Below are 144179 nucleotides of genomic sequence, written 5' to 3' on the forward strand. Positions count from 1 at the left end.
CGCGGCGTTGAGGCAATCAGCGGCGTCGCGACGTCCAGGAGATGGGGGCGGCGTCCAGCGATTGACCCAAGAAGTCCTGGCGGCCAGGGATGCGGCAAGCACGGTATTCACGGCGGGCAGCACGCACTCGTCCGCTTCAAGTGCTGATCTGATGCCAAAGTACGTGAAGATAGCTATAGGGGTACTTCGGTCCTTTCAGGTGCCAGAAAATGGAAAAGAAAAATAAAAGCAATGAAAAAAGAAAAAATGGCATGGTAATCAAAGGGCACACGAACTCGGTGGCATTTTTGCGAAGGCAATGTTCAGAGTGGCAGTTTTGCGAAGCCCGATATTGAAAATGGCAAATAGCCGATTTTCTCTCTCCAGCAGCAGATAAAAAATCACACCGACCAAAAAAACTTCTTTTCTGTTTTGAAAGGAAAACGAAACATTTTTAGGAAAAAAAACCCAACTGTTGTCACGACCAAAAAATTTCACAAGCCCCCTAAAAATATCACAAGTGATACATATTTGGGTCACCACTAGCAGCCGACCAAAAAACCACAAAATGATGGCATCAAGACCAATCACCGCTTGGTGAATTTTCATCGTCAATGTGCCGCCGTGCATTGCCAGCCGGCCAGAAGCACGCGTGCCTGGCATGTCACATGCCCGGTCCGACACGCGTGTTTGGGACCGTGTCTGGACCGCGAGGCGAGGCCCACGTGCCGACACTGCACGACCCTTTTTTATTACTTTTTAACAACAAAATTTGGGGTAAATTAGGTTACACCGCTATGTCTCCTACCTCTTGTGTATGTTCTATTTAGCCTAATAGTCCCCTAAAAAAATTAGCCTAGTAGCCTAGCACGATTGTAGAAAATTGCCCTAGTTTTCGGACTGTTTTTTTGACTTTGATTGATCTAGGCTATGGTAGGGTGTTTTTTCAAGAAGAAACAGAACCAAATAATGATGCATATGAAGGTGCCCATTAGGCGGAGGCAAAGTCTGTCAAATGTCACTGCAGCTAGTCTTTTGAAGTCTTCTATTCACAAAGAAATTAATTTGGATGAGTTGCCTTATGACCCCGCTGATCGGAAGAGAATTTTTCAAAGTACACAAGAAATCCCAATAAGCAATATGGGATAAGACGCAAATTTTTAACAAGGGAATCTTATAGGCCACCACTTAATTTTGATTATCCGCAGAGGGAGATTGGAGATACTCAACGGTGATTTAATCCATTGGTTTGATGAATATGGTCGTTGGCTTGAGTATAGTGACAAAGTGCATAAGGCCTTCCGTTGTGTTGCTACCTTTTCAAAGATTACAACAAGGGACAAGCTGGTAGTGGTGCATTTGCAGTTAACAGCTGGAACAAAAATTAGTACTATCAAGTTATCACAACGAGTCAATGAGCGAATCCAATGGCCAAATTTTCTTGCTCCGCCCCTCGCTAGATGGTTTTTTCTCTGTCTTTAATCTTCAATACAATGTTCTCCTCGATGTTAGGAGTTCTATCCGATGTAATCTTCTTTTGCGGTGTGTTTGTTGGGATCCGATGAATTGTGAGTTTATGATTTGAATATCCTTGAGAAGTAATTGAGTCTTTTTTGAACTTTATCATGCATGCTTTTTATAGCTTTATATTTTTCTCCGATCTATCCGTTTGGTTTGGCCAACTAGATTGATTTATCTTCAGTGGAAGGGTGATTTGTGATGAATTCAATCTTGCGGTGCTCCATCCCATTGACAGAAAGGGACAAGACATGCATTTGTATTGTTGTCATTAAGGGTAAAACGACGGGGTTTATTCATATTAGTTTAGTTTACTTTGTCTATATCATGTCATCTTGCTTAAGGCGTTACTCAGTTTTTATGAACTTAATACCATAGATGCATGCTGGATAGCGGTCGATTGGTGGAGTAATAGTAGTAGATGCACACAGGAGTCGGTCTACTTGTCTCGGATGTTATGCCTATATACATTATCATTGCCTTGAATATCGTCATAACTATGCGATTTTCTATCAACTGCCCAACAGTAATTTGTTCACCCACCGTATGTTATGTGTTCGGGAGAGAAGGCTCTAGTGAAAACTATGGCCCCCGGGTCTACTTTAATCATATATAAAAAATCCAACATACCTTTGCTGCAATTTTATTTCTTTTGTTTTTTTCTATCTACCACTACGAGATTTGATCCTTATAATTAACGAGTTCAAGGGGATTGACAACCCTCTTGCCCGTGTTGGGTGTAAGTATTTGCTTTTGTGTGTGCCGGTGTTGTTCACGAAGCTTTGCGTGATTCTCCTATTGGTTCGGTAAAGCTTGGTTCTCACCGAGGGAAATACTTATCTCTATAGTACTGCATCTCATCTCCTCTTCGGGGAAAGTCCCAACGCAGCTCAGAAGTAGCAATCACGTTTTCTGGGTCTTAGGATATCGTTTAGTGTAACAATACTCCTAAAACAACATTGGGATTATGACATTGGGAGAACGATTATATTGAATCGACCTAAACTTATTTGCCAAGAAGAGAATGCACATGGCTTAGAGGAGGCGGCGTCGGTGGCTCGGCCGATGTCTCCCCTTGGTTCCCTGAATGGCGTGAAGATGTTGGCGATGAGGTAAATTTTGACATTCCCCTCAGTATTTCAATTTGAGTCATTTTAGTATATTTCTCCTCCCATACAACAATTTGATACATGTCTGCAGAAGGTACTAAATCACCTAATTACCTCTGCAAAGAAAGAACTTGGCCTCGCGTTTGTGGATGCTCCCGTTCTTCATTTGAAGCAAACTGTCGAGAAGAAAATGCAAAGTCTTGAGCTGAAAGCCTTCTCCAACTCTGCATAATCAAGTGATGGTGGTTTCATCGGTGATGGGATTACCAGGCAATACTTTGAAAGCCTTACTCCAACTCTGCATAATCAAGTGAATCTGGTGTCCCCGGCAATTTCTTTGGCTTTCTTACATGATCCTTATGTGATGGATGCAGCACTCCTTGCGTCCTCACAAATTAATATTCTACCGGTCAACAACAGCACAAGTGATGAAGCAGACATGGGATCCCACTGGCTAGTCATGGTTTTGTACAGACCAATCAACAGTGCGCCTCGACTGGTGCACCACGACAGCAGCGAAGGTCGCATTAATAACGCAGTCGTGGAACGTCTCGCCTCCTCAATTCGCTGTGTGTTGCCTCCCTTCCAAGCATCGGTCATCGAGCATGCAAGCACTCCACTACAGGATAACGGCGCCGATTGCGCAGTTTTCGTGATGGCAATTGCCAATTACGTTGGCAGCTAAGCAGTGACCATCAAGGACAGCAGCCGCAACAAGATTGGGTGAATACACTCGTGGGCGATCTAGACCATAATGTCGTCACCCAGATGAGAAATGATGTTATAGGGTTTCGACAAATAAAAAATATAGTTAAAGGTTATAAAATACAATAATTCAGGAACAATCTACTGCACTATGCCGAATTTATTCAGGAACTCACTACATCCGTCCTAATCGATTCATTATGCCAAAAAAGGAATGCATGAAGGCCTTTGTGTGAGTCAAGTACCAAAATTTTGGCTCCGGTACGGGTCAAATATATATAATTATTCATACTAAATTTTAATATTTGTTTATACAATATTATTTTAATCACAACCATACCTAGTTTAATATGGCAACATTGGGCTATTGTTTGCATCGAGATTTACAATAAAAGTAAATCAAAACACTCCTTCAATAACATGTTTAAACTAAATCCTCTTAATTGTGAAAATCTGACAAAATCGCATGTTTTCTTTGATTATTTTGTGACACTTGCATGAATATAGTTTATATGTTTGTGATGTATCCTTAAAAAATTTAGTAGAGATCTGTAACATGTATGATATAAGAAATATCTCGACAGAAGTCTCTATAATGAGATATGAGAAAATAGAAAAATCTAGATTATATAAGATGTTTACAAGAAGCTTGTTACTGAACCATCACATTTTTTTTCTATTCCAAGGTGTCTTACATATTATGTTGGGTTCGATAATTTGTCCCAATTCCCCAAACGATCCCAACTCGCACACAAAAACAACCCCTAGTTGCATCTATCTTGCACACCCTTTGTCGTAGGCCCTCGCCCTTGTCGACCTTACATCCGACGCCAATCCACTTTGCATGTATAATTGTATCGCCCATTTCCTATTTTCTGCAGGTATGCATTAATATCTGATCCAGATTCTTGCTACATCCCTTTACTACAACAATGTCGAGCTATATTACAAAGTGTGCAACTTATAGAGTAGGGTGCAGATGAGCTCGGATGCAGAAATGGATTTTTTTTCGTCAACATGGGTGCAGATGAGCTCGGGTGCAGAAATGGATTTTCGCAACTGAGTAGGGCGTTTTGGTGCCTAGGCTCATCTGCACCCGGTTAGAAACAATTTCGTAAAAAATTCAAAACAAATTCAAAAAATTCCAAATCTTATTTATGCGGTAGACAATTTGATGTGTGAGGCCCGCTCCGAATTTCAAGTCATTTGGACATTTGAGCACCTCTTAGCAAAAAAGACAAATCAGACCAAAACAGTACATAACAATAAACATTTTTACAGACTCCCAATTTGTCTTTTTTGCCGAGAGCTCCTCTGATGTCCAAATGATTTGAAAATTGGAGCGGACCTCACGCATCAAATTGTCTACAACACAAAAAAATTAGAATTTTTTGAATTTTTCTAGTATTTGTTTTGATTTTTTCGTCAGCGTGGGTGCAGATGAGCTCGGGTGCAGAAATGGATTTTCGCAACTTATATGGGTACTATCTTTCATTTGTATGGTCCCGGCTGGATGCTTGTTGCCTAACTTCATTGTGGCCTCCATGTTAGCTTTTGCGTCACATATAGGTTCCCTCGTGTTAGCTTCATTTCCTTTTGGATTACCTCCTACCCTTAACTAATGGATCGACTCACTGAATTAGGTTCTACAATGTATGTACTACTACTACTACTACTACTTATAATGCATCTGGGTTCCTATAATATACTCTCTGTGTAGCTAGATGACCTGATCTATGTTCCCCGGCTCTTGTGACATTCATGATTCCACGTATCTCATCTACCATTAATTGTTGACATTGATCTCGCTTTCTAACACACGATGTGGAGGCATCACCCTCTTCCAAGTCCAAGGATCCCATCGTCATCAATATCTCCGACAATGAGGAGTAGCTTGTTTTTTTAGCTTACTATAAGGACCTATGTTCGGCTAGCTACGCAACTTAAACATGTTCGGTTTACCTGTTGCATGTGATGCTCCTGCTTTTCCTTTAGAAATTCCAGTGAATTTTCCTATGTAATATTACTATGCAATCTGATCCTCTAATATATATGTTTTATATTATGCAATGTGGTGCTCAGTTAACTATTGGTTCATTTGTTGTGATGTCTAATTCTGCAATGTGATGTTCAATTCTTGTGGGTGCAATTTTGTATTGTTATGCATGTGAGAAAAAAATCGAATTTGGTTGTATTAAGTACATGAGAAATATATACGATTGTTATATTTCTAAGTTGTTAAGCATGCTTGGTTTGGTTAACTGTCTGATCTTCTAGTATGTTCTATTGTACAATGTGGTGCTCAGTAAACTATTTGGTTCATTTGTTGTGGTATTCAGTTAAATGTTCTGAATCTTCAGTTGTGAAGTTCCATGTTTTTCAACACGGAAAACATCACATTGATACATGTCCTGCCCACCCTTCTGACTGAGCTCCAATGTGACAACCAACTTAGCATCTTGCGCCACAGCAACCACGACCCTGCTTAGCTCAGATGTCTCGGCAGCGATAACTCCATCAAACAGCTGGATTTTGCCACGTGCTACATAAGATGGGCTAGTGTAAGACCCTACCAAACACAGGTTTAAGCAACTGTCCTACTTGATTTCTGATATCCCAACATGTACATTGGCCTCCGAGGCTTGTTCTAGAAGTGCAAACGTTATGTCCACTGAGCCACAATCACCATCCAATCGGCGTGTGATTACGCTAGCATGGCTATTGCATCTGTCGCTGAATTGGGCAACACCATCAATGAGCTCTAGATCACCACCTTCTTCTCCTCCCGTCTTAATCTTCAGGTAAAACTCGATTACCACAGTAGCTTGCATTCTGATGCCTCTCTTAGGGCCAGACATTTGTATGAGGCCATCATGCCCCACAATGAAAGGATCATCTCTTGTACGGTTGAAGACATAGTTGCGCATAGGGTTCAACAGATCTCTGACAGCCACGTAGCCATACAACTCAATTGGTTCACCAACATATGACGTGTTAGCTAGCTTCAGTGAGAATACCTGCATCATGGCGCAATATGCATGCCTTCCACAGACCCTCCAGTTAGGCATGCAACTGTCATAAGGCACATTCATCATCATTGGCTCCAGACAAGCTGATCGACAACAATAAAAATCACTTAGTACATGATTAAACAATTAACCTCCAGCTTCCAACTGAAAGGAGACAAAATAGATTGATACAAACAAATATTATGAATCATGATTTTCTTACTCATACATATGAGACCTAATGATGTCTAAAATTATAATGTAGGACTGAAACATAAATATGATAATTACGAATATTAACATAATAATACAGCAGTCATAAAATTTGGATAAACACCATAATGTTAAGCATAGCTTATTTAAGTATGGCAAAATTCCTATTGTTACTGCCTCTAATAAATTGTTGGCTACAGAAAATGAGTGGAAAATAGTGAACTTGTGTAGTATGCTTTGTGGGATGAGAATGGGAGAGTATCTCTACTCCTAATGAAGCAGTTGGTAGTCTTCATTCTGGGTTTATTGTCCCACCTCCCATCTTTGTCTGGCTTTTTTCGTCCTCATCCGTCTGGGTTTTTTCGTCTTCATGCCACCTCCCTCTACCCCTCGATTTTATCTCGCACGTCACAAAAAACTAGGCAACAAGGATCCCCTTGCACGTAACAAAAGAAAACCAGACGACAAGGCTCCCCTCGCACGTAGCGAAAAAAACCCAGATGAACGAGGCGCCCTCGCTCAACCATATCCACCTCACGCCGACGTGGTGTCTCCCGACGATGACCTCGTCCTCATGCCCTCACCGTCCTCCTCCTCAAGATGTCACCATCGCGTCCCCTCCAGAATTCGGCCATGGCCGCCACCGAAGCCATCCTCTCAATCGCCACCGGCCAGCCCTCACCTCCACATCGCTATCTCTCAACCTCCATGGATCTTCTCCCGGATGGATCTGTCCATGTCGCTAGATCGGGGGAGGGGGGCCTCCACCATCGTCGTTCTTCTCCCTTCCCGACCTCCCGTCGCCGTGCTCCACGGATCTGGCCGTGGCCACAACCGACGCAGCTTCCCCGGCCACCTCCGACGACGCTAGGGAGGTGGCCACGGTGGTCGCTGCCGGGTCCATGGAGGAGCTCACCCCAGTCTTCTCCTCGCCCCCCTCCCACGGCTGGGTCTCCTGATCCCTAGCAGTGCTTTGCTACGGGCAGCGACGGACAATTAACTGCTCCCTCCGTAAACTAATATATGAGCGTTTAAATCACTATTTTAGTAATATAAATGCTTTTATATTAGTTTACAGAGGGGTAGCTAATTATCGTCTCTCAGCTCTACAAGAACAGTACATCATGCATGTGTAGCAAAAAATACTTCCGGTACTGATTCTAACCGATTTCCCATAAAGTGCATCGTTACTGATAGCTTTGTACCAGGGACTGAGGATATGCAGATATGATAATTACACTACAGATTTTCTCTTTTAGCTAGATGCGTACCCATAGGCCGTTATTCAGTGCATTTGAAATAAACCTTGGCATTAATGGTTTATCAGTTTACGTGTGCAAGATACAATAAGAAGACTAATGATCTTACTAAGGAGCATGTTGAGAGTGCAGATGATACTGCTAAGGTATGCCCCCCACTCCCCCCTTTGAGAATATTGCAGAGTAATATTGTTGACACCGTGATCACTTGATGCCAATGTCTTCAGTTTGTCCGCATCGTCGTGAGGTGGAGAGCCAAAATGCCTGAAGCTTATGACATGGGTGAAGGAGATGAAAGCTCTAGGGAAGTAGGGAGTACCACAAGATCTGACTCACCACTGTCTGATCTAGGCACTGGCTGGCCAAGGTAATGAAGGGTGACATAGGGAGGGCTAAGAGACACTGGTGATGTTCTCTTTTTATTTTGCATTTACTTATTTATTTCACATTTACTTAGTCAGGTTATTTTATTATACCTGAGGTAATTCACCGGCATTGTTTCTAAATTAGATTGTGTTTTGTTTTATTCTGGAGTGTATATACTGTTGCACAAAACTATCTGCATATGAAATGGCATGATATTAGTCTTTTCATTTTTTAAAGAATGTCACTAGCCTTTGAGCAATCAAAATTATGTCCTGAAGTTATCGACACTTGAATATACATTATGATTTAGTGCACTTTCAGTCAATGGTCAATGCATCACTATTTTCTGGAAACATTCCGTTCCAGGTGAAATTTTCTTTTCAGCTTGATATGTTAATAATATTATTACCATGTTTCTCGGAAATGTCTATTTGAGAACTTTTCGGCTAAAGTGGTGCTTGTATATTGGACAAGTAAGACACTCAAAAATAGATTCAGCATGGTTCCTGCACTCCCAACTTTTCATGGTTCACTTCACGTAAAAAAAACTTCTTCGTCATGGGGCAACTGTGGTGGTTCGCGACTCTGCGAGAAGATGATCGAGGGTCAGCGGCGCGTCTGCTTCATCGTCATCTTCGATGAGTCCAAGTGATTTATATCTGGTACCGACCGACAATGATTGTCAATTGGCATGCTCGATCGAATGTCACTGCTTTTATCATGAAATCCAACGCTTGTAGATGCCACTCAAAAGAGAATTCTGAAGCTGATGAACTTGGATAGCTTGACAATCTACCTTAGCAACAGACATCTCCACGTAAATGGTGGCGGCTAGGGTGATCAGGGAGGATGACGCGCTACGGCAACAATAAAAGCGCAATGCCGCAATCTCTCTCGTGATTGAATTATCCCAGTCTGAAATCTGGATGGAGTTCCCCACGGAAAGTGAATACCTTTCAATTGGATGCTCGAGGGAGTAGGGTACCCTATGAGGCAAGTGGATGGTTGTATATATGTTCTAAATCAAATCAAGTGTTCCCTTTTTCTGTACTGCAATTGTGGTTATATTATTGGTTTATAAATCTGTAGAGAAACTGCATTTGCTATACCCTATATCTGAGATAACATAATTTGCTTTCCAATTGCAGCTTTAGATTAGGCGTTTATGCCAAGTTTCATTTTTTTCTTAATCCCAGTTTTGTGCTAATTATATTTTGTTCTTTGATGGGCAGTTGTATTGCCGGCTGATGCAACCATGTGCTAATCTGCCGGCAGTGAGCAGGTAGAGTTGAGGGATGGTGGCCAGTTGCCTGGCGGGTGCACCGGTGAGTACAACATGGAAGAGCCTGACAGTCCGTCTGCTGCCCCGTGCAAGGGCCAGTTGGTCGAGGTATTGTGCGTAAGTTGTACTAGCAAAAGAGTCCGTGCGTTACAACGAAGGAAAAAATAACACACGCTTTTAACCCAACAACCATCACTTAAGACCACAAATAGGTCAATCTCCTTTATTTTAGCGAGGCATCACATTTGTGTAGCCTCTTATCCTCCTCACCCTCGTCGGCGGTGGTCACAGTGTTCACACAAACCAAAACGTGTTTGAATGCGGTTAATCTTAAGACATCTCTCTCTCCCTCTTGCTCTTTCTCACTCCCGCGATGAGAAATCTGTTGTTTTCCCCTGCGAGGTTTTTCAAAGGTATGCATGTGTAGTTATCGATGTTTTCTCCCTATATGGTTTTAGTGGGTGTTTATTTGCAATCCGGATCGCCGCCGGTACAAAAGAAAAATGGATCGTGCGCTATAGACTATAAGTTTGCTTCCAAAAATATATTTAAAAAATATTTAACAAGTAAAAATAACATCATATTCAGATTGTACACATTTTTCTAATCAAATTTCATATATAACATGTTAAAATTGGAGTTACAGTTTAAAAGATACAGATAATTTAGAAAAGCATTTGTTTTATTTAAATATCTTCCAAAATAATATTTAAAAATATTTAACAGGTAAAAATAACAAAAAATACATGAAGAGTTGTTAAAAAGGTTGTTAAAAAGATACATGATTTTCTAATCATAAAAATATTTTTTTTGTCTGGAAAAGATCATTTTTGTATGGTCTTCTGTGGACGCAGGTACTTGCGCCCCTATTTCATCACTATTTCTTGCTATACATGTCATAGGTATCGGTCCTTGTTTCATCATGATTTATATCTTATCAAACTTGTCTTTTATTTAATGTTTTGTCATGCATGCCTCCTTTTTATTTTTTTCTGGCACATCCTCTTTTTTCTTCTTCTTATATATAGGGGAATAACGCAACATCTCATCTTTATCTGATCTCCTCTGCATTTTCTCTTTTATTTCTTTTATAGCGGACATCCCATCTTTATTTGGTCTTGCTTTTATTTCTTGTCATGCATGTCCTTATTTATTGGGTGTCTTTAGAAAATTTATTTTCAACTTCATGTCCAATCTTGATTTTGCTGAGGTGTTCATCCCCAATAAGAATCAGTACCGATATGAAAAAAAAGACAAATAATGCATTGTTGATTAACATTGCAGCCTAGATAGTATTTTGTAAATGTTAACAGGTAAAACAACATCATATTTAGATTCTACACATTTTTCTAATCAAATTCCGTATATAACATGTTAAATTTGAAGTTATGGTTTAAAAGATATGAGTATTTAAAAAACAATTAATATATAACGCGGGTTTAATGTCAGAAACATTAGGGTTTTTTCTATAAATTAGCAAAATGGACTAAGAATATCTATTTCTTTTATTAGTAGGTATAGATTTCTCATATTTATTGTATCAATAGATTGACTGTCGGGTCCTTCCCTACAGAATTTGTAGAAAAAAAAACTACAAGGGAAGTACATATGAAGATACTGCAGTCTGCAGTTAACTTCTCTTTTGCCATTTTGGTATAACTTTGGTGGTCGTTTTATTATCCATTGAGACCCATGTTTGATCACCATAGCTACAGGGAAGAGCAGACTATTGATATGTACAGTATCACTACTATTTTAGCAGACATGAGTTACACTGTCATCTTTTCAGGAAGAAATGACTAGAGCAAAAAATACCCAGTTTTAAAAATAGTGACAGTCCAACATCATGAGGATGCCATATTGACATAAGTGTATGATTATTTGTCAGAAAGAAATTTATACATGTGTTTTTTTATATCTGTAGAGTGTAGACTGTATCTCTCCTGATCTATTTGTAGTAACACTGACATTGGTGTCATGGTTTTTCTCATATTTTAGTGCTAAGTACTACCGTGTGGACCTTGGAGGGAGTTTTATTATTGATTAATAAGTGTAGGTGACCATGAATAAGATGACCACTCAGCGTTTGATACTGTCAAATCCTTCTACCATAGAAAGGAATGAGGCACGCTTAGCAAGGATGACCACTCGGCGTTTGATATTGTCAAATCCTTCTATCACAGCAAGGTCTGCCAACGTTATATATTTTCTTAACAAGGAGTTAAGAAGATATTGAGCATGGTAAAAGACATTGTTTTGGACCAATATTATGAGAATAAATTATTTGTTTTTTCCCTTGGGTTTACATAATAGTGTGCTTCAAATTTTTAGGTCTATAATTAAAGAAAATTTAATTTATGCACTTGTGTTGTTCACTTTCCATCTACTTGGTTGAATAGAATCATGTTTCATCTTCTCATTGAATGGCTTGCTTGTTCACGTGAATGCTTCCCATCTATTGGGAAAACTGCCAGGAGCCATCACTGAAGCTCTATCCGAAGATTACTGAAGAGTTGGACACTTGTACGTTCATCCACAGCTCCATATCTCTTAGCTGCGGCCGCTGACTGTGTAACCGTCCATCTCTGATCCTAGGGTCCTCAGTCACCTACTGTTTATCTTTTTTTGCTTTGTTGTTCTATTTCTGGGATATATAAGCTGTATAAGCCAAAGGGCAGGAATATCTTATCACTTGTATTTGGGTTGAACCCTAGACGTTGTCATGTTGGCCGGCATAAAGAGGATGTTTGGTTTGTGGCCAACAATTTTGGCAACAAGAGGATGTTTGTGGCCAACAGTTACCATACCAATTTTTGGTGTTGACTGCAGTCATGGGCTATCATTTTTTTTAATCCCAAGTTTTTAAGCCTCGCCAAATATTTTGGTCGTAGCTACCGATTCCTTCGGGCTGCTGTACGTAGGCACTGGCAAAACATGGGCGGGCAAATCCTATGCCAAAATTTTGGTGTGCCCTTGATTTAGTGGGGCTGGCATGGGCGTAAACCAAACATCCCCGAACTTCCTTGTAATCTTGTAAGTTTTATCAAGCATTCATCTGAGAATAGTAAATCCCCGTGACAAGTTGAGCTTCCTCTGTTTCTAAGTGTTTCTTCTCTGAATCTCTCTATGTTCCCCGATTTCTCTAGCCAAGGCCTGTCAATTGGTATCTAGAGCCTTAAATCCTTGCTAGTAGACAAGAATTTGGAGTCGAGCTACTCTGGAACGGGCTCGGGAGTGATGAAATTGAAGTGGAGGCGGGCTGGCTTGAACCTCCAGTAAAATCCCATTCCCTCCCTCCCGTCACGGAGGCGGTGACACTCTTGCACATATTGGCAGAGCAACAGTGACACTGGTGGCGAAGAAGCTTGGGTGCCAGTTGAAGTACAAAAGAGGTTGGTCTTGCTCGTTGCAGGTTTGGTAAAATCCGTGCTCCTGTTTCAGTTAGTGCACTATCTCCGGCGGCGTCTTTCGTGGTGGCCGTACACGGTGCCATGATGAAGGTGAGGTGGGCGTCATCTGGTTTTAAAAGATAGGGCTCCAGTGAGAAAAATGTCCCGCTATGATGTGAAACCGAGCGGGAAGGGGAGTGTCCAACAGGGAAAAAGAAGGGAGCTTCGTGAGGCAGGATTTTTGTGGGACCGCGTGTTGGAGATAACATGGCGAATAGTCCGGAAAATTATAGTTGTTTCCAACATATGGAGTGAATTTGGAGGAGCCCGGACTATCCAGATGGATGGATTTTGGGGAGCCCGATGGGCGCCCATTTTATGTCTACACACGCCCGAACATATGTGGAAGAAATTAGCTTCGTCCTTCGAGATGGCCATAATCATCGTTTATTTCATTTATTATATATGCATTGTAGCCCGTAGCAACGCACGGGCATTCTACTAATGTACACTAAATGTTTAGTTGCAAAAGTTGTTTCACATATAGCTAAATATGATTTGTTTTTACGTACCATTGGTGACTTTTGCAAGTACGTGGAATGTTATAGAATATGCAGCAGATTGTATGAAAACAGTGGATCATGATTAATTTAAACGGGCTTGGAAATGGGGCATCGTCTTGCGCATATAATCTAAAGAATGAACCGAATTTTACTTGCCAAAAATTACCAAGTAGAACAAACAACAACACGAGGATCCATCGATCTTGTGCATTAATCAACAGAAACAAGTGATTGTAAATGATCAGTAGACATTTTTTTAGATCATACAACACACCTATTTTAACTTTAGATATACCATTAACAGGAGAAATTTGCATCTGTACCATTAAAATAACACCATTTTGGAAAAATATTACTGAAAGACCTGACTTCAGATATATAGCATTGAGAAGAACACTGCATCACAAAATAGAAGATCCGGCATTCCATATGTTTCAGCCCCCCTCTCCAGCCCGAAAGGCATGCACCGAGAAACCACACGCAAAGGGAAAGGAGGGGAGAGAACCAAGTTGTTAAGTTCTGTCTCATCATCTAGTAGAAATGTTTTAGATATACCATTAACATGAGAAATTTGCATCTGTACCATTAAAATAACACCATTTTGGAAAATATTACTGAAAGACCTGACTTCGGATATATAGCATTGAGAAGAACACTGCGTCACAAAATAGAAGATCCGGCCTTCCATATGTTTTAGTCCCCCTCTCCAGCCCGAAAGGCATGCACCGAGAAACAACACGCAAAGGGAAAGGAGGGGAGAGAACCAAGTTGTTAAGTTCTGTCTCATCATCTAGTAGAAATGTTCCTTGCCTAGCCTAAGTGTGGTCTTAATAAAGTTATAAAAGAAAATCCAGAGGCGCTAAAGTCTCCACAGATGTTGCTGAACCCTCGCAATGGGAAGAACAACAAGACTTTATCTGCAATAGCTCACTCAAGCCCAGGTGTGACACTAGAAGAATGGCACCTATTTCTATAATAAATTCATATTCTAGAGCTAGAAAGAATGCTATCCATCTCATCTGGAGGAATAAATCAAAGGCTTATTATCGAGAACTGTAGTTGGTACTAGGTACATGGGCAAATCTCTCTGGTGTAAAACTATGTCAGATCTCTATTTGGCAACCATGCTACTATTATGTGAACAACCCCTGTTGTGATGCTATTGTTGTGAACCATGTCAGAATTAAGGAACTGTGTTGCTATTATGTTAAATGGCTGCATTCAAATGTTCCTTGTGTGTTGAATCCAGTTGAAAATGTCGTAGTTAACGACAGGGTCACAGATATGGAAGATTGCGAAATGATGTGCTCTTTTGATGAAAAAAAATCTAAAGTTGCCATTTTACCAAAGTTGTGCTCTTGTAAGTGTTCAGATCGACATGTTAAACCAGCGCATTGTATCCTGCAACGTGGTGTAACGTGGATGATATTTACATGAGATAGTCCAGGAGGTAGTTTAGGCTAGATCTCTTTTCTGTTGTAACTAAACCTATCTCCTCCTTTTCTTTCTCCTCAAGATGTATCTCTAGCTCGTCTCAATCGATTCATGTATGCGCTGTCAGGGTTATTGCGCCCCTGCTATATAACATGCAACACGTCACCCAAGATAGGGTAAGACGTTTCTGCCAGTCGCACATGGTAATCATAGCCATCCCTCTTCCCATCTAAGCTTTCCATGATTCCAATCTGTGCCTAGCCATGTCTTCATCATCCGGCGCTATCTCCCAACCTAGCCTCAATGGCCAGGTCACCGAGAAGCTCTCCCGCACAAACTATGTGCTATGGCGCATGCAGATCACGTGGCAACTGCGTGACGCTGGGGTCTTCGGCTACGTCGATGGCACCCTGCCAGAGCCGGCCAAGCTCCTCGCCGCCAAGGACAAGGACGACAATGAGACCTTTGAGCCCAACCCTTTCCACCCAATATGGGTCAGGGAGGACCAACAGGTGCTCGGCTATCTGCTGAGCAACCTCTCCAAGGAAGTCCTCATCACGGTGACCACGGTCACCACGGCGACCGCGCTCTGGACGACTCTGGCGCGCATGTACTCGTCGCAGTCGTTCCGTCGCATCAACAACATCCGCACCTCCCTCATCAACACCCAGAAGGGAAACTAGTCCGTCGCCTCCTACTTTTCCTCGATGCGCGGCCTTGCGGACGAACTCGTCGCGGCCGGCAAGCCGACCCAGGATGATGAACTCATCTCCTATATTCTTCATGGGTTGGATCAGGACTATCAGCCCCTCGTCTCAGCCCTCGATGCTCGTGTCACTCCTGCCTCCCTCGACGAGATCTTCTCCATGCTCAGCAACTTCGACCAACGCATGGCTCAGTTCCATGGCTCCGGCAGCGGCGGTGGCTTCAAGTCATCTGCAAACGCTGCATCTCGTGGTCGTGGTGGTGGTTCTCGCTACCGCTGCTCTTCCCGCGGCAAAGGGCGGTCCTCTGGTGGAGGGCACGGTGAAAGCGGCAGCGGGCGCTCAGGCACCAGGGGTCGCCGTGGCGGTGGCTCTGGCCGGGCCCATGCGGATAGCCCTCGTTGTCAGATCTACGGCAAGCCGGGGCACACAAGAAAAGATTGCTCGTACCGCTACGACGAAGATGACAACGACTCCCAAGACGAGGACAAGGTCGCCGCCGGTGCTGATGGCTCCTATGGGGTCGACACCAATTGGTATGTCGATAGCAGCGCCACCAATCACATCACCAGCGAACTTGAGAAGGTGACAATGAAGGAAAAATACCGCGGAGAAGATCAGATACATACTGTCAGGGGAGAAGGTATGCGGATATGTCATGTTGGTCATTCAATTTTTAGTACCCCTAAACGAAAAATCCATCTTAAGAAAATTTTGCATGTTCCTAGTGTCGATAAGAATCTTCTCTCCGTTCATAGAATTGCTATTGATAATCATGTCTTCCTCGAGTTTCATCCTTATTTCTTTTTTATCAAGGATCGGGCCACGAAAAAAAATCCTCTATCGAGGTAGATGTGTTCGAGGGCTTTACCCGTTGATTCCGGAGCGTAGAAGATTCAATAAACAAGCCTATGGTGTTGTCAAGCTTTCATCAACACGATGGCACAATCAATTAGGACATGCTCTTTTTTCTCTAGTTGAAAGATTGCTTAGGAAAAATAAGCTCCCGTTTGTTGGTGAGCGCCATATTGAAACAATTGTCAACGAGCTAAGAGTCATCAGTTACCTTACCCTATATCTACTAGTGTCTCCACACAACCTTTGCAATTAATTTTCTCTGATGTTTGGGGCCCTGCCCCTAGCTCTGTGGGTAGACACGCCTATTATGTGAGTTTTATCAATGACTACAGCAAATTCTTTTGGATCTATCTTCTTCAGAAAAGATCAGATGTTTTCCAAGTCTTTAAAAAATTTCAAGCTCTTCTCGAATGCAAGTTTGACAGCAAAATCATTGATGTCCAATCCGGCTGGGGAGGGGAGTATGATAAATTAAACTCCTTCCAAGCTCTTGGCATCTCACATCATGTGCCATGCCCTCATGCTCACCAACAGAACCGCTATGCCGAGCGTAAGCATCGCCACATTGTCGAGGTTGGACTTGCCCTCTTAGCAGGAGCCTCCATGCCGATCAAGTTTTGGGACGGAGCGTTCCTCACTGCCGTGCATATTATTAATATGCTTCCTAGTCGTGTCATCCACAATGAAACTCCGGTAGAACGACTATTTCACACCAAACCAGACTACAAGTCCCTTCATGTGTTTGGATGTGCATGTTGGCCCAATCTCCGTCCATACAATAATCGAAAACTTATGTCAAATGCCTTGATGTCTCTACGAGCCGTGTCTATATTTCTCATGACGTTGTCTTTGATGAAACTAAATTCCCTTTTGCTGATCTCCATCCTAATGCCGGTGCTCTCCTTTGCAAAGAAATTCTTCTTTTGCCTCCACATCTCACCGCTATTGATCAAGGGGGAAACAATATTGATGATCAACTATTGACTAATCCTACTGATAGCATGCATGAGCATTGTGATGAAACAGGAGCAAACAACGAAGAAAATGGCGAAAATGCAGCTCAAAATGATGAAAATTGTGCAAAGTTTGGGCTTCATTTTATGTGTCCCGAAACAAGAGACAGATCCCCCTCGGGATCAGTTCTAGGGCAGAGGATCAGATCCTCCTCGGGATCTGTTGCCGCAGACATACCAGGCGGACCAGGCACAGGCGCATGCGCCAGTGCCTCCGATCCCGTGGGTGACACACGGCTGCCTCTCACTAGCCGCGGTGCGGCCCAAGCTCCACGTCAATCATCGCCTGCCACTTGGCAGCATGCAGCTGGCGCAGGCGATGCCAGTTAGGCAGCCAACCCATGTGCTACAAGCGGCGGGTTCCAGGCCGCTCCACCGGTGTGGGCCTCGGCACGGGCGTGGAATCCTGTGTCGATCTGCCTGAGCAACCGACAGGCGCGGACTCCCGAGCAGATGCGCCATCATTAGAGAATGATGGGCTGGCCCACATGCCAGGATCTTCTGCGGATCAGGCCAGTATCGAGGCGCGGTCATTGGCCACAGAAAATCCGCATGTGGCTGTGGCAGAGGATCTCTCCTCGGGATCTGCTGCGGCTAACGCCTCTGTGCAGCCCATGGGATCCTCTATGGCCACATAATTGATCACTTCATCACCTCGTCTTACACGTCTACATATAGGGGTAACGAAACCTGTAAATTACAAAAATATAACCAAATATGGTATGATTTGCTCTACAGGTGAACCAGGTGAACCTACTACAGTTGAAGAGGCTCTTGGTGATGAAAATGGATGAAAGCTATGAAGGAAGAGTACATAGCACTCAAGAAAAATAACACATGGCATTTGGTTCCTCCACAGCAAGGTAAAAATTTGATTGACTACAAGTGGGTGTTTAGGATTAAAAGAAAATCCGATGGAACCATTGATCGTTATAAGGCTAGGCTTGTTGCAAAATGCTTCAAACAGCGATATGGTATAGACTATGAAGACACATTTAGTCCAGTTGTAAAAGCTGCCACTATCCGTCTTGTGTTGTCCATTGTTGTATCCTGGGGTCAGAGTCTCAGACAGCTAGATGTGCAAAATGCGTTTCTCCATGGTGTTCTGGAAGAGGTGTATATGAAACAACCTCCTGGGTTTGAAAGTAAAAGTGCTCCCACTCATGTCTGTGAACTTGATAAAGCATTATATGGGTTGAAGCAAGCCCCAAGAGCATGGGATTCCCGTCTCTGTCATAAAATGCAGGAACTTGGTTTTGTTCCCTCCAAGTCTGACACCTCATTGTTCATTTACAACAAGTCCAACACATGCATATTTGTTCTTGTTGGGGAATGTAGCATGCAATTTCAAAAAAATCCTACGATCACGCAAGATCTATCTAGGAGATGCATAGCAACGAGAGGGGGAGAGTGTGTCCACATACCCTCGTAGACCGAAAGCGGAAGCGTTAGGTTAACGCGGTTGATGTAGTCGAACGTCTTCATGATCCAACCGATCTAGTACCGAACGTACGGCACCTCCGAGTTCATCACACGTTCAGCTCGATGACGTCCCTTGAACTCTTGATCCAGCAGAGGGTCGAGGGAGAGTTTTGTCAGCACAACGGCGTGGTGACGGTGATGGTGATGTGGTCCGCGCAGGGCTTCACCTAAGCACTACGACGCTATGACCGGAGGAGTAAACTGTGGAGGGGGCACCACAGACGGCTAAGAGAACAATTGATGTGCTACGGGGTGCCCCCTGCCCCCGTATATAAAGGAGGGAAGGAGGAGGCGGCCGGCCAGGAGGCGCACGCCATGGGGGGAGTCCTACTATGACTCCACTCCTAGTAGGATCCCCCCTTTTCCTTTCTCACTGGAGGGGAAAAGGAAGGAGAGGGAGAGGGAAAGGGAAAGGGGGCGCCGCCCCCTCCCCTAGTCTAATTCGGCCTCCCAGGGGAGGGGGGGGGGCGGCCACCCCTTGTGGGCTCCCCTCTCTCTCGACTAAGGCCCATGTAGGCCCAATATTTCCCCCGGGGGGTTCCGGTAACCCCTCGGTACTCCGGTAAAATACCCGAACCACTCGAAACCATTCCGATGTCTGAATACTACCTTCCAGTATATGAATATTCACCTCTTGACCATTTCGAGACTCCTCGTCATGTCCGTGATCTTATCCGGGACACCGAACAAACTTCGGTCACCAAAAACATATAACTCATAATACAAATCGTCATCGAACGTTAAGCGTGCGGACCCTACGGGTTCGAGAACTATGTAGACATGACCGAGACACCTCTCTGGTCAATAACCAATAGCGGAACCTGGATGCTCATATTGGTTCCTATATATTCTACGAAGATCTTTATCGATCAAACCGCAATAACAACGTACGTTATTCCCTTTGTCATCGATATGTTACTTGTTCGAGATTCGATCGCCGGTATCATCATACCTAGTTCAATCTTGTTACTGGCAAGTCTCTTTACTCGTTCCGTAATGCATCATCCTGCAACTAACTCATTAGGCACATTGCCTGCAAGGCTTATAGTGATGTGCATTACCGAGAGGGCCTAGAGATACCTCTCCGATACTTAGAGTGACAAATCCTAATCTTGATCTACGCCAACCCAACAAACACCTTCGGAGACACCTGTAGAGCATCTTTATAATCACCCAGTTACGTTGTGATGTTTGATAGCACACAAGGTGTTCCTCCGATATTCGGGAGTTGCATAATCTCATAGTCAGAGGAATATGTATAAGTCATGAAGAAAGCAATAGCAATAAAGCTTAACGATCATTATGCTAAGCTAACAGATGGGTCTTGTCCATCACATCATTCTCTAATGATGTGATCCCGTTCATCAAATGACAACACATGTCTATGGTTAGGAAACTTAACCATCTTTGATTAACGAGTTAGTCAAGTAGAGGCATACTAGGGACACTTTGTTTTGTCTATGTATTCACACATGTACTAAGTTTCCGGTTAATACAATTCTAGCATGAATAATAAACATTTATCATGATATAAGGAAATATAAATAAAAACTTTATTATTGCCTCTAGGGCATATTTCCTTCAGTCTCCCACTTGCACTAGAGTCAATAATCTAGATTACATAGTAATGATTCTAACACCCATGGAGTCTTGGTGCTGATCATGTTTTGCTCGTGGAAGAGGCTTAGTCAACGGGTCTGCAACATTTAGATCCGTATGTATCTTGCAAATCTCTATGTCTCCCTCCTTGACTTGATCATGGATGGAGTTGAAGCGTCTCTTGATGTGTTTGGTTCTTTTGTCTGGATTCCTTTGCTAAGGCAATTGCTCCAGTATTGTCACAAAAGATTTTCATTGGACCCGACGCACTAGGTATGACACCTAGATCGGATATGAACTCCTTCATCCAGAATCCTTCATTTGCTGCTTCCGTAGCAGCTATGTACTCCGCTTCACACGTAGATCCCGCCACGACGCTCTGTTTGGAACTGCACCAACTAACAGCTCCACCATTCAATATAAATACGTATCCGGTTTGCGAATTAGAGTCATCCGGATAAGTGTCAAAGCTTGCATCGACGTAACCATTTACGACAAGCTCTTTTTCACCTCCATAAACGAGAAACATATCCTTAGTCCTTTTCAGGTATTTCAGGATGTTCTTGACCGCTTTCCAGTGATCCACTCCTGGATTACTTTGGTACCTCCCTGCTAAACTTATAGCAAGGCAGACATCAGGTCTGGTACACAACATTGCATACATGATAGATCCTATGGCTGAGGCATAGGGAATGACTTTCATTTTCTCTCTATCTTCTGTAGTGGTCGGGCATTGAGTGTAACTCAACTTCACACCTTGTAACACAGGTAAGAACCCTTTCTTTGACTGGTCCATTTTGAACTTCTTCAAAACTTTATCAAGGTATGTGCTTTGTGAAAGTCCAATTAAGCGTCTTGATCTATCTCTATAGATCTTGATGCCCAATATATAAGCAGCTTCACCGAGGTCTTTCATTGAAAATTTCTTATTCAAGTATCCTTTTATGCTTTCCAGAAATTCTGTATTATTTCCAATCAACAATATGTCATCTACATATAATATTAGAAATGCTACAGAGCTCCCACTCACTTTCTTGTAAATACAGGCTTCTCCAAAAGTCTGTATATAACCATATGCTTTGATCACACTATCAAAGCGTATATTCCAACTCCGAGATGCTTGCACCAGTCCATAAACGGATCGCTGGAGCTTGCACACTTTGTTAGCACCTTTGGGATCGACAAAACCTTCTGGTTGCATCATATACAACTCTTCTTTAAGAAATCCATTAAGGAATGCAATTTTGACATTTTCCAAATTTGATAATCATAAAATGCGGCAACTGCTAACATGATTCGGACAGACTTGAGCATCGCTACGGGTGAGAAGGTCTCAGCATAGTCAACTCCTTGAACTTGTCAAAAACTTTTCGCAAAAATTCGAGCTTTGTAGACAGTAACATTACAGCCAGCGTCAGTCTTCTTCTTGAAAATCCATTTATTCACTGGTATGCGTCGGTGCTATACAAACGGTTTTTAACCCCTTTCCGCGACGTCATTTGGAATCGTCTACTAGTGAGTGACGGTGATGGGGGGGGGGATCCTTCCCACACGACCCAGAAACCGTCGAGGATATGCCCTCCTGGCACACACGCTCGGCAAAATGAGGTCGTGTGCGACCGGTGAGCGCTCAAATACGGAAATACGTACAGTAGAGCTAAAAAATACAATTATACAGGCGAAATTGTTTCCAGTCGCAAGTACATCCCACACAATCAGTCCCCACTAAACGTTTCCGTTCGTATGTACATCCCTCACAGTCGTTTCAAGGAAAACGTTTCCGTTCACAGGTACATCACACACAATTTTCCCCATTAAATCGTTTGTGATAGCATTGCCATTGCACACGATATTAACAATTTTATCGTTTGCGTTATTGAATGCATCACACACGGTGCGTAGAAGAAACTATGTGGCAAAGGCTGTCCATCACACATAGTTTTTACGTGATAAACGTTTGCGCAAGGTGGCCTAACGCAAACAGTTTTCAAGAGAAGGTCGTGTGTGATTGTTCATTGATCCAACACGGTTTATTCCTAGAAACTGTGTGCATTGCCGGAGGTCATCGCCCACGGTATTTTCTAAGTAACTGTTTGCAATAGCAAAACCCAATTAGCAGGCTAATTCGCCATTAGCAGGCTAATTGCCCTATTATTAATAATCCATTTATTAATCTAATTGACATTCATATCAAGCACATAATATATTTTATTTCCATACTAAGGAAGTAGGATTTCATAATTGAAATACATCAGAGTACAACATGATATAGTTTCAGCACTCAGCTACCCCATTACACAACTGCACCAGCACCAAGTTTCACATGCAACATGTAGAACCTTTCAAAATTAGCATCATATATATAGACAGATGCATCTCATCTGGAAAACTGCTGAAGCGGAAGGCGAATATTGAGCCTTCATTCATGTTGAAGGTCTTTGCAACTTTAGTCCAGTGCCTGTGGATGATTGACCGTCCGTCCTTCGTCCTTTTCAGGAACACTTCAATATTGAACCGTGGGTGTTGTATGAAAACCTTCCTCGCCTCCTGACCATAGAGGTGGTTTGAGAGGTAATCATCAGTGAACTGCTTTGGAAAGGCCTGAAAACAAGGATGTGCATAAATATCTTCTCTATATTGGAAATGGGGCAAAGGAATAAAAAAGCAAGGTATAATAGTTAGTACCATCTTGTAGTGAACTGATGTCTTCTTCATTGTGCAGACAAAGATCTTGTTGTTTTTTGTCGCTAATTTCTTTATCCTAACAATCTTTCTGAGTTTCTTGACTTGATTGATATTCATGGAAAACTCATTTCCCCATATGCAAAAGGGTCGAACAATGGGTCAAAACCTCTGACAGTAGGACCTACATGTGCAAGACCAAATTGTTAAAAACCTAAATATTAGAATGATTCCTGCAATTGCACAATAATGTGCTATTAGACAACGGACCATGCACGTGCTAATCTCGATTGTAAAGCCCAGTGCTTTCCATTGTTTCCCTGCAACACATATAAGGTAGTTAGTCATCAGGTTAAGTAAGGGTTCACATGCTATCAGTAAAATATGTTGATGTAAAATAAGCACATTGCAGATTCATCAGATTAATTCAAGCCACATGGAAAACCCATTTATCCAAACCAAGCATGATTAAGAACTAGGAAATATAGCACTTGTATATGTTTCTCAAGGTATTAAGTGCAGCGAAATTCGATTTATTCCTCACATGCACAACAATACAAAATTCTACCCACGACAATTGGACATCGCATTGCAGAATTGAACCAAGAAGTTAACTAAACACCACAACAAATGAACCAAACATTAACTGAGCACCACATTGCACAATATAACATACTCGTAATAGAAGATCAGACAGTTAATCAAACCAAGCATGCTTAACAACTTGAAAATATAGCAATTGTATTTGTTTCTCATGTATTTACTACAGCCAAATTCAATTTATTCCTCACATGGTATACATAACAGAATGCACCCACAACTATTGAACATCGCATTGCATAATTGAACCAAACAGTTAACTAAACACTGATGACCCACATGTATAGGGGATCTATCGTAGTCCTTTCGATAAGTAAGAGTGTCGAACCCAACGAGGAGCAGAAGGAAATGACAAGCGGTTTTCAGTAAGGTATTCTCTGCAAGCACTGAAATTATCGGTAACAGATAGTTTTGTGATAAGGTAATTTGTAACGGGTAACAAGCAATAAAAGTAAATAAGGTGCAGCAAGATGGCCCAATCCTTTTTGTAGCAAAGGACAAGCCTGGACAAACTCTTATATAAAGGAAAACGCTCCCGAGGACACATGGGAATTATCGTCAAGCTAGTTTTAATCACACTCATATGATTCGTGTTCGTTACTTTGATAATTTGATATGTGGGTGGACCGGTGCTTGGGTACTGCCGTTTTTTGGACAAGCATCCCACTTATGATTAACCCCTATTGCAAGCATCCGCAACTACAAAAGAAGTATTAAGGTAAACCTAACCATAGCATGAAACATATGGATCCAAATCAGCCCCTTACGAAGCAACGCATAAACTATGGTTTAAGCTTCTGTCACTCTAGCAACCCATCATCTAATTATTACTTCCCAATGCCTTCCTCTAGGCCCAAAAAATGGTGAAGTGTCATGTAGTCGACGTTCACATAACACCACTAGAGGAAAGACAACACACATCTCATCAAAATATCGAACGAATACCAAATTCACATGACTACTTATAGCAAGACTTCTCCCATGTCCTCTGGAACAAACGTAACTACTCACAAATCATATTCATTTTCATAATCAGAGGGGTATTAATATGCATAAAGGATCTAAACATATGATCTTCCACCAAATAAACCAACTAGCATCAACTACAAGGAGTAATCAACACTACTAGCAACCCACAGGTACCAATCTGAGGTTTTGAGACAAAGATTGGATACAAGAAATAAACTAGGGTTTGAGAGGAGATGGTGCTGGTGAAGATGTTGATGGAGATTGACCCCCTCCCGGTGAGAGGATCGATGGTGATGATTTCCCCCTCCCGGAGGGATGTTTCCTCGGCAGAACAGCTCCGCTGGAGCCCTAGATTGGTTTCGCCAGGTCCCACCTCGTGGCGGCGGTGCTTCGTCCCGAAAGCTTGCTTCTGATTTTTTCCAGGGGGAAAGACTTCATATAGCCAAAGATGGGCATCCGAGGCCTGCCAGGGGGCCCACGAGGTAGGGGGCGCGCCCCCACCCTCGTGGATGGTGGGTGGCCCCCCTCTGGTACTTTCTTCGCCCAATATTTTTTATATATTCTAAAACTGACTTCCGTGGAGTTTCAGGACTTTTGGAGTTGCGCAGAATAGGTCTCTAATATTTGCTCCTTTTCCAGCTCAGAATTCCAGCTGCCGGCATTCTCCCTCTTCATGTAAACCTTGTAAAATAAGAGAGAATATGCCTAAGTATTATGACATAATGTGTAATAACAACCCATAATGCAATAAATATCGATATAAAAGCATGATGCAAAATGGACGTATCAACTCCCCCAAGCTTAGACCTCGCTTGTCCTCAAGCGGAAGTCGATAACGAAAAATATGTCCACATGTTTAGACATAGAGGTGTCGATAAAATAAAAGACGGACATGAGGGCATCATGATCATTCTTATAACAACAACATATATATATATATATTGTCATATGATTTCTTATGCTAAAGTAACAATCTATTCACAATGTCAAGTATGAATCAGAAACTTCATTGAGAACTAACAAACTATGATCTCGGTCATTGAAGCAATTGCAATTTATCATAACATCGGAAAGAGTCAATATATAAGAGCTTTTCAGCAAGTTCACATACTCAACTATCATTTAGTCTTTCACAATTGCTAACACTCACGCAATACTTATGGGTATGGAGTTTTAATCAGACACAGAGAAAGACAGGGGCTTATAATGTTGCCCCCCAACCTTTTACCTCAAGGGTAATGTCAACAATAATAGTTTATGATAACTTACATCCAGTTGGATATATATATATATCAGGATCTTTCCAACACAATGTGCTTGCCAAAGGATAAAATGTAAAAAGCAAAGGTGAAAATCACCATGACTCTTGTATAAGGTATAAGACAAGAATAAAAGATAGGCCCTTCGCAGAGGGAAGCAGAGGTTGTCATGTGCTTTTATGGTTGGATGCACGAAATCTTAATGCAAAAGAACGTCACTTTATATTGCCACTTGTGATATGGACCTTTATTATACAGTCCGTCGCTTTTATTGCTTCCACATCACAAGATCGTATAAAGCTTATTCTCCCCACACTAATAAATCATACATATTTAGAGAGCAATTTTTATTGCATGCAACAATGACAACTTACTTGAAGGATCTTACTCAATCCATAGGTAGATATGGTGGACTCTCATGGCAAAACCGGGTTTAAGGATATTTGGAAGCACAAGTAGTATCTCTACTTAGTGCAAAATTTTTGGCTAGCATGAGGGGGAAAGGCAAGCTGAACATGTTGGATGATCCATGAGAATATACTTTATTTCGGATATAAGAAAACATAACCCATTATGTTGTCTTCCTTGTCCAACATCAACTTTTTAGCATGTCATATTTTAATGAGTGCTCACAATCATAAAAGATGTCCGAGATAGTATATTTATATGTGAAAACCTCTCTTTCTTTATTACGTCCTATTAATTGCAATGAGGACCAAAACTATGTTTGTCAACCCTCAACAACTTTTATTCATCATACTCTTTTATATGTGAAGTCATTACTCTCCATAAGATCAATATGATCTCTTTAATTCTTTTTATTCTTTCTCTTCTCTTTTATTTTTATTCCCTCAAGATCATAGCAAGATAATCAAGCCCTTGCCTCAAAACTAATCTTTATTATATATAGCTCACGGACTCGATTACATAGAAGGATCATAAAGCAAAACTCACAACTGGATCATACTAAAACTTTATTCTACTAAATCAAGATATTACTAAAAGGATCGAACTAAGAAAAATGGTAAAGATAGAGGTGTGATGGTGATACGATACCGGGGCACCTCCCCCAAGCTTGGCAGTTGCCAAGGGGAGTGCCCATACTCATGTGCTTATGTCTCTTTCCTCGGAGGTGGTGATGATGGAGTTGGTGGTGACAATTGTGCCTTCAGCTTTTTCATATTGTAGTTGAGGAGAGCAATTTCCTCCTTTAAATCATCGACCTCCGACGCCAGCTTCAGGATCTTGTCACATAAATCTCCTTTGCTTTTTTGCCGAAAACGAGAAGGAATAGATCTGTTATTAGACCAGTTAGCCCTCTTAGGGAGGCTAGACTTCTTGAACTTCATGTGCATATCCCCAGGTTGAGGTAGAGGGACATCCTCCTCCTCTGAACTTGAATCATCGATCCTCATCAAATGAGCATCCTGCTCATCATCCGTAGTTCGACCATAAGGAGATAGGTCCCCATAGGACTTTGGGTCAGCAATGAGATGTGAGACATAGCTCTCTCCGTCGGAGTCTTGAGATGACATCTTGCTTTAAATCTGCAACAGAGACAGCTCAAACAAAAACAGGGGATTGTGTCATGGTGCGGTGGTCAAAACCTTCGGGAGATTATATAATGAATTTTTGCCGACCAAAAGAAGTATCGTGCAAGAAAACGGAGTCCGGATGGCACACGAGGTGCCCACGAGGCAGGGGGCGCGCCTAGGGGGGTAGGGCGCGCCCTCCACCCTCGTGGATGCCTCGTGTCCCTTTCGGACTACTTCTTATTTTCCTATTTTCTTCAATATTCCAAAACGGAGAAAAAATTGCCATTAGAACTGTTTTGGAGTCGGTTTACTTACCGTATCACATACCTATTCCTTTTCGGAGTCTGAAACGTTCTGGAAAGTGTCCCTTATGTACTCCTCCGGGGTTACGGTATCAATAACATTGGTTTCAACATTTATGGGATTACCTGAGATATAATGTTTGATTCTTTGACCGTTCACCACTTTCGGATTTGTGCCTTCGAAGTTGTTGATTTTTATGGCACCGGAACGATAAACTTCCTCGATAACGTAAGGACCTTCCCATTTAGAGAGGAGTTTTCCTGCAAAAAATCTTAAATGAGAGTTGTATAGCAAAACATAATCACCTACGCTAAACTCATGCTTTTGTATTCTTTTGTCATGCCATCTTTTAACTTTTTCTTTAAACAGTTTGGCATTCTCATAGGCCTGGGTTCTCCACTCATCAAGTGAGCTAATGTCAAATAGCCTCTTTTCACCGGCAAGTTTGAAATCATATCTGAGCTCTTTAATGGCCCAATATGCCTTATGTTCTAGTTCGAGAGGTAAGTGACATGCTTTTCCATATACCATTTTATACGGAGACTTACCCATAGGATTTTTATATGCAGTTCTATAGGCCCATAATGCATCATCAAGTTTTTTGGACCAATTCTTTCTAGATCTATTAACAGTCTTTTGCAAAATTAATTTAATCTCTCTATTACTCAATTCTACTCGACCACTAGATTGTGGGTGATATGGAGATGCAATTCTATGATTAACATCATACTTAGCAAGCATTTTACGAAACGCACCATGAATAAAATGTGAACCACCATCAGTCATTAAATATCTAGGGACTCCAAACCTTGGAAAAATAACTTCTTTAAGCATCTTAATAGAGGTGTTATGATTGGCACTACTAGATGGAATAGCTTCTATCCACTTAGTAACGTAATCAACAGTAACTAAAATATGTGTATACCCATTAGAGGAAGGAAACGGTCCCATATAATCAAAGCCCCAAACATCAAATGGTTCAATAACAAGTGAATAGTTCATAGGCATTTCTTGGCGTCTACTAATATTACCAATTCTTTGACATTAATCACAAGATAAAACAAACTTACGAGCATCTTTAAAAAGAGTAGGCCAATAAGAACCGGATTGCAATACTTTATGCGCAATTCTATCTCCAGCATGGTGTCCTCCATAAGCCTCAGAGTGGCACTTGCGTAGGATCTGTTCCTGTTCATGCTCAGGTACACAATGTCTAATAACACCATCTACTCCTTATTTATAAAGGTGTGGGTCATCCCAGAAGTAATGTCTTAAATCATAGAAAAACTTTTTCTTTTGCTGGTATGTGAAACTAGGTGGTAAAAATTTAGCAACAATGTAATTGGCATAATCAGCATACCATGGAGCAGTACGAGAAGCATTTATGATAGCTAATTGTTCATCAGAAAAGATATCATCAATAGGTACTGGGTCATCAAGAACATTCTCTAACCTAGATAAGTTGTCTGCAACGGGGTTCTCAGCTCCCTTTCTATCTATAATATGCAAATCAAATTCTTGTAGTAGGAGAACCCATCTAATAAGTCTGGGTTTAGCATCTTTCTTTTCCATAAGATATTTAATAGCAGCATGATCAGTGTGAACAGTTACTTTAGAATCAACAATATAAGGTCTGAACTTATCACAAGCAAATACAACTGCTAAAAATTCTTTTTCAGTAGTACATAATTTCTCTGGGCACTGTCTAGAGTTTTACTAGCATATTGGATAACATTTAATTTCTTATCAACTCTTTGTCCTAGAACAACACCTACAGCATAATCACTAGCATCACACATAATTTCAAAGGGTAAATTCCAATCAGGTGGATGAACAATAGGTGCAGAAATCAAGGCTTTCTTAAGTATTTCAAATGCTCCTACACAATCATCATCAAAGACAAAAGGAACATCTTTTTGTAAGAGATTAGTTAGAGGCCTAGAAATTTTTGAGAAGTCTTTAATGAACCTCCTATAGAAACCGACATGACCAAGGAAACTTCTTATACCTTTAATGTCCTTAGGACACGACATCTTTTCAATATCATCAACTTTAGCTTTATCAACTTCAATACCTATTTCAGAAATTTTATGCCCCAAGACAATACCTTCATTAACCATAAAGTGACACTTCTCCCAATTCAAGAAAAGATTAGTTTCTTCACATCTTTGCAAAACTCGATCAAGGTTACTTAAGCAATCATCAAAAGAAGTTCCATACACGGAGAAATCATCCATGAAAACTTCAACAATCTTTTCACAAAAGTCAGAGAATATAGCAGTCATACATCTTATTCAGAACTGTGTACGATATCTGAACATCACAAATGATTCAGATAGCTTAACCCGTGTGTGATGAGTTTGAACATAAAAAAATTTGGTTCGAATTTCCCTGGTTACAGTGGTCATCCACGTCATTGCATAATTTGGGTACACAAAGGAGACTACAGCACACCCACACTTCTTAATCGAGCAAGTTCAGCAATTGAACAGAGCTAGCTGGCCTAAACATTACTCTAACAAATTAAAAACCGGCGCTCTTAATTAAGCAAAACAAAGAGTACTACTATGGCTGGTGCTCATCGATCTCCGCCGCCGCCTCCATGTCGAGCTCACGCTCGACGGTCTCCTGGGAAGGGGCTCCATGGCATCCATCGCACCATACTCGGCAAGCATCTCACCATCCGCGTCCGCCATCTCTTTGGAAAAGGCTGCCACAAGCTGGGCGTGGGCGGCCGCGATCTGGGCTTGGATGGGCTCCATCATCGCAAGGTATGCGGCGGAGGAACGGACGGCTGCTCGAACGCTCTCGGCGATTGCCAACTCTTCGGCCGTGGGTTGCCGACTGTTGTCGGAGAAGCTTCGTTTGATTTGTGCGGTGACCGCCACGAGCTGGGTGTGGGCGGCCTCGACATGGTCATGGGCGGCCTCCATCAGGGCTAAGGCCGCCGCTGCGGAACGGACAACTGTTTTGCCGCTCTCGCCAGTTGCTATCCTCGAGGCAGATGTTGCTGCCGCCACCTGAGAAGCAACAACGGCCGTTTGGGCTGCCTTGGCCGCCCGGTCGCAGATTGCGGCCGCGCTCATGCACCTTGTTAGCACGCGCATGGCGGCTGCGGCCGCGCTCTCGCCGGAGTGGACCACCGAAATTGCCCTGACGACGCGGGTCCACGTGCCCATCTTCCATCGTCGACGATTGAACAGTGAAATGATATTTGGGGAGCGAGCTAGTGTGCTTGAGACGCCGGCTGTGGACTGTCGCTGACGCACCTTCTCGCGTAAGCCATAGGCATACTATACACCGACGGTGCTCTAGGATATTTTGTGCTCCATCTCACACGATTGGTGATAATAAACTGTGTGGGATCTACTTGATTTTTCACCTTGATTTGAATAACATAATGGGGTCACAGCGGCAATGGACGGTGTTTGAATTGCTAGACCTTTTATCTGCAGTGAACATGCAACTATATGTGTGTCATAAAAGAATTGATATTATTCAGGGTTTGTTTGGACATTTTACACATTAAATTGGTTTTCTAGCCATTCCAGGTGCACAATTCAAAATTAAACTACATGCACATGCTCTGGTGCACCAACATAGGTTGTAAAATCATATATGTGTCCATGGGATTATGGTTATGTCCCATGCAAGAAATGGGGATGAAATTCGAACACCACGGCACCGTGGCTTTCCGGCAAATGTCGACGTACTTGCTCTTGTAATTCTAGTAAATCCAAAATTCATCTGAAATTCATGAAACTTGGCATGCTATCATGGAGTGGCATCAACATGCCGTGGTAAATTTTTGTCCCATTTGGGGCAGGTTTGGGTATAAGCTTCTCATAAACCAGAGCTTCTCACAACTAGGCTGATGGTTTCGGTAGGGAACGTTTCACCTTTCTGGACGAAACGATATCCATTGCCTCTTCTCGATTTTAATTTTTTTCCTAGTGTCAACATAGAATAACAGGAGTGTTGTGTCAATTTTTGGGATTTTTCGGGGTTCGCTTGGACATTTTTATACATTAACTAAGTTTCCTATCCATTCATGTGCATAATTCAAATTTGAACTATAGGCACATGCTCTAATGCATATACATTAGTTGAAAAATCAAATATGTGTTGCATGCTTAGGTCCCATGCAAGAAATGGGAATGAATGTCAAACACCCTGCCACCGTCACTCGGCCACAAACATTGAGATACCTTGTTTTTAAATTCTAGTAAATCCAAAACTCGTCTGAAATTCATGAAACTTGGCAGCTATCATGGAGTGGCATCAACATGCCCTGGTAAATTTTTGTCCCATTTGGGGCAGGTTTGGGTATATGCTTCTCACAAACTGGAGCTGTTCACAACAAGCAGGATGGTTTCGGTAGGGAACGTCCCACCTTTGGGGACGAAACAATATCCATTGCCTCTTATTGCTTTGAAAAAAAAATCTCGTGTCAACGTAGAACAACAGGAGTGTTGTGTCAATTTTTTGTTATTTTGGGGGTTGATTTGGACATTTTTATGCATTAATTGAGTTTTCAATGCGTTTATGTGCATAATTCAAATTTGAACTACATGCACATGCTCTAATGCATATAAATTGGTTGAAAATTAAAATCTGTGTCCTTGGTTGCATGCTTAGGTCCCATGCAAGAAATGTGAATGAATGTCAAACACCCTGCCACCGTCACTTGACCACTAGACTATGGGTGATATGGAGATGCAATTCTATGATTAACATCATACTTAGCAAGCATTTTACGAAACGCACCATGAATAAAATGCGAACCACCATCAGTCATTAAATATCTAGGGACTCCAAACCTCGGAAAAATAACTTTTTTAAGCATCTTGATAGAGGTGTTATGATCGGAACTACTAGTTGGAATAGCTTCTACCCACTTAGTAACGTAATCAACAACAACTAAAATATGTGTATACCCATTAGAGGAAGGAAACGGTCCCATATAATCAAACCCCAAACATCAAATGGTTCAATAACAAGTGAATAGTTCATAGGCATTTCTTGGCGTCTACTAATATTACCAATTCTTTGACATTCATCACAAGATACAACAAACTTATGAGCATCTTTAAAAAGAGTAGGCCAATAAAAACCGGATTGCAATACTTTATGCACAGTTCTATCTCCAGCATGGTGTCCCCCATAAGCCTCGGAGTGACACTTGCGTAGGATCTGTAACTGTTCATGCTCAGGTACACAACGTCTAATAACACCATCTACTCCTTCTTTATAAAGGTGTGGGTCATCCCAGAAGTAATGTCTTAAATCATAGAAAAACTTTTTCTTTTGCTGGTATGTGAAACTAGGTGGTAAATTTTTTAGCAACAATGTAATTGGCATAATCAGCATACCATGGAGCTGTACGAGAAGCATTTACGATAGCTAATTGTTCATCAGGAAAGCTATCATTAATAGGTAGTCGGTCATCAAGAACATTCTCTAACCTAGATAAGTTGTTTGCAATGGGGTTCTCAGCTCCCTTTCTATCTATAATATGCAAATCAAATTCTTGTAGTAGGAGAACCCATCTAATAAGTCTGGGTTTAGCATCTTTCTTTTCCATAAGATATTTAATAGTAGCATGATCAGTGTGAACAGTTAGTTTAGAATCAACAATATAAGGTCTGAACTTCTCACAAGCAAATACAACTGCTAAAACTTCTTTTTCAGTAGTAGCATAATTTCTCTGGGCACTGTCTAGAGTTTTACTAGCATATTAGATAACATTTAATTTCTTATCAACTCTTTGTCCTAGAACAGCACCTACAACATAATCACTAGCATCACACATAATTTCAAAGGGTAAATTCCAATCAGGTGGCTGAACAATAGGTGCAGAAATCAAGGCTTTCTTAAGTATTTCAAATGCTCCTACACAATCATCATTAAAGACAAAAGGAACATCTTTTTGTAAGAGATTAGTCAGAGGCCTAGAAATTTTTGAGAAGTCTTTATTGAACCTCCTATAGAAACCGGCATGACCAAGGGAACTTCTTATACCTTTAATGTCCTTAGGACATGACATCTTTTCAATAGCATCAACTTTAGCTTTATCAACTTCAATACCTCTTTCAGAATTTTATGCCCCAAGACAATACCTTCATTAACCATAAAGTGGCACTTCTCCCAATTCAAGACAAGATTAGTTTCTTCACATCTCTGCAAAACTCGATCAATGTTACTTAAGCAATGATCAAAAGAAGTTCCATACACGAAGAAATCATCCATGAAACCTCAACAATCTTTTCACAAAAGTCAAAGAATATAGCAGTCATACATCTTTTCACAAAATTTGGAATCACTTCTGCGAAAAAACTGGCGCGCAAAGTGTCATCAGACATGGTCCCTTATTCAGAACTATGTACGATATCTAAACATCACAAATGATTCAGATAGCTTAACCCATGTGTGATGAGTTTGAACGTCAAAAATTTTGGTTCGAATTTCCATGGTTACAGTGGTCATCCACGTCATTGCATAATTTGGGTACACAAAGGAGACTACAGCACACCCACACTTCTTAATCGAGCAAGTTCAACAATTAAACAGAGCTAGCTGACCTAAACATTACTCTACCAAATTAAAGACCGGCGCTCTTAATTAAACAAAACAAAGAGTACTAGTATGGCTGGTGCTCATCGGTCTCCGCCGCCGCCTCCATGTCGAGCTCGCGCCGAACGGTCTCCTGGGAAGGGGCTCCATGGCATCCATCGCACCATAGTCGGCAAGCATCTCACCATCCGCGTCCGCCATCTCTTTGGAAAAGGCTGCCACAAGCTGGGCATGGGCGGCCGCGATCTGGGCTTGGATGGGCTCCATCATCGCAAGGTATGCGGCGGAGGAACGGACGGCTGCTCGAACGCTCTCGGCAATTGCCAACTCTTCGGTCGTGAGTTGCCGACCGTTGTCGGAGAAGCTTCGTTCGATTTGTGCGGTGACTGCCACAAGCTGGGCGTGGGCGGCCTCGACATGGTCATGGGCAGCCTCCATCAGGGCTAAGGCCGCCGCTGCGGAACGGACAGCTGTTGTGCCGGTCTCGCCAGTTGCTATCCTCGAGGCAGATGTTGCTGCCGCCACCTGAGAAGCAACAACGGCCGTTTGGGCTGCCTTGGCCGCCCGGTCACAGATTGCGGCCGCGCTATGCACCTTGTTAGCACGCGCATGGCGGCTGCGGCCGCGCTCTCGCCGGAGTGGGCCACCGAAGTTGCCCTCATGACGCGGGTCCACATGCCCATCTTTCATCGGCGACGATTGAATAGTGAAATGATATTTGGGGAGCGAGCTAGTGTGCTTGAGACGCCGGTTGTGGACTGTAGCCGACGCACCTTCTCGTGTAAGCCATAGGCGTACTATACACCGACGGTGCTCTAGGATATTTTTTGCTGCATCTCACACGATTGGTGATAATAAACTGTGTGGGATCTACTTGATTTTTCACCTTGATTTTAATTACATAATGGGGTCACAGCGGCAATGGACGGTGTTTGAATTGCCAGACCTTTTATCTGCAGTGAATATGCAACTATATGTGTGTCATAAAAGAATTGGAATTATTCAGGGTTCGTTTGAACATTTTACACATTAAATTTGTTTTCTAGCCATTTCAGGTGCACAATTCAAAATTAAACTACATGCACATGCTCCGGTGCGCCAACATGGGTTGTAAAATCATATATGTGTCCATGGGATTATGGTTATGTCCCATGCAAGAAATGGGGATGAAATTCGAACACCACGGCACTGTGGCTTTCCAGCAAACGTCGACATACTTGCTTTTGTAATTCCAGTAAATCCAAAATTCGTCCGAAATTCATGAAACTTGGCATGCTATCATGGAGTGGCATCAACACGACGTGGTAAATTTTTTGTCCCATTTGGGGTAGGTTTGGGTATAAGCTTCTCATAAACCAGAGCTTCTCACAACTAGCCTGATGGTTTCGGTAGGGAACGTTTCACCTTTCTGGTCGAAACAATATCCATTGCCTCTTCTCGATTTCAATTTTTTTCCTAGTGTCAACATAGAACAACAGGAGTGTTGTGTCAATTTTTGGGATTTTTTGGGGTTTGCTTGGACATTTTTATACATTAACTAAGTTTTCTATGCAATCATGTGCATAATTAAAATTTGAACTACAGGCACATGCTCTAATGCATATAAATTAGTTGAAAATTCAAATATGTGTCCTTGGTTGCATGCTCAGGTCCCATGCAAGAAATGGGAATGAATGTCAAACACCCTGCCACCGTCACTCGGCCGCAAACATTGAGATACCTTGTTTTTAAATTCTAGTAAATCCAAAACTCATCTGAAATTCATGAAACTTGGCATGCTATCATGGAGCGGCATCAACATGCCCTGGTAAATTTTTGTCCCATTTGGGGCAGGTATGGGTATATGCTTCTCACAAACAGGAGCTTTTCACAACAAGCATGATGGTTTCGGTAGGGAACGTCCCACCTTTGGGGACGAAACGATATCCATTGCCTCTTATTGCTTTCAAAAAATTTCTTATGTCAACGTAGAACAACAGGAGTGTTGTGTCAATTTTTGGGATTTTTTGGGGTTCGTTTGGACATTTTCATGCATTAATTGAGTTTTCAATGCATTTATGTGCATAATTCAAATTTGAACTACATGCACATGCTCTAATGCATATAAATTGGTTGAAAATTCAAATTTGTGTCCTTGGTTGCATGCTCAGGTCCCATGCAAGAGATGTGAATGAATGTCAAACACCCTGCCACCGTCACTCGGCCGCAAACATTGAGATACCTGGTTTTTAAATTCTAGTAAATCCAAAACTCGTTTGAAACTCATGAAACTTGGCATGCTATCATGGAGCGGCGATGCCGTGGTAAAAATTTTCTCCAATTTGGGGCAGGTTTAGGTATATGCTTCTCACAAACCAGAGCTTCTCACAACAAGCATGATGGTTTCGGTAGGGAACGTCTCACCTTTGGGGACGAAACAATATCCATTGCCTCTTATTGCTTCAAAAAATTTCTCGTGTCAACATAGAACAACAGGAGTGTTGTGTCAATTGTTGTGATTTTTTGGGGTTCGTTTGGACATTTTTATGCATTAACTGAGTTTTCAATGCATTTATATGCATAATTCAAATTTGAACTACATGCACATGCTCCAGTGCATATAAATTGGTTGAAAAATCAAATCTGTGTCCTTGGGTGCATGCTTAGGTCCCATGCAAGAAATGGGAATGAATTTCAAACAATAGTGCACCGTTGATTGCCGGCAAAATGTTGGGATAGTTTGTTTTTAAATTCTAGTAAATCCAAAACTCGTCTGAAATTCATCAAACTTGGCATGCTATCATGGAATGGCACGCGGCATGCAGTGTATTTTTCGTGTCCATTTTGACAGAAGGCGCACTCGAATAACAGCCAACAAAGGCATTTTGAGAAAATAGCTGCCACTTTAATATCTCAAATGTTGGTATAATTCAAACCATGTGCGTTCTGTTAACCATTCACGTGACGCCACGTGTCTTGGTTTTAATGGCTATAGGAGGTGCCGTGCGGACAACTGCTTGACCTTGACTGAACGGGAAGCGTGCGAGCGCAGTCCGGTGCGCAGGCTGACCGAGAAGCGTGTAAGCTATCCTCCAATGCACAGGCTCACCAGGAAGCGTGTGAGCTGTACGCTGCGCGGGCTTACTAGGAAGCGAGCCCTTTGACCTCCATGGCCGCCCGCCTTCCTCTCCATTAATGGCGCCCGAACATGTCAAGTACGCGGCCAAGGACGCATACACAAGCTACGAGATGTACATGCAGATCGTTTACATGAGGAAGTGTCTTCTTCCTGCCCCAGACGAGGGATCGAGCCACAGAGGAGTGGCGGGAGCGTCACAAGAAGTAGATCACTAGACGATCGTTTCTCCTACTTTAGAATGCATGCAATTGTTTATTGAGGTGTGTGTGAATGATATGTATAGTCACTTATATAATTGGATGTTCATTTCAGTTATATATATACATGTTATTCTTCTGTAGATAGAGCAAATCACACGACTTATTAGTAGCAGTGGTCTGTGTTATTATTGGTCTTCGCACACATTTCTGATTACGGACCTGTTTGCAGCGTATCACACACATCTTGTTCAGTTGAACCGTTTCCATTGTGTTGCCTAATCACACACAGTTCATCCTAGTGAACCGTATGTTGTATATCACACACATTTTCATCTGGCTGCCCATTTCTTTTGTTCCTCCTCATCTCAGATAGTTAATTGAACTGAACCGTATGCTCTGCATCACACACGCAACTAAAATCTGAACCGTGTTTGATGCATCCGTCATCGCAAATGTTTTGCACCTTTTTTGACGTTTTTTTACACCACCGTTTGCGATTATGGCATCGCACACAGTTTCGTCGAAGGGTCTCTGATCGTAGTGTCGCGTTTGGACCATCCTGTAGTAGTGATTCTCTATGGCTTGCCGATCATTGGGCAAGTCAACCAAAGTCCACACTTTGTTCTCATACATGGATGGCATCTCAGATTTCATGGCCTCAAGCCATTTCGCGGAATCTGGGCTCATCATTGCTTCCTCATTGTTCGTAGGTTCGTCATGGTCTAGTAACTTGACTTCCAGAACAGGATTACCGTACCACTCTGGTGCGGATGAAGGAAATATGCCCTAGAGGCAATAAAGTTATTATTTATTTCCTTATATCATGATAAATGTTTATTATTCATGCTAGAATTGTATTAACCGGAAACATAATACATGTGTGAATACATAGACAAACAGAGTGTCACTAGTATGCCTCTACTTGACTAGCTCGTTGATCATAGACATGAGTTGTCATTTGATTAACGGGATCACATCATTAGGAGAATGATGTGATTGACTTGACCCATTCCGTTAAGCTTAGGACTCGATCGTTTAGTATGTTGCTATTGCTTTCTTCATGACTTATACATGTTCCTATGACTATGAGATTATGCAACTCCCGTTTACCGGAGGAACACTTTGTGTGCTACCAAACGTCACAACGTAACTGGGTGATTATAAAGGTGCTCTACAGGAGTCTCCAAAGGTACTTGTTGGGTTGGCGTATTTCGAGATTAGGATTTGTCACTCCGATTGTCGGAGAGGTATCTCTGGGCCCACTCAGTAATACACATCACTATAAGCCTTGCAAGCATTGTGACTAATGAGTTAGTTGCGGGATGATGTATTATGGAACGAGTAAAGAGACTTGCCGGTAACGAGATTGAACTAGGTATCGAGATACCGACGATCGAATCTCGGGCAAGTAACATACCGATGACAAAGGGAACAACGTATGTTGTTATGCGGTCTGACCGATAAAGATCTTCGTAGAATATGTGGGAACCAATATGAGCATCCAGGTTCCGCTATTGGTTATTGACTGGAGAGGTGTATCGGTCATGTCTACATAGTTCTCGAACCCGTAGGGTCCGCACGCTTAACGTTACGATGACAGTTATATTATGAGTTTATATGTTTTGATGTACCGAAGGTTGTTCGGAGTCCCGGATGTGATCACGGACATGACGAGGAGTCTCGAAATGGTCGACACATAAAGATTGATATATTGGAAGCCTATGTTTGGACATCGGAAGTGTTCCGGGTGAAATCGGGATTTTTTCGGAGTATCGGGAGGTTACCGGAACCCCTCGGTAACTTAATGGGCCTTAGTGGGCCTAGGTGGAAGAGAGGAGAGGAGGCCAGGGCAGGGCCGCACGCCCCTCCCACCCCAATCCGAATAGGACAAGGAGAGGGGGGCGGCGCCCCCCTTTCCTTCCTCCCCTCCACCTCTTCCCCCTCTCTCTCCTAGTCCAACATGGAAAAGGGGGGAGTCCTACTCCCGGTAGGAGTAGGACTCCTCCTGGCGTGCCTCTCCACTTGGCCGGCCGAACCCCCCCTTGCTCCTTTATATACGGGGGCAGGGGGCACCTCTAGACAGACAATTGATCATTGATCTCTTAGCCGTGTGCGGTGCCCCCCTCCACCATATTACACCTCGATAATATCGTAGCGGTGCTTAAGCGAAGCCCTGCGTCGGTAGAACATCAACATTGTCACCACGCCGTCGTGCTGACCAAACTCTCCCTCAACACTCGGCTGGATCGGAGTTTGAGGGACGTCATCGAGCTGAACGTGTGCTGAACTCGGAGGTGCCGTGCGTTCGGTACTTGATCGGTCGGATCATGAAGACGTACGACTACATCAACCGCGTTGTGTTAACGCTTCCGCTTTCGGTCTACGAGGGTACGTGGACAACACTCTCCCCTCTCGTTGCTATGCATCACCATGATCTTGCGTGTGCGTAGATTTTTTTTTGAAATTACTACGTTCCCCAACAGCGGAACGTACTCTGGTTGACCTACGAGGTTTGGTAGTAACTCGATCTGAAGTTTCATGATCATCATCATTAACTTCCTCACTAATTGGTGTAGGCATCACTGGAACTGATTTCTGTGATGAACCACTTTCCAATTTGGGAGAAGGTACAACTACCTCGTCAAGTTCTACTTTCCTCCCACTCACTTCTTTCGAGAGAAACTCCTTCTCTAGAAAGGATCCATTCTTAGCAAAGAATATCTTGCCTTCGGATCTGTGATAGAAGGTGTACCCAATAGTTTCTTTTGGTTATCCTATGAAGACACATTTCTTCAATTTGGGTTCGAGCTTTTCAGGTTGAAGCTTTTTCACATAAGCATCGCAGCCCCAAACTTTAAGAAACGACAGCTTAGGTTTCTTGTCAAACCACAGTTCATATGGTGTCGTCTCAACGGATTTAGATGGTGCCCTATTTAACGTGAATGCAGCCGTCTCTAAAGCATAACCCCAAAATGATAGTGGTAAATCGGTAAGAGACATCATAGATCGCACCATATATAATAAAGTACGGTTACAACATTCAGACACACCATTACGCTGTGGTGTTCCAGGTGGCGTGAGTTGCGAAACTATTCCACATTGTTTCAAATGAAGACCAAACTCGTAACGCAGATATTCACCTCCACGATCGGATTGCAGAAACTTTATTTTCTTTTTACGATGATTTTGCACTTCACTCTGAATTTTTTTGAACTTTTCAAATGTTTCAGAGTTATGTTTCATTAAGTAGATATACCCATATCTGCTCAAATCATCTGTGAAGGTCAAAAAATAACGATACCCTCCGCGAGCCTCAACACTCAATGGACTACATACATCAGTATGTATTATTTCCAATAAGAGAGTGGCTCGCTCCATAGTACCAGAGAATGGAGTCTTAATCATCTTGCCCATGAGGCATGGTTCACAAGCATCAAGTGATTCATAATCAAGTGATTCCAAAAGCCCATCTGCATGGAGTTTCTTCATGCGCTTTACACCAATATGACCTAACGGTAGTGCCACAAATAAGTTGCACTATCATTATTAACTTTTCATCTTTTGGCTTCAATATTATGAATATGTGTATCACTACGATCGAGATTCAACAAAAATAGACCACTCATCAAGGGTGCATGACCATAAAAGATATTACTCATATAAATAAAACAACCATTATTCTCTGATTTAAATGAACAACCGTCTCACATCAAACAAGATCCAGATATAATGTTCATGCTCAACGCTGGCACCAAATAACAATTATTCAGGTCTAAAACTAATCCCGAAGGTAGATGTAGAGGTAGCGTGCCGACGGCGATCACATCGACCTTGGAACCATTTCCGACGTGCATCATCACCTCGTCCTTAGCCAATCTTCTTTTAATCAGTAGCCCCTGTTTTGAGTTGCAAATATGAGCAACAGAACCAGTATCAAATACCCAGGCGCTACTACGAGCATTAGTAAGGTACACATCAATAACATGTATATCAAATATACCTTTCACTTTGCCATCCTTCTTATCCGCCAAATACTTGGGGCAGTTCCGCTTCCAGTGACCAGTCCCTTTACAGTAGAAGCACTCAGTTTCAGACTTAGGTCCAGACTTGGGCTTCTTCCCTTGAGCAGTAAATTGCTTGCTATTCTTCTTGAAGTTCCCCTTCTTCCCTTTGCCCTTTTTCTTGAAACTAGTGGTCTTGTTAACCATCAACACTTGATGCTCCTTCTTGATTTCTACCTCAGCGGCATTTAGCATTGCGAAGAGCTCGGGAATTTTCTTTTCCGTCCCTTGCACCCGTTGTATGTGAACATAGAGCTTATCACACCCGATCATCACGTGGTGTCTCGGCACAACGAACTGTAGCAACGGTGCATACTCAGGGAGAACACTTATACTTTGAAATTTATTGACGGATCATCTTATAATGCTACTGCCATACTAAGCAAAATAAGATGCATAAAGGATAAACATCACATGCAATCAAAATATGTGACATGATATGGCCATCATCATCTTGTGCCTTTGATCTCCATCTCCAAAGCACCATCATGATCTCCATCGTCATCGGCTTGACACCTTGATCTCCATCGTAGCGTCGTTGTCATCTCGCCAACTATTGCTTCTACGACTATCGCTACCGCTGTGATAAACTAAAGCAATTACATGGCGATTGCATTTCATACAATAAAGCAACAACCATAAGGCTCCTGCTAGTTGCCGATAACTTTTACAAAACATGATCATCTCATACAACAATTTATATCACATCATGTCTTGACCATATCACATCACAACATGCCCTGCAAAACAAGTTAGACGTCCTCTACTTTGTTGTTGCAAGTTTTACGTGGCTGCTACGGGCTTCTAGCAAGAACCATTCTTACCTACGCATCAAAACCACAATGATTTTTCATCAAGTGTGCTGTTTTAACCCTCAACAAGGACCGGCCGTAGTCAAATTCGATTCAACTAAAGTTGGAGAAACGGACACCCGCCAGCCACCTTTATGCAAAATAAGTTGCATGTCTGTCGGTGGAACCGGTCTCATGAATGTGGTCATGTAAGGTTGATCCAGGCCGCTTCACCCAACAATACTGACGAATAAAAATAAGACGTTGGTGGTAAGCACTATGACTATTATCGCCCACAACTCTTTGTGTTCTACTCGTGCATATAAACTACGCATAAACCTGGCTCTGATACCACAGTTGGGGAACGTAGCATGCAATTTCAAAAAAATTCCTACGATCACGCAAGATCTATCTAGGAGATGCATAGCAACGGGAGGGGGAGAGTGTGTCCACGTACCCTCGTAGACCGAAAGTGGAAGCATTAGTTTAACGCGGTTGGTGTAGTCGAACGTCTTCGCAATCCAACCGATCTAGTACCGAACGTACGACACCTCCGAGTTCAGCACACGTTCAGCTCGATGACGTCCCTCGAACTTTTGATCCAACAGAGGGTCGAGGGAGAGTTTCGTCAGCACGACGGCGTGGTCACGGTGATGGTGATGTGATCCGCGCAGGGCTTTGCCTAAGCACTATGACGCTATGACCGGAGGGGTAACTGTGGAGGGGGGCACCGCACACGGCTAAGAGAAAAAATGATGTGCTATGGGGTGCCCCCTGCCCCCGTATATAAAGGAGGGGAGGAGGAGGCGGCCGGCGAGGAGGTGAGCGCCATGGGGGGAGTCCTACTAGGACTCCACTCCTAGTAGGATTCGCCCCCTGCCTTTCCTTTCTCACCGGAGGGGAAAAGGAAGGAGAGGGAGAGGGAGAGGGAAAGGGGGGCGCCGCCCCCTCCCCTAGTCCAATTCGGACGCCCATGGGGGGGGCACCCACCCCTTGTGGGATCCCATCTCTCTCCACTAAGACCCATGCAGGCCCAATATTTCCCCCGGGGTGTTCCGGTAACCCCTCGGTATTCCGGTAAAATACCCGAACCTCTCGAAACCATTCCGATCACTACAAAAAAGACACATCCATGACATTTTGGGCCGAACGAAATTTTTTCTGTCATACTTATGACACTTCTATGACGATAATTGTGACAAAACCCGGTATCATCATAGATGTGGTGGGGTCCTACTTCTATGACAAAAATCATGACAGAAAATGGGCTTTTTGTCCTGGGCGGGCCGGAGACGCAGCTGCATGACATTCTTTGGGCCGTGCATGATGGACAAAATCGTGGTAGAAGCGAGGGCGAGAAAATATCGGGGTGTTCCCGGTTACGGTGGGTGGTCGGGGCCGAGTGATGCGCGTTTCTCTCTTACAGTCACACGTGTGGGTGCGAGGCGTTGGGCTCTAACTGAACCCGAGCGATTGCACTGCAGGCTACGCGTTACTGAACCCGAGCGATCGATCGATGGCTGTTAACTGAACCCGATCGAGCGATTCCTTCGCTACTGCTGCTAACTGAAGCTGATCGATGCTGCCTCTGGATGAACACTGAGCATTGCTGGGGGGGTTTGGATGAACAGTTCCCGGTGGGGGTGGACGAATAGGACCCCATGGTGTTGCCTCTGGATGAACAGTGAGCGTTGCTGGGGGGGTTTGGATGAACAATTCCCGGTAGGGGTGGATGAACAGGACCCCGTGGTGTTGCCTCTGGATGAACAGGACCCCGATTGATCGAGCCGGTTGGGGCTGGATGAATAGGAACCCGTGAAGGGCAGGATGAACAGGACCACCCCATGGAGGGCAGGATGAACAGTAGACGGTGGAGGGCTGGATGAACAGTAGCCCGTTGAGGGGTGGTTGAACAGGAGCCCGTGGAGAGGGCTGGTTGAACAGTAGCCGGTGGAGTAGCGCGCGGTGGAGGCTGGATGAACAGGAGCCCGTGGATGAACAGTCTCAGGTGGAGGCTGGAGGAGGTCGACGGTGGAGATGAACAGTATCCCGTGGAGTCCCGTTTTGCGGTACGCCACACCCCTCCCGATGAACAGGACCCCCGTTTCGACCGTAGCGCTCCAACACAAGTCCGTTTCCTCCGTTTTGCGGTACGCCACACCCCTCCCGATCAACAGGACCCCCGTGTCGACAGTAGGAGGTCCGTTTCCTCCGTTTTGCGGTACGCCAGACCCCTCCCAATGAACAGGATCCCGTTTCGAACGTGGCCGGTCGAACACAAGGCCGATTCCTCCGTTCTGCGGTACGCCAGGCCTCGTTTCCATCTGTTGTTCCGTCCAAGCCCTCCCGATGAACACGACGACGCATTCTGTTCCGACCCAGCCGGTTGGGTCCCCATGAACACGACGACGACGCTGTTTCTCCATTCTGACCCAGCCATGTACAAGAGCCTTGGCCATACGTACGCGCGAGTAGGCGTTCGAGACCCCGCCCGTATGTAAGTACGTGGCCGTATTTACTTTCTTGCACCCTGGCCGCTGTATGTACGTGTACATGCTACGTGCGCGCCTCTACTACGACACATGCGCGCCTCTACATCGACCAATATGTACGTACACGTTGGCGACCAGAATGACAACGCTATGTATGCTTCGACCAGGTGGGTCCCGACTGTCAGGCACTTCCTTGCGTGCGAAGATGTAGCTGGTGGGTCCCAGCAGTCCGGGGGGCGAATTGTGTTTTTTTGCTCAGACGCACTTCCTTGCGTGCGAAGATGTAGCTGGTGGGTCCCAGCAGTCAGGGGGAAACAATTTTTTTCATGAAATACGGTGGCCCGTCCGGTGGGTCCCCGCTGTCAGGTGGAGGAATAATTATTTTGCGTGTAATAAGGAGCCACTTTCTTGCTGCGGCCGTGGACCCAGTTGTCAGCCTCTCCACGTATAGTACTCTTCCGATGGAAGTCGTTCCTTGACCACGTTGATCACGCCGCGCCGAGAGCACCAGGGCGGTGGACGATGGCGAGGCCTAGGAAGGGGACGACGCGGAGCCAGGGAAGACGCGGCAGTGGAAGCCCGCGCGGAGAGGAGTACGAGGGTTCACTGGTTCCGCTGCGGTGTGAGGCTTCCATCGCCGCAGGGCCTTGCCAGCGGTGGGAATAGTAGGGGGCGGTGAGGCCTCTGCGGCAGCACAGCCGGCCACGGGAGGCAGGAGCATGCGGCACGACCAGCGCTACTTTGGGCGGCTGGAGCAAGAAGACCATAGGTTGAAGAAGCACTACGGCCGTTGGATGGACATCGTACGGTCACTGGAGCTAGAATCGTTCATATTGACTAAGTTGACAAAGCACTCCGTCCCCGTCAACTTAGTAGGCCCACAAGTCAGCCTCCCACCAAGGTGGGTCCCAACTAGCAGGGGGAGTATTTATTTTTTGGTGCGTAATAAGGAGGCACCTCCGGTGGGTCCGAGCTAACAGCGGGGGGGGGGGGGGGGGGTGGTTTCGCAAATACGTTGGCCCGTACGGTGGGTCCCAGCAGTCAGGGGGGAAATGTTTTTTCGCCAAATATGGTGGCCCGTCCGGTGGGTCCCTGCTGTCAGGTGGAGGAATAATTATTCTCCGCGTAATAAGGAGGCACTTCCTTGCGGCTGCCGTGGACCCAGTTGTCAGCCTCTCCACGTACAGTACTCTTCCGATGGAAGTGGTTCCTTGACCACGTTGACCATGCCGCGCCGAGAGGACCAGGGCAGTGGACGATGGCGAGGCCTACGAAGGGGATGACGCGGAGCTGGGGAAGATGCGGCAGTGGATGCCCACACGGAGAGGAGTACGAGGGTTCACTGGTTCGGCTGCGGTGTGAGGCTGCTGTCACCGCAGAATAACAGGGGGTGTGGGTGAGTGGAGGGATGCCCTGGCCAGCAGTGGGAGTAGTAGGGGGCGGTGAGGCCTGCGCGGCAGCACAGCCGGCCACGAGAGGCAGGAGCAGGTGGCACGACCAGCGCTGCTTTGGGCGGCTGGAGCAAGAAGACCAGAGGTTGAAGAAGCACGACGACCGTTGGATGGACATCGTACGGTCACTGCAGCTAGAATCGTTTATATTGACTAAGTTGACAAAGCCCTTGGTACGCGTCAACTTAGTAGGCCCACATGTCAGCTTCCAAAACGGTGCGCCCCAGATGTCAAGGGAAGGAATCATTTTTTGGGCGGGTGAAGCTAGAATATCCGAGATTGAAGAAGAAGCACAGCATCCGCTGGATGGACATCCAACGGCCACTGCTACCAGAACCGTGTGTTGAATATAAGTTGACAAAGCCTTGCATACGCGTCAACTCTCTTTTTTTTGAGGGGGCGCGTCAACTTAGTAAGGCCACAAGTGTGTGGCAGAGAACTTATAGCCCATTTGAGATTTGTAAGAATGTGCAGCCAATTTTTGAATTCTAATGGAATTTACTACAGCCCATTTACAGTTTGTGAAAAGTACAACCCATTTCAACCAACCGTTCAAAACAGAATTCAATAAAATTTCCCACATTTTGATGGGATCCGAAATATTTGTATCCCGAAATTTCTAGTCAGATTAAATACAATTTCAATATAAATTTATATTACGTAAAAATACAACGAAACATTGCGCTCGCAACGATTAATGAAATTAAAATTTTCAATATCCAAAAATAATATTTTATAAAGTAATTACGTGTTTGGTGCATTTTTTATAGTTACTGCCCAGTTTTTATAATTACATCCCATTTATTATTTCTTAAAGCCCATTTTCTTGTTAAGCCTAATGCATCCCTCCTAGGAAAGATTTGCAGCCCAGCGGGGCGGAGAATAACAACTTGACCTTGCCTGGGTATTCCTAAAAAAAAGTATAGCTGGGCTAGCCATTTTCAGCTTGAAAAAAATTAATATCCAGGCTGGATATCTGGCCTGGGCTAGACGGGCCACAACCCGCCCAGTTAATAGCTGCAGCGATGTTTTCGTTGTTGTTCAGAGGAGAAAAATTAATATCTGGGCTAAACATCGCTCAAGAAAAACTCTGCAGTGCTCACACCTCAAAAACACAAATACTGCTTGAGCTGCTTGGTCCTAGCTGTCGGCCGCTTCTTGTGCAATTATCTCATTTATTGACTACATAGGTTCACAATGGTGTGGGACCGTGATGTCTGAAACCAGGAGGAAGCAAAAAAATTATAGTTTTATATACTAATAAGGAGGCACTTGCGTACGTGCGGCTATGGCCCTGGTGGGTCCCCACTATCATCCTCTCCAAGTAAAGTCATCTCCTCATCCTCATGTCCGTTGACCATGTTGACAACGCGAGACGGCGGTGCCACGGCGAGCGCAACAACTCGAAGGACGACAGAGAGGGCCTCGCGGGCCCTACGGATGGTCTGATACAGTGCCCGCTGCTCATTCGGGAAGCCAGGATCATAGGGCCACATGTCCGCGACGGCATTGTCGTTCGCTTGTTCACCGGTGCTCGTTGAGGGGACGGAGGTTGCAGCACAGGTCCTCCTGCGCTGGTAGCTCTTCCGCCATTAGGGCATCGAAGTGCGGCCGCACCTGCTCTATGGTGAACACGGCATGAACCGGCTTGGACAGTGGCGCCGGCTCCTGGTCGGAAGCTACGTCCATCGTCTGATTGTCGTCGCTCAGCTCGGCGAGCTAGCTGGCGAGCCAGCATGTCCGGCTATTGGACCAACCCGCTGCCAAGCACGAGTCTGTCTGCCCTGGCCCACCCAGATCGCCTCCCTCGCCCGCGCGCACTTTCCGCCCGAAACGGTCAGAGCCGCCCCGCTTCCCGGTGCATGTGATTGCTCCGCCTTCAAACGACACAAGTGCCGTCCGTCCGTCCTTCTGCCGCCCACATTAATGATATGTGGTTGCCGAGGCGGCTACTCCGGCACCACACGTCCGTCCCTCCGCCGCCCACCATTGCTATATAAACTGTTGCGCCGGCCATAGCCGCAGTCATCCGCATCCGTTCCTATTCTCCTGTCCACACCACTACTGCCCACCATGGCTTCCTCGTGCTCCAGCGCTCTTCGGGACGGGCGGACGACGAACCACAAGGAGATGGCAGCCATTGCTGCCGACTGGCTGGCCGACAGGCAGCCGGAGGACGACGATGTCCCAATGGAGAACATGGTAGTCGATGATCCGGCGCCAACCCCCTCCTCCGCGCCATCCTCGCCGGTGCATTGCACCATGACCATCGGCGAGGCCCGTGCCCAATATATGGACACGGTGAGGCAGAAGCGTGAGGAGCAGTTCCTGGAGGCGCAGGCGGACGCCGCCTACAACCACCATCTCCTCCAAGAGCACCTGCAGGCGGAGAAGCAGATCGCCGTGGAGCGGGCGGAGCAGGAGGCGCTGCTCGACTCGTACCGCTCCGCCCGCGAGGGCCGCCTCGAGCGCCGGCGGTACCGCATGCGGGTGGCGGAGGCTGCGGCCGCCTACAAAGAGGGCGATGAAGCGGGCGAGGCACTGTTTGGCGAGACCGAGGACGAGGCAGAGGACAATGCCGGCTCTGACGAGTCCCCGCTCCGCTGGCGTCGACGAGGCCCTACTCTGCCGAGGCCCCGCGGCGCCAACAACGAGGCAGAGGACACCGCCGGCTCCGCCGAGGCCCCATCCTGCCGGCAACGAGGGGGAGGACTTCCCCCGCTCCGCCGAGGCGCCGCCCGCCGGCAACGAGACAGAGGACATCGCCGGCCTGCCGAGGCCCCGCTGCCAATGAGGCCGCGCCACACAGAAAACGAGGAAGAGTAGAACACGGTAGGTCGCCGCCGCTCGGGTCCAAGTGAGGCCACCGCTGCTACCCTCCGGTTGAAGCCAAGCTAGGCGGGTTGACCACTGACGGCCGGTTAGCTTCTTTGTGGACACATGGAGTCGGAGAGCTATGTTGGAGAAGGACACTGCTTCTACTTAACTACTGGTGCAGTTGGCTGACTGACACGTGGGCCCAATAGGCATCTGGGCCACATGTGTGTTACGCAACTGCACCTGCAGTTAAGTCACTGAAGCTTCTGTTCGGCTCAGCCGGACACAGGTGGGTAGCTTCGGTTAATTAATTACACCTCCATCGCACCCCTTTTTAGTTGAAGAATGTATGAAATGTAATGAAATCTGGCATGTTTATATGAAATCCGACCGTGTATGAATGAATTTATTTCGATTAGTTCGAATTCTTGTATCACTGGCATTGGATGAACATGCAAAACAATACGTACTAGCATTATTTCCAGGGTGATCACCTCGTTTGCAGCAGTTTCACATGTACTCCCTCCGGTCCTTTCTAGTCTGCATACAAGTTTTGTCTGCAGTCAAAGTATCTCTACTTTGACCAATCTTATAGAAAAAAGTATGCACTTTCACAATGTCTGAAGTAAAAAGGAACAGAAGGAGTACAAAGAGTTTGAGCAGCTTTTTAGCGTTCCTGTACATTGCAATCAAACACACATGCCTGGCAATTCATAGAGAACATTCAAAACAATCAATGATTATGCATCTCAGGGATTCACATGTCAGAGCTAATATTTACTTCACAACTAAAGAATAAAGAAAAAAATGCATCGACGCTGCTGACAGCAAAGGGCGTCCCATTCGAAAATATCAAACGCATGTCTTCTTCCTAAAATCAATGAGCAAAATTTGACAAGGTTTTCCCATTCCAAAATATCAAATGCCTACGATTGTGGAATGGGCAGGGTTTGCCATCAGTTCGAACATTGACATGGCACCTCATGCTAAATAAACCAGCTGTTCTTTTTGTGCAGCTCCACCAAAATCAACCAAATTCGCGCGTAGCTTGTATGATTTCGCCCTTATATGTTGCAATGCCTCGAACTTATCGGCACCTCCTTTCTTGTGGTGGAAATGAATGATTCGACGTATTCATGAACATTTTGTGCAGTTCCCATTGAAATCAAGCTGAGCACACCTGTTTGCACAAATACAAAAAAGTGATTAGTCGAAAGCAAACTGTACTATGAATTGACAGTTTAAACAAGCACCTGCATGGTCCATGTAGAGCACACTTTTAGAAAAATGGAACTCACCGGAAAGAATCCTAGAACTGTTGGGGATCGTAGCAGAAATCAAAAAATTTCTACGCATCACCAAGATCCATCTATGGAGTTTACTAGCAACGAGAGGGAAGGAGTGCATCTACATACCAGGGGCTAGGGTACTGCTGCCCTCCCTCTCCCCCAATATATATAGGGGTCCTGGGGGGCGCCGCCCCCCTGGAGATCCCATCTGAGGGGGGGGGGCGGCCAAGGGGGGTGGCTTGCCCCCCAGGCCAAGTGGGGCGCCCCCACCCCTAGGGTTTCCAACCCTAGGCGCAGGGGGAGGCCCAAGGGGGGCGCCCCAGCCCACTAGGGGCTGGTTCCCCTCCCACTTCAGCCCATGGGGCCCTCCGGGATAGGTGGCCCCACCCGGTGGACCCCCGGGACCCTTCCGGTGGTCCCGGTACAATACCGATAACCCCCGAAACTTTCCTGGTGGCCGAAACTGGACTTCCTATATATAATTCTTCACCTCCGGACCATTTCGGAACTCCTCGTGACGTCCGGGATCTCATCCGGGACTCCGAACAACTTTTGGGTTTCCGCATACTAATATCTCTACAACCCTAGCGTCACCGAACCTTAAGTGTCTAGACCCTAAGGGTTCGGGAGACATGCAGACATGACCGAGACGACTCTCCGGTCAATAACCAACAGCGGGATCTGGATACCCATGTTGGCTCCCACATGTTCCACGATGATCTCATCGGATGAACCACGATGTCGAGGATTCGATCAATCCCGTATACAATTCCCTTTGTCAATCGGTACGTTACTTGCCCGAGATTCGATCGTCGGTATCCCAATACTTTGTTCAATCTCGTTACCGGCAAGTCACTTTACTCGTACCGTAATGCATGATCCCGTGACCAGACACTTGGTCACATTGAGCTCATTATGATGATGCATTACCGAGTGGGCCCAGAGATACCTCTCCGTCATACGGAGTGACAAATCCCAGTCTCGATCCGTGCCAACCCAACAGACACTTTCGGAGATACCCGTAGTGCACCTTTATAGTCACCCAGTTACGTTGTGACGTTTGGTACACCCAAAGCACTCCTACGGCATCCGGGAGTTGCACGATCTCATGGTCTAAGGAAATGATACTTGACATTGGAAAAGCTCTAGCAAACGAACTACACGATCTTTTGTGCTATGCTTAGGATTGGGTCTTGTCCATCACATCATTCTCCTAATGATGTGATCCCGTTATCAATGACATCCAATGTCCATAGTCAGGAAACCATGACTATCTGTTGATAAACGAGCTAGTCAACTAGAGGCTTACTAGAGACACGTTGTGGTCTATGTATTCACACATGTATTACGATTTTCGGATAACACAATTATAGCATGAACAATAGACAATTATCATGAGCAAAGAAATATAATAATAACCATTTTATTATTGCCTCTAGGGCATATTTCCAACAGTCTCCCACTTGCACTAGAGTCAATAATCTAGTTACATTGTGATGAATCGAACACCCATAGAGTTCTGGTGTTGATCATGTTTTGCTCTAGGGAGAGGTTTAGTCAACGGATCTGCTACATTCAGGTCCGTATGTACTTTACAAATATCTATGTCTCCATTTTGAACACTTTCACGAATGGAGTTGAAGCGACGCTTGATATGCCTGGTCTTCCTGTGAAACCTGGGCTCCTTGGCAAGGGCAATAGCTCCAGTGTTGTCACAGAAGAGAGTCATCGGGCCCGACGCATTGGGAATCACCCCTAGGTCCGTAATGAACTCCTTTATCCAGACTGCTTCCTGTGCTGCCTCTGAGGCCGCCATGTATTCCGCTTCACATGTAGATCCCGCCACGACGCTTTGCTTGCAACTGCACCAGCTTACTGCCCCTCCATTCAAAATATACACGTATCCGGTTTGTGACTTAGAGTCATCCAGATCTGTGTCGAAGCTAGCGTCGACGTAACCCTTTACGACGAGCTCTTCGTCACCTCCATATACGAGAAACATATCCTTAGTCCTTTTCAGGTACTTCAGGATATTCTTGACCGCTGTCCAGTGTTCCATGCCGGGATTACTTTGGTACCTTCCTACCAAACTTACGGCAAGGTTTACATCAGGTCTGGTACACAGCATGGCATACATAATAGACCCTATGGCCGAGGCATAGGGGATGACACTCATCTTTTCTCTATCTTCTGCCGTGGTCGGGCATTGAGCCGTGCTCAATTGCACACCTTGCAATACAGGCAAGAACCCCTTCTTGGACTGATCCATATTGAACTTCTTCAATATCTTGTCAAGGTACGTACTCTGTGAAAGACCAATGAGGCGTCTTGATCTATCTCTATAGATCTTGATGCCTAATATATAAGAAGCTTCTCCAAGGTCCTTCATTGAAAAACACTTGTTCAAGTAGGCCTTTACACTTTCCAAGAATTCTATATCATTTCCCATCAATAGTATGTCATCCACATATAATATGAGAAATGCCACAGAGCTACCACTCACTTTCTTGTAAACATAGGCTTCTCCATAAGTCTGTGTAAACCCAAACGCTTTGATCATCTCATCAAATCGAATGTTCAAACTCCGAGATGCTTGCACCAGCCCATAGATGGAGCGCTGGAGCTTGCATACCTTGTTAGCATTCTTAGGATCGACAAAACCTTCCGGTTGCATCATATACAATTCTTCCTTAAGGAAGCCGTTAAGGAATGCCGTTTTGACGTCCATTTGCCATATCTCATAATCATAGAATGCGGCAATTGCTAACATGATTCGGACGGACTTCAGCTTCACTACGGGTGAGAAAGTCTCATCGTAGTCAACCCCTTGAACTTGTCGATAACCCTTAGCGACAAGTCGAGCCTTATAGATGGTCACATTACCATCCGCGTCTGTCTTCTTCTTAAAGATCCATTTATTTTCTATGGCTCGCCGATCATCGGGCAAGTCAGTCAAAGTCCATACTTCGTTTTCATACATGGATCCTATCTCGGATTGCATGGCTTCAAGCCATTTGTTGGAATCCGGGCCCGCCATCGCTTCTTCATAGTTCGAAGGTTCACCGTTGTCTAACAACATGATTTCCAGGACAGGGTTGCCGTACCATTCTGGTGCGGAACGTGTCCTTGTGGACCTACGAAGTTCAGCAGTAACTTGATCCGAAGCTTCATGATCATCATCATTAACTTCCTCCCCAGTCGGTGCAGGCACCACAGAAACATCTTCCCGCGCTGCGCTACCTTCCGGTTCGGAAGGGGTGACTATCACCTCATCAAGTTCCACTTTCCTCCCACTTATTTCTTTCGAGAGAAACTCTTTCTCCAGAAAGGACCCGTTCTTGGCAACAAAGATCTTGCCTTCGGATCTGAGGTAGAAGGTATACCCAATGGTTTCCTTGGGGTATCCTATGAAGACGCATTTCTCCGACTTGGGTTCGAGCTTTTCAGGTTGAAGTTTCTTGACATAAGCATCGCATCCCCAAACTTTTAGAAACGACAGCTTAGGTTTCTTCCCAAACCATAATTCATACGGTGTTGTCTCAACGGATTTCGACGGAGCCCTATTTAAAGTGAATGCGGCAGTCTCTAAAGCATAGCCCCAAAATGAGAGCGGTAGATCGGTAAGAGACATCATAGATCGCACCATATCCAATAGAGTGCGATTACGACGTTCAGACACACCATTTCGCTGAGGTGTTCCAGGCGACGTGAGTTGTGAAACGATTCCACATTTCCTTAAGTGCGTACCAAATTCGTGACTTAAATATTCTCCTCCACGATCTGATCGTAAGAACTTTATTTTTCTGTCACGTTGATTCTCAACCTCATTCTGAAATTCCTTGAACTTTTCAAAGGTCTCAGACTTGTGTTTCATTAGGTAGACATACCCATATCTACTTAAGTCATCAGTGAGAGTGAGAACATAACGATAGCCACCGCGAGCCTCAACACTCATTGGACCGCACACATCGGTATGTATGATTTCCAATAAGTTGGTTGCTCGCTCCATTGTTCCAGAGAACGGAGTCTTGGTCATCTTACCCATGAGGCATGGTTCGCACGTGTCAAATGATTCGTAATCAAGAGACTCCAAAAGTCCATCTGCATGGAGCTTCTTCATGCGCTTGACACCAATGTGACCAAGGCGGTAGTGCCACAAGTATGTGGGACTATCGTTATCAACTTTACATCTTTTGGTATTCACACTATGAATATGTGTAACATTACGTTCGAGATTCATTAAGAATAAACCATTGACCAGCAGGGCATGACCATAAAACATATCTCTCATATAAATAGAACAACCATTATTCTCGGATTTAAATGAGTAGCCATCTCGCATTAAACGAGATCCAGATACAATGTTCATGCTCAAAGCTGGCACTAAATAACAATTATTGAGGTTTAAAACTAATCCCGTAGGTAAATGCAGAGGTAGCGTGCTAACGGCGATCACATCGACCTTGGAACCATTCCCGACGCGCATCGTCACCTCGTCCTTCGCCAGTCTCCGCTTATTCCGCGGCTCCTGTTTTGAGTTACAAATATGAGCAACCGCACCGGTATCAAATACCCATGAGCTACTACGAGTACTGGTAAGCTACACATCAATTACATGTATATCACATATACCTTTGGTGTTGCCGGCCTTCTTGTCCGCTAAGTATTTGGGGCAGTTCCGCTTCCAGTGACCACTTCCCTTGCAATAAAAGCACTCAGTCTCAGGCTTGGGTCCATTCCTTGGCTTCTTCCCGGCAACTGGCTTACCGGGCGCGGCAACTCCCTTGCCGTCTTTCTTGAAGTTCTTCTTACCCTTGCCTTTCTTGAACTTAGTGGTTTTATTCACCATCAACACTTGATGTTCCTTTTTGATCTCCACCTCCGCTGATTTCAGCATTGAATATACCTCAGGGATGGTCTTTTCCATCCCCTGCATATTGAAGTTCATCACAAAGCTCTTGTAGCTTGGTGGAAGTGACTGAAGGATTCTGTCAATGACCGCGTTATCCGGGAGACTAACTCCCAGCTGAGACAAGCGGTTGTGTAACCCAGACATTTTGAGTATGTGCTCACTGACAGAACTATTTTCCTCCATTTTACAACCGAAGAACTTGTCGGAGACTTCATATCTCTCGACTCGGGCATGAGCTTGGAAAACCATTTTCAGCTCTTCGAACATCTCATATGCTCCGTGTTTCTCAAAACGCTTTTGGAGCCCCGGTTCTAAGCTGTAAAGCATGCCGCACTGAACGAGGGAGTAATCATCAGCACGTGACTGCCAAGTGTTCATAACGTCTTGGTTCTCTGGGATGGGTGCTTTACCTAGCGGTGCTTCTAGGACATAATCTTTCTTGGCAGCTATGAGGATGATCCTCAGGTTCCGGACCCAGTCCGTATAGTTGCTGCCATCATCTTTCAGCTTGGTTTTCTCTAGGAACACGTTGAAGTTGAGGACAACATGGGCCATTTGATCTACAAGTCATATTGTAAAGATTTTAGACTAAGTTCATGATAATTAAGTTCATGTAATCAAATTATTCAATGTACTCCCACTCAGATAGACATCCCTCTAGTCATCTAAGTGAAACATGATCCGAGTCAACTAGGCCGTGTCCGATCATCACGTGAGACGGACTAGTCAAGATAGGTGAACATCTTCATGTTGATCGTATCTTCTATACGACTCATGCTCGACCTTTCGGTCTTCCGTGTTCCAAGGCCATGTCTGTACATGCTAGGCTCGTCAAGTCAACCTAAGTGTATTGCGTGTGTTCCGAGGCCATGTCTGTACATGCTAGGCTCGTCAACACCCGTTGTATGCGAACGTTAGAATCTATCACACCCGATCATCACGTGGTGCTTCGAAACAACGAACCTTCGCAACGGTGCACAGTTAGGGGGAACACTTTCTTGAAATTATTATAAGGGATCATCTTACTTACTACCGTCGTTCTAAGCAAAGAAGATGTAAAACATGATAAACATCACATGCAATCAAATAGTGACATGATATGGCCAATATCATTTTGCTCCTTTGATCTCCATCTTCGGGGCGCCATGATCATCTTCGTCACCGGCATGACACCATGATCTCCATCATCGTGTCTTCATGAAGTTGTCACGCCAACGATTACTTCTACTTCTATGGCTAACATGTTTAGCAATAAAGTAAAGTAATTTACATGGCGTTATTCAATGACACGCAGGTCATACAAAAATAAAGACAACTCCTATGGCTCCTGCCGGTTGTCATACTCATCGACATGCAAGTCGTGATTCCTATTACAAGAACATGATCAATCTCATACATCACATATATCTCATTCATCACATCCTTTTGGCCATATCACATCACAAGGCATATGCTGCAAAAACAAATTAGACGTCCTCTAATTGTTGTTGCAAGTTTTTATGTGGCTTCTATAGGTTTCTAGCAAGAACGTTTCTTACCTACGTAAAACAACAACGTGATATGCCAATTTCTATTTACCCTTCATAAGGACCCTTTTCATCGAATCCGTTCCGACTAAAGTGGGAGAGACAGACACCCGCTAGCCACCTTATGCAACTAGTGCATGTTAGTCGGTGGTACCTATCTCACGTAAGCGTACGTGTAAGGTCGGTTCGGGCCGCTTCATCCCACAATACCGCCGAAACAAGATAAGACTAGTAGTGGCAAGAAAAATTGACAATATCTACGCCAACAACTGCTTTGTGTTCTACTCGTGCATAGTAACTACGCATAGGCCTGGCTCATGATGCCACTGTTGGGGATCGTAGCAGAAATCAAAAAATTTCTACGCATCACCAAGATCCATCTATGGAGTTTACTAGCAACGAGAGGGAAGGAGTGCATCTACATACCCTTGTAGATCGCGGGCGGAAGCGTTCAAGTGAACGAGGTTGATGAGTCGTACTCGTCGTGATCCAAATCACCGATGACCGAGCGCCGAACGGACGACACCTCTGCGTTCAACACACGTACGGAGCAGCGACGTCTCCTCCTTCTTGATCCAGCAAGGGGGGAGGAGAGGTTGATGGAGATCCAGCAGCACGACGGCGTGGTGGTGGAAGTAGCGGGGATCCCGGCAGGGCTTCGCCAAGCGCAAGCGGGAGGGAGAGGTGTCACGGGAGGGAGAGGGAGGCGCCAGGGGCTAGGGTACTGCTGCCCTCCCTCCCCCCACTATATATAGGGGTCCTGTGGGGGGCGCCGGCCCCCTGGAGATCCCATCTGAGGGGGGGGGGCGGCCAAGGGGGGTGGCTTGCCCCCCAAGCCAAGTGGGGCGCCCCCACCCCTAGGGTTTCCAACCCTAGGCGCAGGGGGAGGCCCAAGGGGGGCGCCCGAGCCCACTAGGGGCTGGTTCCCCTCCCACTTCAGCCCATGGGGCCCTCCGGGATAGGTGGCCCCACCCGGTGGACCCCCGGGACCCTTCCGGTGGTCCCGGTACAATACCGGTAACCCCCGAAACTTTCCTGGTGGCCGAAACTGGACTTCCTATATATAATTCTTCACCTCCGGACCATTCCGGAACTCCTCGTGACGTCCGAGATATCATCCGGGACTCCGAACAACTTTCGGGTTTCCGCATACTAATATCTCTACAACCCTAGCGTCACCGAACCTTAAGTGTGCAGACCCTACGGGTTCGGGAGACATGCAGACATGACCGAGACGACTCTCCGGTCAATAACCAACAGCGGGATCTGGATACCCATGTTGGCTCCCACATGTTCCACGATGATCTCATCGGATGAACCACGATGTCGAGGATTCAATCAATCCCGTATACAATTCCCTTTGTCAATCGGTACGTTACTTGCCCGAGATTCGATCGTCGGTATCCCAATACCTTGTTCAATCTCGTTACCGGCAAGTCACTTTACTCGTACCGTAATGCATGATCCCGTGACCAGACACTTGGTCACATTGAGCTCATTATGATGATGCATTACCGAGTGGGCCCAGAGATACCTCTCCGTCACACGGAGTGACAAATCCCAGTCTCGATCCGTGCCAACCCAACAGACACTTTCGGAGATACCCGTAGTGCACCTTTATAGTCACCCAGTTACGTTGTGACGTTTGGTACACCCAAAGCACTCCTACGGCATCCGGGAGTTGCACGATCTCATGGTCTAAGGAAATGATACTTGACATTGGAAAAGCTCTAGCAAACGAACTACACGATCTTTTGTGCTATGCTTAGGATTGGGTCTTGTCCATCACATCATTCTCCTAATGATGTGATCCCGTTATCAATGACATCCAATGTCCATAGTTAGGAAACCATGACTATCTGTTGATCAACGAGCTAGTCAACTAGAGGCTTACTAGGGACACGTTGTGGTCTATGTATTCACACATGTATTACGATTTCCGGATAACACAATTATAGCATGAACAATAGACAATTACCATGAACAAAGAAATATAATAATAACCATTTTATTATTGCCTCTAGGGCATATTTCCAACAAGAACAACATTGTACTCGCGCATCACAGCAAGAAAATGGAGATTTGTCAGTCCTTCTGAGCTGAAGTTAGTTTGGTCTTGTGGGGGTAATGTAACCATCCTTCAACTGCTCCTTCTGATGAGAAGATAGACAGGGCTTCTTCATCCTGGCGTAATCGGAACTAGTCACTTCACGTACTCCACATTCTTCTTCAGAGGAGGATGATCCTGTTGTGCAAAGACAAGAGGATAACTAAATGTTAGCATCCCTGTTTGCTCGAAAAAAAGGAAAGGAAATATTTAAAATAGCACAGATGAAGCACTTCTCAAGGACAATACCACTTTTTGATGACAGTATCTAAACAGTAGCACAACACCAATAGAGATGACAAAGCTCAATCATATGGATGAAATTAGTGGGCGAGTACCAACCTTTGTCAGGAGGCTTATTGTGTAGAGCATACAGATGAAGCACTTCTGCGGAACCATCTGTTGCTATCTACTGTGGTGACCATGCTTACTATATACTCCTCGATTAGATTAATGTTTCCAACATCTTCTTGTGCAGTTCCACTAAAATATATGGTATCTTCAAAGAAGATCCCTGTTTGCACAAGTAGAGATAATTACGTATTACATTAAGAGTGGCATCAAATCAGTGGCAAAACAATTGCTCGTTCCAGCCATAGCAATAAATTAAGATGCAAAACTATATCATTACTTGTGTCATCACAGTTCCAGTGCTTCATTACAGCACCAGGAGTTGATTTTTGTTTTTCTTCCACTTGTTCTTCCCCTTCATCACTTGGTTCAATAACAGACAAGCTTCGCCTTCAATGTAAGATTTGGCATGTCAATTAGGTTGCACAAGTATAGCACTAAACAATGACATTAATTTTCTGATGAAAGTGGCAAAATACAGGCCAACAGTTGTGAAATATCCTTATCTTACCTCAATGGGATATTGCGGTGCACATACAGATTGGAAGTCTTGTCTCCATTTGTGCAGTTCACTAAAATCAAGCAACATTACCGTACAAGTAGCACAACATATGAAAGCACACTGCAGAATCATGTGAAAGAAGGCTAGTACTGACCTCTCATGACGCGGAATTCAAACAACTCACAAGAAGAAGATCTGAACCAAATTTGCCAACACGAATAGGAAGTAAGATCTCCTCTTGTGCAGTTCCACTAAGATCAAGCAATCAAGCAACATTGTCGGTGTGACATTTTGGTTGAACTGCACAAAACACTCTTAAAACAAAAGTGTTTTGTGCGGTGCAACAAAAGGTCACAATGGCAATGAGGTGAAGTAGATAACCTTGTTTACACAGAGGTGCAAAGGAAACAACTAGTGGTCAATAACAGTGGATGACACAGAAGCCAACAAAAAGAAGCATCTACCTTATCTAAAGAGAAAATGGCTTCTATACCACTGAGACAAGCATCAATTGCTCATTTGCCATCGAACAAAGCTCTAGTGCTCATATACCAGACACAAACGAATTCTAGTGCTTATTTGCCATCGCCGTTAGTCCATCGTCAGAATCTCTACGTTTTCCTGTCAGTCAATCTGAGAATTCCAGTTTTACCCTCGTCTCATCTCTTCTCTTAGAATAGAAAAAAACAGAAAAATCAACGCACACCACACCACCCGACCAGTTCACGCACGCACACAGCAGCGGCCATGGCGGAACCGCCGCCGCCGCCGCTCCCCCAGCGCATGCCCCTCCTCCCTCTCCCGCTCCCTCAGGCTAACTACTCGTCGAAGGTTCTGCCGCTCCCCCAGCCTTTGTCGAGGCCGAAGGTTCCGCCGCTCCCCGAGCCCCAGCGAATGGAGGCACCGCCGACGGCGCCGCTCCCCCAGCTCCGGCCTCCGCCGCCTCCTGTCGCGGCCCTGCTTCCCTCCCTCCCGTCCTTCGCGGCTTCAACTGCCTTAGCCCAACTAGCAGCGCCGACCTCTCCCGCCGACCATGTCGCGCCGAACCCTAGAATCGGGGATTCCGGCGATGTGGAGAGCGGGTCAGGGATGTCCACGGTCGAGGCCCTCGAAGATATCATCCCGTACGTGGGCACACTCGCTGCAGCTCCTCTGCCCCAAATTTCCAAGCTCCATGAGGAGGACGGCGTGGCCGACGAATGCGGCTCCACCTCTCTCTCTGATATTTGTGCTAGGTAATTTTTCAGTCTGTCTATTTTTGCTAAAGTTTTAGATAGGAGCATACAAATATTGACATGGTTTCATCATCCACAGGATGATCCAATCATGTACTTACACAGTAGAGGTGAAGATTTGTGGCGGTGGAACAGAAATCTGTGGGGATTCTACATTTACTTGGGATATTGTTGAGGGTAGTAGCTCAAGCTTGAAGGATCTAGTGGCTTCCATTGCTGGAACTTTTCCACTATTTTCAGTGGAGAATATAATTCTTGAGTACGTTGACTCTATTAGTGGCAACAATATTTGTGTCAAATGATGAAGAATGCCTGAAAATGTATGAGTCTTTTCATCAAAATAGAAGCGGTAATCTGATCATCAAACAATCTGACCCAAGTGATAGTGTTGATGTGCATTTTTCTCCATTGAATCAAACACCATCAGTAGCACTGCCTAGTCAAGCAAGCAATGTAAATGATGAAGCTAAAGTATGCCTTATAGATACATATCTTGCAAATCCACATGAAGAATATGAACATGTTGGTGTAGATGAGGAGGACCAATACTCAATTGATAGTGCTGGTTCAGATAGTGATGATGAGCTCGGAGAAAAAAAAGATATACCAAATAGTGAGCATGTAGAGGATAGCAGCGATGACGAGGAGTGGGTTACGGAAGATGCTAGACCAGATGTTATTCCAGAAATAGTGTATGATAAAGAAAACCCACCAATGCATGTTGGTGCAAAGTATCCTAATATTGAAGAGTTTAGGTTGGCAATTGCTACGTATGCCATAAAGAGAGAGTTTGATTTTCAAGTTGAAAAAAGTGAGCCTACACGATTCAGGGCTCATTGTCGCGAGTCTAAAGATTGCACATGGAGAATTCATGCTGGGAGGTTGGATGATGGAGAAACTATGGAGGTATATATTTTAGTTAGTTGCATACTCTAGCTGTTATTAGATGGAGTTGACTCTATTTTCTTACCCATTACAATTTACTGCGGGTCAAGGTTCATTTGGAGAAGCACACATGTGCTAGTACAAAGAAAAAAAAGGAGCAACATAATGCTTCAAAGGCATGGGTGTGTGAGAAAGTCATGGACTGGGTTAAAGAAGATCCTAGTGTTCGCCCAAAGGAGTTACAGAGGAGGCTACATGACAAGTACAAGATCGAGATCAATTATACAAAAGTATTCAGGGGCAAAGGGCTAGCAATGGCTAAGTTGTTTGGTGATTGGGATGAGTCTTTTGACAAGCTGTATGCCTGGAAAGCGGAGGTTGAGAAGAGGTCTCCTGGAAGCATAGTTGCGATTGACCACATGGAGTATGATCAGAAAAAGTATTTTATACGGATGTTTGTTGGATTGAAGCCTCTTTGCGATGGATTCTTGGCTGGATGCAGACCTTACTTGGCGATAGACAGCACTCATTTGACAGGCAAGTATAGAGGCCAGTTAGCTACTGCTTGTGCTATTGATGGGCACAATTGGCTATACCCTGTAGCATATGGAGTTATTGATGCGGAAACTACTGTAAGTTGGGTGTGGTTTATGGAGAAGCTTCGTGAGGCTATTGGCTCTCCCCCTGGCCTAGCCATATGTTCAGATGCAGGTAAAGGGATTGACACTGCAATTGAAAAGGTGTTTGAGTATGCAGAACATAGGGAATGCATGCGACACTTGGTTGTGAACTTCAAAAAAAAGTTTCATGGCAAAGTTTTTGATGATCATTTGTGGCCAGCTGCTTATTCATGGACTCCTCGCACTTTTGACTATCACATGGCAGCCATAGAGCAGAAAAGGGCTGCTGCGATTACATACTTAAAGAAGTACCACAGCAAGCTATGGTCAAGGAGCAAATATTCATGTTCCTCAAAAGTGGATTATGTGACAAATAATTTGGCCGAGTGTTTCAACAACTGGATCCACAAGCACAAAGGTTTAATGTTGTTTCAGCTCATGGACAAGATCAGGAGGAAGATTACCATTAAGCATGAGAAGAGGAGAAGGGTTGCTAGGAAATTGCAAGGTCGACGTATACTTCCAAGTGTCATGAATGAGCTGAATGAAAAAAGTAGGGGGCTAGACATTGAATAGGAGAGAATAGATGACATGATTGCAGAGGTTACCGAGTGTGCTGCGCTGGGTGGCAAGCGCCACATTACTGATCTAGCGAATAGGACATGCACATGCCGGGCGTTTCAAGTCTCTGGGAAGCCTTGCAAACATGCAATCAGCTTTATTACTGGAATTAGGGGAGTCACCATAGCAGATTTTGTTGATGACTATTACAGCGTTGCCAAGTTCACTGCAGCTTATGCCCATGTTCTTCCTAGCCTGACCGACATGTCTCAATGGCCAAGTGTGAACAAAGATTTCATTTTGAATCCCCCAATCCTTAGGAGGGCCCCTGGGAGGCCAAAAGTACAGAGGCATAAAAGTGGTGCCGAGAATAGCAAGGGCAAGGGAAATAAAGGCCAGCACCAATGTCCAATTTGCAAGGCCTATGGACATAGATGGCAAAGCTGTAAAGATGCTGCTCCGGAAGCACTAGCTGCCTATGCTGAAGTAGCAAAGCAAAAAAGGTAGTGCTTGCTTCAATATTACTGTTTTTATCATAATCTTGTCCTAATGATGCTAATATGTGAAACTAATGCAGGGACAAAAGAAAGAAAAAACCCATTACAAAGGTTGTTCTTCCATGTTCAATCAAAACTGAAACTGCACTGCCTCTACTTCTATGTCCGAGTGATGCAATTGAAGACAATGTCGCCAAGTCGAAATCATCAAAGACCACCTCTAAATCTACAAGGTATGAAAGCTGCACAATCTTCAATGAAATGTTTCTTTGACAATGTGTAAGTTAGCAACGTATATTCTGCGAGGATCATCATAGTATGTAATCTGATGTTTTAATGTAGATCAAAGGCCATATCTGTTGCGCCTGACAGCCCTGCAATGGGCACTCGAAGCAAGAGGAGTGTTGCACCTGACAGCCCTGCAATGAGCACTCGAAGCAAGAAGAAACTGAAACTGTGATATTCAGCAAAATTTCACATATTATTTACATATCGCAACTCTTCATGTCTAATTTATCTATAGACTTTGCTTATGTGAACAACCTACTCTTGGTTGTGGTCTTTTGGTAGGAATGGAAACTTGAGTTTACTTATGCATGACTGAATTTGGTGTTTGCTGAATGGTTTCTAAATGATGTGAACTTTGATGAGTATTATTCTGTAGCTGAAGTATATATATGCTGATACTGTTATCTGTGCACTGTTGTTTTGCTGAAATGATGTAATTACAGGCAAAATGCTGTCAGTTTTTTCCTAGATATGTTCTCTCATTGTTGCTTATTTGCCACTGAGGGCAAACAAGTCATTTTGGCATATGAAAACTGTGAGGTAACGTTGTTCTAACAGCCAGTGGCATACGAGCACTAGAATTCGTTTGTTACTGGTATATGAGCACTGAAGCTTTGTTCGATGGCAAATGAGCAGTTGATGCTTGTCTCAGTGGTATAGAAGCCATTTTCTCTTATCTAAATGGGAAAGAAAGCAAGACAGTAGCATTTCTCAAACGGTGGTTGACTAATATTAACAGAGAGATTATATTAACAATAAAATTCGTTAAACATGTAATTTGCTTTTAACTGTGGCATTGCATCAATTTTCCAGCGGCATTATTAGAGGGTGCTTGTTTACAGGGACATTTTGGTGGAGGGACTAAAAAAACTCCGTGTCAGTCCCATCTAAACAAAACATGAGGGACTTTTAGGGACTAAAAGTGGGCATTTGGGACTAAAGAGAGAAGACCCCGAGGGAGAGTCTTTTTGGGACTTTTTCCAACAGTTGCCCCTGCCACGCATCGCACCTTGTCTCTATTAGTTCATTACTAGGGGTAACATGGTCTTTTAGCATGTCATTTAATAACCTCTAGTCCATGTTTAGTCCCTGGAACCAAGCAGGTAGGGACTAGGGAGTTTTTAACCAAACAGGGCCTTAGATTAACAACAGCTAAAGAGTTGCACGGGACAGTGGACGCACCAGCACCATGTGCATCTACCGATGTACTGGGGTGATGCACAGTCTGTTGCAACAACGAACAAACTACCAAGGAGCAATATTTGTGTTGGTCCCAGTTTTGTTATCTTTAGAAACCTTTCCCTATGTGAGCGCAGCAAATCTAGTCCTGCTCAAACTCTACAGCCTTGTCCCCCAAAACAAAAGATCAGTTCATTACAGATGTGCGTACTGCATTTGTCATTGTTTTCCCTTTTCGACCAACGTAGGTGCTGGATAGCCAGTCTGTACTAGTACTTTCCCCACTTCCTTTCCTCTGTGAACCACGTCCTAGATTTTATGCTATACAACTTTCCCCACTACTTTTCCCCCATTCCTGTCCTCTTTGAACCACGTCTTAGATTCATGCGATACAACTTTCCCCACTACTTTCCCCCTTCCTTTCCTTTTTGAACCACATCCTAGATTCATGCTATACAATTTTTCCCACTACTTTCCCCTATTCCTTTCCTCTTTGAACCATGTCCTAGATTCATGGTATACAACTTTCCCCACTACTTTCCTGTTTGATCCAACACCTAGATTCGAGTGCAGAAGCAGAAAAAGCCCACATGCAGCTAGAGCAATGCATGTGGAATAAGTAAATTATACCTTAAGGTTCTTGGGGTGTGGTTCGGTGGGCGATCGGAGGCCGTTCGACCCACACTATGTACGGCAGCAAAGAAGAAGGGGTCGGAGGCCCTCCCGCACCGCCGCTGGGTGAAAGTGAATAGTTGCGCCGGTAGTGGATTCCCTCCCTTGCCGACGGCGACAACGTTAAGCCTCCTTCCCTTCCCGGCGGACGGATCCTGCCGGCTCTTTGACCAGCAGTGAGGGGAGAGAGAGAGGCCAATGAAGTCTTGTTTAGATCTGGAGAGGGTGAGAGAGTGTGAAGAGAGCAACTACAAGCAGACCAGCAGTGAGGTGAGAGAGAGAGAGGCCAACGAAGTCTTGTTTAGATCTGGAGAGGGTGAGAGAGTGTGAAGAGAGCAACTACAAGCGCTGAGGCTCCAGCGTGTATATATATACTGGAGAGAGTGTGAAGAGTGCAAACCCTATAAAACAAGCGCCGAGGCTGTAGCTTATACGTGATGAGGTGATTATACGGTCACTAGGAGATCGTATAGCTCCGTATCCATCCATTTTGACTAGTCAAAGAATCCTCCTGGCACGAATTATGCTCAAGTGTAGTTATCGAACCCGAGACCTTAAGTTTGATGAGCCAACAGGCTAACCAGCTACACAACCCTCCCGTTATGTTCAACGAGAGGAAAATAACCTTTTATACATTCTTACATTCATGTGACAAGCATGTCGTGTTTTTTTTGTGGGAGTCATTGGGATTTAAATCATAATCGTGTCATGTGGCTTTGGTGGTAAGACTATCCAAAGTGGTGCAAGCCTTAGTCACCATACCTCTCTCCACGTAGTACGTTGGGTCCCACCTGTCAGAGGGTGAAACAAACTAATTAATAATAAAAATTAAAAGCGCCAGCGGTGTATCTTACCTCATACATCTCGCTACTGCTCGGGAACACTGTCCAATTGATCCCTCTGTTCGCTCACGTACTATTTTAAGTGAATCCTTATTATAACATGCACACAATTTTGGGCACTTGTATTCAACCTAAGTCAGTGTGCCACCGTATCTCGTACGACTCCCTCCGTCTAGGTGTAATAAGTCATGTTAGAAGGTGCAGCGGGACCAAGGTGCAAGCAGATTGGAGGAGAAGGAGAAACTTGACTGGTCATTCCTCCAATCAAAGCCCTGATTTCTGTCTCTAAATGCAACAATTAATCCAAACAACTAAGAGATGCCGTTTTAGCTACCATGCAGGGCCACGTATTAACTCGCATGCAAGCCGACTTTGATTTCTTGACTGATCAGCGTGTAGTTGCGCTCCATGGTGTGTAGTGTACGATTTTAGCCGTGAGAGTCGGTGCATCCTCTCATTTTCGGGCGTCCGGTAGGGACAGGCGGATAGCTGCCACGCCTGCTCCCGACCAGCCTGGCCCACCCAAAGCCCCTCCATCGCCCGCGCGCGCTTCCCGCCCGAAACGGTCAGCGCCGCTCCAAAGAATCGGTGCCGCATTCATGCCCGGGCAGAGCGGACGCGACCTCTCACTGGCGCCTGCGTTGAAGGGAGAAGCGGATTCAAGAGTGATGGTTGCTTCGTCCGTCCAACTTACTGCTGGGTCTATGTGATTTGACGGCTCATTGGTCATTATTACTAAGGTGGTAGGACTGCTGGATGTCCCACGCTTTCGGCGAAAGGAGGTACTACTAGATTACAATTTTCTCCATTCTTACGGCGGAGGAGTGCAAGAGCAGTGAAAACACACAGGCTCAGTGATTACATGGCCCACCTCACACTATCACCATATTTTCTGGACACCGTGCGACACCTAACTCTTTACATAGTACTCCCTCCATTCCTAAATATAATTCTTTGTAGAGATTCCACTAGGTGGACTACATACGGAACAAAATGAATGAATCTACACTTAAAATGCATCTATATACATCCGTATGTGGTTCATGGTGAAATCTCTACAAAGACTTATATTTAGGAACGGAGGAAGTACTTGTATAGTACGTACTGTAATTTATCAGCGAGATAGTACAATGCTATGAAGCTTCCAGCTTCTGTTACATGTATCTTGCGTCCAAGGTTGCCCGTTGCAACATTTCATCAAATACAAAGGAGACTAACATGCATGATATTGCATCTCAATGATTGACAGATCATAGCAAATATGTACTCCCTACGTTCCAAAATAAGTGTCTCAACTTTATGCTACATACAGAGCAAAATGAGTGAATCTACACTCTAAACCACGTCTATATACATCAGTGTTTGGAGTATGTACTAGTAGTTCATATTGAAATCTACTAAAGGACATATATATTCCAAACAATATGATAATCTCTCTAACCAAGGTAGTAGGGACGACGAGTAAACGGAGGGAGTAGTAAAATTTTCTCCTCGTCCTGCGAGCCACCGCGCGCGTGGGCGAGGGAGCGGGAGTAAGGCGTACAGTACTACTACTCATGCAGTCCCTAGCCATTGAAACAGAGACAGCTGAAGAAAAAAGATCCATGCAGTCCCTAGCCCTTGAACCGTAAACCCTAACCAGGCTTTAATTTGCTGGCAACGTCGGCGCTTCCTAAGAAATGAAGTTTGCAACCCTTTGACCATCGGATCATTTTGTGCAGTTTCACCAAAATCGAGATGAGCATCCCTGTGGCAAAGAAATTGAAGAAGCGTGATTAGAATAAGATTACTGGGACTAGTTGATGAGACATAAACTCATCACAAATACAATACGTAGAAGCCAGTAGAGGTATGTGCGGGGCAAAGAAGTAGAGAAATATCCACATGGAGTGATGTGGGCAGCTAGAGCAGTGGTGCAAGCCGGCTGTAAAGGGAGTTGTACCTGAGGGATGTCGGGACGTAGCTCAACCTAGAGGAGGGCGGCGGGAGGAGGAAACTACCCACGTCGCGGCAGTGAGTGATACATCTCCAACGTATCTATAATTTTTGATTGCTCCATGCTATAATATCTTCTGTTTTGGACATTATTGGGCTTTATTATTCACTTTTATATTACTTTTGGGACTAACCTATTAACCGGAGGCCCAACCTAGAATTGCTGTTTTTTGCCTATTTCAGAGTTTCGCAGAAAAAGAATATCAAACAGAGTCCAAACAGAATGAAACCTTCGGGAACGTGATTTTCTCACCGAACATGATCCAGGAGACTTGGACCCTACGTCAAGCAACCAACAGGGAAGCCACGAGGTAGGGGGCGTGCCTACCCCCCCCCCCCAAGGCGCGCCCTCCACCCTCGTGGGCCCCTGTTGCTCCACCGATGTACTCCTTCCTCCTATATATACCTACGTACCCCCAAACGATTAGATACAGAGCCAAAAACCTAATTCCACTGCCGCAACCTTCTGTACCCACGAGATCCCATCTTGGGGCCTGTTCCAGAGCTCTGTCGGAAGGGGCATCAATCACGGAGGGCTTCTACATCAACACCATAGCCCCTCCGATGAAGTGTGAGTAGTTTACCTCAGACCTTCGGGTCCATAGTAATTAGCTAGATGGCTTCTTCTCTCTTTTTGGATCTCAATACAATGTTCTCCCCCTCTCTCGTGGAGAACTATTCGATGTAATCTTCTTTTTTGCGGTGTGTTTGTTGAGACCGATGAATTGTGGGTTTATGATCAAGTTTATCTATGAACAATATTTGAATCTTCTATGAATTCTTTTATGTATGATTGGTTATCTTTGCAAGTCTCTTCGAATTATCAGTTTGGTTTGGCCTACTAGATTTATCTTTCTTGCAATGGGAGAAGTGCTTAGCTTTGGGTTCAATCTTGCGGTGTCCTTTCCCAGTGACAGCAGGGGCAGTAAGGCACGTATTGTATTGTTGCCATCGAGGATAAGAAGATGGGGTTTTTATCATATTGCATGAATTTATCCCTCTACATCATGTCATCTTGCTTAAGGCGTTACTCTGTTCTTATGAACTTAATACTCTAGATGCATGCTGGATAGCGGTCGATGTGTGGAATAATAGTAGTAGATGCAGGCAGGAGTCGGTCTACTTGTCTCGGACGTGATGCCTATATACATGATCATACCTAGATATTCTCATAACTATGCTCAATTCTGTCAATTGCTCAACAGTAATTTGTTCACCCACCGTAAAATACTTATGCTCTTGAGAGAAGCCACTAGTGAAACCTATGGCCCCCGGGTCTATTTTCCTTCATATTAATCTTCCAATACTTAGTTATTTTCCTTTGCTTTTATTTTACTTTGCATATTTATCATAAAAATACCAAAAATATTATCTTATCATATCTATCAGATCTCACTCTCATAAGTGGCCGTGTAGGGATCGACAACCCCTTATCGCGTTGGTTGCAAGGATTTATTTGTTTGTGTAGGTGCGAGGGACTCGCGCGTAGCCTCCTACTGGATTGATACCTTGGTTCTCAAAAACCGAGGGAAATACTTACGCTACTTTGCTGCATCACCCTTTCCTCTTCAAGGGAAAACCAACTCAGTGCTCAAGAGGTAGCAAGAAGGATTTCTGGCGCCGTTGCCGGGGAGGTCTACGCAGAAGTCAACAAACCAAGTACCCATCACAATCCATATCTCCAGCATTACATTATTTGCTGTTTGCCTCTCGTTTTCCTCTCCCCCACTTCACCCTTGCCGTTTTATTCGCCCTCTCTTTTTCGTTCGCCTCTTTTTCGCTTGCTTTTTGTTTGCTCGTGTGTTGGATTGCTTGTTTGTCGCAATGGCTCAAGACAATACTAAATTGTGTGACTTCACCAATACCAACAATAATGATTTCCTTAGCACTCCGATTGCTCCTCTTACCGATACTGAATCTTGTGAAATCAATACTGCTTTGTTGAATCTTGTCATGAAAGATCAATTTGTCGGCCTTCCTAGTGAAGATGCCGCTAATCATCTAAATAGCTTCGTTGATTTGTGCGATATGCAAAAGAAGAAAGATGTTGACAATGATATTGTTAAATTGAAGCTATTTCCTTTTTCGCTTAGAGATCGTGCTAAAGCTTGGTTTTCGTCTTTGCCTAAAAATAGTATTGATTCTTGGAATAAGTGCAAAGATGCTTTTTTCTCTAAATATTTTCCTCCCACTAAGATCATCTCTCTTAGAAACGATATTATGAATTTTAAGCAACTTGATCATGAACATGTTGCACACGCTTGGGAGAGGATGAAATTAATGATACGTAATTGCCCTACTCATGGTTTTAATTTGTGGATGATTATACAAAAAATTTATGCCGGATTGAATTTTGCTTCTAGAAATCTTTTAGATTCGGCCGCGGGAGGTACTTTTATGGAAATCACTTTAGGAGAAGCCACTAAACTCCTAGATAATATTATGGTTAATTATTCTCAATGGCACACTGAAAGATCTACTAAAAAAGTGCATGCGATAGAAGAAATTAATGTTTTGAGTGGAAAGATGGATGAACTTATGAAATTATTTGCTAGTAAGAGTGTTTCTTCTGATCCTAATGATATGCCTTTGTCTACTTTGATTGAGAATAATAATGAATCTATGGATGTGAGTTTTGTTGGTAGGAATAATTTTGGTAACAATGCATATAGAGGAAACTTTAATCCTAGGCCTTATCCTAGTAATTTTCTCTAATAATTATGGTAATTCGTACAACAGTTCTTATGGAAATTTTAATAAGATGCCCTCTGAATTTGAGACTAGTGTTAAGGAATTTATGAATTCGCAAAAGAATTTCAATGCCTTGCTTGAAGAAAAATTGCTTAAAGTTGATGAATTGGCTAGGAACGTTGATAGAATTTCTCTTGATGTTGATTCTTTGAAACTTAGATCTATTCCTCCTAAGCATGATATCAATGAGTCTCTCAAAGCCATGAGAATTTCCATTGATGAGTGCAAAGAAAGAACCGCTAGGATGCGTGCTAAGAAAGATTGTTTTATAAAAGCGTGTTCTTCAAATCTCTATGAAAATAAAGATGAAGATCTAAAAGTTATTGATGTGTCCCCTATTAAATCTTTGTTTTGCAATATGAATCTTGATAATGATGGGATTGAATATGATCCACCTTTCCCTAGAAGGCGTTCCAAAAATTCGGAGTTTTTAGATCTTGATGCTAAAATTGATAAAAGTGGGATTGAAGATATCAAAACCCTAGATATTAATAAACCTACTATTTTGGATTTCAAGGAATTTAATTATGATAGATGCTCTTTAATATATTTTATTTCCTTGTTGCAATCCGTGCTAAATTCTCCACATGCTTATAGTCAAAATAAAGCTTTTACCAAACATATCGTTGATGCCTTGATGCAATCTTATGAAAAAAACTTGAGTTGGAAGTTTCTATCCCTAGAAAACTTTATGATGAGTGGGAACCTACTATTAAAATTAAGATTAAAGATCATGAATGCTATGCTTTGTGTGATTTGGGTGCTAGTGTTTCCACTATTCCCAAAACTTTGTGTGATCTGCTAGGTTTCCGTGATTTTGATGATTGCTCTTTAAACTTGCACCCTGCGGATTCCACCATTAAGAAACCTATGGGAAGAATTAATGATGTTCTTATTCTTGCAAATAGGAACTATGTGCCCGTAGATTTTATCGTTCTTGACATTGATTACAATCATTCGTGTCCTATTATTCTTGGTAGACCTTTCCTTAGAACGATTGGTGCAATTATTGATATGAAGGAAGGGAATATTAGATTCCAATTTCCGTTAAAGAAAGGCATGGAAAACTTCCCTAGGAAGAAAATTAAATTACCATATGAATCTATTATGAGAGCCACTTATGGATTGCCTACCAAAGATGGCAATACCTAGATCTATCCTTGCTTTTATGCCTAGCTAGGGGCGTTAAACGATAGCGCTTGTTGGGAGGCAACCCAATTTTATTTTTATTTTTTTGCTTTTTGCTACTGTTTAGGAATAAATCTTTGATCTAGCCTCTGTTTAGATGTGTTTTTTTGTTTTAATTAGTGTTTGTGCCACCTATAGGATCTTCTTGGATGATAGTTATTTGATCTTGCAGAAATTTCCAGAAACTTTCTGTTCACAAAAATAATTGTTAAAAACTACCAGAACGTGATAAAATATTGATTCCAATTGCTGCTGATCAATAAACAAATTGCCTAGGTCTTCCTATTTTGGCTGAAGTTTTTGAGTTACAGAAGTTTGCGTTAGTTACAGATTACTACAGACTGTTCTGTTTTTGACAGATTCTGTTTTTCGTGTGTTGTTTGCTTATTTTGATGAATCTATGGCTAGTAAAATAGTTTATAAACCATAGAGAAGTTGGAATAAAGTAGGTTTAACACCAATATAAATAAATAATGAGTTCATTACAGTACCTTGAAGTGGTCTTTTGTTTTCTTTCGCTAACGGAGCTCACGAGATTTTCTGCTGAGTTTTGTGTTGTGAAGTTTTCAAGTTTTGGGTGAAAGATTTGATGGATTATGGAACAAGGAGTGGCAAGAGCCTAAGCTTGGGGATGCCCATGGCACCCCCAAGATAATCTAAGGACACCAAAAAGCCAAAGCTTGGGGATGCCCCGGAAGGCATCCCCTCTTTCGTCTACTTCCATCAGTAACTTTACTTGGGGCTATATTTTTATTCACCACATGATATGTGTTTTGCTTGGAGCGTCTTGTATGATTTGAGTATTTACTTTTTAGTTTACCACAATCATCCTTGCTGTACACACCTTTTGAGAGAGACACACATGATTCGGAAATTATTAGAACACTCTATGTGCTTCACTTATATCTTTTGAGCTATATAGTTTTGCTCTAGTACTTCACTTATATCTTTTAGAGCACGGTGGTGGATTTGTTTTATAGAAACTATTGATCTCTCATGCTTCACTTAGATTATTTTGTGAGTCTTAAATATCATGGTAATTTGCTTAAATAATCTTAATATGCTAGGTATTCAAAATAGTAAAAACTTTCTTATGAGTGCGTTGAATACTAAGAGAAGTTTGATGCTTGATGATTGTTTTGAGATATGGAGGTAGTGATATTAAAGTTGTGCTAGTTGAGTAGTTGTGAATTTGAGAAATACTTGTGTTGAAGTTTGCAAGTCCCGTAGCATGCACGTATGGTAAACGTTATGTAACAAATTTGAAACATGAGGTGTTCTTTGATTGTCCTCCTTATGAGTGGCGGTCGGGGACGAGCGATGGTCTTTTCCTACCAATCTATCCCCCTAGGAGCATGTGCGTAGTGCTTGGTTTTTGATGACTTGTAGATTTTTGCAATAAGTATGTGAGTTCTTTATGACTAATGTTGAGTCCATGGATTATACGCACCCTCACCTTTCCATCATTGCTAGCCTCTTCTGTACCGTGCATTGCCCTTTCTCACATTGAGAGTTGGTGCAAACTTCGCCGGTGCATCCAAACCCCGTGATATGATACGCTCTTTCACACATAAACCTCCTTATATCTTCCTCAAAACAGCCACCATACCTACCTATTATGGCATTTCCATAGCCATTCCGAGATATATTGCCATGCAACTTTCCATCATTCCCTTCATCATGACACATTCATCATTGTCATATTGCTAGCATGATCATGTAGTTGACATAGTATTTGTGGCAAAGCCACCGTTCATAATTCTTTCATACATGTCACTCTTGGTTCATTGCATATCCCGGTACACCGCCGGAGGCATTCATATAGAGTCATACCTTGTTCTAGTGTCGAGTTGTAATCATTGAGTTGTAAATAAATAGAAGTGTGATGATCATCATTTTCTAGAGCATTGTCCCAAGTGAGGAATAAAAAAAGAAAAAAAATAAAGGCCATAAAAAAGGCCCAAAAAATGAGAGAAAAAGAGAGAAGGGACAATGTTACTATCCTTTTACCACACTTGTGCTTCAAAGTAGCACCATAATCTTCATGATAGAGAGTCTCTTGTTTTGTCACTTTCATATACTAGTGGGAATTTTTCATTATAGAACTTGGCTTGTATATTCCAACAATGGGCCTCCTCAAGTGCCCTAGGTCTTCGTGAGCAAGCAAGTTGGATGCACACCCACTTAGTTTCTTTTTTTGAGCTTTCATACATTTATAGCTCTAGTGCATCCGTTCCAAGGCAATCCCTACTCCTCGCATTAACATCAATCGACGGGCATCTCCATAGCTCATTGATTAGCCTCGTTGATGTGAGACTTTCTCCTTTTTTGTCTTCTCCACATAACCCCCATCATCATATTCTATTCCACCATAGTGCTATATCCATGGCTCACGCTCATGTATTGCGTGAAGGTTTATAAGTTTGAGATTACTAAAGTATGAAACAATTGCTTGGCTTGTCATCGGGGTTGTGCATGATGAGAGCATTCTTGTGTGACGAAAATGGAGCATGACTAAACTATATGATTTTGTAGGGATAAACTTTCTTTGGCCATGTTATTTTGAGAGGACATAATTGCTTAGTTAGTATGCTTGAAGTATTATTATTTTTATGTCAATATGAACTTTTATCTTGAATCTTTCGGATCTAAATATTCATAGCACAATTAAGAAGAATTACATTGAAATTATGCCAAGTAGCACTCCGCATCAAAAATTCTCTTTTTATCATTTACCTACTCGAGGACGAGCAGGAATTAAGCTTGGGGAGACTTGATACGTCTCCAACGTATCTATAATTTTAGATTGCTCCATGCTATATTATCTTCTGTTTTGGACATTATTGGGCTTTATTATTCACTTTTATATTACTTTTGGGACTAACCTATTAACCGGAGGCCCAGCCCAGAATTGTTGTTTTTTGCCTATTTCAGAGTTTCACAGAAAAAGAATATCAAACGGAGTCCAAACGGAATGAAACCTTCGGGAACGTGATTTTCTCACCGAACTTGATCCAGGAGACTTGGACCCTACGTCAAGCAACCAACAGGGAAGCCATGAGGTAGGGGGCGCGCCTACCCCCCAGGGCGCGCCCTCCACCCTCGTGGGCCCCCTGTTGCTCCACCGACGTACTCCTTCCTCCTATATATACCTACGTACCCCCAAACGATCAGATACGGAGCCAAAAACCTAATTCCAGCACCGTAACCTTCTGTACCCACGAGATTCCATCTTGGGGCCTGTTCCGGAGCTCCGCCGGAAGGGGCATCGATCATGGAGGGCTTCTACATCAACACCATAGCCCCTCCGATGAAGTGTGAGTAGTTTACCTCAGACCTTCGGGTCCATAGTTATTAGCTAGGTCGCTTCTTCTCTCTTTTTGGATGTCAATACAATGTTCTCCCCCTCTCTCATGGAGAACTATTCGATGTAATCTTCTTTTTGCGGTGTGTTTGTTGAGACCGATGGATTGTGGGTTTATGATCAAGTTTATCTATGAACAATATTTGAATCTTCTCTGAATTCTTTTATGTATGATTGGTTATCTTTGCAAGTCTCTTCGAATTATTAGTTTGGTTTGGCCTACTAGATTGATCTTTCTTGCAATGGGAGAAGTGCTTAGCTTTGGGTTCAATCTTGCGGTTTCCTTTCCCAGTGACAGCAGGGGCAGCAAGGCACGTATTGGATTGTTGCCATCGAGGATAACAAGATGGGGTTTTTATCATATTGCATGAATTTATCCCTCTACATCATGTCATCTTGCTTAAGGCGTTACTCTGTTCTTATGAACTTAATACTCTAGATGCATGCTGGATAGCTGTTGATGTGTGGAGTAATAGTAGTAGATGCAGGCAGGAGTCGGTCTACTTGTCTCGGACGTGATGCCTATATACATGATCATACCTAGATATTCTCATAACTATGCTCAATTCTGTCAATTGCTCAACAGTAATTTGTTCACCCACCGTAAAATACTTATGCTCTTGAGAGAAGCCACTAGTGAAACCTATGGCCCCCGGGTCTATTTTCCTTCATATTAATCTTCCAATACTTAGTTATTTTCCTTTGCTTTTATTTTACTTTGCATCTTTATCATAAAAATACCAAAAAAATTATCTTATCATATCTATCAGATCTCACTCTCGTAAGTGGCCGTGTAGGGATTGACAACCCCTTATCGCGTTGGTTGCGAGGATTTATTTGTTTGTGTAGGTGCGAGGGACTCGCGCGTAGCCTCCTACTGGATTGATACCTTGGTTCTCAAAAACTGAGGGAAATACTTATGCTACTTTGCTGCATCACCCTTTCCTCTTCAAGGGAAAACCAACGCAGTGCTCAAGAGGTAGCAGTGAGCAATGGACGAAGGCAACCTCACCGGCTTTGTGAGAGAGAATGGCGGGGACCCCTGATCGGGACGTGCCGACAGTGGGTTTTCGCCGTCGACGACGGCGACCGCATCTACACTAAGAATCCACCCCTTCCCCCGACGGACGTGATCCACCGGGATGTTAGAGATGTGGCCACAGTGGTTTTGTGCGAGAGAGTGTGAAAACTGAAGAGAACAACCCCAGCAAGCAACCGTGTAGGCTCGTCATGCCTATGTATATAGTGGAGCGGTTTCCTTTTCTCTCCATATGAACCTATTTATATTGCGTACGTGCCATTGAAGAAAAAAACTTTATTTATAAACGACGTGGCACCTACTACTTGTTCTCCTATAAACCTTGCGCTTGGCATCTCCAAACTATTAACCTTGCGATTGGCTCTTCGCCTCTTCGGGAAGTCGAGCAATAATGGTACTGCAGTATATATCGTTCTGGCTATATGAGACCGAATGAATTGCTTCACGTCCACCACGTGGCGAGGGTCGAGGGGCGAGGGAGAGTGCGTACTATTACGTCCGTTTCAATATGGACTACATACGGAGCAAAATGAGTGAATCTACACTCTAAAATACGTCTATATACATCAGTGTTTGGAGTATGTACTAGTAGTTCATATTGAAATCTACTAAAGGACATATATTCCAAACAATATAATAATCTCTCTAACCAAGGTAGGGACGAGGAGTAAATGGAGGGAGTACTAGTAAAATTTTCTCCTCGTCCTGCGAGCCACCGCGCGCGTGGGCGAGGGAGCGGGCGTAAGGCGTAGTAAGCAAGCTTCACCTCATCCTGCGAGCCATCGCGCCCGTGGGCGGGGGAGACGGCGTACTAAGCAAGCTTCTCCTCGTTCTGCGAGTTGATGGGACACATCAAAAGTACTCCAGTGTATAGAGCCTTGCCTCTAAGGTAGGCCCCACATGGTTTGCCTCTTTTTTAACATAACGTGTCAAGTCACAATTTGTTTGTTCACCCGTGGTAGAAGATCCTCCCTCCATCTAGTGGACAACCAGTACATGTGTCAAATTACCACGTGGGCTGCCTTTTCGTACAGAAATGAGCTCCATCGTGTACCGCGCGGGTGTGGTTGGGAAAGAGACGGGAGTACGTGCGCTGTGCGTGCACCTCTTCTCTTTGTGCATGTCCCCCACCTACGTGGGTGTGTGTGAGAGATACAAACCTAGACAAATGGCTTGTACGTTCGTGAGTGTTTTTTGTTTTGGGGGGAGGTTGATTTCGTGAATGTATTTGTGGGAATATGTGTCGATGACATCTCAAAAAATTGCATGCAATGTGTGTGAAATGGAGGCATATCCATATCATATATAGAGGGTCCGGCGATCCATGAGAAGAGACGGAGGGGTCATAGATATCGATAGAGTCGAAGAGAGGATCAAGTGAGTGGGTGCGAGATCGATGAAGAGAGCCATCGAAATTGTGTGTGTGTGCAAGTCAAAGATATAGGGCGACTGACCTAGCTACCGGAACGTCAGAGGGCACATGTCAAGTTTGTGTGTGGCAGGGAGACATGACTAGAGCGCTCAATGTATATGTGTGTGTGTGTGTGTGTGTGTGTGCGAGGGGGTGGGGGGAGGGGTAGGAAGAGGCCTAACTATAGAGGTAGAACGACTCGTATATGTGTTGAGAAGGAGAGACCTAGCTATGTCTTGAGGGAGATCGGTCGACATCCATACATAACTGAAGGACGGGAAATAGGATGGGATAGAGATAGAGAGGAGAGAGAGAGGGAGGGAGAGGGGTAGAGTGCTGGATGGGTGCTACCTCTTGAGCACTGCGTTGGTTTTCCCTTGAAGAGGAAAGGGTGTTGGAAATATGCCCTAGAGGCAATAATAAATGGTTATTATTATATTTCTTTGTTCATGGTAATTGTCTATTATTCATGCTATAATTGTATTGTCCGGAAATCGTGATACATGTGTGAATACATAGACCACAACCTGTCCTTAGTAAGCCTCTAGTTGACTAGCTCGTTGATCAACAGATAGTCACGGTTTCCTGACTATGGACATTGGATGTCATTGATAACGGGATCACATCATTAAGAGAATGATGTGATGGACAAGACCCAATCCTAAGCATAGCATAAAAGATCGTGTAGTTTCGTTTGCTAGAGCTTTTCCAATGTCAAGTATCTTTTCCTTAGACCATGAGATCGTGCAACTCCCGGATACCGTAGGAGTGCTTTGGGTGTGCCAAACGTCACAACGTAACTGGGTGACTATAAAGGTGCACTACGGGTATCTCCGAAAGTGTCTGTTGGGTTGGCACGGATCGAGACTGGGATTTGTCGCTCCGTGTGACGGAGAGGTATCTCTGGGCCCACTCGGTAATGCATCATCATAATGAGCTCAATGTGACTAAGGCGTTAGTCACGGGATCATGCATTGCGGTACGAGTAAAGAGACTTGCCGGTAACGAGATTGAACAAGGTATTGGGATACCGACGATCGAATCTCGGGCAAGTAACATACCGATTGACAAAGGGAATTGCATACGGATTGATTGAATCCTCGACACCGTGGTTCATCCGATGAGATCATCGTGGAGCATGTGGGAGCCAACATGGGTATCCAGATCCCGCTGTTGGTTATTGACCGGAGAGGCGTCTCGGTCATGTCTGCATGTCTCCCGAACCCGTAGGGTCTACACACTTAAGGTCCGGTGACGCTAGGGTTGTAGAGATATATGTATGCGGAAACCCGAAAGTTGTTCGGAGTCCCGGATGAGATCCCGGACGTCACGAGAGGTTCCGGAATGGTCCGGAGGGAAGAATTATATATAGGAAGTCCAGTTTCGGCCACCGGGAAAGTTTCGGGGGTTATCGGTATTGTACCGGGACCACCGGAAGGGTCCCGGGGGTCCACCGGGTGGGGCCACCTGTCCCGGAGGGCCCCTTGGGCTGAAAGTGGAAGGGAACCAGCCCCTAGTGTGCTGGGGCGCCCCCCTTGGGCCTCCCCCCATGCGCCTAGGGTTGGGAACCCTGGGGGGGAGTTCCCCCTTGCCTTGGGGGGCAAGGCAACCCCTTCCCCCCCCCCCCCACTTGGCCGCCGCCCCCCCTTGGATCTGATCTCCAGGGCCGGCGCCCCCCAGGGGGCCTATATAAAGGGGGGGGGGAGGGAGGGCAGAACACACCAGCCTTGGGCGCCTCCCACCTCCCCTGCAACACCTCTCTCTCTCTCTCTCCCGTAGAAGCTCGGCGTAGCCCTGCGGAGACCCGCTACATCCACCACCACGCCGTCGTGCTGCTGGATCTCCATCAACCTCTCCTTCCCCCTTGCTGGATCAAGAAGGAGGAGACGTCGCTGCACCGTACGTGTGTTGAACGCGGAGGTGCCGTCCGTTTGGCACTCGGTCATCGGTGTTTTGGATCACGGCGAGTACGACTCCGTCATCCACGTTCATTGGAACGCTTCCGCTCGCGATCTACAAGGGTATGTAGATGCACTCCCTTCCCCTCGTTGCTAGTATACTCCATAGATGCATCTTGGTGAACGTAGGAAAATTTTAAAATTATGCTACGATTCCCAACAGTGGCATCATGAGCCAGGCCTATGCGTAGTTACTATGCACGAGTAGAACACAAAGCAGTTGTGGGCGTTGAGTTTGCCAATTCTTCTTGCCGCTACTAGTCGTTTCTTGTTTCGGCGGCATTGTAGGATGAAGCGGCCTGGACCGACCTTACACGTACGCTTACGTGAGACTGGTTCCACCGACTGACATGCACAAGTTGCATAAGGTGGCTAGCGGGTGTCTGTCTCTCCTACTTTAGTCGGTACGGATTCGATGAAAAGGGTCCTTATGAAGGGTAAATAGAAATTGGCAAATCACGTTGTGGTCATACGTAGGTAAGAAACGTTCTTGCTAGAAACCTACAAACCACGTAAAAACTTGCAACAACAATTAGAGGACGTCTAACTTGTTTTTGCAGCAAGTGCTATGTGATGTGATATGGCCAGAAGATGTGATGAATGATATATGTGATGTATGAGATTGATCATATTCTTGTAATAGGAATCACGACTTGCATGTCGATGAGTATGACAACTGGCAGGAGCCATAGGAGTTGTCTTTATTATTTTGAATGACCTGCGTGTCATTGAATAACGCCATGTAAATTACTTTACTTTGTTGCTAAACGCGTTAGCCATAGAAGTAGAAGTAATCGTTGGCGTGACGACTTCATGAAGACACAATGATGGAGATCATGATGATGGAGATCATGGTGTCATGCCGGTGACAAAGATGATCATGGTGCCCCGAAGATGGAGATCAAAGGAGCATGATGATATTGGCCATATCATGTCACTATTTGATTGCATGTGATGTTTATCATGTTTTTGCATCTTATTTGCTTAGAACGACGGTAGCAAGTAGGATGATCCCTTATAATAATTTCAAGAAAGTGTTCACCCTAACTGTGCACCGTTGTGAAGGTTCGTTGTTTCGAAGCACCACGTGATGATCGGGTGTGATAGATTCTAACGTTCGAATACAACGGGTGTTGACGAGCCTAGCATGTACAGACATGGCCTCGGAACACACGCAATACACTTAGGTTCACTTGACGAGCCTAGCATGTACAGACATGGCCTCGGAACACGGAGGACCGAAAGGTCGAGCATGAGTCGTATAGATACGATCAACATGGAGATGTTCACCGATCTTGACTAGTCCGCCTCACGTGATGATCGGACACGGCCTAGTCGAATTCGGATCATGTTTCACTTAGATGACTAGAGGGATGTCTATCTGAGTGGGAGTTCATTAAATAATTTGATTATATGAACTTAATTATCATGAACTTAGTCTAAATCTTTACACTATGTATTGTAGATCAAATGGCCCACGTTGTCCTCAATTTCAACGCGTTCCTAGAGAAAACCAAGCTGAAAGATGATGGCAGCAACTATACGGACTGGGTCCGGAACCTGAGGATCATCCTCATAGCAGCCAAGAAAGATTATGTCTTAGAAGCACCGCTAGGTGAAGCACCAATCCCTGAGAACCAAGACGTTATGAACGCTTGGCAGCAGCGTGCTGATGATTACTCCCTCGTTCAGTGCGGCATGCTTTACAGCTTAGAACCGGGTCTCCAAAAGCGTTTTGAGAAACATGGAGCATATGAGATGTTCGAGGAGCTGAAACTGGTTTTTCAAGCTCTTGCCCGGGTCGAGAGATATGATGTCTCCGACAAGTTCTTCAGCTGTAAAATGGAGGAGAACAGTTCTGTTAGTGAGCACATACTCAGAATGTCTGGGTTACACAACCGCTTGTCTCAGCTGGGAGTTAATCTCCCGGATGACGCGGTCATTGACAGAATCCTCCAGTCGCTTCCACCAAGCTATAAGAGCTTTGTGATGAACTACAATATGCAGGGGATGGAAAAGACCATTCCCGAGGTATATTCAATGCTGAAATCAGCTGAGGTAGAGATCAGAAAAGAACATCAAGTGTTGATGGTAAATAAAACCACTAAGTTCAAGAAGGGCAAGGGTAAGAAGAACTTCAAGAAGGACGGCAAGGGAGTTGCCGCGCCCGGTAAACCAGTTACCGGGAAGAAGTCAAAGAATGGACCCAAGCCCGAGACTGGGTGCTTTTATTGCAAGGGAAGTGGTCACTGGAAGCGGAACTGCCCCAAATATTTAGCGGACAAGAAGAAGGCCGGCAACACCCAAGGTATATGTGATATACAAGTAATTGATGTGTACCTTACCAGTACTCGTAGTAGCTCCTGGGTATTTGATACCGGTGCGGTTGCTCATATTTGTAACTCAAAGCAGGAACTACGGAATAAACGGAGACTGGCAAAGGACGAGGTGACGATGCGCGTCGGGAATGGTTCCAAGGTCGATGTGATCGCCGTTGGCACGCTACCTCTGCATCTACCCACGGGATTAGTTTTAAACCTCAATAATTGTTATTTAGTGCCAGCTTTGAGCATGAACATTGTATCTGGATCTCGTTTAATTCGAGATGGCTACTCATTTAAATCTGAGAATAATGGTTGTTCTATTTATTTGAGAGATATGTTTTATGGTCATGCCCCGCTGGTCAATGGTTTATTTTTTATGAATCTCGAACGTGATGTTACACATGTTCATAGTGTGAATACCAAAAGATGTAAAGTTGATAACGATAGTCCCACATACTTGTGGCACTGCCGCCTTGGTCACATTGGTGTCAAGCGCATGAAGAAGCTCCATGCAGATGGACTTTTGGAGTCTCTTGATTACGAATCATTTGACACGTGCGAACCATGCCTCATGGGTAAGATGACCAAGACTCCGTTCTCCGGAACAATGGAGCGAGCAACCAACTTATTGGAAATCATACATACCGATGTGTGCGGTCCAATGAGTGTTGAGGCTCGCAGAGGATATCGTTATGTTCTCACTCTCACTGATGATTTAAGTAGATATGGGTATGTCTACCTAATGAAACACAAGTCTGAAACCTTTGAAAAGTTCAAGGAATTTCAGAGTGAGGTTGAGAATCAACGTGACAGAAAAATAAAATTCTTACGATCAGATCGTGGTGGAGAATATTTAAGTCACGAATTTTGTACACACTTAAGGAAATGTGGAATAGTTTCACAACTCACGCCGCCTGGAACACCTCAGAGAAATGGTGTGTCCGAACGTCGTAATCGCACTCTATTGGATATGGTGCGATCTATGATGTCTCTTACCGATTTACCGCTCTCATTTTGGGGTTATGCTTTAGAGACTGCCGCATTCACTTTAAATAGGGCACCGTCTAAATCCGTTGAGACAACACCGTATGAATTATGGTTTGGGAAGAAACCTAAGCTGTCGTTTCTAAAAGTTTGGGGATGCGATGCTTATGTCAAGAAACTTCAACCTGAAAAGCTCGAACCCAAATCGAAAAAATATGTCTTCATAGGATACCCTAAGGAAACTATTGGGTATACCTTCTACCTCAGATCCGAAGGCAAGATCTTCGTTGCCAAGAACGGGTCCTTTCTAGAGAAGGAGTTTCTCTCGAAAGAATTGAGTGGGAGGAAAGTGGAACTTGATGAGGTGATAGTCACCCCTTCCGAACCGGAAAATAGCGCAGCGCGGGAAAATGTTCCTGTGGTGCCTACACCGACTGGGGAGGAAGTTAATGATGATGATCATGAAGCTTCAGATCAAGTTGCTGAACTTCGTAGGTCCACAAGGACACGTTCCGCACCAGAGTGGTACGGCAACCCTGTCCTGGAAATCATGTTGTTGGACAACGGTGAACCTTCGAACTATGAAGAAGCGATGGCGGGCCCGGATTCCGACAAATGGCTAGAAGCCATGAAATCCGAGATAGAATCCATGTATGAAAACAAAGTATGGACTTTGACTGACTTGCCCGATGAGCGGCGAGCCATAGAAAACAAATGGATCTTTAAGAAGAAGACGGACGCAGATGGTAATGTGACCATCTACAAAGCTCGACTTGTCGCTAAGGGTTATCGACAAGTTCAAGGGGTTGACTACGATGAGACTTTCTCAGCCGTAGCGAAGCTGAAGTCCGTCCGAATCATGTTAGCAATTGCCGCATACTATGAATATGAGATATGGCAGATGGACGTCAAAACGGCATTCCTTAATGGCTTCCTTAAGGAAGAGTTGTATATGATGCAGCCGGAAGGTTTTGTCGATCCTAAGAATGCTAACAAAGTATGCAAGCTCCAACGCTCAATCTATGGGCTGGTGCAAGCATCTCGGAGTTGGAACATTCGCTTTGATGAGATGATCAAAGCGTTTGGGTTTACACAGACTTATGGAGAAGCCTGTGTTTACAAGAAAGTGAGTGGGAGCTCTGTAGCATTTCTCATATTATATGTGGATGACATATTATTGATGGGAAATGATATAGAATTCTTGGAAAGTATAAAGGCCTATTTGAATAAGTGTTTTTCAATGAAGGACCTTGGAGAAGCTGCTTATATATTAGGCATCAAGATCTATAGAGATAGATCAAGACGCCTCATTGGTCTTTCACAGAGTACATACCTTGACAAGATATTGAAGAAGTTCAGTATGGATCAGTCCAAGAAGGGGTTCTTGCCTGTATTGCAAGGTGTGCAATTGAGCACGGCTCAATGCCCGACCACGGCAGAAGATATAGAACAGATGAGTGTCATCCCCTATGCCTCGGCCATAGGGTCTATTATGTATGCCATGCTGTGTACCAGACCTGATATAAACCTTGCCATAAGTTTGGTAGGAAGGTACCAAAGTAATCCCGGCAAGGAACACTGGACAGCGGTCAAGAATATCCTGAAGTACCTGAAGAGGACTAAGGATATGTTTCTCGTTTATGGAGGTGACGAAGAGCTCGTCGTAAAGGGTTACGTCGACGCTAGCTTCGACACAGATCTGGATGACTCGAAGTCACAGACCGGATACGTGTATATTTTGAATAGAGGAGCAGTAAGCTGGTGCAGTTGCAAGCAAAGCGTCGTGGCGGGATCTACATGTGAAGCGGAGTACATGGCAGCCTCAGAGGCAGCACATGAAGCAGTCTGGATGAAGGAGTTCATTACCGACCTAGGGGTGATTCCCAATGCGTCGGGCCCAATGACTCTCTTCTGTGACAACACTGGAGCTATTGCCCTTGCGAAGGAGCCCAGGTTTCACAGGAAGACCAGGCATATCAAGCGTCGCTTCAACTCCATTCGTGAAAGTGTTCAAAATGGAGACATAGATATTTGTAAAGTACGCACGGACCTGAATGTAGCAGATCCGTTGACTAAACCTCTCCCTAGGGCAAAACATGATCAACACCAGGACGCAATGGGTGTTCGATTCATCACAATGTAACTAGATTATTGACTCTAGTGCAAGTGGGAGACTATTGGAAATATGCCCTAGAGGCAATAATAAATGGTTATTATTATATTTCTTTGTTCATGGTAATTGTCTATTATTCATGCTATAATTGTATTGTCCGGAAATCGTGATACATGTGTGAATACATAGACCACAACCTGTCCCTAGTAAGCCTCTAGTTGACTAGCTCGTTGATCAACAGATAGTCACGGTTTCCTGACTATGGACATTGGATGTCATTGATAACGGGATCACATCATTAGGAGAATGATGTGATGGACAAGACCCAATCCTAAGCATAGCATAAAAGATCGTGTAGTTTCGTTTGCTAGAGCTTTTCCAATGTCAAGTATCTTTTCCTTAGACCATGAGATCGTGCAACTCCCGGATACCGTAGGAGTGCTTTGGGTGTGCCAAACGTCACAACGTAACTGGGTGACTATAAAGGTGCACTACGGGTATCTCCGAAAGTGTCTGTTGGGTTGGCACGGATCGAGACTGGGATTTGTCGCTCCGTGTGACAGAGAGGTATCTCTGGGCCCACTCGGTAATGCATCATCATAATGAGCTCAATGTGACTAAGGCGTTAGTCACGGGATCATGCATTGCGGTACGAGTAAAGAGACTTGCCGGTAACGAGATTGAACAAGGTATTGGGATATCGACGATCGAATCTCGGGCAAGTAACATACCGATTGACAAAGGGAATTGCATACGGATTGATTGAATCCTCGACACCGTGGTTCATCCGATGAGATCATCGTGGAGCATGTGGGATCCAACATGGGTATCCAGATCCCGCTGTTGGTTATTGACCGGAGAGGCGTCTCGGTCATGTCTGCATGTCTCCCGGACCCGTAGGGTCTACAAACTTAAGGTCCGGTGACGCTAGGGTTGTAGAGATATATGTATGCGGTAACCCAAAAGTTGTTCGGAGTCCCGGATGAGGTCCCGGACGTCACGAGAGGTTCCGGAATGGTCCGGAGGTGAAGAATTATATATAGGAAGTCCAGTTTCGGCCACCGGGAAAGTTTCGGGGGTTATCGGTATTGTACCGGGACCACCGGAAGGGTCCCGGGGGTCCACCGGGTGGGGCCACCTGTCCCGGAGGGCCCCGTGGGCTGAAAGTGGAAGGGAACCAGCCCCTAGTGGGCTGGGGCGTACCCCTTGGGCCTCCCCCCATGCGCCTAGGGTTGGGAACCCTAGGGGGGGGAGTTCCCCCTTGCCTTGGGGGGCAAGGCAACCCCTTCCCCCCCACTTGGCCGCCGCCCCCCCCTTGGATCTGATCTCCAGGGCCGGCGCCCCCCCAGGGGGCCTATATAAAGGGGGGGAGGGAGGGCAGAACACAACAGCCTTGGGCGCCTCCCTCCTCCCCTGCAACACCTCTCTCTCTCTCGTAGAAGCTCGGCGTAGCCCTGCGGAGACCCGCTACATCCACCACCACGCCGTCGTGCTGCTGGATCTCCATCAACCTCTCCTTCCCCCTTGCTGGATCAAGAAGGAGGAGACGTCGCTGCACCGTACGTGTGTTGAACGCGGAGGTGCCGTCCGTTCGGCACTCGGTCATCGGTGATTTGGATCACGGCGAGTACGACTCCGTCATCCACGTTCATTGGAACGCTTCCGCTCGCGATCTACAAGGGTATGTAGATGCACTCCCTTCCCCTCGTTGCTAGTATACTCCATAGATGCATCTTGGTGAACGTAGGAAAATTTTAAAATTATGCTACGATTCCCAACAAAGGGTGATGCAGTAAAGCAGCGTAAGTATTTCCCTCAGTTTTTTAGAACCAAGGTATCAATCCAGTAGGAGGCCACGCTCAAGTCCCTCACACCTACACAAAGAAATAAAAACCTCGCAACCAACGCAATAAAGGGGTTGTCAATCCCTTCACGGTCACTTACGAAAGTGAGATCTGATAGATATGATAAGATAATATTTTTGGTATTTTTATAATAAAGATGCAAAGTAAAATAAAAGGCAATTAAAATAACTAAGTAATGGAAGATTAATATGATGGAAAATAGACCCGGGGGCCATAGGTTTCACTAGTGGCTTCACCCAAGAGCATAAGTATTATGGTGGGTGAAAAAATTACTGTTGAGCAATTGATAGAATTGAGCATAGTTATGAGAATATCTAGGTATGATCATGTATATAGGCATCACGTCCATGACAAGTAGACCGACTGCTGCCTGCATCTACTACTATTACTCCACACATCGACCGCTATCCAGCATGCATCTAGAGTATTAAGTTCAAAGGAACAGAGTAATGCTTTAAGTAAGATGACATGATGTAGAGGGATAAACTCATGCAATATGAAATAAACCCCATCTTGTTATCCTCGATGGCAACAATACAATACGTGCCTTGCTGCCCCTGTTGTCACTGGGAAAGGACACCGCAAGATTGAACCCAAAGCTAAGCACTTCTCCAATTGCAAGAAAGATCAATCTAGGAGGCCAAACCAAACTGATAATTCGAAGAGACTTGCAAAGATAACCAATCATACATAAAAGAATTCAGAGAGATTCAAATATTGTTCATAGATAAACTTGATCATAAACCCACAATTCATCGGTCTCAACAAACACACCGCAAAAGAAGATTACATCGAATAGATCTCCACGAGAGAGGGGGAGAAGTTTGTATTGAGATCCAAAAAGAGAGAACAAGCCATCTAGATAATAACTATGGACCCAAAGGTCTGAGGTAAACTACTCACACATCATCGGAGAGGCTACGGTGTTGATATAGAAGCCCTCCGTGATCAATGCCCCCTCCGGCAGGACGCCGGAAAAGGCCCCAAGATGGGATCTCACGGGTACAGAAGGTTGCGGCGGTGGAATTAGGTTTTCGTGGACGCCTCTGTTGGTTTGGGGGTACGTAGGTATATATAGGAGGAAGAAGTACGTCGGTGGAGAAACGTGGACCCCACGAGGGTGGAGGGCGCGCCCAGGGGGGTAGGTGCGCCCCCTGCCTCGTGCTATCCTGGTTGATTTCTTGACGTAGACTCCGATCCCCTGGATCACATTTGTTCCGAAAATCACGTTCCCGAAGGTTTCATTCCGTTTGGACTCCGTTTGATATTCTTTTTCCGTGAAACTCTGAAATAGGCAAAAAAACAGCAATTTAGGCTGGGCCTCCGGTTAATAGGTTAGTCCCAAAAAATAATATAAAAGTGTATAACAAAGCCCATTAATCATCCAAAATAGAATATAATATAGCATGAAGCAATAAAAAATTATAGATACATTGGAGACGTATGAAGCATCCCCAAGCTTAATTCCTGCTCGTCCTCGAGTAGGTAAATGATAAAAACAGAATTTTTGATGCGGAATGCTACTAGGCATAATTTTTTAATGTAACCCTCTTAATTGTGGTATGAATATTCAGATCCGAAAGATTCAAGATAAAAGTTTAATATTGACATAAAAATAATAATACTTCAAGCATACTAACCAAGCAATTATGTTTTCTCAAAATAACATGGCCAAAGAAAGTTATCCCTACAAAATCATATAGTCTGGCTATGCTCTATCTTCACCACACAAAATATTTAAATCATGCACAACCCCGATGACAAGCCAAGCAATTGTTTCATACTTTTGATGTTCTCAAACTTTTTCAATCTTCACGCAATACATGAGCGTGAGACATGGACATAACACTATATGTGGAATAGAATGGTGGTTGTGGAGAAGACAAAAAGGAGAAGATAGTCTCACATCAACTAGGCGTATCAACGAGCTATGGAGATGCCCATCAATAGATATCAATGTGAGTGAGTAGGGATTTCCATGCAACGGATGCACTAGAGCTATAAATATATGAAAGCTCAACAAAAGAAACTAAGTGGGTGTGCATCCAACTCGCTTGCTCACGAAGACCTAGGGCATTTTGAGGAAGCCCATCGTTGGAATATACTAGCCAAGTTCTATAATGAAAAATTCCCACTAGTATATGAAAGTGATATCATAGGAGACTCTCTATCATGAAGATCATGGTGCTACTTTGAAGCACAACTGTGGTAAAAGGATAGTAGCATGGTCCCTTCTCTCTTTTTTCTCATTTTTTGGGCCTTTTTATGGCCTTTCTCTTTTTTTCTTTTTTTTCTTTTTCGTCTGGAATCTCATCCCGACTTGTGGGGGAATCATAGTCTCCATCATCCTTTCTTCACTTGGGACAATGCTCTAATAATGATGATCATCACACTTTTATTTACTTACAACTCAATACTTAGAACAACAATATGACTCTATGTGATGCCTCCGGCGGTGTACCGGGATATGCAATGAATCAAGAGTGACATGTATGAAAGAATTATGAATGGTGGCTTTGCCACAAATACAATGTCAACTACATGATCATGCAAAGCAATATGACAATGATGAACGTGTCATGATAAACGGAACGGTGGTAAGTTGCATGGCAATATATCTCGGAATGGCTATGGAAATGCCATAATAGGTAGGTATGGTGGCTGTTTTGAGGAAGATATATGGTGGGTGTATGATACCGGCGAAAAGTGCGCGGTATTAGAGAGGCTAGTAATGGTGGAAGGAAGAGGGTGCGTATAATCCATGGACTCAACATTAGTCATAAAGAACTCATATACTTATTGCAGAAATCTACAAGTTATCAAAGCGAAGTATTAAGCGCATGCTCCTAGGGGGATAGATTGGTAGGAAAATACCATCGCTCGTCCCCGACCGCCACTCATAAGGAAGACAATCAATAAATAAATCATGCTCCGACTTCATCACATAACGGTTCACCATACGTGCATGCTACGGGAATCACAAACTTTAACACAAGTATTCCTCAAATTCACAACTAGTCAACTAGCATGACTCTAATATCACAATCTCCATATCTCAAAAACAATTATCAAGCATCAAACTTATCTTAGTATTCAACACACTCATAAGAAAGTTTTTTACTAGTCTTGATTACCTAACTTTAGGATTAATTTTTCAATTTAAGAAAATTACCATGATGTTTTGTAGGACTCTCAAAATAATAAAAGTGAAGCATGAGAGAACAATAGTTTCTATAAAACAAATCCACCACCGTGCTCTAAAAGATATAAGTGAAGCACTAGAGCAAAACTATATAGCTCAAAAAGTATAAGTGAAGCACATAGAGTATCCAAATAAATTCCGAATCATGTGTGTGTCTCTCAAAAGGTGTCTACAGCAAGGATGATTGTGGTAAACTAAAAATCAAAGACTCAAATCATACAAGACGCTCCAAGGAAAACACATATCATGTGGTGAATAAAAATATAGCTCCAAGTAAAGTTACCGATGGAAGTAGACGAAAGAGGGGATGCCTTCCGGGGCATCCCCAAGCTTTGGCTTTTTGGTGTACTTAGATTATCTTGGGGTGCCATGGTAATCCCCAAGCTTAGGCACTTGCCACTCCTTGTTCCGTAATCCATCAAATCTTTTACCCAAAACTTGAAAACTTCACAACACAAAACTTAACAGAAAATCTCATGAGCTCCGTTAGCGAAAGAAAACAAAACACCACTTCAAGGTACTGTAATGAACTCATTATTTATTTATATTGGTGTTAAACCTACTGTATTCCAACTTCTCTATGGTTTATACACTATTTTATTAGCCATAGATTCATCAAAATAAGCAAACAACACACGAAAAACAGAATCTGTCAAAAACAGAACAGTCTGTAGTAATCTCTAACTAACGCAAACTTATGGAACTCAAAAACTTCAGAAAAAATATGAAGACCTAGAAAATTTGTTTATTGATCATCAGCAATTGGAATCAATATTTTATCACGTTCTGGTGATTTTTAACAATTGTTTCCGTGAACAGAAAGTTTCTGGAATTTTCAGCAAGATCAAATAACTATCATCCAAGAAGATCCTATAGGTTTAACTTGGCACAACACTAATTAAAACATAAAAACAAATCTAACCAGAGGCTATATCAAATATTTATTCCTAAACAGAATCAAAAGCAAAAAAACTAAAAATAAAATTGGGTTGCCTCCCAACAAGCGCTATCGTTTAACGCCCCTAGCTAGGCATAAAAGCAAGGATAGATCTAGGTATTGCCATCTTTGGTAGGCAATCCATAAGTGGCTCTCATAATAGATTCATAAGGTAATTTAATATTAATTCTAGGGAAGTGTTCCATGCCTTTCCTTAACGGAAATTGGAATCTATTATTCCCTTCCTTCATATCAATAATTGCACCAATCGTTCTAAGGAAAGGTCTACCAAGAATAATAGGACATGATGGATTGCAATCTATATCAAGAACAATAAAATCTACGGGCACATAATTCCTATTTGCAACAATAATAACATCATTAATTCTTCCCATAGGTTTCTTAATAGTGGAGTCCGCAAGGTGCAAGTTCAAAGAACAATCATCAAATTCACGGAAACCTAGCAAATCACACAAAGTTTCTGGAATCGTGGAAACACTAGCACCCAAGTCACACAAAGCATAGCATTCATGATCTTTAATTTTAATTTTAATATTAGTTTCCCACTCATCATAAAGTTTTCTAGGGATAGAAACTTCCAACTCAAGTTTTTCTTCATAAGATTGCATCAAAGCGTCAACGATATGTTTAGTAAAAGCTTTATTTTGACTATAAGCATGAGGAGAATTTAGCACGGATTGCAACAAGGAAATACAATCTATCAAAGAGCAATTATCATAATTAAATTCCTTGAAATCCAAAATAGTGGGTTCATTAATATCTAGAGTTTTGATCTCTTCAATCCCACTTTTACCAATTTTTGCATCAAGATCTAAAAACTCCGAATTTTTGGAACGCCTTCTAGGTAAAGGTGGCTCATATTCAGTCCCATCATTATTAAGATTCATATTGCAAAACAAAGATTTAATAGGGGACACATCAATAACTTTTAGATCTTCATCTTTATTCTCATAAAAACTAGAAGAACACGCTTTTACAAAGCAATCTTTCTTAGCACGCATCCTAGCGGTTCTTTCTTTGCACTCATCAATGGAAATTCTCATGGCTTTGAGAGACTCATTGATATCATGCTTAGGTGGAATAGATCTAAGTTTCAAAGAATCAACATCAAGAGAAATTCTATCAACGTTCCTAGCCAATTCATCAACTTTAAGCAATTTTCTTCAAGCAAAGCATTGAAATTCTTTTGTGAATTCATAAACTCCTTAACACTAGTCTAAAATTCAGAGGGCATCTTATTAAAATTTCCATAAGAATTGTTGTAGGAATTACCATAATTATTAGAGGAATTATTAGGGTACGACCTAGGATTAAAGTTTCCTCTATACGCGTTGTTACCAAAATTATTCCTACCAACAAAATTCACATCCATAGATTCGTTATTATTCTCAATAAAAGTAGACAAAGGCATATCATTAGGATAAGAAGAAACACTTTTATTAGCAAATAATTTCATAAGTTCATCCATCTTTCCACTCAAAACATTAATTTCTTCTATCGCATGCACCTTTTTATTAGTGGATCTTTCGGTGTGCCATTGAGAATAATTAAGCATAATATTATCTAGGAGTTTAGTAGCTTCTCCTAAAGTGATTTCCATAAAAGTGCCTCCCGCAGCCGAATCTAAACGATTTCTAGAAGCAAAATTCAATCCGGCATAAAAATTTTGTATAATCATCCACAAATTCAAACCATGTGTAGGGCAATTACGTATCATTAATTTCATCCTCTCCCAAGCTTGTGCAACATGTTCATGATCAAGTTGCTTAAAATTCATAATATCGTTTCTAAGAGAGATGATTTTAGCGGGAGGAAAATACTTCGAGATAAAAGCATCTTTGCACTTATTCCATGAATCAATGCTATTTTTAGGCAAAGACGAAAACCAAGCTTTAGCACGATCTCTAAGTGAAAAAGGAAATAGCTTCAATTTAACAATATCATTGTCTACATCTTTCATCTTTTGCATATCACACAAATCGACGAAGCTATTTAGATGGGTAGCGGCATCTTCACTAGGAAGGCCGGCGAATTGATCTTTCATGACAAGATTCAACAAAGCATCATTAATTTCGCAAGATTCAGTATCGGTAAGAGGAGCAATCGGAGTGCTAAGAAAATCATTGTTGTTGGTATTGGTAAAGTCACACAATTTGGTATTATCTTGAGCCATCGTGACAAGCAAGCAATCCAACACACGAGCAAACAAGAAGCAAGCAAAAAAGAGGCGAACGGAAAGGCGAGAGGGCGAATAAAACGACAAGGGTGAAGTGGGGGAGAGGAAAACGAGAGGCAAATGGCAAATAATGTAATGCGGGAGATAAGAGTTTGTGATGGGTACTTGGTGTGTTGACTTGTGCGTAGACTCCCCGACAACGGCGCCAGAAATGGTTGGTTGACGGGAAATCAAATCTTGACTTGACTTGGCGCGAATCTCCCCGGCAACGGCGCCAGAAATCCTTCTTGCTACCTCTTGAGCACTGCGTTGGTTTGCCCTTGAAGAGGAAAGGGTGATGCAGTAAAGCAGCGTAAGTATTTCCCTCAGTTTTTTAGAGCCAAGGTATCAATCCAGTAGGAGGCCACACTCAAGTCCCTCGCACCTACACAAACAAATAAAAACCTCGCAACCAACGCAATAAAGGGGTTGTCAATCCCTTCACGGTCACTTATGAAAGTGAGATCTGATAGATATGATAAGATAATATTTTTGGTATTTTTATAATAAAGATGCAAAGTAAAATAAAAGGCAATAAAAATAACTAAGTAATGGAAGATTAATATGATGGAAAATAGACCCGGGGGCCATAGGTTTCACTAGTGGCTTCACTCAAGAGCATAAGTATTACGGTGGGTGAACAAATTACTGTTGAGCAATTGATAGAATTGAGCATAGTTATGAGAATATCTAGGTATGATCATGTATATAGGCATCATGTCCGTGACAAGTAGACCGACTCCTGCCTGCATCTACTACTATTATTCCACACATCGACCGCTATCCAGCATGCATCTAGAGTATTAAGTTCATAAGAACAGAGTAACGCCTTAAGCAAGATGACATGATGTAGAGGGATAAATTCATGCAATATGATAAAAACCCCATCTTGTTATCCTCGATGGCAACAATACAATACGTGCCTTACTGCCCCTGCTGTCACTGGGAAAGGACACTGCAAGATTGAACCCAAAGCTAAGCACTTCTCCCATTGCAAGAAAGATAAATCTAGTAGGCCAAACCAAACTGATAATTCGAAGAGACTTGCAAAGATAACCAATCATACATAAAAGAATTCAGAGAAGATTCAAATATTGTTCATAGATAAACTTGATCATAAACCCACAATTCATCGGTCTCAACAAACACACCGCAAAAGAAGATTACATCGAATAGATCTCCACGAGAGAGGGGGAGAACTTTGTATTGAGATCCAAAAAGAGAGAAGAAGCCATCTAGCTAATAACTATGGACCCGAAGGTCTGAGGTAAACTACTCACACATCATCGGAGAGGCTATGGTGTTGATGTAGAAGCCCTCCGTGATCAATGCCCCCTCCGGCAGGATGCCGGAAAAGGCCCCAAGATGGCATCTCACGGGTACAGAAGGTTGTGGCGGTGGAATTAGGTTTTCATGGATGCCTCTGTTCGTTTGGGGGTACGTATGTATATATAGGAGGAAGAAGTATGCCGGTGGAGCAACATGGGCCCCACGAGGGTGGAGGGTGCGCCCCCCTGCCTCGTGCTCTCCTGGTTGATTTCTTGACGTAGACTCCAAGTCCCCTGGATCACGTTTGTTCCGAAAATCACGTTCCCGAAGGTTTCATTCCGTTTGGACTTCGTTTGATATTCTTTTTCCGCGAAACTCTTAAATAGGCAAAAAACAGCAATTTGGGTTGGGCCTCCGGTTAATAGGTTAGTCCCAAAAAATAATATAAAAGTGTATAACAAAGCCCATTAATCATCCAAAAAAGAATATAATATAGCATGAAGCAATCAAAAATTATAGATACGTTGGAGACGTATCAATGGGTGATGGAGTTGCTTCTCGAAGATGGTGGGAGAGGCCTACTAGACAAACTGAGGGTGGAATTGCAATATTATCAATAAGAGTGGGGATGTGTTTCTGTGTGTGCCTGTGCGTGATAGATCTGTCGGGACACATCCATGGATGATGAAGGGGAACCATGTATTTGGTAAGCAAACCTAACTAGATCGGTAGATCAATTGTTGTTTGTCGGAGGAAGGGAGAGACATAACTAATGAGGTAGAACGGTCGACCCATGGGGAAAACGACTTATAAGGACCTAGCTAGCTATATGTATAGCGGGAGATCGGTCGGTGTACGTCCATTTGTTAGAGGCAAATAAGGCCCGGCGAGACGGATAGACAGAGAGAATGGAGCTAGGAGGTGGTGCAAGAGGCCCAGCTACTAGCTAGATAGGGGGAGGAGTGTGCGGTTGTGAGATCGATGAAAAGAGGGGCGAGAGTTTACACGTGTGTGGGACCGTATGAGAGACACGAGGCAAGGACACATAAAGGAGGAGATTGAAGGTGCGTGTGTATGTTGTAGGCAGACATCGCTGGAGAGGTTTATCGATTGGTGTGTGTCGGAAAGGAGTTGTGGAGACTGTGGGAGAACGACCTAAAGAAAAAAAAAGAATGTGCACGATGGATAGAATGCTGAGGGAGGGGGAGGGCGAGGAGGGCGTGTGCATGCACGAGAGAAAGTTAGTGGTAGCTACAAAGGTTAGAGGATTGTGTGGGTGTAAGAGACTAACAAAGATCATAATTTGACATGAAAGTGGATTCATATATTTGAATAGGAGATCATAGTGTTTTAAACATATGCATGCATGAATATAGCGGTGATACGCGTGTTGTGGTTTTGCACATGTTATACCATAATGCGATAATGCATGGCGTTTGCAACTCACAGCTAAATGTCGAACAATCTAAACCATACTATACATCGAACAATCTCACATTTTATTTGAATTTGTGATAATGTGTGGCATTTGCAGCTTACAACAAAATATTGAACAATCTAAACAATACTATATATCGAACATTCTCACATTTTATTTGAATTTGTGGTAATGTGTGGTGTTTGCAACTCACATCTAAATACTTGTAGGCGTAGGGGGCGGGGCACCATACATAATGTGATAAACACATTATACATATGAGACATGGTTTAGTTTGTGAAGATCTAGCTAGAGCTTGAAATGTACTATGATTTGAAATCAACATAAAGTGGATTCAAAAAATCGAGTTCGAGTTCATATAGTACACATAGTTCATATGTAACTCGAGACTAATCATGTGGTGTGCTGTGAAGATAATACACAAACGATGGTTTAACTTGACAATAATGACAATTGTAGATCTTATTAAAACAGAGAAACGAATTCAAATGCTTTGACTTCACAACAATCATTATTGTAGATCTTATTCAAATAGAGAAACAAATTCAAATTTAGTTCATATTGAAGCGGTAGTATATACGTTTGGAATGCACTAAAACGTTCATTTGAGTACTAGGTTGCATGCATTATACACGTAGCGAAATATTTTAATTGAACATAACATGAATTCAAAGTTTTGAATGACATTTGTAGTGCGAATTGATTTGGTACAGTACACGTTAGGCTTGTGTGGAAATTTCAACCCACGCCTTGTTAGCTCGAAATATTTAAGATATATCTTTGTCTCGTTGTGCTCCAACAACTCCCTCCCTCTCAACCCGCGCCTTGCTATTCCAAAATTACAACGCGCGTGAAAACTCCCACCTCCTGTGAAATCCCAACACGCGAAATGCTCATGATACCCCTGGACCGAAAGAACCGCCTCAAATCGGTGGGGGTACTTTCGTAACTTACCCCACATTTCGGACAAGCGCGTCCCTAAGCCATGGTTCCCCACTCCCATCCCATCCGCCCACCCATTCGTACACCGAGGCCAGCAAAACCCGCGAAGCCCCACACCCTCCTCCGTCCGCCACCCAGCCGGAGCCTCTTCCCCGATGACATCGTCCACAGCAACACCTCGACGTCCCTCATCCACCGTACCGGATGAGGATCCGTCGTCGATCTGGTTGTCCTACCAGTTCAGCCACCCCGTCCTCCACCTCCAAGGAGCTGCCCTGACGTTCCCCTCGTCTTTCGCGCCACCTCCATTCCCACACCGCCGTCTTCACCTGCACCACCGGAAGAGCATCATCATCACCGTTTCCTCGGATGAAGCTGCGGCCTAATCGGCGCCACCGAAGAGGTTGTACAGTAATCAACGCATTTTCTTCTTGATTCGATCTCACGGTGCTGCCGGCGCTCGGTCCCGAGCCGACACGGCGCGGCTCCATCCACGGCGGCGTCGCCGACCACTTCCTCCACAGCGTCGCTCCCTCGGCGGCGACGTCCAGATCAGTAGGAGCTGCTGCTGCTTTAGCTCACTCGCGCTGCTGCTCTGCTCTTGCTGTCGGTCCCCTGCCTGGTCTGCTCTTGCTCTTGCTCGCGCTGTTGCTCTTGCTCTTGCTCTTGCTTGCGATGCTGCTCCGATGTAGCTACACTTCAGTCGACTAAATCAACTTTTGGGTCAGTCGATTTTCAGGGGGTGGGGGGGCTCGCCGGAGTTAAGGAAGAACCACCCGCAGCGAGGAGGGGGCCTCGCCGGAGAGGTACGGGGGGCCTACAGGGATGGCCGGGGCGGCGGCGGACCGGCGATGGGGAGTGTTTTCGGGGCGGGCAGGGCGGCGCACCGCCGGTCGCGGGCGGCGGGGGGCGGCTGTTTGGCCGGTGGTGGCTGGCGGCTAAGGGGGGTGGAGGTTGAAGATGAACTGCAGGCCCTTGATTTCTTATCCAACGGCTGCAAAATCGACTGACCAGAGATGAAAAAGTCAGTCGACTGACGTGTAGCCTCACCTCTAGTGCGTTCAGTTTCGACAGTAAAATTCAGTTTCGACAGCAAAATTCAGTTTCGACAGTTAAGTTCAGTTTTGACAGTTAAATTCAGTTTCGGCAGTTAAGTTCAGAGATGAGCAGCTGATGTATACATCTAGCACTTTGTGGTTATGTATTTTACGTCATCTATTGGAGATGCTATTAGAATTCCACTTAGGTTAACGTTGTCTCTCTTGTCCTGCTTCAGCCTCGGCGTCGTACAACTCACCGGAGCTGCTCCAACGACGAAACCCTCCATCACAGCGGAGCAGTACCTCGGGCTCCATCTCCAGACACCTAAGATCTTCTTCCCCTCCTCCGACAGCCAAGTCAGCCGGAGCATCCTCACCGGCCAACCCAATCACGCTGAGATCGACATGGCTTCGCCAAAGAGGTTGTACACTTGTCGCATATCTTTTTTACTCTACATGTTATATATATTGTCCACTGAGCACACAGAGTAACGGGAAATACGATTATTTTATCCTACTATATGAAAAGCAGTGAGGTACCAGGCAACTTATCTATCCGTGATGGACTCTCTTGAACGCCATCATTATTTATCTCTGCGCGTTTGAGCTGTGCATTTGTCGATGGCCCTGGGAGTTGAGCTAGTAGGGCAGTGGCCTGGGTCCAAAGTAATAGAAGTAGCACAAAAACATTTTTTAGTGTAGGCTTTTCCTTGCTCAAGCCTGCCTACTAGAATCGCCAGTGCTTGAAAGGAAAAGTGAATGAAAAACATAGGAACTGGAAAGTTTCGTATGGTACTACTTTCATGAATTTGGTGCAAAGGAATGGAGCAAAGGAAAACTGTAGGATTTGTTCCTTTTGTGTCTCCTTGAAAGAAAAACCGTAGGAATTTTAATTTCCACTTGTCCTCCTTTTCAAATTCCTATTCATGAAGCACAAGACTAAGAGATAGTAGCATAATAGCATTATAATCGTACATTTTCTTGTGGTTTGACTTAATCTCACCATGCTTCTTTGCATCCTGTAATCTTCCAATTCTTGTGAACCAAACACCCAGATTGGCAGAAATCCTGTGTTTTTAAATTCTTTGTTTTGCACGTGCATTCCTATCCTATTCCTATCTATTTCCTATCCCTGCATTGTTAGAATCCTCAAATTCAAACAAGCCTTACACAATTACTTCTATTACAGATATGTGTCAAAGAAAACCTTGTGTGGTTTGTCCTGCTCCTGCGGTGCTGTGTTCCACCCCAGCTCAGCTGCTCCAACGATGGAAGGGTTCACCACAGCAGGGATCCGCTCTCCAGACTGTCTTTCGCCGCCTCAGATCTTCTTCCCTGCCGCCGGCAGCCAGGACAACTGCATTACCATCATCAACTGAGCAGATGACCTTGAGGACTACACGGGTCCGCAAGAGAGGTCGCACTCTTCCGTGTCTGCTTACTTATGCATCGCTTAATATGATGATATGCTACTTTATCGTCGTGTTCACCTATTAGACCCCGTGTCAGGTCCAAACTTATGCTGAAACTTGAGTTTTTAAATGGTTGTGGGGTACATATTGGGGCAGCAATCAGTACTATGTGTCTACTATCTGGTTAATCTCGGGTGTCTACTATGAGTTTCATGTTGGGTGCAAACAAACATTAAAGGAGCCATTATCTGTATTTTTTAACTAAAGCTATTATTTGCCTGCTATCATTGGTTTTGGGTCTTGTCGTGGAATTAACACGTCAGATGTCCTAGGTGTAAGGACTTAGTCGTGAGGCCAGCGCATCTATGTAGTAGCTTGAGAGGGGTTGATTGGGATCGAGAGACACAACACAAGACAAGGATTTAGACAGCTTCGGGCCCCGGGAAACATCATCCGGTAACAACCCTACGTGCTGTTTGAGGCTAGGTCTCATTATGCTTATGAGAGAGTCGCCGGTAAGCCGGCTCTTTGTGTCTAGCCCTAGAGATTGTTTCTTGTTGCTTGTCCCTCTTTGGGGTGCCCTGCCCCTCCTTATATAAGTTAGAGGGGCGGGTTACATGTGGAGTCCTAGTAGGACTAGGGCTAGTCTATCTTTTCTTACAAGTTGAATACAAGTTCGGGTCTTGCTTCCGTGTAAAGGAAATATTTGTCATCCCTTTCCTTTTAAGCCGGCCCACCATAACATGAGCCGGCCTTCTGGGCCTTGGGCCTAGTCTTCTATCTGACCCGCCGTTGGGGTCATCCATGAGTCGTCAGGCTCGTGAGTCGTCTGACAGTGAGCCGCCAGACCCGTGAGTCGTCTGACAGTGAGCCGCCAGACCCGTGAGTCGCCAGTCTTCTGGCGGGTCACAGTGAAGCGCCAAGTCCGGCCAGGTCATACTTCCGGCCGGGTCATGCCGCGGGGTATATCCCCGACATTAGCCCCCAGTTTAATTTGGATTTATCCATGTTAAACTAATCTTCATTACAAACACAAGAACAAATTTGACAGGTTGTGTTCCCGGTTAAATAGTCTTTGTAAGCCGGCACTTGATCATCCTTAAGTCCTTGTCATCTTCCTTCTTGATATGTATCCATAATCTCATAGCAAATCTCTTTAGCAGATATGTTCAAATTTTGCCAATGCAAAAAATCTAGATACTTCCTTTGAAAAATCCGGGTCAACAGGCCAGCTTCAGAGTCAATTTGCTGACATTGGTCTCTTGTTGAGAAATATTGTGAGAGATAATCCACTTGAGTCGGCTTTCAATGCTCTGACTTTGACAAAAATATTGGTCTTCAAATATTCAACTTATATTCAGCCGGCTAAAAGATATAAAACTTGCCGGTTTATGAGTACCAAAATTGCCGGGTTATAAATAGATAATGCCGGGTCATAATTGTCGCCGACGCCGGTTTATGATTTTTGCAGACACCAGGTCAATCTGATTTACTCAAAACTGAGAATTCGAAGATATTTCTCCCTTATATCCATATTACCTGTAGCCCCCAAGGGCCGGTTTAATCAGCATGAATAAGCCGGGACTTATCACCATGGCTTTAAATAAAATCCAGTTGTGTAGCCCCCATGAGTCGGCTATAGTCATAGTAGTGTAGCCGGGTCATCCTAGAATTGTCTTGAATTTTCGACAGGAGCAATTGGTAGCCCCTAAGGGCCGGCTCATTATGATATGATGAGTCGGGTCTTCAATAAGATTAGCAAAAATGACTTTGCATTAGCCCCCAAGTGCCATGGTGCATGCTGGCAGTGACATGGGACTTGCATATTTGATGGAATCTCAATTTGAATAATGTAGCCCCCAAGTGACGGATTATAAGCCTGCAGCGACTGGGACTATTCCTTTCATTGTAGAATAAATCATATCCATTGATAAAATAATAGTCATTGCGCCAAAGCGACTTTGAAAACCTCAATCATAATATTAGTTACTGATAACCATAATAAAAATCCAGCCATGCTGGCTATTAAACATTTGAATAACCCGGTTTGAAACCTCAATCATTCAATATCATAGTGAAAATCCAGCCAAGTTTGGCTATTTAAAGATTCAAATACCTTATCTGTTGACAAGTAAATCCGGAGTTTAAATACCCGGCGACTCTTGGCCGATGGCGATTTATTACGCCTCCATTGTAAGCCGGAAATTTTATAACCTGGCGGCTTATAGCCTTTGAGAAAACCAAGAATTGACAACCCTTTTGAGACAACAATTTCAATCTTTGATGTGGGCTTGAACTTAATCATTTATGTAAGTCATAGCCCTGTAAATCCTGCACAGAGTTTAAACAACATATGCCCTGGCGACTTAACGTTAAAAGCCAGGGCGGGTAATCACCCAAATGTAGTCTTATCCTGCACACAAGTAGATCACAAGATCCCTTGGCGGTTTACCGCAGGGCGGGTCATAATATCTCACATATAACCACTGTGATATTGATTTTGTACTGCCAGTTTACATGACCTGTGTAGTAAGGGTTATCACCCAATCCTTAGAAGCCAATGCTTCCACATAGATGATGATTGTCATAAGTTGGCGATTTACCGTTGAAAATCAAGCCGGGTTAAATAGCAACCACTCATATACACTTTAGATATGAAAAAGAGCTTCAAATAAAATCCAAAAATTGCTTGCAAAAAGAGACTTCAAAATTTTTTGAGGCTTCTGATTCGAATACAATCAGAAAACCGTCCCAAAGGGGTTAAGCTAAGATTCGAATACGATCATATAGCCCCCAGTGGCTTTGGCGTTGCCGATCAAGACGGTACCGACAGCTATGTTCTCTTTGGTTCGAATACGACCTATGTTTGAACAGGAAGCCCCCAAATGACCTTGAGAGTTGTTTAACGACGCAGATTCGAATACGATCCACGTCGGTTCCCAAAGGGGGTTGAGCTATGGTTCAAATATGACCAAGAAACTCCCCAATGAGCCCGACAGTGTGCCGATCAAAAGGGTATCGACAGCTATGTTCTCTTTGGTTCGAATACGACCTATGTTTGAACAGGAAGCCCCTAGTGATCATGAGAATATTTAATGACTCTGATTCGAATACGATCAGGGTCACACCAAAAGGGTTAAGCTAAATTCGAATACGATCAGCTCCCAATGGTCATTAAAGCAGGGTACCTATATTTGAGTTGTGCTTTGTAACAGACTCCTTTTGGTCCCTTTAATTTTCCTGGAAACTCGAACTTTTGCGAGTGATAAATTCTTTTTGAACCGGAAATTTGTAAACCGGATATTGAGAGCTCCAAAGCATTGTAAGATATAAATTTACCTTAAGCCAGATGTTTGAACCGGATTTGAGAGCTTCAAAACTTTGCGGGAGAGAGATACCTCTTGAACCGGATTTTAAACCGGGATCTTTATTTTGAGCCGACAATTTTCTGACGGCCTTTAAATTTTCATCAATATGGTAGTAGCCTCTGGAACCGGGTTATCATTCCCTCCAACGACCCGGAGTTCTTGAATGCATTGAAACCGACCAATGATGCCAAGTCATATCATTGTAGCCCCCGAGTCTCAAGATGACTCGAGGAGTTGGCTTTGAGATTCTCCATATTGACCATAGCATAAGGGGCATATCATTGGTGTTGACAGCGTGATGTAAATCCACAGAAGGTTGAGGTGACTGCGGCGGGTTATAAATGATCCCGTATGAGCCGTGTCAGCAACTTGGCCAATGGTTCCTTCCAACTGGATGTTTTGAAGTTAAGCAAACTGTAGTGGCGGCGACTTGTGCGCATGCCCATTGAGCCGTCCAATGCCGACGGCGGCTGATAACACATGACAATTTTCCTCCAAGCTGCTGGAAGAAAAACCGGGCTTCCCAAGCAGTGACTTGCTCATACTCAATAATCCGCTCATGCAGACAGGTGCAGTCCTGGTGTGTTGATGTAGACCAAGCCGCGAGAGACAGACGGTAAAGACGATCGTAGCATCAGAGGCGGTACAGACAGATGAGTCGGTCGCGGCGTTGTAAGCCGGTCCGGACGGGCAAATCGATCGCCAGCGCGGTAAGCCACGCGGATGGGCGAGTCAACCATGTTGTGTTGATGTAGTGAACAATTGTCCTGTATCAAAAACCTCGCAAGCCAGAGTAATTGCTCTTTTTAAAGAAAACAATATATAATATATAAAAATTTACTGGATTGATTTCACCTGATATGTCAGGCCAGAAATTATCCACCGCGGAGTTGATGATCATCACGGTGAAGCTCAAACCAATCACGGCCGAGTCGGCCGCAGGAGCAGACAGATGAACCGGCCGCGGCGTTGTAAGTCGGTGCGGTCGGGCGAGTCAATCGCAGGAGCGGTAAGCGACGCGGACGCCGAGTTGGCCGCGGGGGCGGACGGGTAAGTTGTCCGTCACATTGTAAGCCGGTCGCAGACGTGTGAGTTGTCCTCCTTGTTGTAAGCCGGCGTGGTCGCAAGAGACGGCCACGGCGTTGTAAGCCGGCGCGGTCGCGAGAGACGGCCACGGCGCTGTAAGCCGGTGCGGGAGTCCGTTGAGTAACGACAACCACCTGTGCCCAAAGATGTTGGCGTGCCTCCATCTCCGTGGTATAATATCACTTTTTGTCATAAATAATTGCCCTGCATAAACAATATTGCAGACCAAGGCAAAGATAAACTTGTTCTTTGACAAAAACAACATGTGCTAATAAAACAAACTTGGATGGATATCACCTGATTTGTTTGGATGACGGACGGCGAGTCAATCACATGGCAAGCCGCGTGGACGGCGAGTCAATCGCAGGCGTGGTAAGCCGTGCAGACTGACGAGTTGATGTAGACCAGGCCACAGGAGCGGCGACTTACGCACGTCCGTCCATCGGGTAGTGTTGCACGAACAAAACACTAGGCCAGAACATTTGCCAGTGTGCGCTCCCTACCCGTAGTATTACAATTGTCTGTGAAACAATATTACACGCCAAGTAATTGTTCTCAGACGAATTAACATATTGATAAAATACAGAAGAAAGATATCACCTAATTCGTCTGGATGATATATGGATTTATCCTCTGGATGTCCGACTGATGGAACTTGCAATAGTATTTTTTGTTGCAGATCAATCCACTTTTTGTTTGCACTCCTATGTGTTGGAACAGATCGACCCAGAGAGATGGCGGGACTGCGTATGTCTTTCGGCCAGCGTGACACGGACAGATGTCGACGGTGCTTGATGTGATCTTGGTATTGTCATTAATCAGTACTACTTGTACTAGCATCTTCTGATGGCTGTCTTTTTTTTCACGTCGTTGGCTCCAGAGTCCATCAAACCTTGAATCTGGTGCCAAGGATTTCTAGTTTTGCTTTGAATATTTGATTCTTCACTGTCAGGTCAATACACTTGAAAATGCATCCTGATTCACTTTCTTTCTTTCATCCTGAAGCGGTTGTAATTCACTAACAGCTCGCACAGCGCTCCCTTCCACTGTTTGAAATTGTTCCATGTTGAACTTCCGGAAGGATCTCAAAATCTAATTCAAGAATCATAACGTTGCTGAATCAAGTTTCTAAACATAGTGGTTCAGCATCTCAGCCTGTCCCTTGGGCTGGAGCTACCTCACAAACTGAACATGGCGTTCTTTTTGCTGCAATCCAGCGCACTTGAAAACCTATCAGAAACAAGCAGAGATGAACCATGGCAGCGGGCGGGCGGCTCGCGGCAGGTCCAGCGCAGTAAGCAGGAGGCCGGAACCAGCGGGCGGCCAGGTCGCACAACGCCGGTGAAGCTGAAGATGTGAGGCGGCGGAGGGCGGGTCAGGACAACACGCAGGTAGAGGCGAGCGGCGTCTTAAGACAGGTAGACCACGGCGCTCAATGGCACTGGCGGTTTTAACAGTGGGCAGGCCACGGAGTTCAGCGTCGGCGGCTCTCCCGGGCAGAGGAACAACGCGCCGGCCAATCAACAGCAACAGGACGGCTCAACGCGCGATAAGAGCGGCTTCAACGCGGCCACGGCGGTTCTGACACAGAGTCAACGGCCGACTCAAGTGAGGCCATTGCGGACGTAAGGACGGCGATCGGCAGCGCGGCGCGAAGCCGAGCGAGGGGCGGCCCGAGAACGGCAGCGGCTTGTGGCGACAGGGCTGGCTGAAGTGCAGCCATTGGAGGTGATTTGAAAGCCACGGGGGCGACTCACCGGCGAGGCGGCCATGGTTGCTTGATGCAGAACATCGGCAGTTTTGTAGATGAGGCCGCGGCAGCGGCGGGTCGCTCAGGCATTGACCAGCCGCTACGGCGGAGCGAGACGGGTCGCGTAGGTGTAGGTGGCTTTGACGCGTCGGCGAACCCGCGGCGGGCCCGCGACCACCACGGTAGAGGCAATCGTAGGGGCTTCGCAGCAGAGGCATCCGAGTCAGAACCGGAGGCAGGCGACTTGGAACAGAGGCCAAGGCGGAGTCCTTGTCTGCCTTCTCCCTGCTGCCTGGTTGTGGTCGATCCAGTGAATCCCCGTCCACAACTTCATGCGGTTCGTGCACCCCCTTCTCTCTCTCTCTCCTTTTTTTAACACACGGGTGGCTGTATTGTTCCTCGGTCCTCTGTTGAATCCGACCAGCGGTGCGCTAGGCTTTATGTCTAGACGCATCCTTGTTGATGCAACGGCCGCTTAGCACGCAACCCTAAATTTCTCAGTCTTAATTCCATACACGCTGTTCCAACTGCTTGTCGAGGATGTAAATTTTTCTGCACCGGCTCTTCCTCATCCGGCACGTCGCAAGCTTCTCGATCCCTAAAGGGCTCCCTCCAAGAACTCAGCACCACCGTGCGCGGGCCCCACGGTGGGCGCCAACTGTCGTGGAATTAACACGTCAGATGTCCTAGGTGTAAGGACTTAGTCGTGAGGCCAGCGCATCTATGTAGTAGCTTGAGAGGGGTTGATTGGGATCAAGAGACGCAACACAAGACAAGGATTTAGACAGCTTCGGGCCCCGGGAAACATCATCCGGTAACAACCCTACGTGCTGTTTGAGGCTAGGTCTCATTATGCTTATGAGAGAGTCGCCGGTAAGCCGGCTCTTTGTGTCTAGCCCTAGAGATTGTTTCTTGTTGCTTGTCCCTCTTTGGGGTGCCCTGCCCCTCCTTATATAAGTTAGAGGGGTGGGTTACATGTGGAGTCCTAGTAGGACTAGGGCTAGTCTATCTTTTCTTACAAGTTGAATACAAGTCCGGGTCTTGCTTCCGCGTAAAGGAAATATTCGTCATCCCTTTCCTTTTAAGCCGGCCCACCATAACATGAGCCGGCCTTCTGGGCCTTGGGCCTAGTCTTCTATCTGACCCGCCGTTGGGGTCATCCATGAGTCGTCAGGCTCGTGAGTCGTCTAACAGTGAGCCGCCAGACCCGTGAGTCATCTGACAGTGAGCCGCCAGACCCGTGAGTCGCCAGTCTTCTGGCGGGTCACGGTTTAGCGCCAAGTCTGGCCGGGTCATACTTCCAGCCGGGTCATACCGCGGGGTATATCCCCGACAGGTCTATCCACAGTTTGCTACCATCACTCTGGATTTGTGCATGCACTCCTTACATAATCTCACTATGTTTTATTCCTATGCATGTCAGTTATTGTACACAATGGAACTGAACATGTAGAGCGAAAGAGACGAGCCTTGCGTGGCAATAAAATTTCATGCAGACGTCACTCCATGGTGGGCGCAAAGGCGGCCCCCCTCCACCCATTTCGGATTGTAATCAAGAGGAAGATAATTGTTCTGAGGGGGATTCAGAAGCAGAAGACCGCTCCTATTTACCCCATGAGGTCTTCGCTCTAACTTGGCATGCTGATGTTGGTTATATCATGCATATGGTGCCTTGCATTGCTTACTTTATACATCAAATATGTCAACTGCTTAGTTTAGACATGCTTTGTGTGAATGCCATCTGTTTAGTTTATTCATCGTTTATGTGAATTATGCAATGCCATCTTGTTTAGCCAGGCATCATATATGTGAATTTTGCAATGCCATCCTGCTTAGCCAGTCATCTTATATGTGAATTATATCAGGCCATCCTTTTTTCCGTTACGTATTACATTTGTCAACAATGTTAGTACATTCAACTACTCTTCGTGTGCATCAGCCATTTGACATGGTGATGGAAAATTCTGGAGTGAAAACAAGGTCTTCAGAGCAGACTATGCTATCTGACGAAGCACATATCTCGCTGGTTACGGATAGCTCCTCAGAGGAGGATTCAGAGACAGATGACCAGTCCTATTCCCCCCCCGGAGGTGTATGCTCTAATTAACTTGGCAGGGTTATGTTGCTCATATCGTGCGTATGGTGTCTTGCATTGCGATGTCATTTGATTAGTTTAGACATGCTTTGTGTGAATGCCACATGTTTAGTGTCTAATTACCATATATGTGAATTATGCATTGCCATCTTGTTGCAAGACATTATATATGTGAATTATGCAATGCTATCTTGTTGCAAAGGCATTATATATGTGAATTATGCAATGCCATGCTATTGAGCCAATCATCATGTATGTGAATTATATCATGCTATCTTTTTTTGTATTACGTGTTCCATTTGTCGACAACGTTTGTATATTCAACTACTCTTCCTGTGCATCAGCAATTTGAAGCGGTGATGGAAGTATCTGGAGTGAAAACAAGGTATTCAGAGCAGACAATGCTACCTGCTGAAGCAGACATCTTGCTGGATACAGAGAGCTCCTCAGAGGAGGATTCAGAGACTAATGACCAGTCCTATTTCCCCCCTGAGGTCTATGCTCAAACTTGGCAGGGTTATATTACCCATGTCATGCATGTTGTCTTGCATTGCTTAGTTTTTACATCATATATGGATTGCCATCTGCTTACTTGCTTACTATATAAATCATATATTTGAATTATATCATGCCATCATGTTTACATACATAACATCTATCTGAATTATGGCATGGCAACCCACTTAATAAAGACATCATATAGTTATATCATCTCATCCTGTTTAGTGTTTACAGTCATCATATTTTGAATTATGTCATTCTATCCAGGAATTATATCATGCTATCATGTTTCCATAGGCGGCATGTATGTGAATTATGGCATGCCAACCTATTTAATAAACACATTATATAGTTATATCATGTCATCCTGTTTACATAGTCATCATATTTTGAACTATGTCTTTCCATCTTTTTTAGTTAGCCATCAGAATGTGAAATTGTATTATGCTATCCTGTTTAGTTAGCCATCATATATGTGAAATTGTGTCATGCTATCCTGTTTGGTTAGACAACATAAATGTGAATTATTTCATGCCATCTTTTATTCCCCGCTATCCATTGCACCTGTCTATCATACAATGTATGTACATTCAATTACTTTTCTTGTTTATCAGCCACTTGAATTGGAGAGGGTGATGGCAGTATCTAAGGGAGTAACAACACGGTCTTCAGAAAAGATAGTGCTACCAGTTGATGCAGATAGAACCACGGTTGTACTTGCCCAAGAACCAGCCCCACCACACATAACCCAGACTCTTGCAGATTGTACCCCTACCCAGTTGGACAGAGAACCAGCTACACCCCTTCTAACCCCAACCCCAGTAGATAGTAATCCAGTTCCAGTTGACACAGCACCGTCTCCACCACAGAGCACCCAAACACGAGCAGTTAGTAAGGGAACTGTAGTGCCCAAAGCACGAGGACCACCACTCTGAATCCCAACTCAACGCTTAAAGGAGAAGAAGAATTGTTCTCAGGTCAGGTTCTGTAGCTATGGTTCATACTCCTTTGCTCTTGCATCACTGTATTTACTCAGACCAACTATTTTCAAATTTGAAGGATGGAATTGAAACTCCAATGGCGCAACAGGTATGTTTTAAACTTGTTTCTTTAATTGGTTTGCTGTTGTAACTTGCTCTATATTGATTTTAGTTTCAATTGAATAAACAGTTATGTTCTCATGTCATGCACATTACAAGTGTCTATAGTTTCCCACACTTATATTCTGTCTATTCTGCTTTGTCTTGAACAAATATTATTTGAACTGTGTCCCTATCTTGATTTGGCAACAAAAACTAGAATGATATAGACCATAAAGTGACCATGGTACATAGATATATGTTTGTTTCATGCTGTTATCCTGTGCACTTTACTACTGAGCTGATTTACCAAAATGAGTTTCATATACAACATGGTAAACCTGTGATGTGTCTGCTTGTTTCTCTTTTAGAATGCGGACAAAATATTGGAGAACAGTACCCCGTTATGCAATGGTGAAGGAAGTAATGCAGATAAGGTTCAAGATAGTGAGACATCCCTGTTGGTCTCCAAGAAAGCTGATAAAAACTACCTTGACGACAGTGAGAGAACCCAGAAGTCCTCTCTTGATGTAGTGTTCGAGTTACTGGCCACTACTGCTGGCACAAGCTCTTCGAACTCGCTGCCTGAATCAGTTTGTCTTCTTGAGTCTCAGCTTCAAGTTGAAAGACATCGATCAGATGTGTTGCGACAGGAAGCTGAAGGACTGAGGAAGTCCCTGCAGAATTCAGATGCATACTTTCTGGTGCAACAGCAAGCGCTGGAGGATTTAAGCGCCAAACAAGAGAAAGTTAATAAGCTTGCTAAGCATCTTGCTAGCATTATGGGTACCCAGGATATTGTTTCTTGAGATCTTCTGAAGTGGTTTCAGTTCTGGACTTTGCTGCGGCGTTTATTTGCACTGGTCGCCAACTTTGACAACCAGTGTATATGATATGCTGCTTTGTTCCCTATATTTGCACTGGTGGCGAACTTTGATGCCCAGTGGATGTAATATGTGTAATAGCCGTGATAGCCTAGCGTAAGTTGCTTGCTTATTTATTTCCTTGTTGTCTTGTTTATTTGTTTGCTTGTAGTCGGTGCTGTTCTTTTCCGCGGTTTGCTAGTGGCCGCAATAACCTATTTTTTAAAACTAGGCCACAATAACCATGGGCTACATATTTACTGTAGTGACTCTGGGCCTTCTACGGGCCGTAGAAACAATGGGCCTTCTACGGGGCGTAGAAACAATGGGCCTTCTACGGGCCGTATCATCAATGGGCCTTCTGCGGGCCGTATCATCAATGGGCCTTATACGGGCCGTATGATCGATTGCCCAAACATGGGCCAATAACATATCGCTTTATGGCCGTAAACGGGCTAGAGTTGGAATCATCCGTTCATGGGCCGACCATAATGGGTCGTCGTTAATCGGGCGTATTTGATGACGCTATGAAAACGGCCCAACGTATTAACGGGCCACAGACGGGCTGACTGTAAGCACGGGCTGAATTTGGCCCATGAGCAGAAAATGACAGTAACGGGTCGTAAGTAACCGAATGCTGGAAATGAGCCCAAGAATAAATGGGCCCTGAGAAGGCCGAAAGATAACATGGGCTGGAAACGGCCCAACGGAATAATGGGCCGTTAATGGGTATAAAGTGATACACTGTTCATTACGGGCCAGTTTTACCACGGGCCCTTAATGGGCCGAGGGTTACTAAGGGCCTCATATGGGCCAAAAGACGTCATGGGCCATACATGGGCCGGAAGTTAAAACGGGCTGGAATTATATTGGACGGCCCAGATGACGCTACTAGGCCTAATTCGGAGAGGCCGTAAACGGGCTCTGGGTTAGCGGGCTGTAAATGGGCTATATGCGAACAGGCCGTTAACAGGCTTGCCGTGGGCCAGCCCACCACCTTTTGACCAAGTCAAATGGGCCGGCCTTTTCACAGGAATGGGCCTCTGTTGGGCCGTGCCACGTGTCGACGTATCATAGGCGCTTTGTGTCCAATGAGTGGATGACATCTGTCCCAACGGTGAGCCGACACGTGTTTCGTCCAGCCAATGATGATTTTACACGTGGAAAATCCCCATTGGTCGGGGCTGTTAATGGGTTATCGGATCCAAAACCGGACCCGATAGCTTAACGGCGTTCCGTTACGGTGGATGCCACGTGTCGGTCACCCTTGACGAAAGCACTTCTGTGACGCGTGATTTATCGTCATGGAAGTGGACATTTCCGTGATGATAATTTTGGTAATGTCATGGAACACTTCTACGACAGCACAGGTATGACTATCTTGATTCTGTCATAAATTTGTCATGGATGTACATGCATGACAGAAAACGTGACCTACTGTGACAAACACGTATCATCACGGAAGTGTTTTTTTGTAGTGGATGTCGGAATACTACCTTCCAATATATGGATTTTTACCTCTCGACCATTTTGAGACTCCTCGTCATGTCCGTGATCTCATCCGGGACTCCGAACAAACTTCGATCACCAAAAACACATAACTCATAATACAAATCGTCATCGAACGTTAAACGTGCGGACCCTATGGGTTTGAGAACTATGTAGACATGACCGAGACACATCTCCGGTCAATAACCAATAGCGGAACCTGGATGCTCATATTGGTTCCTACATATTCTACAAAGATCTTTATCGGTCAAACCGCAATAACAACATACGTTATTCCCTTTGTCATCGGTATGTTACTTGCCCGAGATTCGATCGTCGGTATCATCATACCTTCAATCTCGTTACTGGCAAGTCTCTTTACTCATTCTGTAATGCATCATCCCGCAACTAACTCATTAGTCACATTGCTTGCAAGGCTTATAGTGATGTGCATTACCGAGAGGGCCCAGAGATACCTCTCCGATACTCGGAGTGACAAATCCTAATCTTGATCTATGCCCACCCAACAAACACCTTCGGAGACACCTATAGAGCATCTTTATAATCACCCAGTTACGTTGTGACGTTTGATAGCACACAAGGTGTTCCTCCGGTATTCGGGAGTTGCATAATCTCATAGTCAGAGGAATATGTATAAGTCATGAAGAAAGCAATAGCAATAAAACTTAACGATCATTATGCTAAGCTAAAGGATGGGTCTTGTCCATCACATCATTCTCTAACGATGTGATACCATGCATCAAATGACAACACGTGTCTATGGTTAGGAAACTTAACCATCTTTGATTAATGAGCTAGTCAAGTAGAGGCATACTAGGGACACTCTGTTTTCTCTATGTATTCACACATGTACTAAGTTTACGGTTAATACAATTCTAGCATGAATAGTAAACATTTATCATGATATAAGGAAATATAAATAACAACTTTATTATTGTCTCTAGGGCATATTTCCTTCAGTTCTCCTCAAGATGTATCTCTATCTCCTCTCAACCGAATCATGTATGCGCTATCAGGGTTATTGCACCCCTGCTATATAACATGCAACACGTCGCCCAAGCTAGGGTAAGACGTTTCTGCCAGTCGCACACGACAAACCACATACAAAAGAGGTTCCCTTTAGGGATTTGGTAATCACCTACATGAGCTAAGCTAAGATTGATATATCAAGTCATTCGACAATTGAAATGGAAAAATTCAAAACAATTGAGATGGAAAGAGTTAAATACTCTCGCTGGTATCATAAAGACCGTAAACTTTAGCCCAATAACCATTGATTCTGTAGATGGATCCTTCACCATGCTTCAATTTCCAAAGTAGTTCAGCATGCATGATGCCGTCGAGGGGACGCCCGTCGGCGCCCAAGGCCACCATGCTCCGGGGAGCCGTCGACAATACAACCGCTTGTGTTGTGCCTCTCTCAACCCCACTTCTTCTCTCTTCATTTGGATCGTCGCGGCTCCGACGGCACAGAGTCATCGACGATGAGACGGCTTGCGCGCCACCGCTCCCCATCCCTCTTCCCTTCTCTTCGAGGGGGATGTCGTCGCACAAGGTCATTCCGCTCCTCAGAGCCATTGACGACGCGACCTCTTGGACACCGCCGCTCTCGATCTCTCTTTTTCCCCCTTCGACTTATTAGTGGATTTTGTCTTTCATCAAGGCATCTCCAACAGCAGACAAAAAAGTTACACCGTCCAAGAAACTGTTTTTTTAAGGAAAAACAGATCCAGAAGTTGTTCGATCCAATAGTTGTTCCAACCAAAGTGATGCATGTCACTGACTAGCGACTAAAAACCACAAAATGGTAGTGTCAAGCCCAATCATCGCTTGGTGAATTTTCATCATCAATGTGCCGCCTCATCTCGCCTCTAGGCCGGCTAGCCGTCTGCCGCCGCCTCTCCTGCGGCCTCCTCAAGCCCCGCTGCCACTAAACCACGAACGTTGCGAGGTTGCACGCTGTCATTGGTCCTGCTCAATTCTTGCCATCCCACAACGCTCCACACCGTCGGATCCCCACTCACAGCCATCCCTAAGCTCTCCACTGACATACGCAAGCTCCCGCCGCCGTCCCCGAGCACCGCGCTGACATCTGCAAGCTCCCGTTGTCATCCCCGAGCACCGTGCCGCCATCATGGAACTTCCCCGCTGTAGGATTCCGTCGTCATCATCATTGTCCCTGCCGAGCTCCTCCACTTTGTCCGATCCGCTTCCTGGCCTCCCCATTGTCAGATTGTCATGTTTCGTATGGTTCTTAAATTTTTCTGTCTAGTTTTTGGTCTTATGGAAAAGCAGAAAATTTTCGGGACACAAAATTTTCTCTCTTCACCACAAAATCAGTTTTTGTCACCAAATTATTGGTCTGTTGTTGGAGATGCTCTTATGGCATGACAAGTTATCTGATACCTTTTCTATTCAAAATAAGTACATGTAAGTTGACTGAATTTTGCAAATTAGGATTAGTCGGCTTTGTAGGAGGAGGAATGGTTGAAGGAGGAAAAGAAGTTGGAGGAACTAGAAAAGATGGTCGTTGGATCTTAATCTAACGGCCTAGAAAATGGACTTGCCCAAAATAAAGGAGTTAGGGCATCTCCAACGCGGACCCTCAAACCGCCCGCATATGTTCGGATCTCACAGTCCGGAAGTGTTGTGCCATCCAACGTGAGCCTGTATCGGTCCGCATGGCGGTCCGAACGCACTTTCTCCTGCAAACCGAGGACAAACTAGGGGGGCCTTTGTGGGCGTCCGGACAGCTGGCACGCCCGCGTCTAACCGCCCTGGCCCACCCAAACACCCTCCCTCGCCCGTGCGCGCTTCCCGCCTGAAACGGGCATCGCCGCTCCAGAGCGTCAGTGTCACATTCATGCCTGGCCAGAGCGTACACGACCTCTCACTGGCGCCGGCATTGAAGCGGCGCATCGGCCGAGAGAGCCCCACCTGCGCCGCTTTCTGGTGCATGCGACTGCTCCGCATTCAAACGACACCACAGGCGTCTGTCCGTCCATCTACTGCCCATATTATTAATGACACGCGGTCGCCGAGGAACCTACTCCAGCGCCACCCATTTGTCCCTCTGTCGCCCACCATTGCCATTTGTCTGCCATATAAACTGCAGCCCTGGTCGTAGCCGTATTCATCCTCCTCTGGTCCCTTTATCCATTTCTGCACCACTCCCACCATGGCCTCCTCGCGCTCCAAAGCTCTCTGGGATGGACTGCCACCAGAGCAGAAGAAGGAGATGGCCGCCATTGCTGCCGGCTGGCAGATGGAGGCTGACAACGTCCCAATGGAGGACGCGGCAGAGGATGAGCCGGCGCCACCCTCCTCGCTGGTGTCACCCTCACCGGTGCATTGCAACATGACCATCGGTGAGGCACATGCCCATTACATGGACATGGTGCGTTAGGAGCAGGAGGAGCAGTTCTGGGAACCGCATGCAACGCCATCTACAATCTCCAGCTCCTCTAGGAGCACCAGCAGGTGGAGGAGCAGCTCAACACCGCCAGGGAGATCACGCCGGACGCGGACATGGCGGAGCAGGCGGCGTTGCTCGAGCCCTACCGCTTCGCCCACGAGATCTGCCTTTCCCGCTAGTGGTACCGCTAGCATCAGGCGAAACTGGAAGCCGCCTACAAGGAGTTCGATGAGGCAGCAGACGAGGTGTGGGGCAAGATCGATGACGAGGAGGACATCGCTGGCTCCGCTGAGGTCATGCCCCTCCGCCACGACCAGGAAGCCAACACCTCCGCGGGCGCCGCCAGCAGTGAGGAAGAGTAGCGCACGGTATGTGGCCATCGCTCGGGTCCCAAGAAGGCCACCGCTCGGGTCCCAAGAAGGCCACCGCTCCTCCCCTTGCGTTGAATCCAAATTTGGTGGGCTTAACATCATCGGTCGATTAGCGGCTTCGCAGCGATGTGGAGGCAAACAGCTTCACTTCCCGGGGCTCTGGAGGCGGAGGTTATGAAGGTGAAGCTGGAGAGCGCCTAGGCAGAATTGGAGAAGGTGAAGTTTTAGTTCTCGGGGCTCATGGCCGGATGATACGTCTCCAACGTATCTATAATTTTTGATTGTTCCATGCTATATTATATTCTGTTTTGGATGTTTAACAGGCTTTATTATACACTTTTATATTATTTTTGGGAATAACCTATTAACCGGAGGCCCAGCCCGAATTGCTGTTTTTTGCCTATTTCAGTGTTTCGTAGAAAAAGAATATCGAACGGAGTCCAAACGGAATGAAACCTTCGGGAACGTGATTTTCGAAATGAACGTGATCCAGAGGACTTGGAGTCTACGCAAAGTAATCAACAAGGAGAGCACGAGGCAGGGGGGCACGCCTACCCCCCAAGCGCACCCTCCACCCTCGTGGGGCCCACGTTGCTCCACCGACATACTTCTTCCTCCTATATATACCTACGTACCCCCAAACCACCAGAACAAGAGCCAAAAACCTATTTCCACCACCGCAACCTTCTGTACCCGTGAGATCCCATCTTGGGGCCTTTTCCGGCGCTCCGCCGGAGGGGGCATTGATCACGGAGGGCTTCTACATCAACACCATAGCCTCTCCGATGATGTGTGAGTAGTTTACCTCAGACCTTCGGGTCCATAGTTATTAGCTAGATGGCTTCTTCTCTCTCTTTGGATCTCAATACAAAGTTCTCCTCGATCTTCTTGGAGATCTATTCGATGTAATCGTCTTTTGCGGTGTGTTTGTCGAGATCCGATGAATTGTGGGTTTATGATCAAGATTATCTATGAACAATATTTGAATCTCCTCTGAATTCTATTATGTATGATTGGTTATCTTTGCAAGTCTCTTCGAATTATCAGTTTGGTTTGGCCTACTAGATTGATCTTTCTTGCAATGGGGGAAGTGCTTAGCTTTGGGTTCAATCTTGCGGTGTCCTTTCCCTGTGACAGCAGGGGCAGCAAGGCACGTATTGTATTGTTGCCATCGAGGATAAAAAGATGGGGTTTATATCATACTGCATGAGTTTATCCCTCTACATCATGTCATCTTACTTAAAGCATTACTCTGTTCTTATGAACTTAATACTCTAGATGCATGCTAGGTAGCGGTCGATGTGTGGAGTAATAGTAGTAGATGCAGAATCGTTTCGGTCTACTTGTCACGGAAGTGATGCCTATATACACGATCATACCTAGATATTCTCATAACTATGCTCAATTCTATCAATTGCTCGACAGTAATTCGTTTACCCACCGTAATACTTATGGTCTTGAGAGAAGCCACTAGTGAAACCTATGGCCCCTGGGTCTATTTTCCATCATATTAATCTTCCAACACTTAGTTATTTCTATTGCCTTTTATTTTACTTTGCATCTTTATTTTTCTTTATCATAAAAATACCAAAAATATTATCTTATCATATCTATCAGATCTCACTCTCGTAAGTGACCGTGAAGGGATTGACAACCCCTTTATTGCGTTGGTTCCGAGGTTCTTATTTGTTTGTGTAGGTGCGAGGGACTTGAGCGTGGTCTCCTACTGGATTGATACCTTGGTTCTCAAAACTGAGGGAAATACTTACGCTACTTTACTGCATCACCATTTCCTCTTCAAGGGCAAAACCAACGCAGTGCTCAAGAGGTAGCAAGAAGTATTTCTGGCGCCGTTGCCGGGGAGTCTATGCACAAGTCAAGACATACCAAGTACCCATCACAAACTCTTATCCCTCGCATTACATTATTTGCCATTTGCCTCTCGTTTTCCTCTCCCCCACTTCACCCTTGCCGTTTTATTCGCCCTCTCTTTTCCGTTCGCCTCTTTTTCGCCCGCTTTGTCGTTATGGCTAGTCCTTTATCTACTCCCTTATCTCCCGAGAATGAAGTTCTTAATTTTAAACAAAGGGAGGGAGAAAATCTAAAAGATGCTTGGTACAGAATTTGCAATGCGCAAAATAGATCTACTAGGAAGCAATCTACTTCCGTTCTTCTTCGCAATTTTTTATGTAGGCATCACTCCTTGGAATAGATACATTCTTGATACCATTACTGGAGGAAATTTCTTGGGTGGCCATACTTTTGATTCTTATAGTGCTATGATAGATTTTTTTGGCCCACCACCTCTTTTGGTTAATGGAACTATGTTAACTTTGGAGCATGTGATGCAAAGACTTGAAATTATTGAAAATAAAGTTGCTACCATAGAGTTAATCTAAAACTTGGATAAAAAGATCCACAACCAAATTACCCAATATGGATCTAAGGTGGGAGTCGTTCTGAAAAGTTTTAAGGAAAAAGAACCTATCGTTAATGAAAGAATAGATCAAGATTCTACTAGAATCGATAAACTTGAGGGAATTATCACCAACTTGGGGACCGCTTTTTCTTCCGTTAAAAACACTCCAAATCCTCCTACCAAAATTCCCAAGTTTGTTTATGTTCCTAAAAATAAGGGTGAATCCTCTAGTAAGGAAACTGCGGATCTAAAATCAATAAGTGTTCGTCCCAATCTTTGTGCCATCATTAAGGAACCGTTTGTTGCAAATGATTTTCATGATTTTGTGCCTACAAGTTTTATAATTAATAAAAAGAAAGAAACTCCTAGGGGTCGTAGGTGTCTTATTGAAGAATTACCCACCAAAGATGGCAATACCTAGATCTATCCTTGCTTTTATGCCTAGCTAGGGGCGTTAAACAATAGCGCTCGTTGGGAGGCAACCCAATTTTATTTTTAGTTTTTTGCATTTTGCTTCTGTTTAGGAATAAATATTTCATCTAGCCTCTGGTTAGATTTGTTTTTATGTTTTACTTAGTGTTTGTGCCAAGTTAAACCTATAGGATCTTCTTGGATGGTAGTTATTTGATCTTGCTGAAAATTCCAGAAACTTTCTGTTCACGAAAACAATTGTTAAATATTACCAGAACGTGATAAAATATTGATTCCAATTGAATAAGATCAATAAAAAAATTATTTAGGCCGTCCTATTTTGGCTGAATTTTTTGAGTTCCAGAAGTTTGCGCTAGTTACAGATTACTACAGACTGTTCTGTTTTTGACAGATTCTGTTTTTCGTGTGTTGTTTGCTTATTTTGATGAATCTATGGCTAATAAAATAGTTTATAAACCATAGAGAAGTTGGAATACAGTAGGTTTAAAACCAATATAAATAAAGAATGAGTTCATTACAGTACCTTGAAGTGGTGTTTTGTTTTCTTTCGCTAACGGAGCTCACGAGATTTTCTGTTAAGTTTTGTGTTGTGAAGTTTTCAAGTTTTGGGTAAAAGATTTGATGGATTATGGAACAAGAAGTGGCAAGAGCCTAAGCTTGGGGATGCCCATGGCACCCCAAGATAATCTAAGGACACCAAAAAGGCAAACTTGGGGATGCCCCGGAAAGCATCCCCTCTTTCGTCTTCGTCCATCGGTAACTTTACTTGGAGCTATATTTTTATTTACCACATGATATGTGTTTTGCTTGGAGCGTCTTGTATGATTTGAGTCTTTGCTTTTTAGTTTAACACAATCATCCTTGCTGTACACACCTTCTGAGAGAGACACACATGAATTGGAATTTATTAGAATACTCTATGTGCTTCACTTATATCTTTTGAGCTATATAGTTTTTGCTCTAGTGCTTCACTTATATCTTTTAGAGCACGGTGGTGGATTTGTTTTATAGAAAATATTGTTCTCTCATGCTTCACTTATATTATTTTGAGAGTCCTACAAAACAGCATGGTAATTTTCTTAAATTGAGAAATTAGTCCTAAAGTGATAGGCATTCAAGATTAGTAAAAAAATTCTTATGAGTGTGTTGAATACTATGAGAAGTTTGATGCTTGATAATTGTTTTGAGATACGAAGATGGTGATATTAGAGTCATGCTAGTTGAGTAGTTGTGAATTTGAGGAATACTTGTGTTAAAGTTTTTGATTCCCGTAGCATGCACGTATGGTGAACCGTTATGTGATGAAGTCGGAGCATGATTTATTTATTGATTGTCTTCCTTATGAGTGGCGGTCGGGGACGAGCGATGGTCTTTTCCCAATCTATCCCCCTAGGAGCATGCGTGTAATACTTTTTTTCGATAACTAATAGATTTTTGCAATAAGTATATGAGTTCTTTATGACTAATGTTGAGTCCATGGACTATACGCACTCTCTTTCTTCCACCATTGCTAGCCTCTCCAATACCGCACACTTTTCGCCGGTATCATACACCCACCATATACCTTCCTCAAAACAGCCACCATACCTACCTATCATGGCATTTCCATAGCCATTCCGAGATATATTGCCATGCAACTTACCACCGTTCCGTTTATTATGACACGCTCCATCATTGTCATATTGCTTTGCATGATCATGTACTTGACATCGTATTTGTGGCAAAGCCACCGTTCATAATTATTTCATACATGTCACTCTTGATTCATTGCATATCCCAGTACACCGCCGGAGGCATTCACATAGAGTCATATTTTGTTCTAAGTATTGAGTTGTAATTCTTGATTTGTAAGAAAATAAAAGTGTGATGATCATCATTATTAGAGCATTGTCCCAAGTGAGGAAAGGATGATGGAGACCATGATTCCCCCACAAGTCGGGATGAGACTCCGGACTAAATAAAAATTAAAAAAAAAAGGAAAAAAAGAGGCCATAAAAAAAGGCCCAAATAAAAAAATAAGAGAAAAAGAGAGAAGGGACAATGTTACTATCCTTTTACCACACTTGTGCTTCAAAGTAGCACCATGATCTTCATGATAGAGAGTCTCCTATGATATCACTTTCATATACTAGTGGGAATTTTTCATTATAGAACTTGGCTTGTATATTCCAATGATGGGCTTCCTCGACATGCCCTAGGTCTTCGTGAGCAAGCGAGTTGGATGCACACCCACTTAGTTTCTTTTGTTGAGCTTCATATACTTATAGCTCTAGTGCATCCGTTGCATGGCAATCCCTACTCACTCACATTGATATCTATTGATGGGCATCTCCATAGCCCGTTGATACGCCTAGTTGATGTGAGACTATCTTCTCCTTTTTTGTCTTCTCCACAACCACCATTCTATTCCACATATAGTGCTATATCCATGGCTCACGCTCATGTATTGCGTGAAGATTGAAAAATTTTGAGAACACCAAAAGTATGAAACAATTGCTTGGCTTGTCATCGGGGTTGTGCATGATTTAAATATTTTGTGTGATGGACATAGAGCATAGCCAGACTATATGATTTTGTAGGGATAACTTTCTTTGGCCATGTTATTTTGAGAAGACATAATTGCTTAGTTAGTATGCTTGAAGTATTATTATTTTTATGTCAATATTAGACTTTTGTCTTGAATCTTTCGGATCTGAACATTCATACCACAATTAAGAGAATTACATTGAAAATTATGCTAAGTAGCATTCCACATCAAAAATTCTGTTTTTATCATTTACCTACTCGAGGACAAGTAGGAATTAAGCTTGGGGATGCTTGATACGTCTCCAACGTATCTATAATTTTTTATTGTTCCATGCTAGATTATATTCTGTTTTGGATGTTTAACGGGCTTTATTATACACTTTTATATTATTTTTGGGACTAACCTATTAACCGGAGGCCCAGCCCGAATTGTTGTTTTTTTGCCTATTTCAGTGTTTCGCAGAAAAAGAATATCAAACGGAGTCCAAACGGAATGAAACCGTCGGGAACGTGATTTTCGGAATGAACGTGATCCAGAGGACTTGGAGTCTACGCAAAGTAATCAACGAGGAGAGCACGAGGCAGCGGGCGCGCCTAACCCCCCCCCCCCCCCGGCACGCCCTCCAGCCTCGTGGGGCCCACGTTGGTCCACCGACGTACTTCTTCCTCCTATATATACCTACGTACCCCCAAACCATCAGAACAAGAGCCAAAAACCTATTTCCACCGCCGTAACCTTCTGTACCCGTGAGATCCCATCTTGGGGCCTTTTCCAGCGCTCCGCCGGAGGGGGCATTGATCACGGAGGGCTTCTACATCAACACCATAGCCTCTCCGATGATGTGTGAGTAGTTTACCTCAGACCTTTGGGTCCATAGTTATTAGCTAGATGGCTTCTTCTCTCTCTTTGGATCTCAATACAAAGTTCTCCTCGATCTTCTTGGAGATCTATTCGATGTAATCTTCTTTTGCGGTGTGTTTGTCGAGATCCGATGAATTGTGGGTTTATGATCAAGATTATCTATGAACAATATTTGAATCTCCTCTGAATTCTTTTATGTATAATTGGTTATCTTTGCAAGTCTCTTCAAATTATCAGTTTGGTTTGGCCTACTAGATTGATCTTTCTTGCAATGGGAGAAGTGCTTAGCTTTGGGTTCAATCTTGCGGTGTCCTTTCCCTGTGACAGCAGGGGCAGCAAGGCACGTATTGTATTGTTGCCATCGAGGATAAAAAGATGGGGTTTATATCATATTGCATGAGTTTATCCCTCTACATCATGTCATCTTACTTAAAGCATTACTCTGTTCTTATGAACTTAATACTCTAGATGCATGCTGGATAGCGGTCGATGTGTGGAGTAATAGTAGTAGAAGCAGAATCGTTTTGGTCTACTTGTCGCGGACGTGATGGCTATATACATGATCATACCTAGATATTCTCATAACTATGCTCAATTATATCAATTGCTCGACAGTGATTCGTTTACCCACCGTAATACTTATGCTCTTGAGAGAAGCCACTAGTGAAACCTATGGCCCCTGGGTCTATTTTCCATCATATTAATCTTCCAACACTTAGTTATTTATATTGCCTTCTATTTTACTTTGCATCTTTATTTTTCTTTATCATAAAAATACCGAAAATATTATCTTATCATATCTATCAGATCTCACTCTCGTAAGTGACCGTGAAGGGATTGACAACCCCTTTATTGCGTTGGTTGCGAGGTTCTTATTTGTTTGTGTAGGTGCGAGGGACTTGAGCGTGGTCTCCTACTGGACTGATACCTTGGTTCTCAAAACTGAGGGAAATACTTACGCTACTTACTGCATCACCCTTTCCTCTTCAAGGGAAAAACCAACGCAGTGCTCAAGAGGTAGCACCGAACATGTGGAACGGGCGTCGGCGATCATTTAGTTTAGGTTTAGGATAGAAGTATGTCCGAAATTATACCTCCAGAGTCGAACAAGCTCCGCTTTTAGCTGAGGCATGTCCGAAATGTAATGAGTTTCGTCATGTATATATGAAATCCTCCGTGTTTATATCAAAATCCGCCCGTTTGCATGAACTTCGTTCGATTGGTTCAAAATGTTGTTGAAATGTATGTGGGCAGCATTGGATGGCGGCCTCCGGTGTCAGTGTCCGTGGACTGGTCCCGGAAGAAATTTGCGGTTCGGCGGTAGAGATGCCCTTACGTAGTATAGTTGGTCCTTTTTATTTATTTTTATTTTTCTAGGGCTCACGTGTGCACGTGCATTTCCCCATGGTGCAGTGTAAGCAACTCTCCCGACCCCGAGCGGCCGACGCCGGGCCGCACCGGACGGCCACCACCGGGCTTCCCCTCGACCTCCTGCGCCTTCCCCTCCCTCCGCCACCGCTGGCAACGTCGCCGGGCAAAGGCCCTGTGGCGCAGCGGCGGCGGACCTCCTCTGCGTTTGGGATCTAAGGTGGCAGTGGCCCGATCTTGGTTCCCTGTGGCGGTGATGGCGGGCAGCGGCGGCCGGGACGTGTCGGTGGGCCTGCTGCAGTCGGCGGGGATGGCAGGAGGCGGCGGTGTGGGCTCGATCATGCTGACGATGGTCCATCGTCGGAACCTGACAAAGGTGGGCTGCTGCCTCTCATCGGATGTGGCTACGGTTCGCGGAGGTTCCCCGGTTCTTCCATGCATCACGAGGATCATGGTGGTGGCGATATCCTCCTCCGCCAGAGGTGGTCGGACGGTTGTGGCTAGTTTGGCGGATCTCGCGATCCCTCATCTAGTCCCGGTTGTGGTCCTCGTGCTCTTCTAGCATCAAGGCAATGTCCTGCTTGATCGGTCCTCCTCGATCTGGCCATCGACGTGTTCCGGAACGGCCGCTGGAGAATTTGCTCAAGATATCTGGATCGGTTAGTTGCCGGTCGTGCACGTCCATATCAACCTAAGAGGTTCTGAGGGTGTGGCGCGAAGCTCTGTTGACTGATGACACCTTGGGACATGCCAGCTTCTCAATTTCCATGGTGGAGACAGCAGTTGAGAAGGTTATGGTGGCCGAGATCGGAGGATCAATTACACGGATGGAGTCTTGGAGGCGATGGAGTCAGCCAGGTGTTAGATGACTCTCAGGAGCAGCAGTGATAAGTGGGGTGGCAACATTCATGGATTTCATCGTTGGTGGGACCCCTTGGGTGCCGAGTCGTGACTTTCAGGGTGAAAACTTAAGGTCTGGCCTTCATTGGTTGCGCCTGGGGATTGCCTTGCCGAAGGAATTGTTTTGAGAGTACGGACTTTCTCCAGGGTGAAAACCTAAGATCTTGGATCGTGCAATGACGACGCTTGTGCATTGTTCCCTTCTTGGAGGCGTTGCTTTTGGAGACCTTTTATGTTTTCCGGGTGTTGTATTTGGTGGTGGTATGAGTGCTGCTGTTGAGTGGAGTTGATTGTTGTGGCGGGACTTTTGTTCTTTTTATTTTCTTCTTTGGTTGTGTGCATCCTGGATGTCTCGATGACATCTTGTAGGTGTAGAGGCTGGGTGTAATTGGTATCATCATGATACTAATATATTTCCTTTTTTAAAGGCAAATCTCGGACCAACTAGGTATCGTATCAACAATAAGTACGATCACAAACCAATCTGTGGTTGGATGGTTATGAGGATAATGGTATCCCGACCCATTAGAGTTCAAGGTTTGGATGGCTATGGGGTTAGTAATATGCTTGGCCTATCAAAGTTCAAGTTCTAAACTTCACATTGGTGCTCGTATTTTTTCTAAATTTATTTCACACTTTCCGACAATGTACGTTCAGTATAAGAAGACGTTTCCGTCGACTGCGAAGGTTGTGACGGCTTCGTCAATCTCAAACTGATATGCCAGCACACTTTATCCGAGGTGCTCATAATCAGTGGCGGAGCTAACCAGACAAAGCTGGGCAAGCCGGTATGAAGGAAGGCCACTAATTTTTTTCCTCATTGCCCAATTTACTTCAATCTCGCACTGTATTTGTTTTAGTCTGAGCGGGCCATGGCTCATTTTCATAACATGTAGCTCCGTCAATGCTTATAGAGGTAGTGTGTGCGTATCTACATTTATAGAGGCGAGTGTATGTGTGTATGTATTTGCGTCTGTGTTAAAAAAACAATAGTTACAATCAACTAGAAAATGCGCCTCGGGGCAACCAGCGATACGTTTTCCTCTCCCTGGCGGCTGCAACCCTAGCCGATGCCAGGAGAGGCCGATCTTCCACCGCCGTTTTCCGGCGGCTCCCCTCCGCCAGCGACCTCGGTCGTCGGTGGCGAGGGGGCCGCCGGATCCACGCGTGTGGATTGATTTTACTTCCTCGTAGTTTAGGTTTTTAGGTTGTTCATCGTCTTTGCTTCCGTGGCGACGATGACGACGCTGAATAAATATTCTTCGGATCCTTCCCTAACGAGGCCATCGTTCCTATGGTTGGGGATGAATTTGAAAACCATTCTCTTCAAGCAAGGATGGCGTGGCGGCGGCGGCATCCTCGTGGTGGACCTGTGTCCTCGGGCTCCGCCGTTGCGACGGCGTTTGCTCCAGCGTCGGCGCGGAGCATGGGAGGTAGATTGTGGTCTGCATCGACGACATCTGGAAGACGGAACATCTGCTGGGTTCGTGGTTCGTGGATGGCAGGTATGGTTTCCTCCTTCGTCGTCTTAGTCGTGGTGGGGTGCCAGATCTGGAGTTCGATGGCGTGTCTGGGGTGTTGCCCCGGTCTGATTCGTTCAACGGCAAGGGCTTCACTTTTGGTGAGCCACCTTGGAGGTCCGCAAAGCTGCATATCAGCGATGGAGCCGCGTCGAGCTCGGGTGAGGTGGTGATTCGTCATTCTTTTCTTCGGTGGCTGTTGTGGTGGTGCCGGAGGCAGGCGACGGGCGTTGGTGTCAAGCTCAGAAATGTTCTGCTATCTTTTCAGTTTTGTCTTGTCGGTCCTTACGTGACTTGTATTTTGTTCTTTATGATATAAATGAGACACGTATTACCATGCAAAATCAACTAGAAAAAATAGCTACGTTCTGCATGCAAAAAAACAGGTGCGGCCATCACGTACAGAAGAGGACTTCTACGGTGCGTCCGTTTTATATCGGAAAAAAACTGAACTGGATACAGAGTTCGGTTAGCATACGAGATGATCTATCTGCATGCGTGGCGCTGGGATTCCTTCCCGTCCCATCCCGTTCCGATATGTGGCCATGTCCACGACAGAATACGATCCGAGGTCGATCGTCCCACTCGACCGTACGGAGATAAGCATACTATACATCGACACAGAAGTCGCCGATGATCGTATTCTGGGTTGGAAGCAGGGAGGAGAAGGAAGTCGATGTCAGGCATGATCGTATTGGCAATGGAGGACGCCATGCTCCGCGGGATGGAAGAAGGCCGGCGAGCCGGGGCGGCCATCGGGGTCCCGGTCGTCCAACCCAACCACCCTCGCACACGCAAGCTTAGTGCTTTCGAGAAGCGCTTCCTAAGGGTACGACACGTGCATGTTCCGCATGCATGTCTATGCTCGACGAGCTCCTTAATTTTGCTATATGCATGATCTAAACAAAAACTTTTGTCAGCCTTATAATAGTTTGCATCTAGACCTACTAACTGTGCTAACTGGGCCATCTTTCCTTTTAGCTTCTTTTCTTCTTCTTTAGACTGATTGTTAGTAGTCAGATTGACAGAATGAGCCATATGTAACACATACTAAAGTCAGGTTGACAGAATGAGCCATATGTAACACATACTAACTGGGCCTTCAATGTAATTTTTATTATGTTTGACGTGCTTTGTACTTTTGGTGGACTTTTATGATGTCTGAATCCTTTTCGTGAAACAAATAAAATAATGTGCCATATGCATCTTTGATTAGGAGGCTACGGGTAATGAAAGATTTCTTTTTCTTCTTCCGCAAAAAACAAAGATTTCTTTTTCTAAAAGGATTGGATTGACAAATTATTTTTTTGGCTTGCTTAATGTACTACCAATGATCTTGTATGGCTACATAGATAAAACTGTGCTGCACTACTACGAGGTGCTAATTTGATGTTCTTTTTTCTAGGGTTTCGCAATCACTCTTGTAATCGTATTGACGGTTGTGATCATCGAAATGAAGGAGCCTGGCCCCTGGATAAAGCTATTTTCTTTACCTCCAATTTTGTTTGGACCTGTCAGCTGCTTTGTGTGGTCTTTCGAGGACTCTTCCGAGGATGAGAATTAGTTTACTTTCCATTTACAGAAAATTAGATGTTTTTATACGGTATGTATTGATGGTGATCAACAGTCGTGCTCCCAATAAAATTCGCCATGACTAAATGTTTGTCTCTGTTTAAATTGTTGCCAACTTCTTGGCATGCCGAAATGTCTCTTTGTACTTACAAGTATTTTGGCTAGTGTTGAGGCTAGCCAAAACTCGTATAGGACAATCTGGGCTAAACTAAATATATTTGTTGTGTGCAACATATGATGGAAAGCATGTTAAGAGCACTTTCTAGACAAAAAGCCGTAGCTCTGCTTTATATTATAAGAAAACATCACCCCAAGGTTCTCAAACATCCAACGGACACAAATAAGTTCCAAGTGATACAAATAAAGAGGCAACAACTAAGGCCACATCAGTCCTAGCCAACACGACAAAAGATAAAACTACAGCGCAACTGATGTAGGGTGCTGATCCTTTTTGCCGTTGCCGTCACTAGTACAGAGTAACAGAAACATGCATTTAGAGGAAGTTTTCGTACAAGGGCCGGAGGTGTTATTGGATTCCGCATCTAAGCCATCGCTTTTAATACTCCACATGGCGGGGCTGTCTTGGAAACGGCCTGTAGTACTCCATAAGCCTTAGGCGGTTTTCAGTACGAAACTGCCTCCAATAATCTTTGTACAGTACACATGGCTGAAGAATAGTTATGTCTTTATTTTGAGTGTATTTTCATGCATTTAGTACCTTTTGATTTCTAGTGCGTGTTCGTATATTAAACTGGCATGTTGTATGAACCATTGTTTAAGCTCATGAAAACTACATGATCCTTGTTCGATACTTCTTGGCATGCCGGGATGTATTGCTGATATCACATAATGTTTGTTTTCTCCAAGTTCTTTCTTCTGATCCACTAGTCTTGTTTCTCTGACACTATAGGAAACATTTTGATGAACCTTGGGCTTTGGTTGAGCTTAGCCAGATGCTGCAGAAGTTGCTAGTGCTCTTGAGTATGCAAGAAGAACTTGCTCAAACCAAAAACTAACTTGCATTGAGGTCAAAATGGTAGGATGAGATATGTCATCTTGATTGATGATGCAAATACTTTGAATTAAGCATGCAAATTATGTGAAGCAGTGTGTTCAACAAGTTTTGTTGTCATGAGTTTTGCATAGGAGTTAGCTAAAAAATAGAGAAGATGATGATCTGTCTCTGTGTTCAAAGCATTAGCGTCATGCATCAGTGAATGTTGATAAAATATTTGTAGTCTTTGATGTAAAAACTGGTCTTTAATTGTAGAAGACTATGTTTCTCAATATTACAATCCTTGTGCACCAAACAAGTATTTTTATAGAAAAGTGTTTGGGGTTGGAAGAGGATTGGTGAATGGGAGGGATTCACCAAATCCCCTGTAATCCCCAGCCTCGAACCCCTTCGGATCTTCAAAGCCCTTTGTCCCAAACAAGGCCTTAAGCGGCAGCTACTGAGGTACACCCATGTTGAACCAACATGCTTTTATGGTAACAATCTCAGTTTTTGTTGAACCAGCATGATATATTATATTCAAAATAACTCTCTAGTTGCGCACGCCCCAACTTTTTACCTCTAATTATTTTGGTAAATTATTCGGACCATGGAGAATAACTCTCTAACAAAAATGAAGTTATTTTCGTGATATAGGACCAGTTAGGCAAACAAAAAGACATAGAAAGTGAGGAAAAAAAACCTTTCTATACAACGAAAAGGCACTTGTGCCAAAAAGGCAAGAAAAAAGACAAAGGGAAATGTGAAAAAAAAATCATTTATATACAACGAAAAGGCACTTGTCTCAATGCCATAAAAAACCCGACAACTCATATTTCAAAAAAAAGGCACTTATGCCAAAGGGTGCGTAGCTACCACCATGCATAGGAAATCGCCTTTCATATTGGCACTTTCATGTGATGATGCTTCTGACCATAAACAAAGATTCCTGTTAGCCTTAAACAGTGGTTACACATGTTCAGAAATTTCTGTAAACAATGGATATCATATCAACTCTACTTGTTACTACCTCTGTCATGTTTTACTAGTTTCCTCGTATTTAGGGTCATATTTTGACCATTATTTTAACTAATAAAATATAAGTTGTACGTACCAAAAATAAAATCATTGGAAACTATATTCAAATACAAATCCAACCATATAACTTTTGGTGACATGCATTAATATTGTGTTAGTAAAATATGTGGTCAAACTTTGACCCAAAATACAATGAGGACTAATAAACTAGGACGGAGGTAGTGCTCAATAAATTAGACTGGGTGACAACAAGGTTGATATGAGTCTTGGTATAAAAGTGAGGTCAAATACACCCTACACATGCAAGTCTAAGAGTTGTGCGGCGGAAAATAAAGACTTTGCATATGAACGTAAAGGAGGGATTGTAGATTTCAAACGCAGTGAAGACACAATGATTTTTGGCATGGTTCCGATATATGGTGCTATCATACGTCCGCGTCGATGGAGACTTCAACTCACGGAGGGTAACGGTTGCATGAGTCCTCGGAGTGCTCCACCAACGAAGGGTCCACGAAGAAGCAACCTTGTCTATTCTACCATGGCCTGCGTCCATGAAGGACTAGCCTCACTCGGGTAGATCTTCACGAAATAGGCGATCCCCTTGCCCTTACAAACTCCTTGGTTCAACTCAACATGATCTTGAAGGCTCCCAAGTGACACCTAACCAATCTAGGAGACACAGTCTCCAAATGGTAATAGATGTTGTGTTGGTGATGAACTCCTTGCTCTTGTGCTTCAAATGATAGTCTCATCAACACTTAATCTCTCTCACACAGATTTGGCTTGGGTAGGAGAAGGATTGGAGTGGAAAGCAACTTGAAGAGGCTAGAAATCAAGGTTTAAATGGTAGGATTTGAATCTCTTGATCTCAACATATGAGTAGGTGGTTCTCTCTAAGGAAACGAATGGTGGAAGTAGTGTTCCGTTCTGATGGCTCTCTTAGAGAGTAGGTGGGGGTGGAGGGGGTATAAATAGCCTTCACCCAAAATCCAACCGTTACACACTTTTGACCCAAATCGGTGAGACCAAATATAAACTCGGTGAGCCCTATTAGTGTAAAAGATATGAACGTTGGGCTTTTCGGTGGGACCGAAGTGGAACAACTGGGTGGGACCGAAGTGCAATAGCTAGGGAAAAACTTCGTTTCAGAATTTTTGATTATTTCAACTCGGTGATTCCGAAGTGAAACAATGTCATCACAAAAACTTGGCAATACCATCTCGGTGGGACCGAGATCCATTTCAGTCAAACCGAATTGCTAGGATTTTAGTAGTGGCAATGGGAGTGATCATCTTGGTGGGTCTGGATTGGATGATATCAGTGGGATCGAGATAGGGAATTAGGGTTTGGACAGATGTGTTTTTGCTGAGGGTTTTTGGAGCAATATCACTAAGCACTTGAGCAACAACCTCATCATCAATACATCATCCTCTTTTAATAGTATTGGCTTTCCTAAGGGACTCAATGTGATCTTGGATCACTAAACCAAAAATGTAGAATCTTGGAGTTGCCAATTCTTGTCCTTAACATTTTGAGGGGTCCACATTCATTAGTCCTTGCCATGCCAATCATTGATCTTTTCTGAAATCTATTAGCAATGAGCATAACATCAATGATATATATGTTTCTATTAATTACCAAAACCATTCGGGGATTAGTTCCACTTTCAGACACTGATCAGTGGCAGTTGCACTTGGGCAGTGTTATGTTCAGGTCAGTTGCAATTGCCACTGATCACTGCCAGTGGCCACTTAGGCAGTGCAATGTCCAGATCATATCAATGGTCATTTGCAACTGTCAATGATCGGTGGCAATTGCAAATGATCACTGCAATGATCTGAACATAGCATTGTCCAAGTGACAATGACACTGACCAGTATTGCCCAAAACTGGCCTGCTCCTATTTGGTAGCATGCACAATTGTCCCACTACTACTTTGAGCATGCACATGCATTGTCTTCTTCTTATGATCATGCAAGCACATACTTTGATCATGCACAAACCCTAACTAGTAACAACATCAATCCAGACAGGAGCACGTACTAGCACCAATCTAGCATCAAAAACCCCAAATCTAGCATGAAGGACTCCCAGTCTAGCAACAGTCTAGCATCAAGCGCCCCAATCTAGCACTAAGAGCCCCAATTTATCATCAATAGCACCTATAGCATCAATCTACTGTCGTTGTAACAAGAACAACACTAACCGCAATCGATTGGAATCGAATCAGATCCAAACCAATCCTACATAGTATGCAGTGCACAAAAACCTTAACTCAACTACGAGGATGGGAAAGAAATCGTACTGGAGCGGGTGCCATTGGAGCATACGCCGGCCAAGGAGAAAACCCTAGCGGAAACAATGGGCCAACGGAAGGGGATGAGTTGGCCAATCCGAGGGTCATCGCCACTGCAGCAATGCTCCTCGTCACGTGCTGGGTGGAGGAAGACAAACCGGGCACCCCATCGCCTGTTGCGCTCCCCTTGTATTGCGCCGGAGAAAACCCTCGAATGGGAGTTAAAAAAAACATTCCGGCCAAGGCTGTCGTCGGTGGAGGCGACAAGGCTCTCGGCACCCCCGTAGCCGAACCCAAAACTTCTAGGACGGGATACGAAGGCGGAGCTGGAGCAACCGAAAATGCATTGGTCGGAGGACGCAGGCGGGTGCAGAAGGGTGGCAGCGTGCAGATGGACGCCATGAGGTCAATGCCGCTGTGGGAGAGCCCGGCCACCCACCGCTCTTGGATTGGGTTTCGGCCAGCGATAAGGATGGCAATTTTACCCATGGGTACGGGTACGGGCCGCGGATACCGTACCCGCATGGGCAGGGTATGGGCATAAATTTATACCCATGTGTAGTACTCATACCCTACCCGTTAAGTCATGGATAGGGCACGGGTATAGCCTTTTACCCATGGATATACTCATACCCTACCCGTCTTATACTGACATGTGAATATTACCCGTGATTCACAATCACAAGTATACCTATGTTACATTTGTGTCGTGAGCTTATGAACCTAAGTTAAAGTTGTTAGCAATTGTCAATTCGAATTGAGATAATTGTCATTTACTCAACTATCTGTTATTGAGTTGAGATCAATGTTTTTTTTCCAAATGTGCTATAGATGAATGTAAAATTGTGAATAACTTGTATATTGTTTGATCTACCCGTTGGGTACCCAATGGGTATGAGTACCCGTCGGGTATGGGTATGGGTAAAGTATCATACCCATGGGTACGTGTATGGGTAGAATTTTGTACCCATTGACTACACGGGTATGGGTATGGTATTGCTCTACCCGCTCCATACCCTACCCATTGCCATCCTTAGCTAGCGAGAATGAGGGTGGGGGCTGCGGGTGTGCCATCGGAGGAGAGATCATAAGGGCGGTGAGGGAGAGTGAGAGAGAGCGGTGTGAATGGGAGTCGTAGGTGACAGGAGAGAGGGAGGGGTATTATGAGACATCTTGTCAGTCTCCCATGCTTCCCAATGCATGCAGGCAACATGCACATGTGGATCGAGCGAGCCTAGCTCTCCAAATATTGTCGATTCGGTCGTTCCTTCACGTGCAGGCCTAGAGGTGCTTTAAATTTAGTGCGGCCCAAGAAACGGGCCAGACAACCAAACAGCCCCAAAACATCCCGCGCGGGGCTGGTTGGCCTATATGTGGGCAACCAAACACGTCCTAAGGGGATTGGTGAAGGGGAGGGATTCACCAAATCCCATGTAATCCCCGACCCTTTTGGGGCTTCAAATCCCCCTTTCTCAAACAAGGCCTTAAGCGGTAGCTAGTGAGCTACACCCACGTCCTTCCGCCAGAGTCCCCAATGTAGTCATTTTTTTAGTTTCCTTTTATTATTTCATTGTTATTTTTTGTTTTTCTTATTTATGTTTTAATTTTTTTTGTTTATTTTATTTTTCATTTCATTTACTTCCCTTCTCTCTATTATGCCAGTACATTATTTTTTTTATGAATATAAGAACATTTATTTGTGTACATATATGCACATATTTTTAGTGTGCATGAAAATTACCTTTCTGTCATATTCCATACAATGAGCATCTTTTCTTAAATATATGAACAATGTTTTTCATAGAAACATTTATTTTGATATATGTGATTTTTTTTTCGCAACACATAATACTAGTAGACTGTCCGTGCGTTGCCAGGGGCCAAAAATTATTCCGTAAACAATGGTCATTTTCCTTCCTACGGACAAGCAAAATGCACACAGTGTTAATCTAGTATTATGTGTTGCCACTTTAACCTCATTTATATAATTACTAGAAGATAAATACAAATGTTGAGATTTATAATAAAAGGAAAAACATAAATGTGGCCCAACAAAAATCATTACAGGCGGCTAATGCCTATATCAGGAACAAGGTCGGTGAATTTGGATGAGTCCCCTTCCCCTTTGTTGTTTGTCAACTTTTAATGTTCAAATCAGGCTAGGATTAGGATGGACGAAGTATCTAGTGTATTGGAATTATGTAGAATATTTTGCACAGTTAGGTCAGAACTGAACTTAGAGTCGTACAGTGTGGATAGAGCACGAAGTTGTGTCGACTAGGGGATTTTAACTGATGCCCAAACTCTAGGGTAACGACTAATAAAAAGCTCATAACCACCCCCCCCCCCCCCCCCCCCCCCAAAATCAGAGTCGTTGCGTCTATGAATTCCCGTATGAAACAAATAGAAGTCATTGTCATCACAATTTCAAAGAAAATGTAAATAATACCTTCCAGGGAAGTGAGAAATTCAGAAAATGGAAAAATAAGGAGAAACATTTGACAAATCGTAAAATTAAAAGAGACCCAGTTCGAAAATGCATAAATAATCCTAAAATGAAAACAGGAAATCAGAAGAAGAAGTAGTAGAAGAAGAAGAAATAGATAATATGTCGGAGATTTTACAAAAATGTTTTGTTTGGACGATTTCCTATGTCTAAGGATGCATTAAGATGTCATGGTATGTTGTTTCCACACAGTAGAAAAAATTGTATTGAATCAAAAAGTTGAGGAAAATAAATAACACCCTGATACCTATACCAGCCTCATGAGTCAAGTACTCAAGTACCATGACACTCAATTCAGTCGCTTGTTTTGATCAATTTCCACTTGTCCAGAGTCTTAAGTTATCAAGAACCATTTGGCATGTCTATACAAATCCATTCAGAGATGTCAGGTTAAAATCATACAGCAAAAAGGAATATGTTGGTTTGAATTACCACGATTCTAGGAAAGGAAGGCTAGAAATTTTAGAAGATTTTTGGCACTGGGAGCCACTGATCTGTTTCAGTCAGTTCCAGCCCCCTATTTAGTGGACTGCACTTGCAGTCAGGTCACAAGAAAATTGTACTAACAGTTTGCATTCTGTAATCATCCAAAAGGAAACAAATTCTTGTGGTTCCAAGTTGGACATCATGCATCTACAGATTCATAACTTGTGATCCAGCACAACACAGGAGTCAAAACAGAAGTGCTAGAGAATTGCTCAAATTTACAATCTGACGAACACCAATCTTTCAGCTGCAGGTAGGAGGAAAGGAGTGTCGATCCCGCGGCCTCATTCACTGCGGTGATCAGATGGAACTTCCTCTGGTGCGTCTGAAGGGTCCTCTTGTGGTTCCAAGTTGGACATCATGCATCTACAGATTCATAACTTGTGATCCAGCACAACACAGGAGTCAAAACAGAAGTGCTAGAGAATTGCTCAAATTTACAATGTGACGAACACCAATCTTTCAGCTGCAGGTAGGAAGAAAGGAGTGTCGATCCCGCGGCCTCATTCACTGCGGTGATCAGATGAAACTTCCTCTGGCGCGTCTGAAGGGTCCTCTTCTCTGCTGCAACAGCTCTGTACCAAAGAATCGGAATGTTAGTATACGCTACTCTGCTGCAACAGCTCTGTACTAGATGATAATTTTCTTTCGAGGCGATTGAACTTACCCTAATCCATGCATATCCATGGCCAGCAGCGAGTATCCCTGAACAAATTCCAAGCATAGCGTAGTTACCCGGCGACAATGCGTAATATGAGAACGAGCACTGACAGACCCACAAAACTGAGCCTGCTAACAAAACGTGCTAGCTCCACGTCAAAGCGCTTCATCGGGTGAAGGCTCAGGACTAGCCCGATGGAGGCCGATGAGAAAATCAGACCATAGATATACGCCATGAGCACAGACTGGTCCTTGGGAATCGTAGCAGGCAAGTATGGAAGGAGGCCAAGCGAAGCCGGCATCGATAAGCAGTAGAGCGCGGAGAGCTTGTCAACAAATAAGGCCTACAACGCAAAGGCACAAAGTAAAACTCTGAGATGATCACAAGAAAATTCGCTTGGCATCGATAAGCAGTAGAGCGCGGAGAGCTTGTCAACAAATAAGGCCTACAACGCAAAGGCACAAAGTAAAACTCTGAGATGATCACAAGAAAATTCTAGCAGTTTGCATTCTTGGACTGCAACTACAAAGCATAACTAAGATAGCCACTGGTCTGTTTCAATCAGTTCCAGCTCCCTATTTAGTGGACTGCAGCTTGCAGTCAGGTCACAAGAAAATTCTAGCAGTCTGCATTCTGTAATCATCAAAAAGGAAACAAATTCCTGTGGTTCCAATTTTGACATCATCTACAGATTCGTTTATGATCCAGCACAACACACGAGTCAAAACAGTAGTGCTAGAGAATTTTTTCGGTCAATAACAACAGAAATGCATGCTCACCTGTCGATCAAGGTCTCTGCGATGGAGGGGCAACTCCTCAGTGCAGCACCATGACCAGCAGCGCGCTATCTGGGACGCCGAGAGGCAGCAGCACGAGCGAATCCTCGCCAAAGAGAAAAAAATACGCCTGGTCTCCACCTCGGACGCGAGTTTCATCGCCTCAGATGCCAGCCTCTTCGTGGTGCCCGCGAGATTCACCGGAAGTTTGCCATCGGTGGCAGCTTTGCTCAAGATGGAGGCGGCCGCCTTCAGATCTCCCGCATACATGGCCTTTGACTCGGCCGCGGCGAACAGCTCCAGTAGCTTGGCGAACCCGGCGGCAGGATCCGCGAGGACAGGGTATCCTTTCGATTCCTCCAAGAACTCGATGGCATGCTTGTGCAGGTCGTGGACGTCCACCGAAAGCAGGGGAGTTGTGGATTCATCTTGGATGGATAAAGAAAGCCGCTCTGGCTCGGTGACAGAGGGCGGGGGGCTCGCCGTAGGGTTGCTCTCCGGGGGCACCACAGAGTTGCCCGGCGACGCCGCGGCCTCCGTAGCCGTAGGGGTGCTCTCCAGGGGCGCCATAGAGTTGCCCGGCGACGCCGTGCCCCCCGTAGGGGTTCTCTCCGGGGGCACGCTGGGGACGCTCGATGACGCCGCGGCAGGCACCGGGGGCATCTTCCGGGACGGTGCCGCTGCGTGAGGATACGAGGTTGGTTGGAGTCGCCGCCGGAGTGCTCGTGGGTCGGAGACGCGGCCGCAACGGCTTTGAGGTGGGCCGGCGGCAAGCAGTTGTGTCTGTGCGAGTATTAGAAGACCGGGTCAACCTTTCGTCTGATGAAACTGCTCTGCAGACGACAAAACGTGGACGATGTGTGGACGACTACAAATCCAGCGGCCTTTTTTTTAACATCAGTACAGACACAAGCGCTGATATACACGCGCATACACTCACCCCTATGAACACACACGCACACCCTACCCCTATGAGCACCTCCGTAAGACTGAGCCGGCATATCATCTTGAGATTTACGAAGTCACCGTAGGCGTCTCGTCGTCGACGGAAACATCTCCTCCCACTGAATTCGCATCGCCGGAAATCCTGAAACAAATCCAGGAATAAATGCGAGCACCAGGATTTGAACCCTGGTGGGCTGGGGATACCATGATCCCCCTAACCATCCAACTACAGGTTGGTTCGCAATCCAGCGGTCGTTGCTATGTTGTGCACACGCATGTGTGCGGCCGGATTATTTTTTTCGAAACGGAGGCAAAAATTGCCTCATCTATTAATTAAGCAGAAGAGAATTGCCCAGTTAATTACGGGAAACCGGGCAAAAACCAGAACAACAAGGGCCAAAACCCACTCCCATAGACTAAAACACACAGGGCAAAGCCCACCCTAATCGACGACAAGTCGACAAGCGGCCAGACAACGCAACTCCGACTCTGACGAAGAACTCAGAAGAACAAAACCAGGCACGGCCCGCGCCACGGAAGATCGCCGAACAGGCCACCTACAACCAGTCATCGTACACCACATGCCCCGCCGCCGCAGCTTCGACTCCACAGCAGCAAGCAAATTGAGGCAAAAACCGTGGACACGCCAGAGAAGAGCCGACTACCGCAACCATTGCCGCGTCGCCGACATCGCTCCCACCATCATCGTTGCCACAAAAGTCTGGTCGCCACAGTGATTCTCTCGGGGCCGCCGCCCCGACATCCACCGCTCCATCGCGCCCAGCGCAATCAACCGGCACCACCTTCCGTGGCCGCCGCCCCGACATACCAGATACCACCGCTCCCCTCAAGCAGCAACACCGCACAACCCAGTTGCCCGCAACCCACGCTGCTCAGGGCAACTGCTCGTAGACCACGAACGTCGCACCACATCCGGGGCCTCCGCCCTGACGTAAAGTCAGACCGCCCCCTCTAGGGCGCATCGACCGAGCCAACGCCCCTACCGCCCAAGCGAGACAAGGATGCCACCCAACCAATGTCGAGATAGAACCCCACCTCATAGAGTTGTCACTCACATTGTTCCCGAGATCGCCATCTCGACGCACAATCAGAAACCATCCGGAGCCGCCGCCCCGACGTCCACTGTCCCCAACGACGAGGAGATCCGTGCAAACTGCAACATGCTGACTCTCCAAGACGATGCCTCAAAAAAGGAAACGACGTAGCCGCCGTCATCGTCCGTTTCGACCAACCGAAGCTAGGGATTTCTCCCGGAGAGTTGTGTAATGGAGCTCCACGGCAACACCTTCAAGAAGGGGACGACACCATGGCCATGGCGCCGCTGTTGCCGGCACCGACCCAAGGTCAGTGCTAGACTTTCGCCCAGAGCTCCTTCACACCTCCGAATCCGAGCAGATCTGAAGCACTGCACGGTGCACAATCCCCATGGTCGACTTCCACCGGCTCCACCTCGTCGTGCAGCTGCTGTCGCACCTCGCAACCGCGCCGGCAAACACAACATCACCTCCCAGACCCCGCTCGATGCCAGAACCACGGCGCCCGAGCCCCTTGTGCAGCTGCTGCCCGCCCCCCCCCCCCCCCCCTGCTACCACCGGCTCCGCCGCGAGCTGCAAACGCCCCAAGACGACGCCACCGCCCGCGCGCCAATGTAGCCCGCCACCACGACCACCGCAGACCTCCCCGCGCCCGCCAACCACCTCTGGCGACGCGCCCAGCCGCTGCCACTCCGAATCCGACCTATGTCGGCCAGATCCGGCCGCCACGCGCCTTCCGCCGCCCCTCTGCCGCGTCCCACCGCCCACGCCGGAGCAAGGGAGCAACACCGAGGGCCGACGCCGCCGGACACCCGGAGCAGCCTCCGCGATGCCAGATTATCACTGTCGTTCAGGAGTCATCTGAATCTCGTCGTCCATATAGCAATGTTCTTCGTCAGACTATATATTAGAGCAACAAATGATGTATAATCTTCTCCCGCAAAATGATGTCACACAAAAAAATCTTCTCCCACAAAATCCGTTTATAGTTTCCCGTAAATAGATTTCCAGTACCGCACAGCGTAAAATGAAACAGAGGTACGGGGTTGCGGCATCTGTTCCATCCGATTTCACACCATGATGCAAATCCATACCGCAAATCATGATTTTAAACAATATAATTTAAATAAAAACAGTAATACATAGCAAATTTATTAATATTTTAACACCCTACAATGCAATAATTCTCTCAAATGCAACAAATGTTCAAATCCGAATAACAAATGGTCCGGAATTAAAATGATTGTTCAAATCACACATGAATACAAGTAAATTAAATTAATAAAATGGGAGTATATTTCCGATACAATTGCCATTGGTTAATGAGATCATTGCGGAGCAGCTGGTGTGTGTCGCGGTCTTCAATCTGCTGGTAGGTCTCAAGAAATGCAGTGGTCTCATCCGAGTTTCTGGTAGGCTTGACACGGCTACTAATATTGTCATAGTAAAAACTCTAAGTTTAAATCCCTCTCATCCTTGATGATCATATTGTGTTGAATTACACATGCAGTCATTGATATTTGAGAGGAATTTCTTACCCCAGAAGCGAGCAGGAGCTCGAACAATGGCAAACCAAACTTACAACACACCAAATGCCCTCTCAATGCCTTTTTGGCACGCTTCTTGTGCTTGGGAAAAAATAGTTTGTTTTCTGCCTACCGACTTACTAATTGTCTTTAAAAATGTTGCCCACCAAGGATAGATGTTGTTGGCAAGGTAATACCACATGGCCAACACTTTGCGCTGGCGCGCCGGCCAAAATTTGGGCCGGTCAACGCGCAGCCGCACGATGGGAGCGATTTACAGCCGCACGATTCTCCTTCCTCCCTCCCTCACTGTGTCTTCTTCTCTAGGAAAAATAGCCACATCGCATCGCCATGGATGAGCATGCGTCTGGCTTCGAAGCACCGCCCTGCGCATCTCGTTTGTTGCCGCTGGTCACCGCCCTCACCCCCGGTCGCCGCCCCTCACCGCCGATCACCGCCCTCACCGCCGTCGTCTCGTGCCTTTCCCACCGGCTCCGCGTATGCAGCAGCGTGCCCCCTCGTGGTTGTAGCTCCCCTTGACGACGGTCGCAGCTCTGGTGGTGGCAGTCGCGACTCCGGTGAAGATGGTCGTAGCTCCGGCGGAGATGGCCCCATGGTAGTAACTACGGTGGCGTCGTGTGGCCGTCTGGCGCTCGTGTTGGTTCACCAAAAACACTTGCTAGTTGTAACATTTTTTCCATGGATGCAGCTCCGTCGTGTAGATGCTCAACGGTGGTAGCTTTTTTGTCACCGGATGTAGCTTTTTCAGTCACCGGTTGCAGCTTCGTTTTCTTTGGTTGCAGCAAAGGGCAGCGGCCGGTGTCGGGCCTCGTACCCCATGCTCTCGCCGGGTGCCAGCTTTTTTTAGCTGGTTCTCGCCGGGTGTCACCGATGCAGCAAAATTCATCGCCGGTAGTAGCAAAACCAACAAGCAGTTGTAGCAAAAAAATGGTCGTCCGTCGTCTTGCCGTGACTGTTTGTAGCAAAAACAGATACAGGTTGTAGCACCGAGGCTCGCCGGTTGTAGCAAAAAATCACCATGGTTGTAACCTCGACGTCCGCCGGTTCCAGCAAATTTGCGCCGAGAGGTTGTAGCACCGAGGCTCGTCGGTTGTAGCAAAAAAAACACCATGGTTGTACCCCTCGACGTCTGCCGGTTCCAGCAAGTTTGCGCCGCGGGGTGTAGTCCTACCATGGCTGGTTGCAGCTCTGGCATGGCCGGGTCCGGCGAGGTAGGCAGAGCTTTGATGCACGCGGATCCACGCGGATCTGGTCGAGGGCGGCCAGATCGGCTGATTCCCATGACGGCGGCGCCCCTGGGAGGCCTCCGGCGCGGGGCGACGGGTTGACCATGGCAGCGGGGAGAGAGAAGAGAGAGATGAGCGAGAGGAAGAAGAGAAAAAGGAGGGAGAAAACGCACGTGGGCGGGCCCCCCATCCTACGTGTCGCTAGGTGAGTCGTTGGGAGCGTTTGCGCGTGGACGCGACCGGCCAAAGCTTCGGTCGGCGCTCCGTCGTGAAACGTTTTCCATACCACATGGTATAATCATGTCCATTGACGGTGTAGTTGCAAGCTGAAGCTTTTTCCACTAGCTAGCTGGGCAAAAAGATATGATCTATGCAATACATTGATATCATTACACTACTAGGGAAAACCTTATACACAGAATCTTAGCAGCAGCGTGGTTTAAAAATGAATGCTACTGCTAATTAGCAGTAGCGTGCTTGAGAAAACCGCGCTACAAATAATCCGGTAGCGGTAGCGCTCTAGGTGAAACAAGCGCTACTACTATAATTGCCACGGCGTTGCCTCCAGGCTAGATATAGTAGTAGCGCCCTTCCCTGGACGCGCTACTGCTAAAGTACTTAGTAGCAGCGTTTTTCTTCAAAACTCGCTGCTGCTAAGTATTGCACCTAATTAAGTTTAGTCCCATACTGCTAAGCGAACAAGGTGTTTACCACCTTAAATATGTTACTTCTCAAACTATCTCGAGCACTTGGTCTTCATTGAACTATATGTGTAGGATTTGTGGCTGCAATATGAATCTTCACCAGTACCTATACAGGTATTGTGAGGATTCATGTTGACTATTTAGATTCTACACAAAAAGATCAATGATGACCAATGCATATTTTTGATGCGTGCTTCGACTTAGCAGTAGCGTTTTTCTCTAAAACGCGCTATAGCTAAATTAGCTATAGCGCGTTTCCTAAAGTGCGCTACTGCTAGTTCGACTTAACCACCCGCGGGCTCAAAATTTCACTAAGTCCTGCTTCCCCCCTCTCTTCCCCCTGTTCCCCTAACTCCTCTGTCGCCGTCGCCCGAGCCCGAGCCTGCCCTCACCGCCGCCGCACGAGGCCGCCCTCAACCTCACCTCTGCCGCCCGCCGCCGCTCTCGACCTCACTGTCGCCGCCCTCGACCTCACCGCCGCCGCCCGAGCCCGCCCAGGACCGCCGCCTCCCGATCCCGAGCCCGCCCTCGCCGCCCTATCTCTCCGTCGCCGAGCACCTCCCCGCCACCGTCTCTCCCCTCTCTGTAAGCCCCCACCCCTCTCTCTGCTTAGTTAGTAGATGTATTTTAGTAGTAGTAGATGTTAATTTAGGGTTCATAGATAATGATTTTTAGTAGTAGTAGATGTTAATTAGTAGTAGTGATGGTACTAGTTAACTAGGGCAGTATGGTTAATAGTAGATGTTTTTTACTATTGTATAATGTAGTTTTGTTTACTGTTTTTAGTAAGTGTTTAAAATAATTAGTAAGTAAATTAATAAACTAGTTGAACTAGTTTAGTTTTAGTTGAACTAGTTTAGTAAGTAAATTAAAAAACTAGTTGAACTAGTTGAATTAATAGAACTAATGTATTTTTAGTAAGAAAATTAATATAACTAGTTGAACTACTTTATTTTTAGAAAGAACTAGTTTTTTTCTATTTATAGTAAGTTTATATTTAGTAAGAACTAGTTGAATTAATAGAACTAGTTGAACATGTCATATTTGTTGTTATTTTTTTAGTTTAAGCAATTATTCGGGATGTATTAGTGATAACTTATAGGGTTTTTGCTTTTGCAGAAATCAAGGAGCCCCTCCATCATCCCCGCCGTCGTCCCCGTCACCGACCCCCTCTGACCTTGAGGTGAGACCAGCCAAATCTCCATGTCAATTATATATATGATGTAGATAAAACATGTATATCTTGTGTTGCTTAAATAGGATATGTGGTTGCCCAAGTGGCCGGTCATGTTCAGGTTACACCTCCGAATGGCCTATGTTTTGCCGGAGTGTTGATTAATTTCCGTTCTGGCAAATTTCAGGCGCTCGATATGTCCTTTTTTAGCAAAGCTCATGCTGGATTTTTCCGTGAATTCTGGCATGACTTGTGCTAGAATATGTAGGAAATATTGAGTGGCCTGGATTTTCTCGAAAAATAATGATCTAATTTAGGTTTTTTTAGTACATATATTTAATTGTACAAGTTTAATCTTTGAATTATGAACGTAGGAAATGTCGTACTCGGACGACGAAAGTCTCCCGGGGGAGTGCAGCTGGTGCCACGATGATCGAGGTCTGTGCGACAGGTGCCCTCACCTAGACGAAGATTGGCGCTTCAGCATTAAGCTCGAGGAGACCTTCGATGTTGAAACGGTACGCAACGACGACAAGTGTTTTTTTCGTAATTAAGCACGATTTCAACTATTTCAACGTCTAATTTTCATCTTTTACAATTCGACTATCTTATCCCATGACATGCAAGACGCTATGTCTTGAAGAGGATGGGTTTTGAAGACCATGGAAATTTTGAAACAAAGAAAATACACCTAAGGACCCACAATGATATGAATTTTGAAGTAAATCTGTACAATTCTCAGAGCGTAACCCATTTTGGTTGCCAAAATTGGGAAGCACTTTGCAAAATGTATGGTTTTTATGAGGGTATGATTGTCACCATGGATCTTGGTGATCCTGACATCGAGCAAAACAATATGGACATTTGGG

At 44.6% G+C, this 144179-nt stretch overlaps 1 protein-coding gene, 1 long non-coding RNA gene and 1 pseudogene across 3 annotated transcripts; 1 reads left to right on the forward strand and 2 right to left on the reverse strand.

Annotated features, from left to right (window-relative positions):
- Positions 1-5583: 5583 nt before the first annotated feature.
- On the reverse strand, positions 5584-114743 carry LOC109756673 (uncharacterized; annotated as a pseudogene).
- On the forward strand, positions 8912-9699 carry LOC120976904 (uncharacterized). The gene is made up of 2 exons (XR_005773561.3): positions 8912-9150; positions 9390-9699. It is a non-coding gene; the product is annotated as an uncharacterized lncRNA (long non-coding RNA).
- Positions 114744-135295: 20552 nt separating the features above from the next.
- On the reverse strand, positions 135296-137503 carry LOC109757101 (uncharacterized). 2 transcript variants are annotated; one of them, XM_020315937.4, is made up of 3 exons: positions 136663-137503; positions 135890-136226; positions 135296-135797 (listed from the first exon to the last, which is right to left on the reverse strand). In XM_020315937.4, exons 1-2 carry the CDS (start codon positions 137320-137322, stop codon positions 135954-135956), a joined length of 933 nt encoding a protein of 310 aa, XP_020171526.3. In that variant the 5' UTR covers positions 137323-137503; the 3' UTR covers positions 135296-135797; positions 135890-135953. The 2 variants fall into 2 exon arrangements, with proteins under 2 accessions (XP_020171526.3, XP_040260481.3); XM_040404547.3 differs by lacking the exon at positions 135296-135797 and having other exon boundaries at positions 136211-136328; positions 136663-137464.
- Between the last annotated feature and the right edge of the window lie 6676 nt (positions 137504-144179).

This window comes from Aegilops tauschii, chromosome 3 (assembly GCF_002575655.3).
Source record: "Aegilops tauschii subsp. strangulata cultivar AL8/78 chromosome 3, Aet v6.0, whole genome shotgun sequence".
NCBI classification, from domain to species: domain Eukaryota; kingdom Viridiplantae; phylum Streptophyta; class Magnoliopsida; order Poales; family Poaceae; genus Aegilops; species Aegilops tauschii.

Coding starts and splice junctions, on each gene's coding strand:
- LOC109757101 (XM_020315937.4), bottom strand. CDS start 137,322: ATGCCCCCGGTGCCTGCCGCGGCGTCATCGAGCGTCCCCAGCGTGCCC. Junction 136,227..136,662: donor GCAGAGACCTTGATCGACAG/GTGAGCATGCAT, acceptor TTTGCGTTGTAG/GCCTTATTTGTTGACAAGCT.